We start from the raw sequence: 144,179 nt of genomic DNA on the forward strand, positions 1-144,179 counted from the left end.
ATGCTGAGACAGTTCAGGGGATCCTTGGGGGAGACCATTATTAGGCATTGGGTGGTGGTATCTTTTGCTTTGTTCAGACTTCTGTTTCTAGAGAGTTCTTTATTTCTGGAGAATTGGAAAGAATGGTGAGTCAGTTACCTTAGGATTTTAACCAGATTGTAATTGCTGTGATATTGCCAAATGGACCTAGGGACAGTTTTGCGGTTCTCTGAAAACTTACAGTGGAAACAAAATAGCAGCTTTGGGGCCTTGGAAGAGTGCGTTCAGCCCACCCCCTCCTGGTTCATTCCTTCAACCACCTCCCAGCTAGGGCATTCATCCCACTGGGAAAGCAGCCAGTCTCAGGCAGGGCTTTCTGCAGGCCCAGGGATAGCCTTTGTCCCACTGCCTGCCCACTCTGCAGGTTTGAAACAGGTTTTCACGGAAATCTCTTTGGGTAAACCGAAGGCAGCAGGGAAAATGTGAAGTAAGAGCTCTTTACACTTCTGTTCTATCCCTATCTGTCCTCTATCCTACCTCCAAAATATTATTTGTGGTATGTCATGAGACAGTGTTTAGAGCAGATGACCTTGAAATTTATTTATATTAATTCAAAGGCTTCTGGCATAATGCAGAGTAATTTTTACCTTTTTATACATGGATCACCCCCTGCCTGCCCCAAATCCTGGGGACAAGGCACTTAATGTTTTCCTTCCCTTCTTTATGGTCTCACAATATTTAATTACGTCCGAATTAACTTTCTTCTCAGTCTCTGGAAGGGACAGGATGTACTTAATTCTGTATGGACAAGATGGCTTTTAGTTAGTCCTAATCCAGAGTAGTATAAGTGCCAAAATAGATCTTTTAAGTGTGCTTTGAATGTATGTGGTGGTCTTATTAGGATGTATAGTAACACGGAATTGATGCTGTTTCTTGTTTTTTTTTTTTTGGCTGCTCCATGAGGCATGCAGGATCTTAGCTCCCCTCCTGCAGTGGAAGTATGGGTCTTACCAACTGGACCACCAGAGAAGTGCTGATGCTTCTTTTGCTTTGTTTGTTATTCTTAGTCCTTGGAATATTTCATAGATAATAAGGTCTAAAATTAAAGATCCTGAGTTTAGATGAACATGATATTTCAAAAGTAGTTAAGATTAATTCACTCCACTCCAGCCCATCCTTAGTGTATCTCTGTGCTGTACCTACAATAATATTTTCACGCGTTTTACACTGGGGATTCTTGTCATTTCTGTTCCTCCACCCACTTGCCAATATTCTGGTCTTCTGAACCTCTCACCATAGTAGAAAAGCTGTGCTCCCTTCAGCATGTTTGACCTTTAGACTGTGGTGTTTTACTTGAGATCAGCCCTTGCAGGGACCAGGACATTTAGGCCGAAGAGAAAAACTGGTACTGGGAGAACAGCGGAGAACGTGCTCCATTTGAAGGGCAGCCTGCTGGCTCTTAGCTCTGTAGGAATGTGGCCTCTGTTGCCAATCTGTTTATTTTTTTAAAGAGAAGCTGGGAATTTTTTTAATAAATGTGGAATTGCTAAATTGGTAAAGTTTTATATGTTGAACACTGCTAGTTAAAAAAGACACTGAATAGACCAAGTAACACATATTTGCAGATTAAATCCACCCTCTGGCATCCAGTTGTGACTCTGGTCTGAAGATCTTGAGTGTTCATTGCCTGACTGCTTGTTTCCATCTCTCTTTCGGCTTTACTCCAAGCGGCATATGCGTGATCATATGTGGTTACTAATGACTGTCTTTTGGCACTTTTCCTTATTTCTTCTTTTAGATATGACCCTGTAACCACTTAATGACTTTGTGCATGAATTAAGCAAAGTCCATTGTTGTCTTTTATTTTTGCTTTTACTTTGATCATCTGACTCAGCCATTTATTTGAATGTGTAGTACCTTAATTAGAAAGACTTTTGACTACCTACCCCAAATTTTCTAACTCCTGGTCAGAGTCACTGTTGGGTATTGTTCATCATGCCATTGGTGTATGATGAACTGTATACCACGAACAGTGTCAGAAGTGGCCACCTGGCTGTTGTCATTTCTGTTGGCTATGTTGAGTAGGCCTTAGTTAATGTGTAGCCAACCTTGACAGATAAATAAGAGGATTCATTTGGTTGCATTTTGGTCAGTTCTTAATGTAGGAAACCAATTGTTTTTAGTCTCAGCAAGTCAAGATATGGGTCATTTTCAACTAGAACAAGAAGTTATTTTGGTGAAATACTTCTGTGTCTTGGCCAATGATGCATAGTAATTGTTCTTTCTTGATCTGACAGCAGTGAAATTCACTCTAATGAGTGTTCCAATGCAGTGAAAGTTTTGCCCAGTCTTATTTACTACTCCTGCTTCTACCTCACTGATTCCCTTCCTCTGTCCTTGCTCTTCTTGAAATACAGACGGAAGAATAGTATCCTGATTCCTCAACTCACTTGCAAGGCCTACAGTCCCCTGATTTTTGTTGTGAATCTTGGGCTTTACCCTGAGACAAGATGGCTTTAAAAAGCATGCTTGAGTGGGGATAAGGGTATAGAAAATCACATTTTTGAAACCATTCTACTGCCCTTGTATTGATGATTCTCAACCAGAGATTGGCAATCAGAATCAAGTCAAGAAACTCTTTAAAATATGTCTGAGAGTATACTTGAGTAGATCTCCACTCTCTTTACAGAAAGAGTGAAAAATTTGGGTTTGGGTTTGGAGCCATAGCCTCAAGGATGGCTTGAGGATATTATTTATTTATTTATTTATTTATTTATTTATTTATTTATTTATTTATTTCCATCTGAGATTAAAGAAGTAGATGATGGTAAAAATTTCTTTCCTTTTAGGCTGATCTGAAAGAGATTGCAGTCATAACTGCTCTGGACTAGTGTGTTGTTTGTTACATAGTAGGTACTTTCTGAAAGTCTTGTCAGCAGTAAAATACTGTGCATTTACTGCCAAGCAATTTATGTATTAAATCTACTGTGCTGAGAGAATTCTCATAAAGAAACTTGCTCTTTATATGGGATAAAAGTATAGCAGGAAGTGGGTATCAAGAAACTCCTAGCAGTCCTAAATCAGGAAAACTTTTCAGCTTGTGCTTTGTAATTTCAAATTTTCATAATAAGGCAGAAATTCAGTTTAATGTTTAAATAGAAAGCTGTGTACAATCTCCTATTATCCATTAGCATTTTAAACATTGGGAAACAAGTTGCTTCATTTCTGCTCAAATATATGTTCAAGCTTAGATGTTTAAATTAGCAGTGGTAGTTTCCATGGCAGCAGTGACTTTGCCCTTTTATCTTTTTCTTAGACAGCACAATATTTAGCATAAGTTGTCCAGAGAGATTATTATTCCTGGCTTTGGGTTCTTAAAGACTTCTTTGGAAGCCTTTGACATCTCTGGGTTGCCAGTGTGTTCCAGAGAAGCTCCCTGAGGGGTGGAATGTGAGTCTGTTTTGTATATGTTTGTTTTCTTAGCATCTTGAACAGTATGCCTGTCTCGTCCAGTGAATCAGGGATATTGCTTTTCTGCCCTGTGTGGTTTCTTCTGTACTCCTCGCTTCCTGAGACCTTGGCTGGGCTGGAAGAGAGGTGTTAATTCCTGATGAGGTCTTGGTTTTTCACATTGGTGGTGAAGTTTGCTTTTTTAAACTGTGATGTGATGACAATGGACCACTCCTGTATTCCCCTCTCTTCCTTCCCGAGGCTTGTGTTGTTTTTAACAAAGGCTTGTAGCTAGGAATTTTTTTTTTTTAAAAGCTGATTCAACTTGACGCTTGAGCTCATAATGTAAGAATTAGTAGGTGTATCTGGAAAGGGATGTGTGTGTATTGTTAGCAGTGGGGCATGACAGCCTACTGTACATCTACCTTCCTTCCCCTTCATTAACAACCTGAGGTCACTTTGGCTCCTTCAGGTATATAGAGTTGCAGTAGAAGGATTCCTGCTTGGCAGGGTATGTAAAAACACATGAAAAATCCCATAAATAAATGAGAATTTTTTTTTTTACTTGTCACTTTGAATTGCACTTCACGGCATTGATGCTCTGCTTTAATGGGTCTCTGTGCACATTTATTGCTTAAGAGACAAAGGTGAGTGTGGGCTAATAGTGTAGAGGAGGAGTATATGGCTCAACTCAGTGGTTCACAGAAGGCTTCATGGAGGCATTGTGCCTCTTTTTCCTGTGCTGAGGATGTTTCCATTACTAGAAGAAAGGTAGGGAGGCTCTTGTGGGCAAAGAAAAGAGCATGAGTAGCAGTGGGAAGCAGCCTGGGTGTGGGAACAACCGCTCAGAGATTGTTAGAGCCTCAACTGTGTGTTGTGGAGTGGTGGGCATGGTGAGGTGGGCATGCCTGTGGAGAGGGAGGTGGGAACCAGGTCAAAACAGATGATGCTCACTGCAGGCTGAGATGTTACTTTGTAGGCAATGTGGGGTCAGTGAAGGCCTGAAAAAGAGACATGGTCCTGTTTTTAGGTAGATCACTGTAGCAGTGGAGTGGAGGATAGATTGGAGAATGGACAAGCCTTCAGGCAGAGATCAGATAGGAGGCTTCGATGGAGTCTCAGCACTAGTTACAAATCCCAGTTTCTTTAATTAGCTGTATAGACTCTTAAGTTTTGAAATCCTTATTTGTAAATGGAAGCTAATGTGTATAGCTCACAGTACATGAGAGATTAAATGGAATTTTGTCTGTAAAATATGTAGCTTCAGGCCTTGCCCAGGATAAGGAATCAGTAAATACTATTTTCCTTTCTTGCTTTTTCTTACTCTCTTTCATAGGATTCACTAAATTTTATCATAAAAGGCAGTCAGATCATCTTACTGTAGCAAAAGATACCCAGATCCTTTGGAGAGTTCAGGAGGATGTCTTATTTTTATTTTAATTAAACATGATCTTAAAACCAACGTTAGTGCAGACTTAGAAAGTGTTTAAATTCAGGTCACTTTGAAAATCATGATAGGAGAAAGATGGTGGGAGGCCATACAATTGCTTGTGGTTGTGTATGGATCTTGCCCTGATTTATGAATTGCTCTGATGCCACGTGAGACATCTCAGTGTGAAGATTATTGATCTGGATTCTAGAGTACAATCATGGATGAGACTTCTGCATTCCTTTCTGCCTTGTACTGTAAATAATAAATCTGAATATAAGTAGAAGATGTCATCCTTGGAGTTCTTAGGGAAAGAACACTGAGGTAGCAGTTTCTAATCTTAAATAGTAAAATTCCAAAAGGCTGAGCAGCTGATGAGAAACCTGAGTTGGGGAGGATGGAAGGCATGTACTCTTCTCTGTGTGTTGGGTGTGTGTGTGTGTGTACTTTTTAAAATAAGGTAAATTAAAATAGATAAGGCTGTAATTCCAATGTGGAACATTGAGGCTATTTGGCACCCTATATACTTAAATATAGTATTTGGAGGTCAGGGATTGAAAATAGTAGCATTATAAGTAAAAATTCTAATCCTCCTTAGTCACCATTTGTGACCATGTGCTGAATGTAGTTTAACATAGCATGTGCTTCAGGGGCCCTGCCCAAGAGTTGACAGTCATGATTGGGCGGTCTGCATACGGTCCTTTCTGTCCAGTGTTCCCTTTTCATGTTAAGAAGCTCCCAGTACAGCTCTGCACTCTGTTGCCCATTTAGACATGAAAACAAAACAACTACGCCTTAACCTAAAAGACAGATAAGCAAGTTCTCTATGCCAGCACTTTAAGATGCATCTTCCTTTGTCCAGCAATAATGATAATAGCACTTCAGAATTTGTAAAGTGCTTTGGCATAAGCATAATATCTGTCTAAATTATATGCATGTAATTGAAGCTTTTATAGAAAACGGGGCCCCTTTACCTCCTCTCCCTCTTACCAGAGTAGAAATAATTCAAAGACTAGGTTTTTTTTTCTTGTTAAAATATAGCCTGTGATTACACGTGCCCCCTTTCCCCAGTTCAGCCTATGGGGAGATGGAGATTGCTTCTCTTCAACTTTTGAAACTATCTATGTACATACATAAATAGGTCCCATATACATATGTATGCTCACACACTTGCTTCATTGTTCGTTTGTACAATGGGAGAACTTGCCCCAGTGCACTTTTAGAGATCTTTAAGCATTTATTTAAAATGTGCTTTTACCTTAGTGGTGAAGATAACTTGAGAAATGGGAAATCTGACAGAAGTTGAAGTGACAGTTATTGGCAGGCAACCCAAGCACCTTAACTCCTTTTCCTGTTAGAGAGGTACCCAAGATCTGGGATTGGATGTGTGTGTGCTCACAATGCATAGAAACAGGCAAGATCTGAAGCTGAGACAGACCTTACCTGATCTGTAGTGTAGCACATTAACTTTTTCTTTTCTTTTTTAAAATTAACTTTTTTTTGTTGTTGTTAGTTTTTTTGATGAAAAGTATCATTTGAGTTAAGTCCATTCATTTTGTGAAGGTAACACAAATATGCACTATGGCCATGTGAAAAGAACTTTGAGTCTTTTGTTTTCTGTGTCTTAAAATGCACACTTCCCAACACTTTAGAATGTTGATCCCTGGGAAGGGGTGACTCCATCTGCTGAGAATTTTTTTTAAAATTTTTATTAGACTGTAGCTGCTTTACAATATTGTGTTAGTTCCTGCTGTACAGCATAGTGAATCAGTTATACATATATGTATATCCACTCTTTTTTAGATTTCCTTCCCGTTTAGGTCACCACAGATCATTGAGTAGGTGATACTCAAACGTATGCAGTACAGTAGGTTCTCATTAGTTATCCCTTTTGTACTTAGTAGTGTATATATAAACACTGACTCTTATACACATTTGTAGGCAGCAGATTAATGAGAAATTTCCTTGTTTCTCTCCTTTAGGCCCCCCTCCCCCAATAGGAATCTCTAGAAGTTGAAATAATACTTTAATTGAATGCCAATTCTTGCCCCCTCTTGAAACATAGTAAATAACCAGAAGCTTAATTACCATAAGAAGTCACAGATGTATGTAGCTTGTTTTTTCTAGCTGGGGTGTAGCTTTTAAAGAAAGCCATCTTTCCGGGAGGAGGGGAAGAGATGGACCAAAGGAAATAAAGTATCTTTCTTAGCGCCCATCATGTTTTTTAAGATGCTCCAACTTTCTGTGCTAAATAATTCATAGTTGTGTGTTTCTAAATCAAAGGTAGCTACGTCTTGGGAGTCTCAGGACTTTATATCAACATTTGAAAAGAAAAATACATTTCATAGGTGAATACCAGTGAAATGTTCCACATTTCAGAGAGGAAAGGAGCTGGCCCTCTCTGTTGATCAAGATATACACTCCCACAGTCCTACAGTGGTCAGGGGGGAGAGCCCCTTGTTCTGTGCTCCACAAAGCATTAATGAACTACAAGATTTTACATGTATGAGGGTAGCCTCTCTTAATTTCCAGTTTCTTTGAAGTTCAGTAGAAATACTTGTAGCCTCCCAGCATTATTAAGGAAATATGCCTTGTTCTGTTGACATATTATCTTGTTCACTTTATTTTGGTATAAGCTGCTTGTGGTTAAACACTAACTATAGTTTTTGGTTTTCTGTGTGTAAGTTCTGTCAGATGACAGTTAAGAAAGAGTAAAATAACCTGAGTGGCCAGATGAAGTATTGTGGCCCTTTATAACACTTGTGAGTTAAAAAAAAATAATATTTGTGATCATAAACCTTCCTTGTCTTTTATATTCCCTTTAAGACTAGGCATACTTGCTGTTTTGGAGCTCGAATATGACAGTATTTTAGTGTCTGTATCCTACAGAGGAGCTGTGTTTTTAACCTGCCTAATGAAAACACTGAACTACTGGGATTAATTTGAGGATTTCCAATCAGCCTCTCACAATTTGTGCTGGTGGGGGTGGGGGTGGGGTTCCCCTTAGCTGTAATTTTTGTAGAAGAATGTGGTTAATCCAATTTCTATGTTGATTACTATGTTAACTGTCTTAATTTAGCAATTCAAATTTATCTGCCTATACCAAACAAGAGCTCTGCTGCGAAACTGTGGGAGTAGTTGATTTTATTCTTATTATGCTCATATCCTATTTTAGATTCTACAGCCAAATAATGGCATGGAAATTAATAATGCCCACTGAGGTTGGAATGATTTATCACTAGATGGTAGTGTGTTCTAGCCTATAACCAAGATTGAGTTGACCCCTGGCTTAACCTTGACTACTGGCGAGGTGTATAAGTGACCCTGTTGAGGAATATAGGTTTTAAAGTTTAATTACATTCCACAAAAATGTAACTTATTCTGGTTATATTCATCTACTTTGCTTTTCACTTTTGGGGTGAACTTTGAGATTTTTTTATTTTGAATTCTGACAGCTTTAAGGGGCTGTCATAGGTTACAAATCAATTTTTGACATACTATCCTCTTAGCAGTTGCATCGTTTTGTTTTCCTGATTTTTAAAAATTTTGCATTTGCTTTTAAATGAATCACTTGCTGAATTCTTTAAAGAATCCATAAAGTGATAACTCCTGATTTAATATTTATAAACTTAGATTTTCATATGCTGGGTTTCCTTAAGGAGATCTCCCCCCACCCCCAAAATAAGACACAACTTTCCTATAGAAGCTAATTCCTTTCTTAATCATCATGTATTCCTAGTTCCCAGAAAGTAATAAATGAATTGGTTTGTTTGAATGTGAGCAGTTAGAATCTAAACCAGTTTCTTGATAATGGATTTAAATAGTTTACTGATGCAATTAAAGTAAGCACACTATTAACGTTTGTTTCCTCTTGGGTGTGTCCACTTCTCACCCTGATTGGAGTCACTGTCATTCTACAGTTTGGTTACTGCACTTATTTCTTGATTGGTCTTCTTGTTTTCAAAGTTGCTGAGTTCTCCCACACAACCACATCCAATTTTTTTTCATAACAGCCACGTGCTACTCTTTTTGCTCAAAACCTTTCTATGGTTTCCTGTCTTCTTAGGGTAGCCTCTGATGGGGTTTAGGACACACTACCCCAAAGTATGGTACCTTGGTGTATTGAATATCTTAAGCTGAAGGAATTTGAGAAAACAGAAGCAGAAAGGTCATTCTGACCTCCTCCCTCTCCCTTCTTCCCTAAAACAGGTAGTAAAATTCCCATGTGGAAGGTACCATCCCTGTACCAGGGGGAAGGAAGACATTCTTACCACCTCACCACCGGCACAGGAATTTGGGGTCTGGAAGTCTGTACAAGCAAACCTTGTTAAACTAACCTTTATTTTTCTACTTCAGTGCTTATCGCTTACTACCCCCAGCCCAAACCCCTTTGTCTTGTCGATTCTTCACAAATTTATTATTTCTTTATCTAAAAGGTATACAAATGTCCTGCTCAGATCACTTCTTTGGATCTTCATTCTCTTGTGAAGTCTCCCATGTACATGTACAAATTCAATAAAATTTGTATGCTTTTCTCCTGTTGATTTGTCTTTGTCAGTTTAATTTGCAGACCCAGCCAGAACCCTAAGAGTGTTCCCCCTACACCTCCAAGGTCCTATGTGGTCTGGCCTAACACCTCTTAGACTTATCTCCCTCTTGCCGCCTCCTAGCTTCACCCTGGCCGGTCTCTGCCTGGAAAGTTTCTCTTCTATATATCCCCATGGGGATGTATTTATTTACTTTTAAATCTGTAACAGATAACCATGAACTTGGTGCTTAAAACAACACTGATTTATTACCTTTACGGTTCCGAAGGGCAGAGTCCCCTACCGTGGGTCTCCTTGGGCTGTCATCAAGATATTGGCAGGGCTTCATTCCATCTGGAGATGCTAGGGGAGAATCTGTTTCCTTGCCCTTTTCAGCTTCTGGAGGCTGCCCACATTCCTTGCTTGATGGCTCCTGTCCATCTTCAAAGCTGGTGACTGTGGGTTGAGTCTTTTTCAGGTTGTGTCACTGACACTGACTCCAGCCTCCCCATTCCATTCATGTGGACTCTTCTGATTACACTGGGCCCACCTGGATAATCCAGGATAATCTTCCCATCTCAAGGTCATCTGATACACAGCCTTAATTCCATCTGTATCTTAATTCCCTTGTCAAGTAACATAACATATTCACAGATATCAGAGTTTAGGATGTGGGCATCTAAGGTGAGCAGTTATTCTGCCTACCACAGGAGCTGGCTTACCTTTCCTTTAAATCTTGGCTGAAAGCTCACCTTCTCAAAGAGGCATACTGTTTAATACTGTAAAGTATCCATCCTCCATCTCCACATTCTCAACCCTCTTACTCTGTGCTACATTTTCTTTTATTCCAAAGCATACTTATTTCTAGCTAATATCCTGTTTTATACATGTGTATACCTCCTATTGCAGATATACACTCCAGGATATTTCTTCATTGCTGTGTCTCAAGTACCTAGGACAGTCCTTAGTTCATGGTAGCTGTGAACAGATGTTTGTTGGATGAATGAACAGAGTGTGAAGTTAAGCAAATCTTTTTCACTGGATCTTTGCTTTTCTGTTGCCCAGCATGGAAGCCTGATACAGACCTAGGAGGAAGGAAAGGACTTGGGACCGACCCCTAAACTCACTGGCTTTACTCTCTAACTGCAAAGCTTATAATTCTGCCAGCTCTAGAACTACAAAACTTCAGAAAGACTGGTGTCAGAAAGACGGTAGTTTGTAGGAGCCATAAAGGGCTAAGAGACAGAGAAATGTTAGCATTCACTGCCAAAGAACATTCTCGCTGTGACTCCTGCAGCTGTTTGGTGTAGTGTCTCTGGCAACTCTTAGACCCTTGTTAGCCCCAAGGCCAAAAATCTGAGCTTGACAAGGCTGTGAGGAATCCATAGAGCTGGTGAGGCAGCTAAAATAGTATGGGGTAGGGCGGGGTGTTGACAGGGGTTCCAGGATTGAGGAGCTCCCATGAAGTTTGAAGCCACAAACACTTATTACTTTAGGAACCACAAAACAAAGTGAAGGCATTTAAAGGAAACAAACTAATGGCTTATTCTTGTAGCTGACACATCAGCCCCATGATTGTAGTGCTTGGTTGACTCTTACGTTGTTTTAATTCAGTAAAGCCAAAATGTATCCTGATAATGCTGTTTTAGTGGTTTGAATGGGAAAGATAAAACATTCTGTAGGAATGATATCTGCTAGACAGGTGACCCCACCTTCTGCTTACCCAGCTCTCATTTGTGAGCTCTCACCACTCACCTCACTGGATATATCGAGAGCTTTAGCTCCTTGCCTTGAGTTCCTCAGAGGAAGATGCCTTTTGGCCAAGGCTGCTGTCTTTATCTTAGTGGGTTCTACTCTTAAACTTTAAGACAAATTGCTTCCTTTCACCTTGTGACTTGGCCTTTAGAGAGATTTGATGTCATCTGAGGGAAGGCTTTGCTATATACTGATTCTACCCTGGTTATGTGTTACTTGAGGTATTGAGAACCCTCTAGCTGTAAATAAGTATCCAAGGTCACTTTATCCAAGCCAGACCTTTTGAGTGTTGAGATGCTTGCCCTTGCCCCTCGCTATGATTCTTTTTGGAGATGTTACCTTTTATGTTTGCTTATTACGTTTTTTAGTCTCTATCAAATTAAAACCATTTGAGAGCCATAGCTTAATCAGGATGTGTTTTTAAATACCTTTGAGTTAAAATTTAATTTTTTTACATTTATCTGTACTTCTGCTGTTTTTTTTGAAGTTAGACCTAGATTCCAGAAGTCACAGCTCCATAACCCTGCTGGCCAGAGGCTTGGAGCACATTTGAACCATGTTTTTGGATTTGTCTGGGCTTCCGGCTTTTTTGTAGCGGGCAAAGGTCATAATGGGCTCTTGAAATAGCAGTACGCACTGATCACTCAAAGGATAGTTTCCTTTGTTATGCCATGTAACAAGAATTTGGATTTCAATGGGTGAGGGTGGCTGATAGAGTGCGCCAAAAAATGAAAATATTCTTTCATAATTATGGTTTGAAATACTTGAAGTGAGATAGAAAAACAAGCTACCAAGTTTGCATGTTACTTAGAGAGGTGATTGCCCTTTCATGCTCCAGTTTTGTTTTTTTTTTTTGCTTTTTTTAAGTGAACTGCTCTTGTCCTTGCATCTTTTTGAATGCTTAGTCTGTACAAACCCCTGAAATGGAAGCAGGGTAGGTGTGACTGGAGGCCTTCTAGGTAGATGGAACTGCATGAGCAAAGCCAGAAGAATGTATGGTTTTCAGTGTACTGTGACTGTATGAAGGATAAGGAGCAGTTCAGATTTTTGAATGCTTGAATAAGAGGGCTGGTAAAAGCAGTTGTAGAGGATCTCAGATGTTTATACTGTTAATATAAGTAGTTTATAGTTTATTTGATAGGCAGCAGAGAGCTATTGAGAGTTTAGGAAAATCTGTCTGGGAATAGTGTAAAGTGTGGACTAGGATGATGAGGGACCTATGAGGGACCTTTTGGGAGGCTGTAATTTGGTGGTCTGGATAAGAGATGAGGGCCTAGATCAGGATGGTATACATCGTGATGGACTGGCTGAATGCAGCTAGACAGGCCTCAGCAGGGTATGTGCGGTGACCCTTTCAGCAGTGCTGCTGTGACTTTAAACCACAGAGATCTGATCCCTGAATCAGGTGGATTCTAGGTCTTGGAAACCTTTTTTCCCCTTGCAGACAGTGTACTTAGTGAGAATTCTCAGACTATATTTAGTATGTTTTTGATTAGCTGTCTTGTCTTGTTTGGTGGCTGTCCGAAAGAGGTTTGAAAATACGAAAGAGGCTGATTAAAGAATTTTTTATTAGGGAGTTTGGAAAATAGAGACTTTTCTTTTTCTCTTCATGTGACCAGGAAACTGTTAGTCCCAGCTCTGAGCAGTCAAGCAATAGCATCAGTTTCCTAAAATCTATTATTGTAAGAAACTTAAGATATTAAAGCACATAGAGGCCATTTAAGTAAAGAAAAAAATTCCATTTAAAAAGTCTTCATAGAAATTTAGAAGTGAACTGTGAGTGAAAACATAAAGGCCACTTCTTACCCTGCCCTCCACTCCCTTCAAAATCCGTGCTCCCACTAAATGAACACCTCATCATTATCCCTCGGAACCCAGGGAAAGTTTAGAATATTCTAGATTGGTCTGTGCTCAAGTGTCTTTTCATAAATTATTTCACGGAGAATATCATGAGAAAAGGAGTCTCAGTTGGCAGAATTGATGTCTAAATTAAGAGGCGAACATATATTGAAACATTATTTTTTTTAAGCTTTAAAATTAATGATTCTATGTTGCTGGAATATGGCCTTTTATTTTCCTTCCAAAGAGTTTTAGAGCCAGTAGAATCTATAAATAGTGCACAGCCTGGTTGTCTGTGGTAGATTGAGTAGAGCAGAATTGCCTGTCCTTAAGTGAAGGGGAAGTAGCTTTACATTTTTAGTAACTGAATTGTTGGCCAGCATAAAGGTAAGGGCCATGTGAGCAACTTATTTATAGCTTCCCATAAAGGTATGTGTCTGCCTCAAGCAGAGAAACTGTCTGGGGTGCTTGAAATGTAAAAGTGCAGTAGAATCATTTTCCATACACAGCCTTCCTAGCTAGTTGGTGCAATAAAGTGATTGTTCGCATCCCTGGGGCTTTCAGAAAGAGGGGTGTCAATAGATTAGCTCATTGGCGTCTGCTTCCTATGGAATGGAAGGGATGAGGCCATTAAATTTGAATCTATGGTTTTATGTAGTGAAGAATGTTTAGATACTAACTCTTAAGGGTATTGAGGACATAAATTTAAGCTTGGTTTAGTTTGTTGGGTGTGGTCCTCCTAACTATTCTACTTATGTAGTCTAACCACAATTAGGTTCTTGTCAAAATACCTCATGGCTATGAAAGCACTTTATTTTTTCACAGGTTCAGTTCAACTATAAGTAGTTTTTTTTCTTTGTTTTTGTTTTTTTTTTTAAATAAAGAACATAGAATCAGACTGAATTCCCTGGTAACAGTGGGAGAAGGGAAGAAGAGTAAAACATTTTCATGGCATCCCATAAAGAGTATGTTAAACCCTTTAGATAGATGCCATAAAATGGAATCCGTTGTTACATGTTATAAATTTCATCATACTCGCATCAAGAGTAAATCATGTATAGCCAATTTTAACTCTAAGGTTGAAATTTTTATAATCATAAATATGCATAAAAGACATTTTCAGCCCTCCTTTGTTACCTATTTATTTTCATAGACCAAGTTTTTCTGAATATTACGTTGACCATTTAAAGTATCTGCATGTATGGCTAAAATGTAAACTGGCTTTTGTGCCAATATTGTGGCTCTGTTTAGTATTCGGGCAAGTTGTAATAAGAGGTAAATGGCCCATTAACTATATTGGAGGTCTCATAGCAGCACTCATTTCAAATCATGCTGGGTTTACAATTTACATATTAAAAAATGTTCACTTGATTTCATTCAGGGACAAAGCTGACATCCTATATAAACATTACTCCAAACAATCCTATTTATTGGTCCAATTATTTCAATTGAAAGATGCTGGTTTACTGCTTCTTAGTATATGTGAACAATTCTCAGTAAAACAGAGATCCTTTGACTGTAGTGGCAGAATAACCTCACAGGGTTTCGATTCACTTTTAATTTTAAGTCCCAGGATTAAGGATCATTTATAGTATAATGTAACAGTGTGGGCAAATATAGCTTCTCTTAATGCCCCTCTGATATTTTGAGGAAAGAGTGCTTTTATGCAGAACATTCACTAATGACTGCCTTTTCTCACCATAAGTGTAATTTCATTCACATTTCCTCCCTTCTCCCACATCCTTAAGAGATAGGACAGCATGCAGTGTTTTGCTTCATTTTATTATTAAAAAAAAATTTTTTTAAGATGTGGTTTAAGGTAGTTCTTTAGGATAGATGCCAAGGTAACTAGTTAATACTGTTTTAAAATCAGGCTCTTAATTAAAAATGCTTAATTTGTGCAAGAAAACTACATGTTAAAATGAATTTGGAAAGATTAGATTGGAATTGCCTCAAATTCAATTAAGCCACACTGCATGGACGTGCTGGGAATATCAATACAATCACTGTAAATTTTGTACAAACTGATTTGTTGCATTATCTTGCTCATCTAACATACGGTACTTTTTGTGTCCATATTGCAGACGGCAACTCCAAACTAACATGGCAGTCAGACTGTGTGATGTGGCTTCTCTGCTTAGAAGTGGTTCGTGGGCAGCAGAGCCTTGGACCGGGGTCTGTGGGATTTTTCTTAAATTCTGTAGGCTACTTTTTTTTAGCATGTTGCAGGAGTGCTGAGGCCATACCAAACACTTGAACTTTTCATTTGGCATACTAATTATGTTACATTCAACCTATTGTGGTATGGCCATTATTAGGATGTAAAGCACATTGCAATTTTAGTGGTACATGTAGCATCAGAACCTGCTTTTGTATGTAACGTTTTATTATCTTAATTAGGATTTAGCGCAGCCTCAAAAGAGTGACAAGCTTTAAAAAAAAAAAAAGTTTTGGTATGGTCTGAATACTAAGTTACCGTAATTCTTTACATTCTGTTTACTATGTATTTTTTTGGTTACTAAATTTTAAAGTTATTTATAATTCCTGATGCTTAAAAAAAATGTTGAAATTGTAAATCTGGCTGAAAATTATTTGCCCAGTAACTGTTGAAAGAGTTTGCATTCTGTGAACAGTTGTGTTGAGCCTATCAATGGAATATGCATTATTTGTAAAATATAGCACATTAGTATCATTTTATTCTGAGCAGATGGTCCTATAGCTGAAAGATGCTGTAATTTTCAGCGCACACAGCCTACTGCAGCTGTTCACTTGAATGTTGGCTTAGGAGCTCATTCTTGCCACCTGAACATGGAAATAAATGTGCAATTAAGTGAGGAGTGTTTGTTGTCCTTGCTAAATCCTGCTAATTTCAGTCAATGAACACTTTATACTTCAAATGCCATCCCAGTGAGCTTTAGTCCGACTCTCATATTTGGGTCTCATATAGTCTCTACATATACCCTAAGTTTTGAATAGTGATTTGTTTTAATTGGCCTTGGCCACTCTCATCTCGTAGCTCATTGTTTTCCTAGCTGGTAGGCAGAGGTTAATCCCACAAGCATTTTGCTGTGGAAAGTGACCCACCGCTAATGTTCTATAAACTGAAACAGTTATGCTTTATTAGGAAATCTGAAACCTCCTTTCTTAGTTTCAGATAAATTTGTTAATTATAATAAAATGCATATCTCAAATTGTTTCAGGTTTGTTTGTTATTTAAATACAGATTTCCAAAGATTTCTTTATTTCCCTTTACCCTCTTAAAGTATTCTCTGAAAGTACGTACTCAAGAGAGGTAGCTTGCAGCTTGCAGAGTAAACAGACCATTTCTTTGATAAGGAAATGAAGTTATGGAACGGTTATAGGTGATTTGATATTTCATAGATAGCCTGGATTTTTGTCTCCTGTTTTTTATCCTCATAGCACTGATTCTTGTCCAGTCTGACCAGTCTCAGTCTGTTCAGTTGACCAGTCTCAATCTGTTCTATGCTGCCTTCTTTTATAAACATCTCTTGGCAGTAGAGATTTCATCCTATTTGCTTATCCACGATTATGCCCTTTTATTTTTCTTAGGCAATATGCTTTTTAAAACTTTTTTTCCTCTTTTCTTGTAACAGTCTTTGCCTCTACTTTGCTTTTTTTTTTAAATTTTACCTCAAATTCTTTGCCTTTTATATGTTAAAACTTCCCTAAAACTAGCATCCCATCAATTCACAATTGTCAATTTTGAAAAGCAGTTCTTTGTGGAGCTGAAAGATGGATGAAATATGAAGGATAATCCTTTCAGTGATGCTTTGATTTTTGGATTCCCCAACAATCTTGGCTGTCTAAAGTAGATAGCTATTGGAAGATGGTTTTAGAGAATTTGGGGCTGTGGTTTGTAACTCTTTTGCTCAAAAGAGCACAGGATTGGTTTTTAGGAAACTAGATCCAAATTTGCTTAATAAGTGATTTTTAGAGTAGCCTGAACAGTTTGAGGCCATTTCCCCCAACTCTGCTATTTATTCTGTATTTCGAGTTTATAGATACCTTATTATCACTTGCATTTTCAACAGGCTTACGTGCTCAAATGAAAATTCCTTGGGCTGGTCTGTTTGCAAAAGCTGATATATCTACATTGTTGTTTTGGTGGACTGGATAGGGTTTTTTTTTACTTTAAACTCAGAGTCAAGGCAAAATACTATTTTGAATTGTTTGGGGATTTTATCTTGATGCTGTAGATCAGCTACCTTGTTGGTGATCTTTAGCTGCCAAGGTTGACGAGAATGGCTTGTTAGATTCTACAAGGTACACTAAGTACTCAGTTTATTCCCCAAGTTATCCTACAAACCCTTTTGACTCCCTAACATATAACATTTGCTATTTTCTTATTTGTTACCAATGATAGAGGTATAAGATATTGTCAATTAAAAACATTTTCAATATGTAACCAAAACAGTACATGTTGACAAGTTTATGTTTTTTTTAAAGTACTCTTGCTCCTTGATTTTAAGTTAATGGATGTCTGTCAGTTTTAGAATATTTGAACTCCTAGGCTAACTGAATATCTCTGCAAAGTTAGGTACACCATTTTTTTGGGGTTTTGGCAGCATGTTAAGCACTTTTATTTTCTGGTATTTTTAGTTAGGGTTTAATTCTGGGCCCTTTGGTACTAAATTTCCTCAAGTCTGTGGACATAGCAGGTGAGTAACGGTATGTGAGTAGACCCAGAATGTGGTTCTAGAGAATGTTAAAGATTTAAATTGTGCTTATGTGCATGTATGGAATATGTATGTTAAAAGTACAATTGTGACCTTAAATTGAATAGCTTAATATGAAGTAAAAATTAGTATAGGTGTCACACTTTTTGAAGCTTTGTTGCAATTTCAGCCTAACGACTTGTATTTAGTGACAAGTGTTTAAATTCTTGGATGGAATCTCTGATAGTTCGTGAAATATGAATTCTGACATTTCTTATTTTTTCTGTTTTTAGCAGGTAATTGCTGCCATGGAAACGCAACTGTCTAATGGGCCAACTTGCAATAACACAGCCAACGGTCCAACCACCATAAACAACAACTGCTCGTCACCAGTTGACTCCGGGAACACAGAGGACAGCAAGACCAACTTAATAGTCAACTATCTTCCTCAGAACATGACACAGGAGGAACTAAAGAGTCTTTTTGGGAGCATCGGTGAGATAGAGTCCTGTAAGCTTGTAAGAGACAAAATAACAGGTATGCCGTTTTATATACGGTTCCTTACATGTAAAGGATTGTGTTTCTAGATGTGAAAAAATAAGTTTACTGCTTGTAGATCGTTCAGTGCTAGATTTTTTCTCTGTTCCTGGCTACATCAGCAGCATGAAACTTAGTTTTAGAGAGTTTTAAATTTTCCTTTTAAAACATAAAATATTTTTTATGGGTAGTATATATTATAACTAGACTTTTATATACTCTGAACTATACAGTAGCACCTTTGAAAGATATTTTAAAGGCGTGCGTGTGTCTGGAGCAGCAAGTGTCATGTTAACCTTTAGTTTTGAGATCTTTGAGCTTACATGATTTAGCATTTCAGCAATGAAATACAAGGAGAATTGTGTTTAGAAGAGGAAAAAGACCTCTTAAAATGTCCTTTTCCTTCAGTCTTTGTAGTCTTCCTTCTATATGACCAAGTAAATGGTAATATTGACATTGTCAATGTGTAAATATTTGTACTGACACAGTTTTGAGTATGGCAAGATCTTAGCTTCTGTTTATTAACAAGGAAAGGAAAAAATGGTATATGAGTGCTCCTCTTATAAAGATAAGAATGAAAAGATGAGTAATTTGGCCTTTAATGATGGTGTACTTTGAATATTAGGTAGTGAAAAATCTTAGTATTTTGTAAGATTTGACTAAATTTGTAGAATAAAGCAAAACCTAATTAAGGAGAGTGTTCTTGACATAGAAGGGTTAATGCTTCCTGCAGGAGTTGTTTTCAGACACTGAAAATGAATGAAGTGTAGACAGACTCTGTAGCTTTTTCATGTTACTGTTAAATTCGAGTGATGGTGTTATATCAAATGGCTTATAACCAAAATACTAAACTAAATATTTGAAATGAGTAAAGGGAACTTAAAGGCAATTTGAGGAGTTGGACCAGGAGTCTGAACTTTTGACTGGTCATATGACCTTGGAAAAGACAACCCTTGGCTTCAGCTTCAGGTAGAACATGGTAGAAAAAGGTAGAAAGCAGAGGAAGGGGGGGTCCCTAGCTAATTTCTGAGGCCAATTTTGACTTTTTCTGACATGGTAAGTTTAGCTCTTCTTTTATCAAGACAGCAGGGTTTATTGTCTCCAGGATGACTTAGAGCTATCACCTGGGCTTGGCTTCATAGTTGTGTTTACTTGAGATACAGATTGAGGTTCACAGAGAGAATTTATTCATTAAAATCAAGTAAATCAAGTAAAAACTAAGTAAAACCTGGTTGTCATCAATCCATACATAGTTATATTTTAACTAATTATGTCACTTAGATGTTCATCATGATTATCAGGAAGGTTTGTGTTTTGCCTTTGAATATTGATAATTGAATGGATGAGATTTTTCCATTTCTTTTTCCAAAATCTGTGAGCAGCATATGTGAAATTTACAAACGTGAAATTTATTAAACAGTTTTTGGAAAGTTGGGAAAGGTAGAGAACAAAGGCTTTTTATTACATGTGTCTGTCCTGATACTGAATTTTATGTTTTTAGCAAAAAGGCATCCTTTTATATGTGGATTTTGCAGTGTCTTTGACATAATGTGATTAAATGGTGTGAAGGTTTTGACATAAATGATGAGATTTCTGGTTTGATTGCTTAGTTATTCTCATTATTTAAAAAAATGCTTGAACTAGGCATAAAAGTCACATTTTTTGTTATGGTAGATAAAAACAGTAAACAAATCATACATCCTTTGAATTAGGCATTTTCCACAGGAAACATCTCACAGATTTTCATCTCTTACCGCTGGTCAGTCTTGAATTATCTTACTCTTCTCTAAGCCTTTTACTAGAGCTATTATGTGGCAAAATTGGATAAGTTTGACTTCTGTATCTTCATACCCTTTGTTTCTCTGGCTTTACGTGGAGGGTGGTAGTGATAGATGCACAGTGTGTGGGTAATCTGAACTAGTACATGGTTAAATACTTAGATACTGGCAAAGTATGTTAGTATTTGCTGTCCATTTCTTTCACTCCCTCACACCCATTGTCTTTCAGGGAGAGCTGGATAATGGAGGTTTCCACTATAGTCAAATTTCTGTTTAAAATCTCTCATAAGCAAGCCAGGTACCCAAGAAAATGAACAGTGAGCACCAAGGTTGAAAGATGTTTTTTTCTAAGCTTAGTTCCATCAGATTTAGTCATAAATATTCCTTAAAATGAGTGTTCCACTGATGGACAAGTTTGAGGAAAATCTGCAGTCCATAGTTTCCTACTTAAGAACTGTATTGCAGATCATTAACATATTAAAAACTGTATTAAAATACTGCAGTAAAGAAACCGGTTTGATTTACAGTTCCCCAGTCTTATTTAATCACAGAATTCATTGCGGGTGGGGGGATATCTCCTTGACACTAGATTCCATTGAATGTGTTGCTGCAAGTCATTTGTTAACTGATTATCAGACAGTCTGTAATTCTTCCATACAGCCTGTTCACATCAGTAAAATACGAGCATGTTTCATAAAATGGACATCCGTGGTAATGAACTATAAACTAAAAAGTTGAGTAGGTGCATGGGAATACTAAGACCTCTTCTGGTAACCCTGTTTTGATTTGGCCCACTAATATCTTATTCTTGCTGTGGGTTAAATCGGTGTTTAGAAGAGTCTGACTTGTTTAGCTTCACACATAAAATTACCTTAGGTTTTTTTTTTTTTTTTTATTACTCTGGGTTTCTTAGTAAATACTGTATTGAACAAAATAGTCTCGTAAATAGATTTCTAAAACTGGGTTTTGAATTGTTGCACTTGGCAACGTGAACATATCTCCTGAAGAAGCTACTATTAACATATCTCTAAAAAGGTTTCTCAGTCCCTCTCTAATTATCCAACTTACTCTACCTCCTGGGGAGCTACCAGGCCAGCTCCTGGTATCTGATTTTGTAGGAGTGGGAGCATTAACGGATTGGTTTGTAAGAAAACTGTTATCACTCTGTGGGAAGAAAATTTAAATCTTTCCTTTTCACTTTTCTTAAGTCTTTTCATTACTTAAATAATGCTAAAATTAGGAAACTATATCACAAGTGCAAAATACCTAGTTAGGACAAGTATTTGCCTCTAAGTCCTAAAAGAGTGTATAATTTCTAGATTGTGTCAGTGTTAGCAAATTAATGTCACTGTTTTGATAGAATGAGGATTAGGGAAATACATTAAGAAATGTCTTGTTTCAAATACAATAATGTTCTCTCTAGTCGAAATTCTATTTTTTATGTTGTTTGTCAGACTCTCGCTTCGGGCTCATGCCAGCTTTATGCTTCACCCTGTTTCCTATCTGTAGGCATTAATTATGAGAAGCTACTGCTGTTTGTACAGCTTAGCTGATGTCGGTCTGTCCCTTTGAGTTCTCAAATGCACTTCAGAGTCCTTAACACCTGCTGATGCTGCATTCTAGAGGAGTGAAATGGATTTTATGATGCAAGGAATGAATAATAGAGTGTTAAGAATCAGAAAAACCCTTGAGATGACCTTAGCCAACTCCCTCACTGTCAGGTGATGAGAGGCCCAGGTTTGTTGTCCAAGACTGCTCATCTGTTAAGTGGCAGAGCTGGGACCCTAATTCTGGTTTTCTCATTCTTTCCTAGCATGTTTCCTCCTTGCCTTCTGTTGGAGGGCCAGAATTCACTCTTTAAAAACTAAGCACAGGACCAGCTGATGAATTTCTAGTGAGACATGTAACTTGTACAGGGTCGTGAAGGGGCATCTTCTGGTGAGTTGTGAGTCTTGCACAAGCACAGGACCAGCTGATGAATTTCTAGTGAGACATGTAACTTGTACAGGGTCGTGAAGGGGCATCTTCTGGTGAGTTGTGAGTTTTGCACAGGAGGAGAGTGGAAGATTTTTGAGGGTCAGGGACTGAGGGATATGTAAAACTAACGAGAGCATGCATGCTTCTCTAGAAACTTTATAATCTATGGTTGTCAATTCAGATAGTCAAGCGCGGTGGTCCCCAAGTCTGGCTTCACATGCTTACCGGAGGGAGTTTTAAAAAATAAAGGTTTTGGAAGCCTTGGGGATCTGTTGTCAAGAAAGCTCCCTAGGTGATTTTCTGGGCAAGTGAGCAGTTAAGGGAATCATAGTCTTTATGGTCAGTAGAGTACCTGCATTAGAATCGTTTGGGATGACTGTAAGAAATGCAAGTTCCTGGGCGCTGCCCAGACCTAACTGTGGAATCAGTCTCTGTAGGTAGGGCATGGAATGTGCAAGTTACCCGGGAGTTACTGATGCCTTTTCCTGAACATTTTGCAGGGAGATAGAACCAAGGATTTCCAGGTTTATCTGAATTCTGGCTGGAGGTGGGTGGGACAGGTGGGTATAATTGCAATGCTTAATTGTATGGCAAAATAAGTTTTGGATGCTGTTTCCTTCCCAGCTTTTAATCTCCTGGGGGTCAGGTCTAGAAACGTTGAGTGTCACCGGCCTGTGTCTTTACTGAATGCCTGACCTGTTCCTAACAGAGTGTGTGTGTGTATGTGTGTATGTATGTGTGCACATGTGTGTCCGTAAGTGTGTAATTAGTTTTCAAAACTCCAGGATAGCTTGTTCTGTAGGTGTTACTTTTCCTTCTAAGAGAGAAGATAAGAGAATTATAGTTGAAGACCTAAGGTAAATGAGTATTGTTCTCTTTAATCTTGATGTGATAGCTTCATTCTTACCCTAGGATTACTTGAGGTGGGTCCTGTGCTGACCCCATAAACTGCCAATTAGAAGCTTTCAGATGAAAGGGAAAAACAAAGACCAAAACAAACATATACAAATTACAGGGGCCCAGAGGAGGGGCTTTGCAGATGTAGATTAGCTCTGGGCAGACTGTCTTGGATGGTAACACAGACCTCTTCCCCCCCTGCCCCTCCTGAGGGCCCATGTGGTAAAATCTCATATAAAATGTGAGTGTTCTTAGCTAGGTTTAACTTAGGTCTCTGTTGCTTCCTGAGAACTTCAAAGTTAGTTTTAATGCTGGTTTATTTTATGAGGATAATGTGATTTTCAAACTTTATTTCCATGGCATGATATTTTCCCCTTCTCTTTTTAAAAACAAATCCACTCTTAGCTGCTCAGGATTGAGATGGATAAATGGTATTTTATTAGTCTAATGCATACCTTCAAATTTAATAGCATTTATTTACTGTAATGAAGTCAGTCAGTCACAGTGAGCCCAAGGCTGTGAAAGACATTAATTTGAAAATGTGGTTGTGTGCATCAGCTGCAGTCTTAAGGTCAGCTGTTAGTTGTTGGTATCCATAGTATCAAGAGATTAAGAATTCTGATTCTTGCAGGTAGGAACTTGAAAAGAGCAGGGTGGGTGGTGGTAGCTTAATAAATACCTTATTTTGCTGACTCTGGGTGCTGTTTAATTAGAAATTTGTCAGAAGGGCTGGGTGTATGCCCCAGTATTCACAAAACAAGATAACTTGGCAGGACAGGGTAAATGCATTGCTGTCTAGTGTATTAACTGTGGAATATAATACATTTGAATATGGCTAGATTTTAGTGGCTAAATTTGTATAAAATGAAATTTATATAAAATGAGATGAAATTTACTTTTTTGTGATATTGAAGAAACTTTTTGCATGTTTATCAATATATCTTTAAACCAAACTATTTTTCCATATACTCCTGTTTCTTCATGACTAATCAATCATTTCAAAAAATTTGATGTTACTACTTGATGTTACTAGCTTTTCGTAAAGTTTCAGGGAAAAACTTTAAATATATTCTTTTAGGTGTATTTTTCTCCACTCAGACCTATAACTTCGGTGTTTTATAGAACAATTTCTAAAGTGTCAGTGTCTTAATTAATTTAGATGAAGGATTTCAGGATGATGAAATTAGGATGTTTAAGATTTAAGAAACTAAATACTTTTTTTTTTTAAAGTCATTGTCAGGCAGGAAAAACTTTTCCTCTCCCCTCTTAGTTTAATTTGCAAGCCCACAATTACTGAACCTAACAAAAGACAGGTTATACAATGTTATATGTCCATTATATCTCAATAACAAAAGACAGGTTATACAATGTTATATGTCCATTATATCTCAATAAAACTGGGGGAAAAGGGATTAACAGGGGAAGAAGCAACATAGTTTTTATTAATATTTCACATGCATTGGAGTTCACAAAAAAGAAGTGAAGCCAAGAAGTGGTTGAACTCTGGGGCTTATACCATTTTAACAAAGCAAAGGAGGTTTGGGTTCTGAGGATGGGTAAATTGTAGGGCCCTGGCCAAGAAAATATATAGGGGAAACTAATGGAAGATGAGAGCTATTTTAGTAAGGTTTATTTGTGCGGATTCTTCTTCGTGCCTGACTCTCCATCTCTAGTGGTAAAAGTTGGTTTTCTCTTCCTGGTAGAGGAGAGGGGAAGAACTTCACAAGGGAAATTTATAACCTGCTTTTAGGCAGAAAAAGGTAGGGCAGAGAAGAGTACTCTTCCTGCATCTGTTCATTCTTAATTGCCTTTAATTCAAAATAATCCTTATGCCTATAAGTGGCATATTTGGGGGAAGAGCAGGGCATGTTCTGACTCTCTGCACCATGAAATAAGTTTAACTCTCAGTTAGCAAACTTTAAGACAGAAAAGTTTCTTCTTTTGATAGCCTATGGTAATGAAATCTTAAATGACCAGTTTCTGGGAAGAAAAACATGTCTTGTGAAGATATGGAAATGTTTTAAAGAGAACCATTCCTGGTTAATTTGTAAGTCACCTGGATTTTTGTTTCTCTAATTTCTTGATGGTGATCTTTGTATTACTTTGCTTTATTCCATTAGAAGGAAATGAAGAAGTGTATTGCAACTCTCAAGAGCAGGTTACACAGTATTCCAGCAGCTTTTGAAGAATACTTACTGTGAAAATGAGGTTGAACCCGTTGGCTAAATGAAGTTTAGGAGTTTTGATTCTGTGCTTTCTTGGCCCTTGTCACTGGGACTTTCTAGGATGACCATACCTGTTTTGTCAGTAGATTAGGAACATAGTGTTTTAGTGCCCTTTACTTTATTCTTTTATTAGTTGTATACAAAACACAAACTTTAATGTATTCAAATTCATAGAAAACAAAACACAGTTGAAGTTCTTTTGTAAGGATTCATCCTTTGACATTTAGCAAGATATGAATGCCTGTGTGCTCTTTGTTATTCCAGACCTTTCCACGGTGTTTCTTCTGATTTACATCAGAAAAAGTATACATACATACATATATCTATACATCAGGTGGTATAGAATAGAAACGATTTTCAGTTTATTACTTAGAGGCTGTCATCATAATGATGGAAAAATGTAGATGAGAAAAAAGATGGTGAATTAAATGGAAAAACATAACAAATTCTGATCCAGGAATCCTTCCTCTTTTTTAATCTATAGAATTTTAAAATCCTGTTTCTCAGGTATGCAATTGGTTTATCAGTCTGCTTTTCAATTGGTGGTTTTTATTCAGTTTTGGTACCTTATCTATTACGCTACCTTAGCACCAGTCTTTGCTTTTTTAACTTTCTAAATTATGAGTAGAGCAAAGTGCTTTTATTTTGTACTTACTGGAATATTTCCTTTAAATATTTCTTGAACAAAATAGTTGATCATTGAAACTAAAGCAGTGCTTGAGAATTTGCCACCTTCTTTTGAGCTTGTTCTAAGTTACTTGATTTTCACTCAAGTCCACTGCTGCTACTGAGTTTTGAGAGATGGGGAAATCATCGGAGTGTCCTTTCCAACTAAAAACGCTAATTTAAGTAACTATTTTCTGACATTTTACTTGTGAATGTCTTTTGATCTGTCAGGCCTATGCAGTGGCTCTTTTAGCATATTTTACTTTTTAAAAAAAATTAATTAATTTACTTATTTTTGGCCGTACCACATGGCTTGCAGAATCTTAGTTCCCTGACCAGAGATTGAACCAGGGCTGCGCCAGTGGAAGCATCGCGCCCTAGCCACTGGACAGCCAGGGAATTCCCTAGCATGTTTTACTTCTTAATGTATCTGGTTTTGCTTCCTAAAGTATCAGAATGTCACTTTTTGACGCCATTGGGTATCCCTTTTATTGATGATGGTATCTGTCACACATTTTTTGAAGGACTTCGAGATATAAAGCAGCATTGGCAATTCTTGCAAGTATTGTGAAGAAATGGAGCCTCATTTAAAACTTTTTTGTGATCTAACTACTCAGTAATCTCTTACATCATACATCACTTTAGGTAATTGAGGGGTGATGGCAGAGGGCACGGTTTTGGACCTGCTGTCCTCCCTCATGGAGGACCCCTGTCCATCCCAGAGGGTCTTAGACACAGCCTCCCTTGCCTGGCCCCAAGCCCTATGGCTCAGCCTGAACCAGCCCCAACTCCAGAAAGATGATTAACAATATTATACCAGCCTCTATGAACTGGAGCACTGGAGTGTAGAGTTATTGCTCTGTGTGGTATTGTGTAAATGTTATTCAGAATGAATTAGCTTGAACCAGGAGGTCTTTCCTGTCTTTCAGATTAGCCTGTCCTCCACTTCTAGAGTGCTGTGCCTGTGCTGAAGAAGTCCAAAGAGCAAAAAGTTGCACAGGGTTCCTGAAGCCTAGAGCCTCTGGGTGGGGCTGAGTGGGAGGAGGGAAAACAGCCATCTTTACCTCTTGGGGCCAGGAGGCTGCCTGGCCATTTAAAAAGAAGAAAAAAGACAGAAAAAAGCAGTATTCAGTTTAAACTGTGTTGATAAGCGTTTCTTTCCATCTTTCCATGTGACTTGCACTTTGAATGCAGTGGTAATAGGATTTACTAAACCTCTATGTACACTAGGGTTGTTATTAGCTTAGCTTGGGATCAAGTTCTTGGGATTAACATAGAAACAAAATGCCTGCTATCTTCAACTCCCCTGCTAGGGAGGGTGGACTAATGAGCAGTAGTTGTAGAGGTTTTAGCCTGGAAAGAACATGTTACACTTAAGTTCAAATCCCAGCCTAGCCACTTACTTGTAGTGTAGCCTTCCTTATATAAACTATTTGACTCTGGACTTGAGTTTCTTCCATAAAGGGCCTAGCACATAGGGGGCACTCTCTCTCTCTCCCTCCAGTCCCGTTTTACCAGTTAGTATTTATTTGGTTAGAAGATAGTTGCAGACATTTTTTTCTTTGGGTAAACTGATTTTTGAAAAATCAAAAAGTCTCCAAATATGTTGTATTAGAATTCTTAGATTTCCTTATGATGTGGGAAGTTTGCAAAGTTTATTCCCTATTCTTTGCTTTCTAGGTGATTGGACCAACAAAATTGATTTTTCTAGGGTTGGGACAAAGTGGGACTAGGAAGTACAAGGCAGGACTTGGAAGCCCAGAAAAATGATTAATGATATTACACCAGCCACTGAACGAGAGCACTGGAGTGTAGAGTTATTGCTCTGTGTGGTATTGTGTGAATGTTATTCAGAATGAATTAGCTTGATTTAAAATATGAAGGTACTCTCAGCCAAGCTTCCCCAGTGGACTCTTATCAGTCTGGAAGGTCAGCAAGTTGTTAAATTGAGCCATGAGGTATCAGATAGATGAAAAGTAACTGAGGCTTGTTTTCACTATTGCTGACAACTTCTTCCTTAAGATTAATACCGCTATAATATAAATTGTAAATACCAGTACTAAATATTCTAATTTCATAAAGTAAAATTTTCAGTAGAGGAATAGAGATGTGTATTTGGATGTTAAGAAGCCCAGTATTCCTGTAATGTTAGCAGATCAGAGGACTTAGAAAAAAAATTGCTGTGCCTTTGTTTTCTTTCTGTTGAAATATTCATTGAAAACATTTAAAGCATTGCTTTATTCAGTCATCACAGACTTTACAGATTCCAGTTTGTGTAAGGGGGGTGGCGATTTCCACGAGGGCATGGTTAACTTAGCAGATGCAATTTTACATCTTGTTTTCCTTTTTTTGGTTAAATCCTTATGCATATTGTGAATTAGAGTTTATTTTTAGCTCTTAATGAGTTCTTTTCTCATCATTGTACTTTTTGTTGGAACTCTGTTTTCTACATGATGCTTTGATTTTGAAGGGGGAGTGTATGTGGCTCACAAGTCTTGCATCCATCCCCAATCCCCACTCCAACTCAAAAAGAATTTGGATTTTTTCATTTGAGGTAATAGAACTGGTTATCTGTTACCCTGTTGAGTCAATGTGGTGATGCCCTTGACACTTCACAACCTGTTTGACCTTTGGGATTTATCCTGAGAAAGTCAGATTCTCCTTTTAATGTGAGGTTTAAAGGAGGCACACCTGCATGTAAACAGGTAAGCGAGAATGATTTCATTGTATTCAAAGTCGCTGGAGCCTGTGGGAGCAACTTTATTTTTTCACATTTTGATGCTTTAAATCCATCCTTAAGGAGTCCCTGCGTCATTAACACAGTGGCCTCCAAGATTCTGAATCCTTCTTTCTAACCCTGATACTTCTTTCTGAGAGCTTTTTTCATACCACTGAAATGAATTATAGTTTGCTTTTGGTCCACTTTAAAATGTATCTAAATAAGCTGGTTATGGTTTGTCAAATCAATTGACATTTCTCCTCCTATAAAATAAAGGCACTTTCCTAAAGGATCTGAAGTCTTATCTAGCCCTAGAATTCTGTGACCTTTCTCTTTTGTGAACATAACTGCTAAGTTAGCTCCTCTTTAGCATAGTGCCAAGGGATTCTGATATGTATGGTGCAGACAACATATTACCTTTTCAAGCAGAATGATTTGGGATCTAACATTTAACCTCAAGATATTTAACCAGGGTTGTTTTTAGACTCTTATATTCTTAGTATTTCTGGGCCTCTATTTCAGGGGAAAATTCCCTTCATTCATGTTGTAATCAGGTTAAAATAAAGAATTGTCAATATTGATTTGTTACTGTGTTTTTTATCAATACATTTCTTTTTGTAAGTGCTGGAAATTGGAAGCCTTCGCAGAAAGACATGATAACATTGTTCACTGCATTATATCTCCTAATTCCATATTTGGGAACATTAAAAACAGACCTAATGAGCTATTAAAAATCAGAATGTGGAATCTTCTGAGCTTAGGTTCCTTGATCTTATTTGAGATTTTAGTTCTCTGAGTGTTTATGGAAAACAGCATATGTGGACATAGCCATGAGTGTAAGGAGGGCATCTAATATTCTTTTCTGGTTGCTAGAGCAGGACAGCAGACTTTTTAATAGTCCCTCCCCCTTTATCTGGGAGGGGGTGGTGAGATAGTGCAAATGAACTTAATTTACTGTATACAGTTCTTAGGTAATTTTGGGTAGATGAAAGTAAACATCAAAGAGGGAGGAGTGAGGCTTAGCTGCTTCTCAAGACCAAATTCTGCCATGCGTACAGATATCTAGCAAGCCAGCCCTAAGTACTTTGCAAGCTTGATGAAGTCCCAGTTCTCTGTTCTTTTTTAGGTGCTTCGAACACAGCATTTATGAAGTGTTCACTTGAGGCTGACAGCATTCCAGAGGTGGGAATCTGTGCCCTCTGTTTGTATCATGCAAAAAAGAAATCCTTCGGAACAAAGGCTAAACTCAAGACCATTTCATATTTAGAGGTTCTATCCATAAGGGTACAAGTTAAAGCCACCTTGGATTCTTGTGTCCTGTTTATACAAGGGTGGGTAGTGTCTCTAAACTAGTTTAGCACATCTGCATATCTTGAATACCTTTAATTTTACCAATGAGACCCCATTTCTAATGCTCATTACATTAATTAACAAATAAGTAGCTTAAGGAACAAAAACCCATTTTGACATTCATTATACTAAGTAGCAGAGAAACGGTTGGTTGTTGATTTAGATATGGATAGTAGATAATCTTGTAACTAGTCACTTTTGGAGGTTGGTTCTTACTTGTGTTATGCTAGTTAATTATTCCTGGACTGTGTGTGTGTTCAGAATAGTGTGTTAGATGACCACTGCAGAATTAAAGCTTAAACTACTAGCACATAAATAACATCACACTGATTCATGATAACTAAAAGAAATTAATTGTGGTAAAATATACATAACACAGAGTTTACCATTGTAACCATTTTAAGTGTATAGCTCCATGGCATTAAGTATATTCACAGTGTTGTGCAGCTATCACCACTATTTCTAGAACCAGTTCATCGTTCCAAACAGAAAATTGGTATCCATTAAACAGTAACTCCCCACCCTGTCTTCCCCGAGCCCTTGGCAACCACCATCGTACTTTTTATCTCTATGAATTTGCCTATCCTGGGTACTTCATATTAGTAAAAATTGAAATTGTACAATATATGTTATACCAAAGTATTTGAAAAGTAAAGTATATTAATTGTTTCAGGAGATACTGAATTTCTTTCTTTGCACCATGGGCTTTTCTGTGTATTTTATTTCCTTTCATTCCAATGTGCTGTTAGGAATCAACCCCTCCCTTTGAAATAATTTGTCTTCAAACTTAGTTTTGGTCACTTTCCCCAAGAATATCCAAGGATATCCAAGTAAAATAGTGAGTTTGTGCAGTAGTTAATCAGATTGCTCACTACTTGCAGGAACTCTCACCCCTTGGCCAGTGGTCCAGCCTGGTTCAGGCTTGTTTTCTTCTTTTGGAAGTTGCCTCCAATCTCCATGGCATAATGGCAGGCCACCTGGAAGAAGAGGCAGTGGCACACATGGTAGATTCAGGAAAGAGAACCAAAGCAGCTTTGCTCCCCAGCAGTCTTCTCTGCCTTCACAGTTTTCTACTTCCTCTTCTCCCAGAGAGTCACAGCGTCCAGGGATGACCGCCTGTGTGGGATCCTGGGACACAGGGCAGTGGCCATAGACTTTTTTCTCTTTATCTGGCTTCATCATCTCTTCTGCTGAGACCCTGAAGGAAATCTTGGCAGAAAGCTGTTGTTCAATAGAAGGAGCCAAAGAGGGAAAAGTAGAAATCCTCTTCTATAGTTTTCCCTTTTCCTTCCATTTTTCTTCTTTCCCCAGCACTCCTTCTACCCACCCCATCCGTCCTACCTCCCCTTAAAAAACAAAACAACAACAAAAAACACCAAAAAAACCAATTAACCAACAACAAAAACAAAACAAAACAAAAAACCCACCCAGAGACATTCCTTTTTAGACCACAGGAACAATTACTATAGTAAAGGAAGCCTTAAGCATCTTCCTGTAGCAACTTTGGGAGACAGATGCTGATGTAGGTTGAATTTAGAGGCAGGTGGTCTGTGGCCTATTTCTGCCTTTACATTATTTCAGGTTCTGTGCCACTGAGTAGAGCAGTCTTCCTTTAAAATTTTACGTCTCATATCTTGGCCTCCTGCCTTCTCTGTTGGCATCTGCCAAGTGCCTGCTGGCTTCAGGAACATCATTCCACACTTAGTGACTGTATTTATTTTCAAATGCTGGCTATTGACAACTTAAGAACAATTCGAGGAGTTGAGACTTAGTAGAAAGCCTCCCCCAGTGGAAGCTTTAATAAAATAATTTTAAAAAGTTAATATGTTTTATGGTTTAAGGTCTTAATTCAAGCTTCATACAGACTTCTCTTCACTTCTTTGTGGGGAGCTTCCAAAGACCTCTTATTGGAATAGGAAAGATATACCTCTGGAGCTGTAAGATCTTAACCATATTAGTGGTGAAAGCGACTCAGGTTAGCAGCCTTTGTCTAAGAATCTTGGCGTGCTGGAGAATATCAGCCATTGTTGGGTACATGATTTAGGGTGGTGACTATCTGTTAAAGAGATCTTGAGTCATGACATACTCTCATAATGTAACTTCTTACATTATTGGCACCTTATTTTTAAGGTGAAGTGGAGGTGGAGGAAACTGGTCATAGTTTGCAAAGGGGGATGTGGAGTGTTCTAAACTGGTGACTTTATTTTGTTTTTGAGCTAGGATTTAGAAGCAATGCTTCCTATATGCAGGGAATGGTCTGGTCCACTAATGATTTGTTGATTATTCCATTTGATGGTTAATCTTTGAAGCAGTATTTTATTTGAACAGAAATGAGAGAGGTATTTCTTTTCAGTTTGCATGGAGAAATTTGTAAGACCCTTCATGTATCCAAGAGAAGATTGTCTCTCTGATTTCATTAAGGCCATTCCATATTGAGGTATTCACTTTCCTAATATATAGGTGGTGGGAGTATAGTTCCAGAAGCCAAAGAGACAGGTTCTCTCTGTCCTTGCCTTAGTATAGACAAGGGGCCAGTATGGAACCCAAGTAAAATCAATTAGGTATTTTCTCCCAAGACCTCGAGAAAGTGATGGAAGGATGTGTTGGAATGGTGACCCATCTTATCAAACCCTGTGTGTCTTAGTTCTGAGATGATGGTTGTTCTTTTCACTTCCTAGCCCACTGGAGCCTGGTTCCCAGCCCCTCTTGATTTTGAAAATTTCTGTGCTTCTTCCAATAAATTCCCTTTTGCCAGTTAGCTAGAATCAGTTTATGTTACTTATAGAACTCTAGTGAAACGATTTTTGCTTAATTCACATTTCTGTCTCTGTGTGTCAGAATTTACTTTTCAACACACCCAAAAGTAAGCTTACTGATTTTTTTTTTTTTTTTTTTTTTTTTTGGTTGGTATCACTTTGACCCAGGGAAAGTAACTTTTGAAATTGCTTAGAAGTCCCTGTTTTGAACTTACCATCTTTCCACACAGGGTTGTCAAAGAAGGTGCAGATTCCAGGCCTCACTTTTTAGATAGCATCTTGTTTAGACTAGAAAATTTTGCATTAGGGAATTATTCTAATTGGAATGGGAGATTGAGCTGTTCTCTGGCTCAGGTCATAAGACATTTGCAGTTAGTTGGATAGCTTTCACACCTATATCATTCTGACCTGAACTTTTAGTTCTTGAACATCCCATGTGTGTTCAACTAGACTCTCTAAAGCATCTGTGATGTGAAAGAAGTTAAGTGGCAATCTAGAGTCATCAGGTACTCAGACATATTTATACTTCTCTGTAGAGATAAAGGTGTTGTAATTTTTATTTTCATTTTGGTTTGTTTGGGACAGCTTTTACCTCTGATGGAGTCTGAGGGTTGTTGTTTAAGGACTCTTTCACTTCTAACAAAACAGTTACCCCTTTTTGTACAGTACTCTTCATTGCCAGTAACCCTCCAGGGTTCACATCCTGACCATTTTCCCAGTGTTTGTCGGGTCACAGTTTTCCCTGCTTTGAACCAGTTAAATTTGTCATAGCTGTAATAAATGAACTGTCCAAGCAGACTGCTTACTTGCCCTGAGACTTTTAGCTTTGAGGAAAACAGAAGCTGTTGGTAAAGACGTTTGTCGCCATTTTGCGAGGTATGTATGTATGTGTATTTCATAAAGTCACTTGGCTCTATCTTTCAAATAGTTGACTCATATTTGATTCACATTGTTATTGTTGGAGGAAACCAAAGTTCTGATGTAATTATGGAAAAATCTTAGGTGCAATGAAGGTAATTGATATTCCCTCCTAAGTAACAACTTGTGACTTCTCCCCCATTTCAGTAGTAATAGCATTCTCTGTGATCACTCAGCTTGTCTTTGGGGGTGTTTCATCTCTAGCTGTTAATCTCTAGAGGTCAGTTATGTTTGGTGGCTCCTATTGTTTATAGCAGCTGATGAGAGGTAGAAAGCCAGGCTTGCTTGTAGAAAAACAGGCTTGCTTGTGAATGACCTTCATTTATTCCCTTTGCTTACTTAGTCATCATTTAATTAAGACCCCTTGGTGTCTAGCCATGTGGGGACATTCTGTGTTCCATGGAGTTAGTGGTCTACATTATCAGTATCAGTTTTTTTTGAACAGTCTTCAGTTCTCTTGGAAAAGATCAAATTCTAGTTTTATCTTTATTTTTAGTATTTTTATTTCTAACTAATCATTGATGTAGAATCATAGCTATAATTGTTCGAAATAATATCCAATCAATTTTATGTTCTCACCTTGCACCCTGTTAAGATATTTATGTGAGCTTAAAGGATTAGAATGGGATATCTGTTCAAGTAGCTTTAAGTAAAAGCACAGCATGGGGGTGGGAGGAAGGATGGCCTGGCCAGGATATTACTAGGTTTTAGGAAATGATACGGAAAATCTTTGAATAACACCTTAATTAGGCTGTGGATTCTGCCTTCAGAAAACAAAAATCCTATGGGGATTGTAAAAATCTCACAAAGCTCCTGGTCACTTGATTTGAATTTCCCTAGAAATTTTGTTTCACTTTTTTAAATCCTAGGTGAAAAGCGATAGAAAATTAAAATGAAGGAACACCTTAGCTTTGTAAGGAATGATGAAATCAAGGGCTTAGGCAGCAGCCAAGATTGGGAAGTAATTATATCGTTTAAAATTTTTTTCTGTCTGTCTGTCTGTCTGTCTGTCTGTCTATCTGTCTGTCTGTCTGTCTATCTATCTATCTATCTATCTATCTATCTATCTATCTATCTATCTATCTATCTATCTATCTATCTGTCTATCGCTGCATTGGGTCTTCGTTGCTGTGCGCAGGCTTTCTCTAGTTCTGGCAAGTGGGGGCTACTCTTCGTTGCCGTGTGCGAGCTTCTCATTATGGTGGTTTCTCTTGCTGCGGAACATGGGCTCCAGGCACGTGGGCTTCAGTAGTTGCAGCGTATGGGCTCAGTAGTAGTGGTTCTCAGGCTTAGTTGTTCTGTGGCATGTGGGATCTTCCTGGACCAGGGATTGAACCTGTGTCCCCTGCATTGGCAGGTAGATTCTTAACCACTTCGCCACCAGGAAAGTCCCAGGCAGTAATTATATCTTATGGTAAGATTTAAAATTTGACCAAGAATAGTTATTTGATGAAATTTAGTACCTGATTTAGTTATCACTATGATTAACCTTTAGTTTTTTGTTTCTGGATATTCAACCAGAAGTCTTGAATTGCTAGGAAAGAGAAGAAATTATGGGTTAATTTCCGTGTTTTAAGAATGGAAGGACTGTAATTAAGATGGCCAAGTAGCATAGAATAGTTAATTGAATTTTAAAATTATATGTTTAATGTAATCTTTCATATTCTGGAGGCTTATGAAAAATAATTTGCCCGTCTTCCTTGCTTCAAATGATTGTTGTTTAGAACCAATCAATCTTTATCTGAATCTTAACCAAATCTCAGAGGTATCTGAGGTTTTTATACATACACAAGTCACAACTGTAAGGTGATAAAGCTTTTTAAACCATAATACAAGTTTTACTTGCGTTAGTCTTAGATGTAACTTTTTAAGGAGCAGATGATCAAGAATCCAAATAAAGTATAGAAGGCTTTTGTGTTAAGGGGATGCAGTTCATACTATATATGTGTGGTTTCTTGCGAGGAAATATTCTTGCTTGAGGAAAATAAGATTGGTAGTTTAGGTATATATGGAATACCTTAACAATATTAGTGTTTATTAAGAGAACTAGAATAAGCATTATATTTGGGAATAAGGCTTAACTAGTAAGCAATCTGGCAGCATACGTAAGGTTTTCAAGATTTTCCCCAAATAAAGGAGATTAGTTTGTACTATATAACTATTTAGTGCCCTGCTCCTTTATAAATAGCAAGTAAGAAGTTGTCAGCAACAAAACAGGAAAACTCCTCGATGCTAAAGGCTGTTGAATACTGGAATGAGCTAAAGACTAGTGTTCAGTGAAATCTTCATTTGAGTGGTGTACTTGTAATTGAATACCTAGTGTTTTGTATAACATTCTCCAGAGTAGGACGTTCTTTAATGTGACTGATTCTAATTCACAGCTCTGAAATTATTTGGGAAACGTACTTGATAAGAGCAAGGTAGATGGTCGAGTTATAGGGGTGAGCATTAGAGAGTGATTTTAGTCCAGTTTTTGTTGCTAATGAGGTATCATTTAATGGACCTAGGTCTTAGACTTAGCAGGAGACCATAAATTCCTTGACCCCTTTTCTTTAGGGGACACTGGTGGCAAAAAGATGGATTCATATGAATGAGAGCTCTTTTGCTACCTGTCTTTGCCCTAATCTTGAAATATGTTTGTAGAATTGCTGTGAATTATGTAATATGGCCCCAATAACCTAGAAGCTCTGTCTAGAAGTTACTTCCCACCTCAGGTGGTCCTTAATACTAATCCAGTGCTGTAAAAACACAAGAGTGAGCCTCAAATATGAGAAAAAGCAGATAGTTCAGTAACTTTGGTAATAGCAGACAAAAGAAAGCATTCTAAAAGTTCCTGAGATGAATTATATAGTTGAGGTGCTCTTGAATAAAATTTTTTACCTGCACCCTGCTTGTAGATTCGTGGGTACATGAGACAATAAAATAGTGATAAGTTAAAAAGATTATTTTTGTCTTTAGATTTTTCCTGTCTCACAGGGACAATGTATCCAAGAGTAAGCAGCAGTGGCCATGTATGCTAAGTTGTTGACTATATGATTTGAATATCTCAGTTTTAATATACTTTTAGTCAGTAGTAAAAGACAAACCTCTTAGCTTCTCTAGTTCCATGTGATATGGTGCACTTGCTGTGATGCTGATATGGACAGTGCTGCATCACTTTTTTGTGCCGAATGAGTCATTGTCTAGGCCAAATTTTTTAAGCATTTGCTTTTTTGTCCTTGTGTTTTTGTGAATTTTTAATTTAGAGGATTATAGGACCTGATTTTTTTTAGCTTTTAAACTAGGTGATTGTGGAAGCGATGCCTCTGTGATATGAATATGGCAGTTGCAGAAGCTAGCCCATTTTGTATTTTCCTTTAGAAGCCATCTGTTAATTGGTGGAGAAATTGTGCTGGGGTCTCAGAGTGGTTTGCTGTAACATAGATGTCCTTTAGCAAGAAACAAAATGGGTATTTATTTTTGTCAGACACCTCTTTGACTTAATTGTAGCCACGTCTCCCATCTGACTTGCAGCCTTTACAGCTTTTACCATGTCCTGCTCAGCTTCCTCTGTAGATTTTGTTCCACTGGGATTCTTTCCTCTTTACTGCTTCAGAGAGGGCTTTTTTGAGGTCCTTGAAGCTGTATCTGCAGTATTTAAATAGGTTGCCTTTATAGTCAGCATTTATACCCTAACCTGCCCAAACACAATTGGTCTGTTTGGGAATTTCTCCTAAGTATAAAAATTATTGCTTTTGTGTGACTGTTTTAAATTGAGGGGGAGGAAGAAAACCATGCTCCTCACACTGTCTTGGAAATGTAACTGCCTTTCTTTATTAAATATAGACTAAGCAAAATGTCCTTTACAAAGAGAAGGAAAATCATGTTATTTATACCTAACTCTTTGTGTAGATTGGGGATAATGGATGTCCTTTGGAATTTACTTCCTTTGTTGTTGCTAAAAATATCACTATTTTCATTCTGGTCTGTCTTTTTAAAATAAAATTAACTAAAAAGTGGAGAGTTGTTCCCAGATGGAAGCCTTGTTACTTGTAGGGAGAATACTTTATCAGTGATGCAGATAAGAAGGTGAAATGATACATGCTTTTACCTTATTTGAAACTTTTTTTCCTTGATGCTATCCAGTGTCTCCTCCTTGAATGACCTGGCCTTCCTCCCTCCCTCTTTCTTTTTTGACTTGGTATTACCATATTATATGTAAAGGACTTAGCTCTGTGTGTGAATTCAGAAGCTGTGTATAACTTTGTGATTGCCACACAAAATGTCAAAGTAAGGTTTGTGAACACTTTGTGCCCACTTAGGGTAGTTGTTGACACTTTCACTTACAACAGCAGCTTCACGGAAGTCGGAAGTCAGGGAGGGTTCAGGTACACATGTTTTAATAGCTTTATAAAAGAGATCTCAGAAGTCCTAAGCCTTCCCTGTGGCAGTCCTCTTGAGTTTTGCCCCGGGGGTTATCCACACCCTGTTAGATACTTAGTGAATGAATATTTGAGCGGTTGTTGGGTGGGTGTTCTGTATTAATGTCAGGGTATTAACCTAAGGTTCTAAAGGGTCCTCATGTCTTGCAGCTCTTATGAAGGTGACAGATTGTCACACCAAGGAAATACAGATCCTTCTGGGGTTTGAGGGATTACCTTTGATCCCAATCCTGGCCTTAATCTGAAGGTCCTCTGATGGAAAAGAGTACGTGTTCTGAAAGTTCAGTTTTGGGGAAAAAGCTACTTGGATTGAATTAATCATGCTTGTTTTCAGATAAGAGTGTGCTTGGCAGAGGCTCAAAGCACGGTGGCATGAGCAGAAGTTTTTGTGGAATAGGCGAATTAGGAATGGAAGATTTGGCCTGGAATTTGTCCAGATGAGATGTTAGCGATTTAGGATTGGGGTGATTTGTAGGGACTTGTGAAAGATATGATGGGTTTTTATGCTCACATTTTTGTTTTTTTTTTAGAGATCTCTGGGGACTTTATTGAAAGGAATTTGGGGTCATATCCCCTTTCTGAGGTGTCACAGCTTCTTCCCCAGTGGTCTCCTTGATCATAGATCTGCATCTCCTTAGTGGTTGTTCAAACCACCAAAGTTAACTTCCGCAGGCCCCTCTCATGCGTTTCATTGTCACTTCCTGCTTGGTGCATCCTACAGTATGACCACTGCAGGCCTTCACATAGGGCACCCCTGTTCTCAAGACAGAGGGTCTGCTTCCTACCTCTGCACAGATCACTTGTTGTTCAGTGTGCCTCTGGGCTAACCAACTCCTCTGTACTTCCCTACCAATTAGTCTTCTCCATATGCCTGTTTCCATAGTTTATCTGTCAAGAATCTAAATTTCATCTCCTCTGTTTCAACCAGCTAAAGCCTTCTCTTCAGGTTCATCCTGGTTAAGCATGAAACGCCAGTGATTAAACATAGGTGTTCCGTGTTCATTAAGTGCCTGCATCTCTCTTGTTTATTGTCTTGCTTTCAATTTTTGAGCTAAGATCTTAGAGGGCAGAGACCATGTGGTACTGATTCCACCTGGTTTTCTACAGCTAGAAAACCATGCTATGCATTGTGAAAGCATTTTAATGCAATCTGCTGACGAGGGAAGTGTCTTGTGTGGGAGTTGGTTTTGGCAGTAGCAAACATGTTTGGCTTTAGCCATAAGAATTGCTTTCTGAGTTTCTGGAAAAGGAGTATGTAAATCAAGTCCTCTTTTAAATGAATATTTTTATAACGCGGAGATCTCTGATCTATCATTTTGTAGTGATGGATTTGTTTTGAGGGTTGAAGTGGTTTGTGCACCTGTGGAGTGATGAACCTTTCCCTGGTTTTTACTTTTATACATAGTGTCTTGATGGATTGAGAGAGGATGGTGAAGTTCCAGTCAGTCAATTACATGACAAAGTACAAGAAAAACAATACAGGTGTATTGGAGATTATGAATATCCTTGTTGAGAAGTTGTGTACTTTGGATGCACAGGACTCTGCTTCAGAAATTCCCAGGCTTGGCCAAAGGCAGTGAAATATATGCTGAAAAGACCGAGTTTGGATAAGTCAATTCTGGTTTCAAAAACTATCATTTACCAGCTACCTCTGTGCCTTTGAACAAGTTAGTTAATATCTCAGGACCTCCATGTTTTTATCCTTAAAATGGGTACACAGAGCTTTATTGTGAGAATTAAATATAATGGCTGTATGTAATATAATTCTCATAAGTTGCTTGATAGCAGTCAGTAATTAGGTAGTGGTACTGTTTGCCTCCAGGAAGCTAGATAAAAGCATCTATGAGGCAGTGGGAATAGACTTCTCCCCCAGACTTATTGAGCTTTTCCTGCTGGAAGGTTTTGGCTGGTAAACCTTAAGTTTTGGGTGAGTGAGAGATTTTTTTTTAACCAGTGTGTGTTCAAGAAGAAAACTTAACATATGTAACAGTTTTTTTTTTTTTTTTTTTTTTTAAATCATGTGGACCTGGTGGGATTTGCATGGTCTGACTAATGTTTCCCATTTTTCTGGACAAAACACCACGGAGCTCTCCACAGCGTTTTGCAAACCAAACCTCTTTGATACAGCTGAGAAAGGGCACTGGGCTAATTATAGTGTTTAGGGCCTTAAAAATTTTTTTTTTCTTTTAGTATCTGAATAAAAAAATCTCTTACAAAGGGAGAAACACATTAAGAAGCTGTACTGCTTTTTGATGGACTGCTTACCAATTTCCGTATGTGTATAGATTGACACCAGCTGGTAGTGCAGGCAACAGCAGATGCCCTTTTTTACTACTGCAGTTGTTAACTGATTTCCCTCTTTACCACAATAATATTTTGAGGAATATAGTTCCCTGGCCCTTATCTCAAGTGATATTTATTTGAGCAACTCCATTGCTTTTTAAGTAAGCACAAGATTCAGCAGCTTAGTTCCCTGACCAGGGATTGAACTGTCCCCTCAGCCGTGAAAGTGCAGAATCCTAACCACTGGACTGCCAGGGAATTATGCACAAGCCCCTTTTTGTGTGTGTGTGGCAGGGAAAATCTGTATAGAGTTAATTATAATTAATAAATAAATGAGACTATTGCAGCAGACGCAGATCTTTAACTGAGAGTTGATTTTTTTCCCTAGCTCAGGGTATGTTAGTATCCTAACTTTTTTTGGAACTGTAGTGGCTGACTTTCTGGCCAGCTAACAGTTTTTTTGGCTTTTGCTCTCACGAAGGGAATAGCTCCAATGTTTGAAGGTAAGCCTGCTGATTTTTCTTTTAGAGCAACTACCTAAATCAGTGAGTAATGAGAACTGTGGTTTTTGTTTGTTTGTTTTTGACAGTGGTGTTGAGATGCTTTAATTTCTTATTCACTTTTTCTCAAGCTAAAGAACCTGGTCCAAGTTAAAGTCTTCTCCTAAGATGTGTGTACTAGAGGAAATAGTTTATTTTCCCACTTTAAATAAAAATCATTTTTCCTAATCTTCCTGGTCTTGGATGCAAGACATCTTAGTACCCATGTGCACTACTTGAGAATTTAGAGGATTTAATGTGCTGTTCTCAGAAGCCTAAGACTAAGTTGTGTGGGAGTTCTTAATGTTGTCTGAAATGGTGATGTATTAAGAACCCACAGTTTTGCCAACTTAAGCAAGGTCATGCTGCATTGCCAGCAGATTCATAATTACTGGGACTGGAACTATAGGAAAATGGAGCTCTACCAGTTGTGTAATCAGAGGACAGATACGGCCATTAAAATTAACTCAATAGGAAAATGCTCTGGTGCTGAGGCCATTAACTGCTCCCTCTTGAATTAGGCTACTTAGGTAATATTTACCAAATGATGACTATTTACAACTTTGATTTCAGCAGAGAAGTTACAATTTAAACTCTTCTATGTTATCTCCATATATTTGTGAAGTCCTGAGAACCATTTTAAAACATTGGGCACTTTAGTCTCAGGCCAGCTTTGTTAGCATTTGGGTGGAAGATGAGTCTTCTAGTGAGCCATCTGTTATCTGTATTATGTGAGTGTCTAGGTTGAATTCTCCATCCTGGTGATAATCCCTGGTAATGTCCTTTGGGAAGCTGGTAAAAATGCTCCAAGCTTTCAAGGGAGTCTGGCTTGGTTTGTAGTAATAGGATCTCACCAGTTCTCTGCCTCACAATTTGATCTTTCCCATTAGAGGGCGATGAGGAGGACCTGTTTAATTTGACCTGAGTTAGTTAAATGTTTAAATGGAAGGACCTCCTGCATCTGGCATGCTGTATCTGAGGAGACTCAGGCTAAGTCAGGAATTAAAATTTGGAGAGAAACGTGACTAGAGAAGATTGCATCCCTCTGTTCTTGTAAGATTCTCTCAAAGCTTTCCCCTGATGTGTGGTACCCACATGGTTTTGTTACACATCAGATCTGAGATATTAAGAAAGCTCCTTTGTAAAGTCTGGTGCATGTTATTTTGGTGCCAGAGTTGCAGTGCACAGCCTGTCTGAACAGACACACAAAACCAGTGCCCAAGAACAGAAAGTCCATCTGAAGAAACACAACACATTTGCAACTTTGTGTGTTTGGGGGAGGAGGAAAGAATGGTGTTAGAATGAGGGAAAGGAGTGGGTCTGTCTTTAAATACAAAAATTGTCCCCCTTGGAGTGAGAACTTGTTTTCCTAAATCACATTTTTTGCTTTTTTTTTGTTAAGGGGTGGAGTTTTATATAGGGACCAAGTTTAGAGACAGTGAATCTTCTCAAATTGAATTTTTTTTTTTTTAAGAGTGTTACATTATTAGACCTCAGCTTGCAAACATTCTTGCTTGTCAGAGAGGACCATAGTGACCTGTTTCTGCTTACTGGGGGATTTAGAAAAGAGTCATGCTGCTTTTGTCCTTTTTTATTTCATAAAACATTACTACTGCTCTAAATAAAATAATAGATACACATCAATCAGCATAGTCACCTTTTATTGTTGATTCAACTACTAGGTTTTTACAGAATTCACTCTGCATTTTATTTGACTTGTACATGAATAGTCTCGGCAGACTTAATTATATTAGTGAAAAAGCACTTTCAACAAAATTATATGCTGACATCCCATAATTCATACTTACAGATTTGTGAAACAGATTTATGTAAATCTATCAAATTACTCTAGGTGACATTATTTTTTTAAATTGAGATTTTATTTAAATGGTATTTGTAGAAGATTTTCATATGAAAAATTTTACATGAACTGTTTGAAAAAATGTATCTTACATCACTCCCTTATAAAGACAGAATACTCTAACATTTGAGCATCTTGTCTCTTTTTGTTCTGTAACCATCTGGTATGATGTAGGGATATGGGGAGCATGTTTATAAGGGCATCTCTCGTCTAAACCATAAGTTCCTGGAAGGCAGACGGCTGTTTCTTCGTTTGTTCATTCTTTTTTTTATTAGCTTGTTAGTTCATTCATTGTTTCAGTGAGCATGTTAATAATCTCTGCTGGGGCCTTCTGTATCAGGAACTATGCTCAGCTTGCCCTTGCTTAACAGTCTAAGGGAGAGGACATCCAAATTGACTCAATACCCATATGTGTTAAGATAAAAATGTATAATATAAGGGCTGTGGAAGGACTAGGGAGGGGCACTGAACAGTGAGTATTGGAGTGGGACAAATTGCGGCAGGAAAAGATCTCATAGAAGGTCCTAAAGGATTTGTGGGGGCTGGCCAGTTGGAGATGTGTATTCTAGGCACAGGGGACTGAATATGCGTTTCAGAGTATCTGTATGTGTAGGGGTAACAGAAGTAAGCAAGAAGCTAATGATGACCTGGGAAACCAGAGTGTGATTGGGATTTTCTTCTAGAAAGATAACCCAGACAACATTATGGTGGAGAATGACTGGTTTTGGAGTTAACAGGAGTCTAGGGAAGGGATGATGTGTTAGTATATTGTAGCAATAATCTAAGTTAGAATAATACATGAGGACCTGTGCTAATGCCAAGGGGTGAGGGTGGGAGCAGATTTAGCTGGCAGAACAGACAGGATGTGATACCCCTATGGTAGAACTTGCACTGAAATGAATCGGCTTACACAGTTTCCCTGGTAGACTAGGAGCTACTTCCTTGAAGTCTTGGTGAAATGTTACCTTCACTCTCACCACTATATTTAAGTCAGCAGCCTTTACCCTACACCCCCAGCTCTCCTCTCTCTGCTTCTTTTTTTCTCCTTAGTCGTTATTCTCTTGTAATATATACTGTAGAGCTTGTTCTTTTGTCTCCTTCTACCAGAATGTAAATTTTGTGAAGAGGAACTTTTTGTCTCTTTGCTGTATCCCCAGGGATTAGCAAAAAGTAGATTTTCTGCAATCATTGAACAAATGAATGCTAAATATGTAGGATGACTTTTAAATACAGAATTTTATTTTTCACAATTCCATGTTGAGAAGGGTCTCACTTAATATTGGTTGGATAAAATTAAATTAATGTACAGGGTTTCTAATCAAGAATTATGGTGATCTATTGCCTTTACCTTTAAACCTGAGGGGGTAATTTGGTATTTGGAAGATTGGTACTAATTTGAAATAGAAAAGACTAAATAAAGTGACCTTTGAATTAAATGGGTCCAGAAGATAGTGTATTTTTAATTAAAATATGCAATTAAATTTTTAATTAAAGTATGCTATTAAAAGCAATGTAGGTGGCAAGGGAACGGCTGCGGCTTTGAATTATGCACAGTTTGGGATAAATTGGAGTTTACTGTGTTTCCCACTAGCACTTTGTCACTAAACATATTCTCTTCCTGTTTTCCTCTTCCTGCTCTGACCCCCATGCAGCTCTCAATGGGCCTCAGTCCCATTCAGAGGCCCTTGGAGTGTTTTAGCTCTGTGCTTTAGATCACTTGACCACGGTTCTAAGCAGCCTGTTTATAACTGTTCTTAAGCCAAGGAGCAGTTTCGAAGTGATTTTTCTATCTCTTGTGAAGAAGTGATCCTTCTCTGTGGCATATATTTAGATTAAAAAGAAAGGTGCAAAACAAAAGGCATTCACACAGACACGGTATATAGAATACCATGCGCTGAAGCGCCGTATTGACCTGGAGTTTTCAAATACCTGCTTGAAGGTCTTAGGTCTGTGTCTGTTCAAATAGCTTCCTCCGTAGTGGAGTTCTAGAATCCCTGCCATGGCTATTAGGACCAAGGCTTAGATTAATGGTTCCAGTATCCCTAAGAGCATGGGACCACAGGTCCCATGTGACAATAACTGGGGACGAGTGATGTTGACCTTATCCTTGATGTTCAGCTACCAGAGGAATTTTTTGGCTTTTAAAGACAGGATTTATTTGTCTCAAAGGCTGTTTTGTGTGAGCCTTAGCTTTGTCATTTTGTTTAGAATTTTGTTTTGATCTTGTTGGTTTCCATAATTGTTATACTTGGAATTTAAATGTAGAGCTTAAGTTTTTTAAAGAAGTGATTCTTGGTTTTGAGATTGTCAATATGCACATACTAAATTCAGAATGACTTGAAAAATAGATTTGGAGGAGATGGGTAAATGATACTTGGTTTCCAAGCCTTCCTTGGTAGTTTATGACTGTTACTAGCTGATGCATACAAAAGTGGGAAAAAGTGAATCCAGGTTAAATATTTTTTTCTTAATGTTTGACTTTCAACTGCTTTTACTTTATAAAAATCTGCACTCACTCATAATAACCTGAAACAGGCACTATATAAATAAGGTGTCTTTATATTGTCATAGGAATGAATAACAGCATAGAAATTCATATATACTGAAACTAATATTTGCACAAGAAGTACTGGAATTTGAGACAGTAGGCAGCTGTCTCAAAACAAGTTTTTGTGGTAGAGCTTTGTTAGAAAATGCGTGGTTACATTGTATTTCAGGCATACTGACAATGGTCCAGGTTCAAATATAAACTAGTTGTGAATTGAGAGGAGAAGAACATAGCATTTGAGAGTCTTGGATTCAAGTCCTGACCACCACTTTCTGCCTGTTGTTTTGACTTGAGGAAGCTGATTGACCTTGCCCAGCTTCAGATCCTATTTCTTCCTTACAGGAGAAGAATCTGAGTATCTCACAAGATCAATGTGAGGCTAAAATTAAACACTAAAACACCACATAGCTGAAAGATGAGAATTGGGAGTGTCTTGCCTATCTTGGTATCATTTTGTGATGCCTTTGTATATTTTAAGCATCCAGTACATATTTGCTGACTTGATTAACTCACTTTAAAGTGAAAATCTGTTCAGTTACTAACTCCCTTGTAGTTCCAATGCCAACATGTTAATGCATCTACTACTGTGGATTTAGAAATGCAGCTATTTAGCAGCAAATATCTGCTTTCATATTATTTTGCTTAGGGTAGTAATAACATTTTACTTACCTTAAATACTAATTGGTGGATGTTGTTCTTCCTAGTACTACCACTAAGCAAATTAGAAACTTTGTTTGTGGCAGAGAGCTTATTTGGGGATAAATAGTGTTTGAGTGTACTCACTTTCCAATAGTTGGAGTTTGGTTGACTCTTCATTAAAGCTAGGCATGACTGCTTGAGGGGGTCAGCTCAAAGACCCATTCAATGGCTAGACCATCTCATGGTGACATTGATGATAATACCTTTGGTTAAATGAGTAACACCACTATGCTTCTCATTCGTGCATTTAGCAAACTTTTTGAGTGCCTACAGTGTGCTAGGAGTAAGAGCTCAGAGGACAGGGCAAGAGACAGCTAAGTAAGATAGAATTTTCACTTTACCCAGTGACCCAGCTCCAGCAAGGCACTGCTGTACAGGAGTCACCTCTGTAGGCAGTAAACTGTTTCTCTGAAGTGATGGATAACTTGAAGATTTTAGAAGAAAGACATCTACTGATATCTTAAAAATGCATCTGTAAAAGGGCAGTCTTCCTTGCGGAGTCACTTCACATGCCCAGACCATGAGTATCTGGCCCCTCTAAGGGCTCCCAGAAGCCCTATTTGCAGCCTCAGATTCTCTCTCACTATTAAAACTGTGATTCTCACCCTTGGCTCCATGTGTCACCAGGATTTAAAAAACCTGATATAGATGCTTCATAATAGACCAACTTAAAAACAAAACAAAAAACAAAACAAATCCTTTCCCTTTGGGGAAGGGACTCAGGCATCAGTTTTTGTTTTTGTTCTTGTTTTTGTTTTTTAAGCTCTGTAGATGACTCCAGTGTGTACCGAGATTGAGAAAGGACTTTGATTAGAAGCTGCTAAAATAAAGGTTTGAGGGTGATGCTGGTAGATAAGAGAAATGAACTCTACCAATACAATTGATATGTGATTTATTTTGTTATAGAATAGCAGTGTGACAAACCCACACAGTGTTCACTTTGCCTTTCCTTCCCCTGTTAAATTGGTAGCATCTTTCTGGTTTAATTTTAAATGAATATGTGTAAATTCCTTAACATGTAGTAGATACACGTTATTTTTCCTCACTTCATTTTTTCATTGGCGTGGTCTACCTCCATCAACAGTGAATGGTCTCATAACTGCCTCAGCAACCTCATTGGGTAGGAATTATCTTCATTCTAGAAATAAGGAAGTTAATGACTCAGAGAGGTTAAGTAGTTTCTTCATAGTCACACAGCTGGTAAACAGCAGAGCCAGGATTGGAACTTCTGTGTGTGTATCTCCAAAGCCCGCATTCTTCCATCATAAACTGCTTCTTTGAGCAGATTTTTTTAATGTTCAGCCAATGTGAATCCTGCTCAGTGACAACAGAACTGCAACACATTTCATAAGAGGGCACTGTGCATGCAATAGACACTGATAAATGTCAAATTAGGAAAAAGCTGAATGCTTAAAAATGTAGTGGTGTCACATGGAACTTTTTAAAAATAGAGCCTTGAGTAAAACACCATCTCTATGAATAGTGTGAGAAAAAAAGTAATGAACTAAGTTAGTTTTAGCTCTCCCCTAACCCCTCTCTTTTTAAAAACAGGAAAAAATACAATTTGACGAAAGGGTGTAAGTTAGCAATGATTATCCCCTTAAAATGATGCTGGTCCCCAAAATATAATCACAAGTTTTCATAGTTATTAGGTATTGTATTTAGCCTTCTCTCTCTCTTTTTGTATACTTAACAAAAGAATCACATTAGGCTAACCAGAGTGGCCATTCTAAATATCTGTATTCATAACCACTTGGACCTAAGGTGCCTCTTAAAAGAAAAAAAAAAAAAATCCCTCACTTTGCTATGAAATTTATCCAAAAATGGTAATTAATATCATTTGGACTTTTACTGGGAATCTTCCAGGAAACCCTCAATTGGTTTGGTTTGACTTTTAGTAGACTAAACCTTTTTAATGTCCATTTTTGTCACCACCTGTATAGTGTTCCTTACCTTTTCAAACTGAGAAACTTTCCCTTAGTTGAAAAATGGAGACCTTTAGGATTGTCTTTACTTGTCTGTGCATTCCACTGATTCCATTCTCTTGTTACTTCCTATTTCTTGAGAGTCAGGACACACAGTGAACCAGGAGCTAGGGCTAGAGTGCTCAGATGATGGATAAAAGCAACAACAGACTTATTTGGAAGCGACTCTTACTCCAAAATTATTCTGTTCTGTTATTTTTGTTTACTTTTGTTTCTTTTGTTTCTTTTTGTTTCTTTTCCACATGTTCTCATGGGCTTGGATGTCCTCAAATATAAATCTTTGTGTTCATATTTCTCTGTATTCCTTACCTAGGTCTTCAGAAAATTGGATTGAATTTGTCTGATTAAGCGCCCCTCAAAAATTAATGTACTTATGCAGATACACATATATTACATGTACACACACATATACCCACAGATCTCCACCATTTTAGACTCTGAAATAGTTGTACTTGGTGAAGACTGTAAATTTGTCAGGGTAATGTGTACAGAACACTGACAGATTCTTGGTTGATGCTTTTCGCTTTCCAGTTTTATGTGTAAGGAAACCGAAGCTGAGAAAGTCATGCCCGTGAAGCCCACACAGCAGCTCAGTAGAGACTTGCACCCACAGTTTCCAAAACTGAATGTTGCCCTGCTGCTGGGCGCTCTGGCTCAGGCAGGACATGCATGATGGAACACTTTGCGGATATGTGTTTTTTAAATGGCACAGCTTGCTGAGTTCTAACTGATGTTTAAAGTTGCAGCTGTAATAGACAGGAGATGAAAAAAAGCCACGTGTATTTCTAGAAGAACTAATATAGACTTCTTTTTACTATTGAGAAAATGTGCTGGTGTTAATGACAAGACCATACGTCAGAATGAAAGTGGGTGTCTGTCATCAGCAGTGTAAAACTAACGTGTGCCTTTTTCTCCTTCCCTTTTCATTAGGGCAGAGCTTGGGATATGGCTTTGTGAACTATATTGACCCTAAGGATGCAGAGAAAGCTATCAACACCTTGAATGGATTGAGACTTCAAACCAAAACAATAAAAGTATGTTTACATTTTCTTTTTTATATCTACTTGCAGAACAGAGGTTAAAAAAAATTAAGGTCTACTTATTCATTTTGTGCCCATATAGACATTTCTCTGGGAGGCATAGCGGAATTATTTTGTTTGTTGCATGGTGGGGGAAACTTTATTCATGAATACTACATGTAATTACTTGTGTATTTACAAAGGGACAGCAGCAACTTTCTTGATAAGTACTTTGTGAAACTTGCTGAATTAAACTTCCTTCCTCGATAGAGAATTACTTGCCTAAAACTTGAGGAAACCATATACCATTTCTTCTAGCACAAGGGTTGACATTCTTGTTCTGTGAAGGCCAGGTAGTAAATATATTAGGCTTTGCAAGTCATGCAGCGTCTCCATCACTTCTCAATTTTGCCCTCATAGCTTGAAAGTAGATATAGCCTCCACATGAGCAAATAGATGTGACTGTGATCCTATAAAACTATATTTATGGGCACTGAAACTTGAATTTCATATAATCTTCATGTGTCACAAAATAGTCTAATTTTGTTCCAATCATTAAAGAAATGTAAAAATCATTCTTAGCTCTCAGGTCATAGAAAAACAGGTCCTTGAGCTGTAGTTTGACTGTGTTCTAGCAGATTCAGCTTACTCTGAGGAGACTGACTGGAAGAGTATACGTGCCACACAGGTTATTTTTCCTGTAATAGTTTTCAAGATAAATGGTAAATAATTTTATGGATGTCCCCCCGCCTCCGCTCTTTTGAATTTTTGAAATTCTGATGTAAATTCTCTCTGGATAAGAAGGTAATCCAGTTTGCTGTGTAGATTTCTTTTCCTTTAGAAGATAAAAGGGATTTGCCTCTGGCAAATGCTTAGTACACGTGCCATCAATTTTCCCTCTCCTGCCCAGTGCAGACATTGCCAATCAGTCATGGCAGTTTTTCTCACGGAGTCTGGATGTGGCTCCCAAATATTTTTCAAAATAGTGTTCCAGACAACCTCTATCAATTGACTCAAGTTGGAACCTATTTTCCACCCTTGATTTAAGAAGTCAGCTCAGACCATCGCCTGGAGTGGTAAGGGGAAGTTAGTCAAGGCTGACTGTGGCATCCATCTTGCTTAGAGACTTGTCTAGAAGATTTCTGCTCATTTTTTCAGGTATCTGGAAATGCAGCGTCATCTTTGTGCTTAAATGTTGCTTCTCTCAGAGTTGTCACTTAAGGTAATTCATTAGCCCTGGGTAGTTTTGACATATCATTCTTTATATTTATTGGCCCAGAGAAAAAATGCCTCCCACCTCTGTCTCATCTAAAGGAAACTGTACACAGTGGCCTCCGGATATACTTGGATGTAAGATGTCTGAGAATCTACATGTTTCTTGGTCAAGAAAATGTCCTGTGTACTAAATGTCTGATTATTAGATTTCTAGTACATTCTGAGGTCACAAAGACATTTATTTTGACCTTGGTTTTTCAGTTTGGACTTTTTTTTTCTAATTGTCCACACTTCTTTGCATAATCTCTGTTTGTGTCCAAGATTAACCTTTTAATAGTACTATTAAGTATAATGATCAAGTGCTCTTAAAAAGAAGACATCCAGTGTCCAGTTACCTTCACATTGTTTTGTGAACACTGTATCCTGCTCCAGATTTCTGTGAAGCTCCCTACTTAAACTGACTTTAGGATTGCTGCTAATTTTTCATAGTTTTGAGGTCCTGAGTTGTGGTTAAGAAGAAAATGGAATAGATGGTCAGATTGACATACCCTTTTCTCCATTTCAGAAATAACCACCCTTATTTCATTCTAGTGAATCAGTTCTTTTGCAGTAAGGTCCACAAGAAGGTAGAAATGCAAGGGAAACAGGTCTCCATAGAATAAATGTCCATGGCCTGCAGAGAGACCACTGGTGACAGCTGCTTCCTCACTGTCCATCTCCCAGCCTTATCTTCGAGGCCCAACTGCTCAGGCAGAATACATGGAAGAAAGGACAGTAATGCCTTGTGGCTTTTACACTGTGACATCTGCTACTTTGGATTTTCTGAGATGGGGGTGGGGGTGGTGGGTAAGCAGCATGCTACTTCCTTGTCTTTTGATATCTACACTAAAACTCATGCTTTCCCTTAGAATGCTGCAGTAAAGATGCAGATGTAGAGAACGCACTTGAGGACACAGCGGGGGGGGGGGGTGGGGGGGATGCACAAAGGGGAAGCTGGGACAAAGTGAGAGAGTAGCATGGACATATATACACTACCAGATGTAAAACAGCTAGTGGGAAGTTGCTGCATAACACAGGGAGGTCAACTCGAGGATGAGTGATGACTTAGGGAGGGTGGGAGGGAATCGCAGGAGGGAGGGGATATGGGGATATATGTATAAATACAGCTGATTCACTTTGGTGTACCTCAAAAACTGGCATAACAGTGTAAAGCAATTACATTCCAATAAAGAGCTTTTAAAAAAAGAAAGCTGCAGTAGATTAATTCATGTATACATTATATACAAGTGTACAAGTGTTTGTGCACTCCTTGAGTTCAGATTTCTGTTATGTCTTCCAAGCCACCTAGCATTTAGTATGCATTTTATAGAATTCCTAGTTATTGGAATATTAAAACAGTGAATCAAGTGCTGTGAAAGGTGGTTTATTTAGCAGTTTCTCCTGGGGCTTCCTAGTAGCATTAGCCCAGTAGGGTTTTGTGCAATAGATGGATGGTATGTTGAATAAATGACAAATATTCAGTATTTCTGCAATGAGTGAAGCAAAGTCCCTCAGGCACTGTGAAATCCTAAAGCAGTCATTCCCAAACTTGGTTGCATCAAAATCAGAAGGAGAGTGAGTTAGAAGTGCAGGTTCTGGGACCCACTTCAGACCTACTCGATCAGTGTCTAGAGGTGAGATGCAGGAATCTGTTTTTTTAATATGCTTTCTAGGTAATTTGTGACAGTGAGTCTAAGACCTAGCATTTAGAAATTACCAAAATGTATGTTTTTTTGAATAGATGGGTTCTCTAAATACTTGGTATTTTTGCATGCAAAGTTCCATTTTGTTTTCATCTTTTCCCTTGATAATCTTGTGGATAATTCGCTTAACTACAGTATTAACCATGCTTTTTTTTTTGAGCGTGCTAAATGCTAGTTTAGCATTTGGAGTAAAAAGTAGTTCATACAGTCTTCACTTTTTAAAAGGTGTGACTTAGAAATTAGAAAAACTTAATATATTCACTTTATGTTAGAGATTTATTTATTATGAATAGCAGCATTCGTAGGTTAAAGGTTCAAGATGACGATTCTCTTAAGGATCACTTTTTTTCCTGGTTGGGTTAATGTCCCAGCAGCTTACATTGCTGGTGACATCACAGTCATCCTTGAACTGCACAGGAGGCAGTCATGATGGGTAAAGCCTGCCCACATTGTCTGTAATAATCAGCTGGTAAATAAAGTGTGGATATTACAAGATGTTTTTAACTTTTGATATTAGGAGGGTAGTAAAAAGCAATTATATGCATGATTCTTTGCACTCCTAAAGGAAAATGTATTTTGTTTTTTGCCTAGGTTAATGGTATCAGACTTAAATTCATAATTAGCAGAGTAAAATAGACTTTCCCCCCTACGTTAAGTACCGTGAATAAGAGAATATCACATACACAGTAAAGTGGATATCTTGACTCCCAGCATCTCTCCCAGCTTCTCCCCCTTCTACAGTGGGCCTAGGAAATACCTTGCAGTTGCTGTGTAAATCCACTCCCCACTATAGAGAAGGAAAGGGCCTGGAAGCAGGAATTGGGAGTGAAGCTCGGCTACAGTCTTGCCTCTTGGTGGGTGTTCTTTCTAAAATATCTGCAGCACCATTCTGGGGTGTGCATTTTATAATAGCAGGAAAGCTGAGAGTTCATACTTTTGTCAGAAAGTTTGAAAGTGGGTGTTAGGGAAATCACATAGAATTAGCTAGAGGAGAAAGCAGCGTGAGAGAGTAATGTGGAAAAGAGCCTGAGAACAGCTAGGGATCTGAAAAGGTACATGTGGTTTTTATACTGTAGGTGAGGGAGAACCACCAAGGAGTTTTGAGCAAAGTAATGATGGGATTGGATTTGAGTGTTTATTAGGAGGGGAAGATCTGCTTTGCATTTAAACTCCACATCTCTCTGAGCATCTCACGCCACCCTAGTGTTCCTGCAGCTTATGTAGTTGATATTTCCTCTGAAGGTACAAAGTGTAGATACTTGTAGAAGTGTGGGGCTCACAGATTTATAAAGCATCTTCTATAAAGTACCCATCAATTCAGCACTTGAGTATAGATCATCATTTACCATTTACCTTGACCAGATTTGGAAATTTTGAAAGTAATAGTCTGAAGCACAGGCCTCAAATTAACTGGCAACTTTTGAGACATTATCCTAAATTGTTATTTAGCTGGTCAGATCTCTGTGAAGAGACAAAAAAGTTGAAAATGTGGAGGCAAAGATGGAAACTTCGAGTAAATGATTTAAGAAATCATTAAAAATACAGACTGAGTGCATGTTTTTCTAACTTCATTTTTAACCCATGGTCTGGAACTTTCTAGAGCCAAGTGCCAAATTTTAAGTGTACTTCTGCATCTGATTATCAGAAACTCTTCAATGCATTTAAATAAAATTCTTATATCTATATTGAGTCTAGTTTACCTAGTCCTTATATGAAATGAGGAATAACATTTTTTTTGAGTAATGTGTTATTTGTATAATGCACATCATGTATTTTGTGGAATGATTTATTTTCAGCTTTGATTTTTTTTTTTGTTTTGTTTTTTAAACATAAAAAGCCCCGGAGGTTTTTACTTATCTAGGGGGCTTAGCAGGGTCCAGAATTTGGTTGTCCTGACTTCAGGCCTGTTGTGTTACTTCTGCTCCTTACAAACTTTGTCCATAGTGGGAATTAGACACTTAAAAGTCCCCAGAGGGCAATAACTTGGCATTTTCTGAACAGCTTTTCTATAGATACTTTTCCACAGTCTGTTGGAACAGAGGCTGAGACTGCACAGAGAGAAGGGTGAGGAGGGAGGAGGGTTCCTGGGGGCAGTGTCCCAGCTCACTTCCTGTTCTCCATCTCTGCTTGTGAGCCACAGGGGTGGTGGTGGGGGGAGTCTTAGCAGCTGACCTAACCCACCTTCCTTAGGAGAGATTTTATAGATCATTTTATTACCCAAGCATGGCCCAACATTTCCTGCCTGTTTCATAAATGTACATCAGCAAAGGTATTTCTGCAAGGCACTGTTAGCACTTGTCTGCTTAACTTTTCTGCTGCTCTTAAAGGATAGGGTAGGGCTTGTTGTTCATGTATAACTCAGGAGAAGTAGTACTGGGTCAGTTGGTGGCTTCAGTCTGTTCTTCCAAAGCTAGCTGGAGAGGTTAAGGTAAGTGTGCTACCTTCTGAAAAAGTCTCTTAATTTCTTGCTGTATCTGCTTTGTGTAGTATTTTCATAGGACTTTTATCCTTTTACTTGTCTGGATTCATGCCAAAACAACAATTGTGTCTTGTAACCAGATACTCCCTTTGGCCAATGAAATGAAGCTCAGGTTAAGGGACTTGTTCAAAAGTGATATAGCTAATAATAGTACTACTAGGACCAGAAATAGGCTACATTGGCTGATGCACCTTTTTTATGGTTTTCTTTCCATTTCACATTATTGATATTCAGGTGTCCATACCATTATAAACAAATTGAATGTTCTCTTGAGGACCTTGATTTGGGGCTTTGGCATCCTGAGATTTTCTGAACCAGGTCTCTGTTAGGTGCAAGCGTGTGGAGCTGTGCCTGGTGGTAGAAAAACTCTTTCAGGCTGAGCACTTGAGACAGCCAGACCTCCAGTTTGAGAAGAAAACTGATATCTGGAGGTCCTATTTAGCAGATAGGTGAGTTAACATCGATTTAAATATTTCAGTGGTAATTGCACAGTGAAAGAATCGTTATAGTAACTTTCTGAATCAGAGAAACTTTATAGGAGACCACTCATTCTTCCAGATTGTTTTTCTGGTAGGTTCTTTTCAGTCCTAGTGCTAGTTTAAAAATCACAGAAAAGTATGTTTGTCTCTTTAAATTTGTTGGACTCTTTAGAAAAGCATGTGTGGTCCATTTTCTTTTACTCCCACCTCTGCTGGGCGTTCCTGTAATTGCCTTTAGCATCATCTCTCAGCTATAAGTACTGCATCAGAATTCCTGGTGTAGCTTTTGCTTCGGGAAGTTTCTTGGCATACTGTTTATGAGCAAGCGAGAGAGGTGGCTATATTTTGAAAATAATAGAGGAAATCTGTTACTTACCTCCCCTCCTTGAAGAACTCCTTTGAATGCTGCATTAGGACTTGGAGTCACAAGTCCTGAATTGTGTTCTGCTCTTGCTCTGTTGGTCTAGTTTGCTCATTTATAAAATGGTAGAGATGGTACCAGGTTACACAGTTCCTGTGAAACGTTTGGTTTGACATCTAGGGGTAGAAAATACTTGTGTTGGCCTGTTATTTTCAGACAGACTATCAAGAATATTCCATTGTTTTTCAGTCTGCACTTCCTATATTAAAGTGGTATTTTAGAAGTCTAGTTGGGGAGGAGTTAAAAAGCGACTTTTACTCTGAAGAAAGTAGTCACGATGTTTAATTTGTTGGTTTAATTCTGTTCGATATTTTTAAAATGGCTCTAGTTGTGTTATGGAGAAATGGATTTTGAAAAAAATAAATCATGCTAATAGGCTTTCTTTCGGGTCATTAGTGCTAGGTTGCCTCCTCCCAAGGGAATGAGAAGTTTAATCCTTCCTGCATAGTTTCTAGGCTTGCTAATGAGTCTTGAAATGACCCACAGGTGAGCTGCAGGAAGGGCAAGCAGAGTGCCTGCCTGGTCCTGGAAACCGATAGTTCAGAAAATGCTTTAGTTTCCACAAATTTTGCTAAATGACTCTAGAAATTTGACTGTTTCTGCTTGCTTTACCCAAACAACCCTGTTCACATTCCTAGAAAGATTCCGGAGTCATTGAGAGAGGCTCTGACCTCACAGAATCAAGTACAGCAGCCTTTTCCAGAGACTGGCCATACTGGTGAGCTCACCAGCCTAGCTCAGCCATATATAGCAGGTCCAGTTCTTGGAAATACCTTTGGTTGGGTTTTATGGGCTTTGTTTTACTTTGCATTTTTATGTTTGTTGGTGATGTATAGTCACATATACTTTCAAGCTACCTGGGAATTTATCTTATTCAGAAACCAACACTGGTGGATGGCGAAGAGGAGGGCTTGACATCTATAATTTTTATGAGCTCTCCAGGAAACCCAGATATGCTCCAGAGTTTGAGAATTTTACCTACTTAAAACCCCTCGACATAAGAGATTGCTAAAACTTTAATATTCATCAGAATCACTGGAGTGGTTTGGTTGATAAATGTAGATTTCTGGACCCTAGTCAAGATATACTGAATATGATTATATACAGAGTGAGGCCAAGAAAATTGTAGTTTAACAACCACCACAGGTGATTCTTAACAGGTGGTGGTCTGACCTGAGAACCATTGTTTAGAGGACCTTAATAGTTTACACTTGGATAGGTGTCTGGCGCTTGTTTCAGAACAAATCTATTGATACATGTAAGATTTTCATTTGTGGGTCCTATCATAACCTATCAGGAATGCTTGTGATTAATGTGTGTAGTTTTAACAAATATAATGCCGTACTTACCCTAACCCTTTTTCTCTCACACACACATTCAGTCTCTGTCTCTGTCTCTCTCTCTCTCTCTCTCTCACACACACACACACACACACACACACACACACACACACACATATGCACGTTCATTTTCAGAGCATTTGAATGTCATTAAATACTTCTAGCATTACAAGTACATAAACACCATTTAATATTTGATTCTGAGAGTGGGGAATTTGCCACACAGTTCTTCTGGGGCCCATTCATTTAAAATGGTATTTCATAGTATAGAGATTGGGACTTGAATTTTATGATCCAAAGTGGTTGTGAATCCTTAGATTATGGAAGTTGCTTTTACAGTACAATAAAAGTTTGTCTTATTTTTATAAGCTTCTAGCAGCACTCCTGACCCACAATTCCTAGTATCTGGATATTTGCACTTTCTAGTCACGGTCTGAGTAAATGGGAATTACTCTCTTATCATAAAGGAGTCTTCCACATAGTCTGTTAAAAATATTTAAAGAAAAAAGATTTACTATGTGCTACCTTAATTTATAAACCTTTTGATCTATAAACTGTATTTTGTCCCAAAGCCATGGGAAAGCAGTGTGTGCATTCTATTGCCCAAAGGCTTTGTATGTCTCAGTTCTGCTCAGATTTGCAGAAATGGGTTAGTAAGTGCTTGTCACCAACTTGCAGGATTTTCCTTAGTGTTCTTCTTCATTAACCAATGTTCTTGGGGGAATTGTGAAATATGCATTGTCTGCAAACTGCTCTAAAGCACAAAGTCAAATGAACTGTGAAGGTGAGGGCTAAAAACACCCTTCTCACCTTTGTACTTTGTTCTTTGAGTATTAAAGAACATTGATCTGCCAAGTGGCAAAGGGGATACTATTTGGCGGTTTAATTACAGCCAGTGAATGTTATTGATGCTATCAATCACTGAGACCCAGGGAAAGGGCATGGTGCCAGACCATTCTGTGCTCCCGACAGTGTAATTAAATACTGTAGGACTGGATTCTCAAGGTATAGTGAGGTGCTTCCACACATCTGAAGCAGAACACTTTGTTTTGCCACAGAGGTAAAGGTGGTTATCCCTTCCTTGCTGCCTCTCTTTACATTTCTGGAGGAGTTCCATGAGTGGCAATGATACAGTCTCTTCTTTGTGTAAAGTTAAGATTGTTCGTGTTTTCCTTTAAAACCCTCTCTCTTGTAAAATCTTCACAACTGTCATACAAAAAGGTTTAGGAATACAGTAATTACTTTCTTTTAAAGCTGTTTGTGTCAGTATACAGTTCAGGTGTCTAATAGATATTTGGAGAATCAGAGATTGTCTTTGAATGAGACTATTAGTCCTGCAAATCAATTCATTTAAAGAAGCTTTCTCCATGATTATTCTCCAATGTCTAATCATGTTGAGAGAAAGATATCTTGATAGGTTTGAAGTTATAAAACAGGCAGTAATATTTCAGGGGTTATTCCTCTTCAATTATCCACTGAACTCATTTTTCATAGTTGTATAACGTATGTCAGGTCTACAGAATATATGTACGTAAAAACTTCCTTTGGCTCTGGGGAAAGCTTATGATAACATTTCTATCACCCTTTTATCATATGCTTTATACACACACACACACACACACGTATCTGACATACAAATCTCCATCTAGGCCTATTTGAAAGATAGGAAATGCCATAGCTAATCCAAAATGTTTGCAGTTCCTGCCTCTTTTTTTTTTTTTTTTTTAAATTGATGTATAGCTTGTAACAATCAAGGCTTACCAAAGACTGTCTACCCTGGAAAGAGATTTGCTTTCCTAATTTTTTTTTTTCAGAGAGTAAATGTGCATACATGTAGACACACACTAGATCCCTGACAAATGGGTCACATCAGGCCCCCAAAAAATAAATCTTGGCTATCGTAGTATACTTGTAATGCAGGCATGGGTTGCAGACTGTTTATATTTCTAACAGGTTTTTGAAGGGGGATTGTTGAAATAAATGTTTTCCTTTGAAAGAGTAAGATTGTTAGAAATTTTCCTTCAGAAGTTTGAGGAATAATTTTCTAATATACATTAAAGGTTTAGTAAAAGAGTCTCATCCCATTAGGGCCTTATTACATTATATGGAGCCATAACAAGACCAGTGGTCAGTCTCCAAGTTGGCATGGAAGGTCATTTGCTTTAAAAGTTATTATGCTTATCATACATGTGCTTTTCTCCCTCTTCCTCCCCCGCAGAGGCAAACTTATCAATCATAATATTAAAAATAATTAATTGTTTTTTTAAGACTGTACAATCATGGTTATACAATCTTGGATAGGGAATATCTGTGAGTAATTAAATAATTAATTCTGGAGGCATTTTGAGTAGCTGGTATGTACCAGTCAGCTTTGCTAAATGTTGGGAGTATGCTAAAATATGACAAGATGTAGTCTTGTCCTTGATGTCATTGTGTAGCAGGGGAGACAGCACTTGCTTTATGTGACCATTATTTGGATGTATGGTAAGTGAATGCAAGTGCAGTGGAAAAGGATATGTCACTGGCTGTTTAGAGGCCTCTGTAATGATTTCAGAGATGATAGGGTTTTACAAGACAGGATTTATCAGGGAGAGGAAGAAGAAAGGTGTTACACACGAAGGAATGTCTCATCCAAAGGCAAAGAGGCCTTTATGTGACATACTTTTTTGGAAGAAACTTGCATCTGAAAACTTTGTGTGCTTATTATGTCAAGTAATAGCCTTCTACAGAAATAATTGGTAGAAAAATTTGATGCAGCCTAGCCCCATATTTTACATTTATCCTTTTTTAGTGGAGACCTAATTTATAAGAGGAACTATAGAAATGAATTTGGGGCAGATTAATTCATTTGTTCATAGACACATATCTGGCTTGTTTTGAAAAGATCCACTGTGACCTGTGAGACTCATTTAAGATATTTACAAGTGGTACCAAGAAGCAATTTCTCTGGAGTATTTGGTGTACACACAGAGATAGGATCATTATGTTTTCATTACTGTATGCATAAGTAGGTCAGAGAAGACTTGGATATCTGAGCTAACATTGTAGTGAAGCAGTTTTTTTCTTCTAGTTATAGAATGAAAGGAAACTTATTGTAGATGGTATTCAAATTAACTTTTTTTTTAATTGCCTCACTGATATTCTCCTCACCTAGCTTATGATGGAAAAGCTATCTCAGTGTTGTATATGTATGACATACCCATATACATTTCTGTAGCCTGTTACTCCCCTGCTTATAGAAGCTTCATCTTGACATTTAAGGCTCTAGCATTGCTATTCCAGTGTTGGCATTGCCCTACAGAAATTTTTATCCTGTCGCAGCTGGGTTCTTCATCCTTGAAGTTGCAAGTCTGATTCTTACCTCCTGCCTTGCGTCATTCCTGCCTATACTGCCCTATACCACCGTCATTACTTACCAAGTTTTATTTGTCCAGTAAAGCATTTATTTTTTGCTGCACATTACCTTCCTCTCCTATTTGGTGGTCTGCTCTCCGAGGGCAGTCATCTTCATCTTTGGAGCACCTCACAGGATACTTACACTTTTGTCTATAATTTCTGAATGAGGAGGTTTCTGCTTATTGCTCATAAGAAAGATGGAAAAATTCACAATTTAAGTGAAATTGAGAGTGAAACTTGCTTCCTGTTAGGTGTTGTGATTCAATGAAGATATGGTCAAATGAAGGGTGTATCAGGAACTTACCAGCTTTTTTTCTTTTCTATAATGAAGATGTAACTATTTTTTAGGTGAGATTTTCTGTATAATGCCCATGAGTCTGTGTTGTCTATCATCTTTGTCTCTTTCATAGTCTTTCTCTCTCAAACCTTAGATGGAGTATGTGAAAGCCCTAGAGACTACCAAAATTGGCTTGTTGAGAACCTTTTTCTTTTTCCACACACTACCAACCAATAAAAAAGCTAATTTTTATTCTTAAAACAGCTCCAGTTTACTTGTATCACATATAGTGTGTAGTTCCTTCTTTAGATTTAACTCAGCTATTTAATCTGTTGACAGTGCTTTGACACACTAGATGCTCAAATACTACATAAATTATATTTTAAGTTTATTTTTGGAGGTAAAGTTATGGCAGGTATCATGATAGTATGGTTTTTGTTGGAGATTGCATCTGATCAAGTTTCAGAATCTTGAAAGAACCTTTAAGAAGCTTTTACTGCAGAATAGCTTTCTAAGAATTGGATGAGTACAGCTATTTTTCTATAAGCCAATTTAACTTGTATTGTTTCCAGTGAAGCACAGAAAGCCAGATTGTTTGGACAAGCGTCACACCTTCTAGTCATCTTGTCTGGGAGGTACTTCAGAAATAGCCCCTGCAGGAGGCTGTGGAATAGATTCACTCAGCAGGTATTGGAGTGCTTACTTGATGGGTGGGGGCTGTCCATACATACACATGTATAGTCAGCCCTCGGGTTCACATCTGCGGATATTGAAGGCTGACTCTGTTTGTTGTACCACACTATTTTATATGAGGAACTTGAGTGTCTGTGGATTTTGGTGTCCACAGGGGCTCCGTGGATACTGAGGGATGACTGTATATGTAAGAAGAAGTTTCAGCCCTCTAGGAGCTTAAAGCCTAATGCTATCAAAGCTGTGTAAATGAATTGCAGTACTCCCAGTTACTTGGGGGCAGTGAGGAGGCTCTGAGGTAGTCTGCTGCTCAATGTTGAAGAAGCCCAGGCACATCTGAGTATTGAGTCCTAAGTACAGAAATTTCCCTTCTCTAAATCTCTCTAATGTCCTTTTAGTATACTTAGTGGCAGTGTCTAAAATGAAAAATTTACTCACTGCTAGTGTAGCATTCTTAGTGTTTTTTCATACTAAGTCATTAGGTACTGGTTTCATGGTGACTGTTGTAACCATCCCATACTCAGAAACATACATGTAACCCTTCTGTAACTTGATGCTAGGCTCTATTTCATAAGGTCCAAATAGCATTTCTACTACTGTCTCCAAAAAAGTATCCTGTTTCTCATTTTGCATTTCACATTAAGCTCTAAGAGACCTCTGAGAGGGAATGAAGAGCTAGGAGGATTTGATATGTGGCAGTTTGTTTGGAGAAATTAAGTTGGCCTTTCTTATCAGCCCATTTAAAGATGCTGGGTGGGAATTCTCTGGTGGTCCAGTGGTTAGGACTGCACGCTTTCACTGCCGAGGGTCTGGGTTCAATCCCCCTGGTCAGGGAACTAAGATCCCACAAGCCGCACTCTGCTCCAAAAAAAAAAAAAAAAAAAAAAAGATGCTGGATGTTGACCCTCTGTATGACAGTAGGATGGCGTTTCCATCATGCTTCATTTCAGCCAGGCTTCAGACTTTCCAACCTACTCATCTGCTTTTCTCTTACAAAATACTTGTAATATTTTATAATATTGTAATTATAAATTTTATTGTAATGATAGTTTTGATAATAACTGCAATAGATTTGAAAGAAGCCTTACTTAATCTTTGAACTGTTTTTCTGTTAAAGTACATACATCTTCCTTGTGCCAAATCTCTGTGTCATCTTATCTGATCTCAAAGATAATGGTAATATTTGAGTTTTTTCTTCCATAAACTGGGGCCTCTGATAATAATAACCAATTAATACCCGTGTTATGAGGATCAATTGAATTAATAAATGTAACATACCCAGAACAGTACCTGGCCCATGGTAAGCACTTAATAAATACTAGGAACTATCATCATTATATTGTTACATGATTTTATATGTGTGAAATCATTATATTATGATTAAAACATTATTATTGTTCTCCAGCTCTGTGCTTAGTTTTATTATTCCGTTTAATCCTTGTAAGGTCACTGTGAGGTAAGGACTATCATTAATATCAAATTACAAATAAAGAAATAGAGGCTTCAAAGGACCTAAGGAAATTATTCCCAAGTTATACAACTGGTAAGTGACAAATCAAGACAAAACTCTGTGAGACTCCACGCCCTACGGTTTTACTTCTTCATAACTTTGGAGAGTTGTAGTGCAAGCACCAGTTTCAGGCCACTAGTTCAAAATATGCTCTCTTGTGGCCTGAATTTCACCAGTAATAGTGCATTCTCTTTTGCCTTTGTGAGTTTTTTGACCTAGTGCTAAACTAACTCATGCTTGCTGCATTTCCAGCCTATTCATGTTACTTGACATTTCTGAAGATTATATGGCCAAATGAACATGCTCATTTCTCATTTTTAATATTAAAAGTAAGGGAATGCGTTTTCTTAACTACTGTTGAAAACATCCTAATACAGAGAAGGTAGGAATGGATTCTTTGGTAGTTACAGCTGAAATTCCCATCGGTTTTTTTTCCCATGCCACTTTAGTGTAATCACTTTCTAAAATTTTAGTGGGTTAAGTGAAGGTATGGGATTGGAAATGGAATATGGAACATTTTGATTGACAGATTCCTGCTTAGACCTTGGAATGACTAATCTACCACCACTGCAGTAGTGGCTGTGATTTAACCACACCACCCCATTCAGATGCCATATCCACTGCCATTGCTCTACTTGTGTTTTATTTTTTGTTAAATTCTTTGTATGCAAAGATCTTGAGGCATTTGGAAGGTATTTGTTGCCTCTCCAAGTTGCATTTCAAGAATGTCTTTACCATGGACTTCCTGTTTGCTTTTACCAGCATGAGAGTCCTTGCCGAACCATGTACCACAGCCAAAGCAAGAAGTAACGATAAAAGGACAGATACCTGACAACTATGATAGTTTAATAAATAATAAAGATATCTGTCATGATAACTATTTGGACCCTCACTTAATTGATACACATGGATGAAACTGTTTTGGGTAACATTTAATAAACTCTGCTCAGTGTAATTTTTCGGAGGGCGTTTAAGGATGTGTGGAAAGGGAAACTAATTTGTCAAGTCCTCTGTTCATGATTAGTTGTGTAATACAAATTTTACAACCAGCATACTTTTGTTTTTCTGTGGCCCTTAAGTAGTTTTACTAGTGTTTTTAACAGTGCCACATATGATCACTTATTCCTATGACATTATTTATTCTCAGCTTCATCTTTAAGTTGGATGTAAAAGTCACCTGCCTTGAATTTTATTTAATGATGTTGCACTAAAACTTGGAAATGATGTGAAACTGGGAAAGTTTCTCTAGTGTAAAACAGGCAGCTTCTGTTTTCCCTTTGTCTTAAATGGTATGTGATTTTTTTTTTTTTTTAGAAGGAGGTAAAGCATTAGTCTCAGAATTCCCTTCTTTTTTCTTTTTGGGCCACATAGTGTGTGGCATGTGAGATCTTAGTTCCCGGACCAGGGATGGAACCTGTGCCCCCTACAGTGGAAGTGTGGATTCTTAACCAGTGGACTGCCAGAGAAGGCCCAGTCTCAGGATTCTTAGTTTGATTTTTTTTCTCTTCAACTCCCCTCATCCCTATTAGATTTTTTTCAAATATCTCCTAAATAATTCTCAGGCACTACTAGTAGAAAAAATACTCATTTGATGTATTTCAGATTTCCTTATAAGAAAAACTTCAGTAAAGTTAAGGTTCTTTCCTTCTTGCTTATCTTTTTTAAAAAATTAATTAATTTTTATTTTTGGCTGTACTGCTCGTGGGCTTTCTCTAGTTGCGGCGAGGGAAGGCCACTCCTTGCTGCGGTGCGCGAGCCTCCCACTGCATTGGCCTCTCCTGTTGCAGAGCACAGGCTTCAGGCGTGTGGGCCTCAGTAGCTGTGGCTCTCGGGCCCCAGAGCTCTGCCCCAGCATCTGCGGTACACGAGCTTAGCTGCTCCTTAGCATGCAGGATCCTCCTGGACCAGGCATCAAACCTGTGTCCCCTGCATTGGCAGGCGACACTCTCAACCACTGCACCACCAGGGAAGTTCCCTTCTTGCATGTTTTGTTTAGTGTCTCCTTATAAATGTCTGATCATTTATCTAGAAATGTGCATGATTTCAGACTGTGTTGCAGCCAGGGGTGTCATGGAAAAGTCTTGACTTTTCCCTTCACAGAAAGTCAAGAGTCAGGAATTCTTCACCCAACATTTTTGCTCTGTGTCTTTGGACAAGTTGCTTCACTTCTATGAAGTCTCCTTTTTTTTCCTAAATACAAAGAGATTGGACTAAATGATATCTGTATTTTTGCTCTAAAATTAAGATGCCCCCACACCCCACAACATATTACTGGGTTTAAGGTTTTATTGCCTCTTATTGGCTCTTATTGCCTCCTTGAGGTTTGAATCCCCAGTTTACAAAAGGAAACTTCATTTTTTTAAATGTTTCATGGAATCTACAGTCTAGTATATTCACAAAGTACCATCACATAGGATTTTTGGTATATTAGCAGATAATGGCCTCTCCTAACTTCCTAGACAAGATTTCAAAAATAAATCCTCCTCAGTAAGTGTGCGATGATAAATCACCTTCATTAGACTAAATGTGTGGTAGGTACTAGGGTGTGCAAAGAGGATAAAGACAAAGTTTCATATTTCAAACAGTTAAGCCAATCACAAGAGATAGTAACACGTGAGTTTGGTTTTCTCAGTATTTAAGAGAACAAGGCATATAATGCAGGGTGGGCACAGGTAAGGGGTACCCAGCTCAGGCTTGAGTGGAGGTGATGGATGAGAGTTGACTTTAGGGACTAGGTGATGCCCGTGCAGAGTCTGAAGTGACTCTGAAGATTTAGATGAGTGGCAAGAGCAGCTTACACTAACACAAGGAAGTGAGAGCAGGAAGCTTTGGGAAACTACTGAAGGTTGTGTGTGTTTATACAGAAAAGGTAGTCAGTACCCTGAGTATAAAGGATGAAGAAATTTGAAATTAAAGCATTAGGGAATCCCTGAGAGATTTTAAACAGAGGATAACCCAATCAAATATATTTTGTGGTATCTCTGAACTTCTTGTTTGAATCAGAACAATCTTTATATAGACGGAAAGCGTTCAAACAACCCAGTCTCAATAAAATTTGAGGTTCCATGTGTTTTTTTTTTTTTTTTTCCCCCCACTGACGCAGTATTCCACATTCTGTGTCTTACAATACCTCTTAAGGGCAACTGCTCTAATCTATAATACCTTTTCTAAGCCTTCCTGTTAGGTGTGATTATTCCTTTTATCTCCAACACCTTTGCTAGAGCTAATCTCTAATTTCTTATGGGCTTATTTCCGTATGCTTTGTTCTCTCAAATTTACTCATTTGCAGCCCTCTGTGAAACGTGCTTATCCTTATGGAAAGCATAATCTTGGATTCATATGTATATGTCTTGGTGTGTGTTTGAGACCTGTTCCTGATAGGATTTTGCGTTTAGAAGTAGATCTAAGGACACTGTTTCCTTTTTGGTGGGTTTTGAGGTCTGTGGCCTGAATTGTGGTTAGAGGTCACATCTTTCTGTGTGTTTCTGAACTCTCTTGGAGGGTCTGGTATAGCTCCCTGCCTGTAAAGCCTTGATGCTTTCACAAGACCTTTACTACTGCCTGCCTGAGCTGGAGCTAATTTTTATTTAGTGATTGTGTCATTTTTCTCAGTCCTATCAAGACTCCATTTTTTGATATGAGCAGCAATTAACTCTCAGTTTAAATAGGCATAACTATAACCTTGTCCACTCCTTTCAGCTGAAGAGATTGAATGGAGCTTTTTTTGAAAAAATAGTCTGAAGTGGCAAGTATCTAATTTTCAGGTTTAATGTTTGTAGTCCTGGGTCAGTAATTGACAAGTGATAGAAGTTGTTCAATGGTGATCTTGCCAGTGGGAGATTTTTGAGATGTCCTTAGTTTCATAAAGAAGGGATTGCTTTGTTCATTTATAGTCCTTATCACTTTAATCTGTTGGTATTAATGTCCACTGTCACTGATCACTGATGAAGCAGAGAGAATTGAGAGCAGTTGTATTTTTGGACAAAAGCATTTAGATGGACTTCTGATAAAGTGATGTACAGGGATTTTAAACTTTACTGTGTACATGTAATAAAGTACCAGTTCTTGTCCATAAGATATTTTCATTTCTTTCAGTTCTGTGTATTTTGATTAACTTGTGTTTTGATAGCCCATTCTTAGTATACGTGTTACTTGTCCTTGAATGTTTAATGTATAATTAGTTTTAGTTGCTGATGAAGAAATTAGTTTTTAATTGCAAGGAATATACTGTGTCTCAAACTATTCCATTTTCAAGACCTAATTACTTTGATAAATCTATTTTTATCTCTACTTTGTCTGGTCTGATCTCATTTGTGAAGAATAGTTTGAGAAGCCAGTGGCTAGAGCATTTATTTGCCTGGTACTTCTGACTGTCTCCTTTCCTCTCCCTTCAAGTAATCTCAGCATTGCTTGTCTTTGTTTATTATATCACTTGTAGGGTTGTGAGGAATTCCAGAATAAACCTGAGTTTTAAATTGCTATCTTTGGAGTAGATTGGTGTTCAGTGTTGTACTTTTTGTATCATCTTTAAATATTTAAATTGCAGACTCTCTGGCTGCCTCTTAAATTAGATCCTTCACTTAGTAGTTTTGACATTTCATAACCTTGCTCCTCAGGCATTAAATATTCACCTGTTTAAATGGCAGTGAAAATGTAACATCCAAACCTATCTATTAATTCAGTGAATGTAGACTGGAGAACAGCTTGCACTTGGTGAAGGAAGAAGCTGTTTTGACCCCAGTGGAACGTATGCTGGAGGTTCATTGTATTGAAGTATTTATAATACAGAAATTGCTGTAAAGCAAAACTATCTCTTGGGTCTTCTCCAAGCGGTTTTATTTTAGTCTTGAAAACCACAAAGGTAGAGTTAACACTTTGAAGTTTCAGATAGCCCAAGAATGGTTCTCTAGGTAAGTATTAAAGCAAGACACCAGTTTGAGCACCAGATAAATCCACAGAAAAAATCAGAGTCAAGAATTGTTGATAATTGCCAGATAGAAAATTTGGTCTGGAAACTGATTTGAATCTCCAAAATACAAGTCCTTATCCCATTGCAAATCTTCCTACTTTGGTCTGAGTACGTTTGCTGTTTATAATTCTTTGAGGTAGAAGAAGAGGAAGAAATGTTTTCTGTTTCCTGGAAGGGAGAATGTTACTGACAGTGATACTCTTCATAGAGCAGGGGAGAGGGGTTGCTTTAATCCCAAGAAGCAATAAACGTATAGAGGGGAGACATAGCACATTGATCTGGGAGGAGAGCAGTTGTCCTTCTTTCATTTTTATTTCCTGGAAGTGGGCAGGGGGTGGCGGTGGTACGATGCTCATTTAATAGCATTCTAAAAATTAGAAAGTAATAAAACTAATTTCAGAATCCAGATGTGTAGTTTCTCCAGTTAACCCCAATTAGTGGCCACTCATCCTTTCTTGGGAAAAATTGCTTTAAAAAATATTAATGGAAAAATGAAATAAAATAAGTTGGCTTAACTGTAATTTCTAGTGCCATCCTGTTCTGTCTGTCCTCAATTTCACTGTGTGTATTTAAGAAATAAACAAGATTCATTTGATTTTTTCAAACTCTCAGAACAAGTGCACTGATAAGCTAGTTACTATAATGTGATATTGTGGCGAGAAAACTGGGCAGGGAGACAAGGACATGGGTTCAGGACATCAGAATTTTAATCCAGAGTTCAACACTTGTGTATATCTTAGGAATTTTACTTACCTTGTCTATATCTGTTTCCCCAGCTATAAAATACTAATGTGTGCCCTACCTGCCTCACAGGATTGTTGTGAGGCACAAAAAAAGTACTATATTTGAAAATGCTTTGCAAATGGCAAAGTCCCATAAGCCCCTAAGTGTAAGTTAAATGGAAATATTGTTACCACCATGAGCTTCTATACAATCTAGTCAACCCTGTCTTGCCTATGGTGATAGGAACCAGTTCTTTGACAGAGTTACTGAAAAACAATGTTTTGAGGTTATTGGTTCTTGGAGCCCTTTTAATGTAGCTGTGTTCTAAAAATGTACCTGGGGTTTGTTTTCGTCAGGTAAGGTAACACATGCAGACACATAAATGATGGTTATGAAGGAAGAAGTTTATATTTAACAGATCTCTAGAAACAGGAGGCATAATATACCATTTCAGGGCCATGTGGGTAAGTACCAGGGATGGCCAGGAGGCAGAGGAGAGAGGGCGGAGCATGGCCCAGAGCCTTTGTTGAGGTCCTAGTTGAAAGTAAGGACAAGGCAGGGCAGGTACACTGGGTGAGTTTAGCATTGGATAGTTTGAGTAGTTTTGGAGGGTTCTGAGCTATAGGGGTGGTCTCTGATTGTCTGGTACCTGGCCCATGGCTGATTTAGAGCAGGAGGAATATTGGCTTGGTGTGAGGCTTTGATAAAGGAGTTGGGGTGTGGCCTCTGGACTGATTTGTTTGTGTTATCAAAGGTACTTCACGAGTCATTTACTATCTCTAGAATTAGCTGTTCTTGGGAGAGGCAGTCTCTTCAGGATCGAGACCATAAATGCCAGAACATTGAGAATACAGAAAATAAGAAAATATAGTCAGTACAGGTTGGGAATTAAAAAAGCAATGTGAACTGAAGACCAGACACTGAAAGGAAAAAAAAAAGAAGCAGATAACATAACTGACCCAACTATGTTTTCAAAGCTTTTACATAAGCACTAAATATAAATCCGTTTTCCTAAATATATTTTCGGATAACTTTTAAAACACTCCACCCACACTCCTCTGAAATGCACAAAGCAGTGAATGTCACTGCGTGAGTAAATTATTCTGGAACACAGTAAGGGACTCTGGTTACTCTCAACTGTAATTGGTCTAGGTCTTTACCTACATCCTCAGATGCATGTAGAAGTAAATATATTGTAGACACCTGGGTTTTTAGGCTCTGTGCTAATAGCATTTTAGGTGGGTTAGAAATTATTTTATTATTCCTATTAACCATACAAAGAAAGTAAAATTTGTTCAAGCCCTTAATGAATTAAACCTAGTTTTGAGCCCAAGCACATGGGTTAGAGAGATGTCACCTTTAACTGTTGTTACCCTGCCGCACGCCCTGCTTGAGCATGTGTTGAGACTGCCTGTTTCATCAGTCATTGGAAGTTAACCTCCTAACTCTGAGCATGTGTAGATGCTTACGTTGTTGCCCATGGGAAGTGGCTCTAAGGGGAATACTTCAGTCACACAATCTGGAGCAGACTAACAGCGGACTTTGCTGAGGAGCTCCCTGCCACTGAAATAAAGCCTTGGAGTCTTAGATTCATGCGGAGTCTGAGTGGTGGGATTTTTAGCTTGCCCAGAGAATTGAGGATTGTACTTTAGAAAAGAAACTGGGTATGGGTATGGGATTCACATCACTGAATACACATATAGTTCATTTGCTTTGGTTTTATCAGTTTTTAGCAGTCCCAAGACTAGACTCCATTTGAATTATTTTGAGCACTTGGAAATTTCTTTCATTTCTTAACTTTCACTTACATTTAAGTTCTGCAATCTTTATTTTCCTTAAGTGTTTAGGCATAAAGAAAAAGAGAGTAGTGGTGGCGAAAAGATAACTATTCACATACTAGTCCAGATTCACTGTGTCTATAGTATAAGACAACGCTAATGTGACTTCCAAATACAGCTTTTGAAACAGCAGATGTATTTTCACTTGTTAGTGAGCAAACTTGTTGAATAAAGGGTAAGAAGTATTAAATGTTAACACTGTGGGGGTTGGGGTGAAAGATAGCAAGACCTTTATAAAACCTGTCTTTTTTTTTTTTTTTTTTTCTGGAAAGAAAAAAAATAGTGATAACACAGAGAGCTGTGGACAGTTGAAATCATGGAGGAAATATTTGGTGTTTCATATCAAATATCAAAAAGCGTTTAAATTGAAAAGGTATTTTTTTATTTTGTTTTATTTGGTAATAAGCAATGAGCCAGATTAAAGGTGATACTAATGGCTACAATGAACAGGCAGAAGTTATCATCATGATACCCTGCCAAATCAAGCCCAGGGCTAGACTCACTGCCCATTTTTATGAATGGTCTGGCAGATGGGGTATACTGTGAAGTTTCTGTCCTAGTAGTCAGTCCAGAAGAGCTTACTGTTAAACTAGAGGAAATGGGGTCAGAATAGCACATGTGCCATGTGCCAAGTTACTGACGATACAGTGATGAGACAGATATAGCTCCTTTCTTCCTGGAGTTTATGTAAGAGTGTTGATGATAAATACACATGGGCTTATTGTGTCTTCCTTCCTGGTAGAATTTTGGACACCACATCGCAAAGGTGGGAAGCTTTTTGAAAGGGGACATAAAATGGTAAAGTCAATAAGACAGACTTAAGACCTTTTGAAAATCAAGATTAAAGAGATTTGTGGACAAGAAGACAATAGACAGAGGATAATGGGAGGTACAATTCATTCATGCTTCAACTTCTGGGAATGTAAGGACGATAGCTATTTTTGAATAAATCCAAAGGGCATACTTATTATAAATTCTTTAGAAACTTTGTACCACCACCCCCCACCTCCGAGATGGGAGAAGCACAAAAACAGGTCACACAGATGTGTCAGCTGAATTTGGAATCTTTAGGCTTGGTCTTCTGATTGAGTCTAAATCCCTAGTTTAGGGGGATTGGCCCCCTAGAGGGCAGCTTATTGCCGTGAGTAGTACTCTGCTATGTGTACCACTGGTATGTTTTGAACACTTATAACTCTCTTTTCTCCACCCCAGGGAATGGAGTTTCTCATTTGTTGAGAATTTCTCCAGAAATGAGTGAAACAGTTCACTTGCTTGAACTTCGGTGTTTGTTGTATAACTCCTTATTGCTAACTAACTTGAGGCAGTTTTTGGATTTTGGAAAGGAGGTCACTGAGTGTGCATATACGTTTCATTGCTCTTTTCCAGGTTTCCTATGCTCGCCCAAGTTCAGCTTCTATCAGAGATGCAAATTTGTATGTCAGTGGACTTCCAAAAACAATGACCCAGAAGGAGTTGGAACAACTTTTTTCACAATACGGACGCATTATTACTTCTCGTATTCTGGTTGACCAGGTCACTGGTAAGTAGGTAGCCACTCTGGACAATCTTTTACACACTCCAGCTGGCAGATGCTGAAATATTCTGCCTTCCCATACAGAAGTCTTGCCTCACATCAAAGGTGTATGTGGGCCAGAAAATGCAATTTTCTGCTGGGATTGTTCACAGATATGCATGAATAAGAATAGATTGTGGAATGTAGTGAGCAAGCTTGAACCATTTCCTCCTCAAAGGTGCAGGTTCAGAGCCTGTTTCGTGGCTTGTAATAAATTTATAAGTATAATTTTACATATAAGTTATTACAAATAATTATTACAAATTAATAATCTTCATTTCCAAGCTGCTGCATGAAAAAAGCCCCCATCCTCCTTATAAAGTACGAATAAACAGTCTTATTTTTGTGAAAAGCATAGTTTAATGCAGCTAATTCTCCAGGGGCAGATTACACTACATCTACGCTGGTAATTGCTGTTAAGGCTGTTTTTCAGGTCCATGCTATGTTATATAGGTATGTCTAAGAGTTTGAAACTTTGAATGTTAAAAATTTATCATTTATAATTACTTTTAATCAAACCAAAATAAGACTAATATGTTTATTAAAAATTTTGTATATAAGGGAGCTCTTCTGCTAAAGCTAAAGCTTTTAGTTAAAGAAAAACTAGCAATATAGATTTGATTGTGTATCTTAAAGTACTGGCATATTTTTAAGCAGTATTCTTTTTAAAGCATATTGAAGTTAGGGAAACATGGTAAGGAGGGGGAAAAAATCACCTATAGTGCCATATAATTGAGCAGTCACATTAAGATTTTGTGGTTAGGTTTTTTTGGGGGGTGGGGTGGGGGTGTTTTTTTGTTTTTAAATAAAAGATAGGGTTTTCTCTTTTTTGTGTGTTTCTTCTTTCTTTCTCCCCTCTTTCACTCTCCCTATTCTTTCTCCTTTCTCGTCTCTCCCCCCCCCATAATTATTGTAGCAGTGGAGATAGTTGTGCGTTACAGTATTTAATTGCTTTTTTTAAGAAACAATGGATCACAGAATAAAATCAGGCCAAGTTTCTAATTCTTCAAGTGATGGTCAGTTTGGTTGATCTGAATTTGATCAGAAGCAGCCTATGTTATGCCCCTCTGTGCTGTTAATTAGCCTCTTATAGAGTCTGAACACCATACTTCTGAGTTCTGAGTAAAGTGATATCTACCATCATTCACTTGCTTGGGAGAATGGCCTGTAGGTTTTGCTGTATGGAGAAAATTTAGTCCAGTGAGGGTATATAAAAATGTGGTCTTTTCTTCTTAGCTGCATTTCGTAAGTCTCATACATTCTATCACAGTGTATTGTATCACACAGATTGCTTGTGGGGTTAGAGATCCAGACCTAGCAATCCGATATATTTGTTTAGAGCAATGAGAATGGCCTTTTATTTTGTTCATAATATTCATGCTTTTTTAATTCATTCATTCTCAGTGAGGACTGGTGAATCAAAAGTAAATTTCACCTGTGATACAGACAGCCCATCCTTTAACTGCAAGTCCATCCTGAGTATGTAGGCTCATAGGTGGATTTATCTCGCCACTTCCTGGTTTAGTCACTGGTTCTCAAGTGTGGTTCTGCACCCTCCTGGAACCTTGTTAGAAATGCAAGTCTTGGGCCCCACCCAAAATCTAATGAATAAAACTCTCAGTGTGGGCATTTTACCAAGCCCTTTGGGTTATTCTGATGCATGCTTGGGTTTGAGGACCATGCGTTTAGGAGTTAGGTAACTATAGAGGCTGTTTCGTTGCCTGTCTAATGCTTTCCTTATGAAACAATCAAATCCTAGGCGTTATTCATTCTTAACAGATAACTGAAAGGGAAGATTTGCTGTTGTTTCACCATTTCATCTTTATACTTATGACTTTCAGTGTGAAATTATCCACCTTACCTAAAATGAAAAATCCTGCAATTTTGTTATTCAACCATCAGGTGGTAATAATGTGTAGCAGGTATAGCTTAAATAGGAAAGGTGAAGTGATAGAGGTTGTCTGAGAGAAGTGTATATGGACAAAATGCCTTATCTACCTTAGAGTAAAATTCTAAGCCATTCAGCTTACACAGTGTTAATTGTAAAGCAAACAGACCTTTATTCTTTTGAAGTTCCTATAAATCATAATGGTCTAGTGCGTTTTCTTAGCCTGTCTTTCTTAATAACCTCTCACTCTTTTCTTCAGTGACATACTCTGAATTATCTAGGCTTTTCTTGAATCATCTAGGCTTTTCTTGCTACTAGTCCCAAGCTGGTACTGCTACTACTAATTTGCTTGCCAAGAAAGTCTTTCCCTGCAACTGCTAATCTCATGATGGCCAGCTCTGGCCACCCCAGATAGCCTGTTAAGCTACTTAAATGGAATGAGTTGGTTTTCCCGCTATCATTTCTCAAAAGCTGGACAGGTATTTGGCCATCCCTTCACTTTCCCCCATTCTTGTCTCTCAAGGTGGGGAGAGTGTGAGCCAGGGAATGGTATTCCGTAGTCAGAAGTAATGCTGCCAAAGAAAGAAAGCTTTGAGGCTTTACTTCTATCTTATTTATTTTTAAACTCTACCTCCTCTTTTACCTCTTTTTCTCCGTATAATATTATTTCTCTAATAAAGAACAGCCAGTTAAAAACAGTGGTGGAGCTTCAGGGAGCCAAGCCTCTTCGGGCATTTTTCTTCAAGGGTCTGTATCCTATATAATATAATTAAGTAGAATTTTATTATTTAAAAATGTAGCTGAATATATTTTTCTACCACTGTGCATATATTTTTAGCATAGCTTTTTAGCATTTTTAGCAAATGCCTGCTTCTGTTCTCCTTGTTACAAGAAAAAGAGCTCCTGTGCCCTTCATTTCTGAACTGTTTGTCCAATAGCATAATTTGAAAAGTACAAGTCAGGCATACTGTTGACATTATTAAAGAGTGTGAGTGCATGAGAGGGAGAGAAGAAGGTGGGGAAAGGAAACATGGATATGCTTGTGTGCTTTCATCTTCTTGGCTTATTGGTAGCATGTGGTAATGGGCTTTAAAATGCATTAATTTAATTAATTTAATGCATTTCACGTATTTAAAAAATACAAAATTGTAATGCTGTACTGAATTGCTACTAAGTAAAGGTAAAACTTTTCTCCTCGTGTGATTTTGTGGCAGATGTTATATGTGGGTGAAAATATATTCTTGAGAAGGAAAAATTAATTTATCCTTTCTTCTCTCCCTCCTGTCTCCTTCCACTCCCTCTTTCCCAAATCCTTACCCACATCTACCATAGGCATATCAAGGGGTGTAGGGTTTATTCGATTTGACAAGCGGATTGAGGCAGAAGAAGCTATCAAAGGCCTAAATGGCCAGAAACCTCCTGGTGCCACAGAGCCAATCACTGTAAAGTTTGCTAATAATCCAAGCCAAAAAACAAATCAGGCCATCCTTTCCCAGCTGTACCAGTCTCCAAACAGAAGGTATCCAGGACCACTAGCTCAGCAGGCACAGCGTTTTAGGTAAGTCTGGTCTGGTTCTTATGCCCAGGTACTCAACTCAGAACTCTCAGGTTCACTGTCCAGTACTTTTACTGACAGGATCTCTGCTTTGCTATTATTGTTGTTGTTTTCTTTTTCTTAGGGGCACAGAGAAAACCTACTTGGGGAATAGTATCTTTTGCTAATATCCAAGATGGGGACAAAAGGACAATAACTTATAGCAATGGTTCTCAACCGGGAGTAATTTTGCCTCTCTGGGGGCTTTGGCAGGGTCTGGAGACATTTGTGTTGGCATAACGTGGGTGGGGGTGACTAGCATCTTGTGGGTAGAGGCCAGGGATGCTGCTAATCACCCTGTAGTGTACAGGGTAGCCCCCAGCAACAGCAGATTCTCCGGCCCCAAACATCAGTGGGGCAAACCCTGACCTGTAGAATGCTGGGGTCTTAACTGTCTCCAGTGCTTCCAGTTTCCCCTTTTTAGTTTTTTTCTTGGTAAGATCTTATCCTTGTGTTTTAATTTTTAAGTCAATCTCTTTCAGTTGCTTTGTTTTATAATATGTGCACCAGTAAGGATATATAACTTATGTGATGACCTTACGTTTTTATAAATAGGTCTTTCTTCTCTTTTTAAGTTGTTATTCCTTGCAGTTTAGAGGTTGGCAAACCCCTGTAAAGGCCCAGATAGTAAATATTTTAGGCTTTGTGGGTCACGGTCTCTGATGCATGTTTTTTTTTTTTTTTTTTAAACAGCTCTTTAAAAATGTAAAAACCATTCTTAGCTTCTTGGCTGTAGAGAAACAGATGGCAGTCTGGATTTGGCCTGTGGGTGGTAGTTTTCTAACCTCTGTATAGTCCATAGAATGACCATGCATTTTTAGCCCAAAGAAGATATTCTGTCTGATAGACAGGTGTAAATATTCTGATTTTTCAATTTTTATTCTAATACTGCGGCAACAACCAGATCCAGTCATTTTAAAAAATCCTTAATCTGCATGTGAGGAGAATGGTGACTTTTAGATGTTAAACAGAGCACAGAGACATAAGCAGTTTTTATTTTCTGGAACATTTTTAATATCCTTTTTGGCCATATGATATACTGCACCCATAATGCTGTCTAACCTCCATGCTAGTATTTTTTTTTTTTAATCACAGTGCATATCAATTTTATTTCCTTGCTGGGGCATAAGAGTTAATTACCAAAAATATAATCACAAATTTAGCTTAATAAAGAGTTATATGTTTTCTAGCTTAAATTACATGCATTTTTTTCATTCAGGTGTTTAGAGTGCCAAAGAGAGTAAAGATAAAAATCAGTAAAATACCTCCTTAAAAAAAAAACACAAAAACTCAATTATGTCACATGAGGTATGAGAGAGAAATTTTCCATAAACACCGTGTTCAGTTCCTACTTAGGGTGGCTTTTGCCTTGGGAGAAAAGGATGTACTATTAGAAGGCTCCATTTGGAACTGGATGACTTGGTACCCAGTTGACCAAGCCCTGTGTTCACTTCACTCTGCTTTAACTTTGCATGGTTTAAAAAGAAGCATTGGCAGAAAGGAAGGACTGCCACTTTTGACTATGGTTGGTAGTGGTCACTGGGATGCAGGAGGAGATGCATGGAGCTGCTTGGTGCTTGCCCTGTGGAGAAAGAAATGTCACAAAGCCATTTCTTACCTCTGTCTATAGGATTCCTCTGTGGCATCTTTTTTTTTTTTAAGAACTTTTATTGAGATACAGTTAACATAAAATAAATTGCATATCTTTAGTATATAATTTGGTATTCCAGTCTCCCAATTCATTCCCCACCAACCCTCCCCTCTTTCCCCCCTTGGTGTCCATATGTTGGTTCTCTACATCTGTGTCTCTATTTCTGCCTTGTAAACCGGTTGATTTGTACCATTTTCTATATTCCGCATATATGTGTTAATATACAATATTTGTTTTTCTCTTTCTGACTCACTTCACTCTGTAGGACAATCTCTAGGTCCATCCCTGTCTCTAAAAATGTTGCAGTTTCATTTCTTTTTACAGCTGAGTAAAATTCCATTGTATATATGTACAACTTTTTTACTCATTCATCTGTTGATGGACATTTAGGTTACTTCCATGTCCTGGCTATTGTAAATAGTGCTGCAGTGAACATTGGAGTGCATGTGTCTTTTTGAATTATGGTGTTCTCTGGATATATGCCCAGGATTGGGATTGTTGGGTCATATGGTAACTCTATTGTTAGTTTTGCAAGGAATCTCCATACTGTTCTCCATAGTGGCTGTATCAATTTATATTCCCACCAACAGTGCAAGAGTTTTCCCTTTTCTCCACACCCTGTCCAGCATTTACTGTTTGTAGAGTTTCTGATGATGCCCATTCTGACCAGTGTGAGATGATACCTCATTGTAGTTTTGATTTGCATTTCTCTAAGAGTTAGTGACGTTGAGCAGCTTTTCATGTGCCTCTTGGCCATCTGTGTGTCTTTGGAGAAATGCCTATTTAGGTGTTCTGCCCATTTTTGGATTGGGTTGTTTGTTTTTTTGATATTGAGCTGGATGAACTGCTGTTTATATATTTTGGAGATTAATCCTTTGTTGATTCGTTTGCAACTATTTTCTCCCATTCTGAGGGTTGTCTTTTCGTCTTGCTTATAGTTTCCTTTGCTGTGCAGAAGCTTTGAAGTTTCATTAGGTCCCACTTATTTGTTTTTATTTCCATTACTCTAGGGCGTGGATCATAAAAGGTCTTGGTGTGATTTATGTCGAAGAGTGTTCTTCCTATGTTTTCCTCTAGGAGTTTTATAGTGTCTGGCCTTACATTTAGGTCTTTAATCCATTTTGAGTTTATTTTTGTGTATGATGTTAAGGAGTGTTCTAATTTCCTTCTTTTACATGTAGCTGTCCAGCTTTCCCAGCACCACTTGTTGAAGAGGCTGGCTTTTCTCAATTGCATATCTTTACCTCCTTTGTCATAGATTAGTTGACCATAGTTGATCTCTGGGCTTTCTATCCTGTTCCATTGATCTGTATTTCTGTTTTTGTGCCAGTACCATACTGTCTTGATCACTGTAGCCTTGTAGTATAGCCTGAAGTCAGGGAGCCTGATTCCAGCAACTCTGTATATCCTTCTCAGGATTGCTTTGGCCATTTGGGGTCTTTTGTGTTTCCATACAAATTGTAAAATTTCTTTTTCTAGTTCTGTGAAAAATGCCATTAGTAATTTGATTGGGATTGCATTGAATCTGCAGATTGCTTTGGGTAGTACAGTCATTTTCACAATGTTGATTCTTCCAGTCCAAGAACATGGTATATTTCTCCATCTGTTTGTGTCATCGTTGATTTCTTTCATTAGTGTCTTGTAGTTTTCTGAGTACAGGTCTTTTACCTCCTTAGTTAGGTTTATTCCTAGGTATTTTATTCTTTTTGTTGCAATGGTGAATGGAATTGTTTCCTTAATTTCTCTTTCTGACCTTTCATTGTTAGTGTATAGAAATGCAAGAGATTTCTGTGTGTTAATTTTGTATCCTGCAACTTTACCAAATTCATTGATTAGCTCAAGTAGTTTTCTGGTGGCATCTTTAGGATTTTCTATGTATAGTGTCATGTCATCTGTGAACAGTGACAGTTTTACTTCTTTTTTCCAATTTGGATTCCTTTTATTTCATTTTCTTCTTGGATTGCTGTAGTAATGACTTCCAAAACTATGTTGAATAGTAGTGGTGAGAGTGGACATCCTTGTCTTGTTCCTGATCTTAGAGGGAATGTTTTCAGTTTTTCCCCATTGAGAATGTTGTTTGCTGTGGGTTTGTCATATATGGCCTTTATTACGTTGAGGTAGGTTCCCTCTGTGCCTACCTTCTGGAGAGTTTTTATCATAAATGGGTGTTGAATTTTGTCAAAAACTTTTTCTGCACCTATTGAGATGATCATGTGGTTTTTATCCTTCAATTTGTTAATATGGTGTGTCACATTGATTGATTTGCGTGTATTGGAAGAATCCTTGCATTCCGGGGATAAACCCCACTTGATCATGGTGTATGATCCTTTTAATGTGTTGCTGGATTCTGTTGGCTAGAATTTTGTTGAGGATTTTTGCATCTAAATTCATCAGTGATATTGGTCTGTAATTTTCTTTTTTTGTAGTATCTTTGTCTGGTTTTGGTATCGGGGTTATGGTGGCCTCATAGAATCAGTTTGGGAGTGTTCCTTCCTCTGCAATGTTTTGGAAGAGCTTGAGAAGGATGGGTGTTAGCTCTTCTCTAAATGTTTGATAAAATTCACCTGTGAATCCATCTGGTCCTGGACTTTTGTTTGTCAGAGGATTTTTAATCACAGTTTCAATTGCATTACTTGTGATTGGTCTGTTCATATTTTCTATTTCTTCCTGATTCAGCCTTGGAAGGTTATACCTTTCTAAGAATCTGTCCATTTCATCCAGGTTGTCCATTTTATTGGCATATAGTTGCTTGTAGTAGTCTCTTATGGTGCTTTTTATTTCTGTGGTGTCCATTGTAACGTCTCCTGTTTCATTTCTAATTTTATTGATTTGAGTCCTCTCCCTCTTTTTCTGGACGTGTCTTGCTAGAGGTTTATCGATTGTATTTATCTTCTCAAAGAACCAGCTTTTAGTTTTATTGATTTTTGCTATTTTTTTTTGTTTCTATTTCATTTATTTCTGCTCTGATCTTTATGATTTCTCTGTGTCTACTCACTTTGGGTTTTGTTTGCTCTTCTTTCTCTAGTTTCTTGAGGTGTAAGGTTAGGTTGTTTATTTGGGATGTTTCTTGTTTCTTGAGGTAGGATTGTATTGCTATAAACTTCCCTCTTAGAACTGCCTTTGCTGCATCCCATAGGTTTTGGATCACTGTGTTTTCATTATCATTTGTCTCTAGGTATTTTTTGATTTCCTCTTTGATTTCTTCAGTGATCTCTTGGTTATTTTGTAGTGTATTGTTTAGCCTCCATGTGTTTGTATTTTTCACAGTTTTTTTCATGTAATTGATTTCTAATCTCATAGCATTGTGGTTGGAAAAGATGCTTAATACGATTTCAATTTTCTTTAATTTACCAAGACTTGATTTATGACCCAAAATGTGATCTATCCTGGAGAATGTTCCATGTGTGCTTGAGAAGAATGTGTAATCTTCTGTTTTTGGATGTAATGTCCTATAGATACCTATTAAATCCAGCTGACTTATTGTGTCATTTAAAACTTGTGTTTCCTTCTTCCTTTTCTGTGTGGATGATCTGTCCATTGGTGTAACTGGGGTGTTAAATTCCCTCTCTATGATTGTGTTCCTGTCAATTTCCTCTTTCATAGTTGTTAGCATTTGCCTTATGTATTGAGGTGCTCCTATATTGGGTGCATATATATTTATAATTGTTATCTCTTCTTCTTGGATTGATCCCTTGATCTTTATGTAGCGTCCTTTCTTGTCTCTTGTAACATTTTTTGTTTTAAAGTCTATTTTATCTGATATGAGTATTGCTATTCCAACTTTCTTTTGATTTCCATTTGCATGGAGTATCTTGTTCCATCCCCTCACTTTCAGTCTGTATGTGTGCCTAGGTCTGAAGTGGGTCTCTTGTAGACAGCATATATATGGGTCTTGTTTTTGTGTCCATTCAGCCAGTCTTTGTCTTTTGGTTGGTGCATTTAGTCCATTTACATTCAAGGTAATTATCAATATGTATGTTCCTGTTACCATTTTCTTAATTTTTGTTTTTGTTTATGTTTTTATAGGTCCTTTTCTTCTCTTATGTTTCCCTCTTAGAGAAGTTGCTTTAGCATTTGTTGTAGGGCTGGTTTGGTGGTGCTGAATTCTCTTGGCGGTTGCTTGTCTGGAAAGCTTTTGATTTCTCCATCGAATCTGAATGAGATCCTTGCTGGGTAGAGTATTCTTGGTTGTAGGTTCTTCCCTTTCATCACTTGAAATATATCATGCCTCTCGCTTCTGGCTTACAGAGTTTCTGCTAAGAAATCACCTGTTATCCTTATAGGAATTCTCTTGTATGTTATTTGTGGCTTTTCCCTTGTTGCTTTTAATAACTAGTCTCTGTCTTTAATTTTTGTCAGTTTGACTACTATATGTCTTGGCATGTTTCTCTTTGGATTCATCCTGCCTGGGACTCTCTGTGCTTCCTGCACTTGGGTAGCTATTTCCTTTCCCATGTTAGGGAAGTTTTCAACTGTAATCTCTTCCAATATTTTCTCAGGTCCTTTCTCTCTCTCTTCTCCTTCTGGAACCCCTAGAATGTGAATGTTGGTGTGTTTAACATTGTCCCAGAGGTCTCTTAGGCTGTCTTCCGTTCTTTTCATTCTTTTGTCTTTATTCTTTTCCGCATCAGTGATGATCACCATTCTGTCTTCCAGGTCACTTATTTGCCTTTCTGCCTCAATTAATCTGCTATTGGTTCCTTCTAGTGTATTTTTCATTTCAGTTATTGTGTTGCATATCTCTGTTTGTTTGTTCTTTAATTCTTCTAGGTCTTTGGAAAACTTTTGTTGCAACTTTTCAATCTTTGCCTCCAGTCTTTTTTCAAAGTCCTGGCTCATCTTCGCCATCATTATTCTGAATTCTTTTTCAGGAAGGTTGCCTATCTCCTCTTCATTTAGTTGTTTTTCTGGTTTTTTATCTTGTCCCTTCATCTGGTACAAAGTCCTCTGCCTTTTCTCTATTTTTCTGTAGCTGTGGTTTTCAGTTGCAGAGAACGAAATACTGCTGATACTGCTTGATACTGTTGTCTGCCCTCTTGTGGAGGAAGCTATCTAGGAGGCTCATGGGTGCTTCTTGATGGGAGGGACTGATGGTGGGTTGGGCTTGGTGGGCAGAGCTCAGTGACACTTTAATCTTCTTGTCTGCCAGTGGAAGGGGCTGTGTTCCCAGCTTGTTGGTTGTTTGGCCTGAGACTACCCAGCACTGGAGCTTACAGGCTCTTTGGTGGGGCTAATGGGAAACTCTGGGAGGGCTCACTCCAATGAGCACTTCCCAGAACCCCTGCTGCCAGTGTCCCTGTCTCCTAGGTGAGCCGCAGCTGCCCCCCACCTCTGCAGGGAACCGTCTAACACCAGCAGGTAGGTCTGGTTCAGTCTTCTATGGGGTCACCGCTCCTTCCCCCTGGATCCTAGTGAGCACACAATTTTTTGTGTGCCCCCCAAGAGTGGAGTGTCTGTACCCCCCAGTCCTGTGGAGGTCCTGCAATCAAATTGTGCTGGCTTTCAAAGTCTGATTCTCTGGGGATTCCTCCTCCCATTGCTGGACCCCCAGGTTGGGAATCCTGACGTGGGGCTCAGAACCCTCACTTTAGTGGGTGGACTTCTGCAGTATAACTGTTCTCTAGTTTGTGTGTCCCCCACCCAGCATTTATGGGATTTGATTTTAATGCGAGTGCACCCCTCCTACCATTTCATTGCACTTCTCCTTTGTCTCTGGATGTGGGGTGTCATTTTTCATGAGTTCCAGTATCTTTCTGTCAATGATTGTTCAGCAGTTAGTTGTAATTCTGGTGCTCTTTCACGGGGGAGTGAGCGCATGTCCTTCTACTCTGCCATCTTGAATCGTCCCTCCTCTGTGGCATCTTAAATGAGTAATTGTTTTTTTTGGTTTTTGTTTTTTCTGTGAATATAGCACAGACATGCATGAGGGAATTTTAGAGATTTTTCCTAGGCAGCGTATTCAGCTAACTTCAGAGCTTTGGGGGGCCTAGGAAAGAATTTTGAGCTTAGGTAGAGGAAAATTCTTTGAAACTTACTGGTTGATTTTTAACAATGAAATTACACGATGTTTGTTGTTAGTAGAAAGCTGTATTGGTTTAAATTTTTATTTTTGGTGTTTCCCAATTTAAGCTCTGGCTTTTGTCTTATGGTAGTTTTTGAGTAAAACTGTGCTCTTAGAATCAAGATTGAATTCTGAGAATGATTGGGCAAGAGGACTGAAATGATAGTATCTTCAGGAGAATGTCTGATTGTTGAAATGGCAAGATATGTAGGTGACTCAAATATTAGTTTGTTGATAGCTATTTTATCTGCTCTCAACTTCATCTAGCCCCCTCTCTGCATGTTATGTGCTTTTTTAATTTATTTTTTAATTGGATAAAGCTTTACAAGATGTTCTGATGGTCAGATTTAATCTTTTAACAAATCTCTGCCCATTCCATGCTTTTATCTTTTAGTTCCATATGTAACTTAGCAATTCTTCCTTTACTTGTCTATTATAAAAAATTTTTAGAAAAAGGGAATAATAGTTGTCTGTTTTAAAGGAAAGTTGGTTTCAGAAAATGGGAAAAATGTTTATTGTCCTTTCTGATTCTTAACTCTTGTCTTTGTCACACCACTTCCCATTCTTCTCATAATCCATCTTCAGATAATAAATTATGAACTGGTGTTTGAACTCAGCGAAGACGTTTGGGCTAGATTCAGTGTTATAAGAAATTGAGAGCCTCTATTCCTAGAGTTCAAGTTTAGCCTGATGTGTGTTTGGTTGCTTTTCTTTAATATCTATGAACCTGGTCTGGCATTACCTTGATTTTTTTTCCCTTCTGTTGAATTAAGGTTCAGTCTTCTCTCATCTCATAAAGACTCTTGAATGAAGGATTGGCTTGCTTTCTTGGTATTTTGCTTTTGTGTTGTTCAGGACTAGATCATTACCTAGATCTTTTGTCCCTAGTATCTGTGTTCTAATGCTCTTAGCCTTGAGTATGTCACCTTCCCACGGACTTTTAGAAAATTTCACACTGTGTTTTCATGTTGTCATAGTACTTCGGGAGTTGAGAGAGATTGGAGAATACAAGTTATAAATATTAATAGTCAAGGATGTTTTTAGTATTTATGAAATATACCATATCTTTTAAGGTAAAAAAAAATTAAAATCCACATAATAAAAGTTAAGTTTAAAAGTGGGCTTGTGAGGTTTATGGCTCAGCCAACCCATATGAATAATTAGAAGGAGAATTATTTTAACATGAGCACTGCTGATCTAATATGCTTATTTAGTTGACTATGGTTTTCAAAATAAGACTAGCCTTATTATTTGGATGGATAGTGTAATTCAAGCCCCTTAAGTGGGACATGGTATCTGAATTAAACTTTCAGCCAAATTTTTTTCATCTCTCTTTTTGTGGAGCAGCCTTAATTTTATTAAATGTGATCTAGTCTAATGGCCTGTGTGCCTGCTTCTATAAGCCTTTATGCATTTTTAAAGGAGCCTTTTAAATAAGCACTTGAGTTTCATTTAAGGCGTGTGCTGGTTGCACTATCACTATTTTCTTCGGGAAGAAACTAGTGTCAATCCTCTGAATAATTTTTTTTTCTCTTTTTCGAGGAATTAGATAAGAGGATGAGTTGATAACCTTGTGGGTTAACTTCAAAGCAGATCTTGGTTGGTGATCATTAGAGAGGTTTTGAGAACCATTATTGTAGAGAACAGAGTCTTATTTTCTTACCCATTAGTAATCTCTCTCTATATTTTTTTTCTTTTTTTTTAAATTTTTTTTATTTTTTGGGGGTACACCAGGTTCAATCAACTGTTTTTATACACATATCCCCATATTCCCTCCCTTCCTTGACGCCCCCCCTCGAGTCCCCCCCACCCTCCCTGCCCCAGTCCTCTAAGGCATCTTCCATCCTCGAGTTGGACTCCCTTTGTTATACAACAACTTCCCACTGACTATTTTACAGTTGGTAGTATATATATGTCTGTGCTACTCTCTCACTTCTTCTCAGTTTCTCTATATATTTTTATTTCTCACTTTGACTGACATTTCCAGTTGTATGTGAGTGTAGGCCCTCCCATAGTCTGTCAGGTAAATTTCTTGAAAACTAGGCAGGTGTCTTCTTTTTACTCTCTACTTACAAACATCTAGCTTTGAAATGGGAATATTCCATTCAAAATATTGTCCACTGATAATCTGAAAGTAGGTGTGTAGTCATAAACTTTATGCAGAGGGGGCTTGTGCTCTTACATTCATTAATTCATAAACCCTGATCAAACACAGAAAACAAGGATAAGCGTGAAATAAACAGTATATCCATGTTTTACTAATTATCATGCTAACTGGTTCATTTTTCACTTATGTAATATCTTAGTAAATAATATACCTTTAAAGCAAGAGTCATAAAATCATGATCTGAATAATTTGCAGTTTATCTGACTTCATGAGAGTGTGTTAGATTATTCTGTCTAACCTCAGAGTGTAGCTTGTACTAGGAGCAGGAGAAATAGTCAGCTCTCCCTTTCCTTATTTATTGGGCTTTCCTTCCTGGTGTCATCCTCCCTGTGATGATGGTGATGATGATTCATTGTTTGTTTGCAGGGATCTTTTTTCAACTACCTCTTCTTTGAGGGTTGTTGTAATTAAAGCTAGGTTTTCCAATCTAGTCCTTCAAATCCACTTAATGTGTTATTTGTAAAGTGGATTATGTCCATGCTGAAGAACAGGTGACTATGTCACTTTCCTTTTGAGGACTGCTCAGTCTTCCTTCAGGAGAGTATGTGATGCATGGGGACTGAGTGAGGGTGTTGGGTGCAGTGCATTGATTCAATATAAGTAAAGAATACTTTATTCTTAAAGTAAAAAAAATTTTAATAGACAGTTTAATATTTATTTGTACTGCTGTACATCATCATGCACCCCCCCCCCCCCCGGGTCATTCTGGAGGCTACTAACTTGGTCTCCATTAAAAATTGGCTTCTGTCATTAAGTGATCACATATAAAAGATGGTTGTCCCTGAGCAGACCCAGAAAAAATGCATTTCTGGAGAGTAATAGTGGTCCTTGTGTCTAAGCTAACTGCCTAGTTGATGGTTTTCCAACTGCTACAAGACTTGGGGTACATGGTGCCCTAGTGGAACACACACTGCCTTCTCCCAGCTCTTGTGGGTGTGTGGCACTGAGAGCAGGGAAAACTGCTAGGTCCAGCTGTGGGCAGGCAGGGGTTTTCAGTGCTGCCTAGGTCCTGTTTCTTAGGTGCTGTGTTCCTCCCAGCTCTCCTGTTGATGGGAGAGGGGGGAGGGGCAAGGAGAGCAAAGTGGGAGAGGGAGAGGCACATAACTTGGCTTGAATTCCATAGGACTGAAGTTTTTCTGAGGTGAGTGTTGAGTGAAGAGATCAGTGGGCAGGGTCATGGTATCATATAGGATTTCACAGGTAGGGCAGATATGAGGCTCCTTGAGAGGGTCCTCAGAGATCCTAACATAAAAGTCCTAAGCCTCCTGCCTGGAGAATTCTGGGGTGGAGAGTGGCAAATGAGATGTCTCTCCTTTTAACACATGTAATCCACTTCTGGGGCAGTTTTGGTTTCCACCCTGTTTTGAAAATATACTGAAGACTTGCTTAGGAGATTCTATTTCTGGACCTCTGGTTAGTGTCCTAAGCTGGTGGTGATACAGTCTGCACAGTTAATGGGCAGAGATGATGTGACTCTGTTTTGGTGTCTCTGCATCTGGGCCTTTGAGTACTTTGAAAGGAGACCTCAATATGCTGTTCTGTTCTACAGGTGTCATATGCCAAATGCATTCTGTATTGATCATTCCAGCAATTCTATGAAATTATCTGTATCAGATTACTTCGTGGTTGATAATACTCATTTGTTTGCGTGCTTATTTCTGGTATTTGTGGCCTTTTTTTGGAGTATAAGGGTGTGGCATCTTTGACTATACTCATTACCTCTGCACAGAACAAACCCCCCTCCCACCTGTGTACTTTTCCCACCTGTGTGCTCTCTCCCTTGCATGTGCAGACAGGCTCCTTAGCCCTGCCCTTCGGACAGTTCTTACTCTGGATCAAGTAGTTAAGGGTGATGTTAGTAACCTCATTGCTGTTATTCAGTCCAGATAGACTGATTGTCAACCTGTGGGGACCCAAGCTGTCCGTGTGCCGTGCTTAGTGGTACAGTGGGTCATGAACTTGTCCCTGCTCCTTAGAGGGCAGAGGGACAGGGCACACACACGCAGATGAGGCTCCTTTGTCATCATGATTCGTTCCTGTGTTTTGTTTTGTTTTTTTAATACTTTGCATTACAGTCAGCTCGGTTCTTTCTTTTCAATTTTATGAAACACACAAGTGTGCAGAGGTAATTAGGAATAGGAACGTGTGAAGATTCTTTGTCCAGTTCTGAAAGACCGGAAGGAGGTGTCTTGGGGCTTTTATAAAACTTGGAGGAGTTCTCCTGTGTGCTCTAGCCTCACTTGAGGCCACAGGTTAGACAATAAGGTTGAAACATTTTTCAAACTTAACCTTTCATAGGTGTTAAAGAAAAAATTGTTCTCCTGACCCAGCGTCTTACTGGGAGAGTGTTTAACACTGTGGCATTTGAGGTATTAAGTTATGCCTACCTCCTTTAAACACGTCACTGATTGGTACACATTGCAGAAATGTGGAACATTGGAATGGTCTCATTGAAACTGATAAAGCAAGAAGAATCAAGTGCTTAAAACATCAATTTAATTTTTGAAACAGGAAAAGGGTAGAGAGTTTTAAAGAGTACCCACCCACTGCCATCTACTTCTTAAAAATTGTAAGAGAAGCTCAAGTTTGTTTGTTTCTATCTACCTGCTTCTTACACCTTGAGCAGTAGGGCTATACTTCTTGTAGAACAGTCAAAACAAGCATTAGACCAGGGTCTGAACTCCTTGCTCTGTTGCTCAGTGAGTGTTGTCTTACGTTCTGTGGACCTTAGCTGAGCACATTGAAAAATGGGAGGTTTGGCTGAGGTTGTCTACAAGGTTCTTTTTACCTGTAATAACACCACTTTGATATAAGAAGTGAAAGTCCTTTGTATTTGGGAGGTTGAAGGGGAAATGTATGGAATTCTGTGTAAACTGCAGAATTTGAATATTGATGCCACCATTTACGAATCTTTTCTTCTTGAGTGAGTCCCTTAATCTGAGTGCCTTATGATACTCAGGAACCAACAGCTTGGAACATTAAAAGTAATGTAAAGAACATGTAGGTGCATGTGGAGTGCTTAGAACTTGACCGCAAAAGGTGAGAACCCAAATGTTAAGCGTTCCAGCGCCTCCACATTTCCTCTTGAAAGGGTTTCCTCAGATGACCACTAGTGATTTCCCTGCATTGCACTGACCCTTGCAGAGAAAAGCTGTCCATTGGAAGAGCTACTGTTTTATGGCAGTGGGTACCCATTTGCTCAGAAATGTAAGAAGACCCACTATTTTGAGACTTCACATACAATTAACATATAAACATCCCCTTGGAAGTTGGCAGTAACAAGCCCAGCTTTCTTGGACATCAAGGGGAAAAATTAAAAATTGAAGTTTGCTAAATGTGTGTTTTGCAGGTTGGACAATCTGCTCAATATGGCTTATGGAGTAAAGAGGTAATGATAGAGGTTCATGATGCTCATAATCCCTTCCCATAAACGAGTAGTTTCTTTGATTTGGGGAGTGACACCCTTCCTGAGTTTTTGTTGGGTTTTCTTTTGCATGTGCAACCTAATGGAAAGCTATTTTTTGAATCACGGTTGACTCAAGGAATATTTTTATACCACTGGATGCCACCTGCCTGGTCTTTAAAAACCCCATTGTTTGTTTTCTGTTACGTTGTGATGTTGCAGCATGTTTCTGTCTGTGTTGGTCTTTCCTGTCCCCAATCCTGCTTAAGTTCATGAAGCAAGTTCCAAATATATTTCTTTGCTATGGTGGGTAATGTTATTCAATACAGCATATATAGCCATTGCATAACTTATCAATACCGTGATAGTATAGCATGCCACTGCAAGCCACACACCAACTTTGGTTGAAACATCAAATAGTTGTATGTATCTGTTGTGGGGAGGGGAGTTACTGGAACTTTTGGGATGGGAAAGAATCAAGTCCATTGCTGTAACCAACCTCTGTTTCTATTTGTGTGTGTGTGTGTGTGTGTGTTTCCTATTTTGTTTAGTAGGTTTTCTCCAATGACCATTGATGGAATGACCAGTTTGGCTGGAATTAATATCCCTGGGCACCCAGGAACAGGGTGGTGTATTTTTGTGTACAACCTGGCTCCTGACGCAGATGAGAGTATCCTGTGGCAAATGTTTGGGCCTTTTGGAGCTGTCACCAACGTGAAGGTCATCCGTGACTTTAACACCAATAAATGCAAAGGTTTTGGATTTGTGACTATGACAAACTATGATGAGGCTGCCATGGCAATAGCTAGCCTCAATGGATACCGTCTGGGAGACAGAGTACTGCAGGTCTCCTTTAAGACAAACAAAACGCACAAAGCCTAATGAGCTCTTGTCCTCAGTCCATTTATATATGAAAACTATACAACAAAGGCAAGTTAAGAGAAACTTTATACATTAGTAAATGTCTTTGTAAGTCAGTGTTGAGATGGGGATAAAACGACTACTTAGCATCCTAAGAAATATGTGAGATTTTTTATTGCTAGTATTTGAATTAAAACTTCTTAAATATCTTTTATGTTTGAATATGGACAAGAGGTACAGGGTTTTTACCTGTCACATTGCATTCTATTGCCTTCTTTGAAGAAGGTGGACCTTTTAAAGTGTTTCAGCTAAGGGAAGACATTTCTTTTCTTTTTACATAACTGCCTTGAACCTGTGAGTAAATATTGAGGCTTTGTGTTGTAATTCTTCAGTTGGTTGTGTCTTTTTTTTCCCCCCTTTTTTTCTTTTTCTGATTAGCTTTGTGTTTGGTTTACATTTAAGGCATTGCTGTTATGTCTAAGAAAAGTATTTTGAAGTTTACAGTTTTATTTATGAAGTTAAAAACAGTATTTATTTTGTAATTATGATTTGGGTTGGGGAAGGGGGGGGCTACATTATAAACGCTTATTGTAAGAATACTGGAGAACTTTTCGTAAAGCAGTACCTTGCCAAAGAGATAAGAGCCTCTTTGATGTGGGTTTAAAAAAAGCATCTATTTTTATAAAAAAGAAAATTTGGAGAAACTTTTTACTGGTCCTGGAACAAATATTTTGACTTGAATACTTTGAGAAATCTCTTCATATGACACCTAGTGAGCTTTTAAAATTTACCAGGAAATTTGCAGCGGTTGGAAAATTTAGAAAGATTTATGATGTAGAAAATACTTTTGAGATCTTTGTATGAAAGGAGTAGAATCAATGGGGGAAACACTGCTGGTTTCGTTTTTGTAATCACCAGTGGAGCGTATGATCATCCTGGTTATTATGTGATAGGTGGCTCACATTGATTTGTGATTTTGAAACAAATAAAAAAAATTTACAAAAGAATATATAAGAGCAGGCAAGAAATTTAAATTACCAAGAGATGGGGGAAAAAAATCTGTTCTTCCTAAAGAAATCCCTTCAGATAGAGCTCATGGTGTTTAGTGATGTACTTGCAGTATTGTTTGAAGAATTGTTTTGTCTTAAGGAAAAAAGATGTTGCACATGATTTGTACTGCAGCAAATCGGCAAAAGTGATCTGAGTTGGATATATTTGAAGGTATTTTGAAAGTTACGTTCAAGGCTAACACCTGAGCTTTGTGTAATGTAAATAAGACCTTGTGTTTATGAACCTTTCAGCTAATTTGATTTTTTTTTTCCCTTACATGCCAAGTGATGTTCAGGTTTTGAATGTTTTTGTATCAGTTTTTTCCTTTGTAAATGGCATTAACATTGTTACTTGAGGTCTTGCTTAATCACTTTTGTTGTCCTGAGGACTTGAATTTACAGTGCATCAGATTTGTTGCTAATTTTGTCTGTAGATAGTCTAGCTTCAGCTGTTTATGGTGATGCTACATTTTCGTTTATAAATATGTTTGTGGTAAAAAAAAAATGAGTATAACCATAGGTTTTGAACAAATTTCCTTACATTTTTCATACAAAAATCATAAATATCTGTATGCTATTGAAATTTAACTTTGTATGATGCTTAAACCACTATTTGGGGAAATAATAAAATAAGTCTTTACCATGTATGAAAGAAATTTTAAAAAATACAAAATATTTTCTGATTAGCATCTAGCTTATAATAAATTTTCAAAAAAGCTGAAGGCAAAGATGCCTTCATCAGGATGCACTGAGAACTATATAGTTACGTCCTGCTTTTTGTATAAACTGAGATGCTCACATGCTTCCCCTTAGAACAGGCAATGTGCTATGCATAACATAGTTGTACATTATCTTTGCGGTTGCGTTGTTTTATTTTTTATTATTTAAAATTGTAGTTATAAAATTTTTCAGTATAGTACAGTACATATACTGTGAGGCGCGTGCTAAAGTGAATAAGCGAGTTTTCATGCTGACCCACTCAATGCTATTCAGAAATCAATTGGCTTAGCACTTTCTCATATCCTTAGGTGCATTTAGATTGTCAGAGTTAACCTGCGTTAAAAAAAAAAAAAAAAAAAAAACTAAAAACAAAATACATGTATATACTTAAAAAAAAATAAGGTTTCCCTCACGGGAAAACAGCAGCTACGTGCTTCTTTCCTATACTACTGTAGCAAACCAAGGCATTGATGAGAGGGCATGCAAATTGTGCTTCACTTTACAGTGTTTATCAGAGCACTTAATAAAATGTAAGGCTGGTATTTATTTGAAATTGTACAGTATGACTTAATTCACATCTGTTGGAATAGAAAATATATTCTGTTGAGTATTTAAGAGGCTGTACATGTTTTCTTTTGTGTTTGGATTCTTTGTACTTTTTCATGTTCAGTACATCAATAAACAAAGTTGAAGGGAAAGAACAGTGTGGTGAGTAGGTCTTTATGCATTTTTGGGGGCTGCTGTGCTCATTCTAATAAACTTGCTCTCCTGAGGTAAGAGGTTCCCTCAGAGCCTTAGTTGAAAGTAGTGTTACTTAAAGTATTCCAAAAGGCATGTTAATTGAAGTCCAATGCGCAAAAAAATTTTTTTGAATGACACCTTCTGATTAGTTAGCTTTCTAATATTGCTTGATGAGTAATTTTTATAAGGATACGTGCTTTCATCGGCGAGTTGTAAAGTTTGGGTAATTGGATGCTGACATCATTCTATACCTTTGATTTAATAACCATTAACTTGTTTTTTTTAAACAAATGGAAATTGTCCTTATACATGTACTGAAGCTAAAGAAAAACCAAATAGAATACTCTGCTGCCACCAGCAAGATTTAATTCACCCATAGAATCAACTATTGTTGAGTGAAACAGTTTTGTCGCCAATGTCAAGAGACTTGTCTCTGAAACCAGAAACTCAGTTTCGGTTAGGTTAGGGTTGATGTATGTAGTACACGTGTACGAATCATGAACTATGCCAATGCTGTGTTTCACATGTATATTCAACACAGGTAACACATCCTTAACAGATCTGTGGAGGAAGAAAAATATTTCTTGCTCATCTTTTATACAAAGATTCTGCTTCTATAGAACGTAAGAAAATTTGATATGATAATGAAGTACTTTTTTCTTTTTCTTTTTTTTTTTAAACAAAGTATACTAAATGGCTTCTTTTAATTTGATTGTATCTGTCAGCTTTTTTGGTAAAAAGCCATTCTAAAAGTAATTGTCCTGAATTCACAACTTAGTAGTGAAGAGCTTAGCTGAGTGACAAGACAATTTCTTTTCTTCCAACATGCAATTAATCTCAAATCTCCATACTCCTTTTTTTATTATATGAATTTAATACTCTAATTTTGTGATATTGGAACATCCTTCCCTTACCTCTCTCCTCTTGCATGCTTATCAGTATTTTGACTGGTTTGCATGTCAGCAATTCTTCTATATTTGAGCAGATAGGGGGAAAACTCAGTAAAGGTTTGTGACACTACTGGTGTGCTTGAGAAAAAAAAGTTTTTTTCCTTAAAATCCGTTCTCACGTTATGCTTCCAAATCATTCAGGGTATCACAATTCAGTGTTAGAGTATCCAGTATAAATTTTTAATCTTAACATCATTTTGCATTATTATAATCTGATTTGAGGAAATGTGTTAGCAATGTAATTAACCTTTCTGTTTTTAAAAAATAAACAGATTACAAGTGTCCTAGCCTTATTTTATACGGTGATCAAAAATGTATTGGAAACTTGTAGCTTCCCACTCAGAGGGATACCTAGAAATAAGAAAATGAATATACTTCAATAAGAAGTATGTTGGAATTTTAATATACTTCCAGAACAATATGTGTATACTTTGTAGGTAGAAGATACCAAAATAAATAAAGAGGCATTGATTTTGATCCTTTATTCCTCTGTTACAGTATTGGCTCCTCAAACAGTGAAAGAAAACAAAAATATTGCTAGAATCATAACAATTTATTATTGTCCGAAGAGCATTTATAGCCTCAGTTATTTCAGCAAGTGGTTCAATTTTTTTTCTCTACTGTTGTTTGTATTCTTTCTCTGAAAATTTTCAAAAGTGGACTCAATTCCTTTCAAGTTGGAAGGATTAAAACATCTACATCATTAATATAGGCAACCTGTTGATGCGGGGGTTACTGAAATTAACCTTTCTAGCCTTCTGATTCATAGAAATAAACAAGTATTTTTTGGTTGTTCAGCACAGGTTTATTGGTTATCTGTGCCGTGTCCTGGGTCTGTAAAAATGAGCAAGATGTGCCTCTTACCTTCTTGGAAACTGTCACCTAGAAGTGAGAACAGACAAGCCACTCTGCCATGGTTACAGTGTCAGCCCAGAAGCAGGTGTCCAGCTAACTTGCTGTAGTTGTTACAAGCCCTTTACAACTCATAAAAGTGAACGTGCTTTGTCCTTCTTATATATTCTGCTTTTCCTTTCTTGGATTATTAGCTCATTTGTGTAATTTTCTTTCTTTTTTTGACCACGCCTCTTGCAAATGTGGGGGCTTATTTTCCCTGACCAGGGATTGAACCTGTGCCCCCAGCAGTGGAAGCACAGTCTTAACCACTAGACCACCAGAGAAGTGTCTCATTTGTGTAATTTTCAATCTGACATCAGTATTATTTAGTTTAGTGAATCTCGAGATGGTCTCCTGTTCATTGTTGTCCATATCCTTTCTGAAGCAAAATAAAAGTTATTATACACAATAAGGACATTGCCTATGTGAATAGTTGGGTTGATGAAGGAATTGGCTGGATGGTCTTGCTCTCTTTAAACGTATAATATATGGAATGACAATTTGCAAAGCACTCATGGTAAAATATCCTGAATATTAAAAGTATGCTGACTAGCTTTATTCTTTGAATAAAAACGTGTCACAGTCTTAGGGTTTCAAACTCATTATTAATACTACTTTTAGTTTAAAAAACTAAAGATGTAAATTAAAATGTAGTAGTCAATCCTAACCCCCCAAAATACTCATGGATGGTACATTTTCAACTACCTTATAGCAGTCAAGCATGAACCCCTGTTTGGAAGACATATGTCCTCTCTGTCCTCACACAGCCTGTCTTGTTCTCCAGAAGATTTGTTCTCCACATTCACAAGTAACTATACAGTACAAAGAAAGACAAGAATGCTGTGCACAGAGTACATTAAAAAGAAAAGGAGGACGGGAGTGACTCGTGTGTGTGTGTGTGTGTGTGTGTGTGTGTGTGTGTGTGTGTGTGTTGGGGGAGGATACTTAGTGGGGTGGGAATGGGCAGCCTCACAAAAGTGGTAGCAGTTGAGATACATCATTAAGGGAAGGTGGGATTTAAAAGAGATTGGGGGAGGGAATTCAGGAAGAGAACACTGATCAAAGACATGTAGGTAAGCTTCTGGCTACTTGTAGCATTGTCTGGGCTATCAAGTAATATTCAGTACAGACCTATGAGCTCCTTAAACATTTTTGTGTCCATGACTAGTTAAATCTCAGATTAGTCAGAAATTTGAGTCCATAATGAAATATAAAGTATCTAAACATTGAAATTTTGTTCTGGTTACCTTGCCCATTTATACTGTAACACTAAAAATATTTGCTGTGATAGGTTATACGTGATTTTTGGAGTTGCAAAGAACTTGCTAGTAAGGATGTTGACTTCTTTTAAAAGAAGTCATTTGTATTTGGAGCATGCTGTTCAGTGAATGCAAAAAGACCAAACGAAACTAAATCTCCCTAGTAATAGAATAGTGGACCAATCTCTTTCTTACGATGTATACTTTTCAAACTCAGTAATTTAAAGTGACAAAATGATCCTTCTTAAGTATTTATACTATTTCTAGTGCCATGGTTCCTGGTTCACTCTTAAATGTTGGATTTGTATCTCATACTTTCTTTACCTATCACTCAAGGTATCACCAGCATGGAAGGTGAAGGGAAAAGTAGAAAATTCAAATGTTTCTCAGATATTTCCAAGATGAGGTTTTAGGTCGACAGCTTTTTACCTTTCTGTTGCTGTTTTGGAAGCTCAGTTAATAGCCACACCTCGCATTTCAATGAAGCACCGCAAGAAAGGCAGCCCATTTAAATAGCCCTTCAGGGGAAGGGGTTTGTTTCTTTGTCCTGAAGGGCGTTGTGACCTACAGATTGTCTGTAGCCCTGTGCTGTCTCTAATTCTGAGTTTTATTGTGCACTCCTTCCGAGAATCCACCTTGTCCAGTTTCGGAAGCAACCAACTCTACTGTGGACCTCCGTGCAGATGTGAAGAGATTGGCAGCTGTCTTCAGGGTGACCCACCCTGTGGAATGAAGCACAGCTGGTGAGGTAGCTTTGTTCTCCGGATTGGGCTGGATTGTGGCAAAGGTGTGGCAGCTGCGGTGAGAATAGGGGAGGGAGGCTAGAAGGAAGAAATGCAGGTGGTCGGACATCCACAAGGTGCACGGCTTTTATTTCTCAGACCCGGAAGCGCCATGTTGAGCAGCATGTTGAAAGTAAACCTTTATATGTTTACAGCCATGTTCTAGCTCTTTTCCTGTCTCAAAACATAGCTTTAGTGAAGTTGCAAGTAGTGATAATTATAAGAAATAATGCAGATTTTCACACCAAAAAATCCCTGAGTACTTATCAAAAAGAGTAAGTAGTAGCTGTTGCTGTATATATGGGAGCAAAAATTGCAGTTGTTACTGTATTACTTAAGTATCTTTAGCAGAATTTCATCTCTTGAGAATGGTTACTGCTGTGTGTTCTCCATATGAACCCAAGTATATGTTGAGAGGATTCTGCTTTTCAGGAGTTACTGTTTTTGAGAAGCACCTGTTTTACACTCATACATCAAGTGAGGAAAGCCTCTTTGCTTCTTCAAGTGAATTACTCCTCTTGTTTTCTGTTTTAAAATTAAATGGCCTGAGTACCAGATGATAAGGCAGACATTCTGTCTTTCCTAAATTAAGAGTGGTGAGAACATTTTAGAAGTTTATTTGAAACTTATCCTAATACAGATGATTGTTTTTGGTGTGATGGTAGTGTAAGTTGTGCTTCTCAAACTTTTTCATGTTCTTGGCTACAGTCCTGAGGAGATTGAGTATCTCTACACACCCATAATTCTTCTATGATGAGGCAGCACACATTGGCACACAGGTTGGGAAGCTTTCTTGTAAATACATTATTTTTTAAAATTTCCCTTCTGGTAATTCTTTCATTAAATGTACATTGAGCACCTGCTCTATACCAGTTGGGTGCTGTTTCAGGGCTGAAGATTTAATTTGTGTTTATTTTTACTCTGGTTTTGAGCTGGAGGACACCTCAGGCATGTTGTTTATTAGCACCTTAATTCTGCAGATGTGAGTCAGGCACAGAGAAGTTAAGGTTCTCCAAGGTTCTTCTGCTAACATGAGACCTGGCACTTGAACCCAGTTCTCTTAACTCTTAGAGCTCTGCCCTGTGCTATCATTCAAATACTAAAACACACACTGAATTAGCTTTCATAAACTGTGTTCTTTTGTGGGATGAGATTTCTTGATTCCTGCAGGGTATGTAGGGTATCTAGAAGTTGAATATAGGTAAGTGCATGTAGTATTTTATAATGGTGCACTCAATATAATTTACATCCTTGTAGATAATTTTAAGCAGTAAAAATGTGGTCACTGTAGAAAATTTATAAAGTACATAAAGTAACAAGTCAAAAACTATTCAGTCCTTTCCTGAAAAAGATACCTTTTTTCCTCTGACCCTTTTTTGCTTGAAGTTGTGGTTATATATCTCATCTTCTTCGTAAAGATTTTCAGCATTCAAATTTGTTTTTTTCTTGATAAAGCTCTTTTCCTTTTTGATATTGTTCATGAGTGTATGGAGAAGTTTTTTAACAGACAGAAAATAATGCATTTTGATTTGGTTTACGATAAGTTACATGAAAGCTGTTATATAATTTTGATTGTATTGATAGTTGCTGACATGTCAGGGAGGTATAAAAATCAGGAATTCTACATGGTTTCCCATTACAACTCCATTCCTCTAGGTTTTAATAAAGACTGAAGACCAACTGAAGTATAGAAACTGGGCCAATATCTCCAAGTCTCAGTGTGGGAAAGTACCTAAATACCTACTTGCCGCTGTCTAAGGTGGGCAATTTGGCTGCAGACTTCAACTAAGCCTCAGGGGCCTGAATGGGAAGGGAGGAGTGTGGAGCTACTTTTTCTCCCTCTGGACAGGGGACAGGCAGATACCCTAGCATGCTGATAAGTCAACTGCTTCTATCCTTTCTTTCCTTAGAAAAAGGAAATGCTCTCTTCCTGAATAGGGGCTCAGAGGACAGGAGGACAATGAACCCAAGTGTGGGTGAGTAATTTCTCTCCTTCCATGGGTCTCTGATTGCAGTGATCTTCTTTCCAGTGAGGGTCTGGGTAAATACTGGCTCCTTATTGCACGTGCTGGGAGAAATAGCTGATGGTAGTAGAGCACTTGAAAAAGGATGGAGGAGGCTGAAAGACGCTGGTTAGAGTGCACCTGGATGCTGCCATGACATCACAGGCAGACCATAAACGGCTCTCCAGAAAGTACGACAGCCTTTTTTCACCCCCTTCTTAACAATGAGACGTAGATTGGGCTTGTTCTCTATTCAAGCATCCTTATGAGTAAATGTCTATTTTTACGGTAGAGCTGCACTTTAAAAATAGCTCCAATCAGTGCGACTCTTTTCCCCCATATGTTAAAAAGTTATACATGAGTTAAAATATCTCAGATTGCTTAAATTCTTCCAGACACAAGACACTTTCCTTTTTTCTTTTCTCAGGGGGAAGAAGGGGACAGAGGAGGACTAAATACAAAGTAAGGACTTTCTTTCTGGGCCTCCTCAACCCTGTGTTTGTTCTTTGAGACTTTTTTTAATCCGGTACCAAGGCTTTTAAACCAAGATTTGAGATTTCTCACTGTTAAAAAATTCATTAATATTTGGCGGGTTACAATCTTCTTCCTGGAGCGATTGTTTATTTTTGTTGCTGAGAGCAATTAGCTAGAACAGTCACAGTTGCAGCTGTTAGATACTCAGAGCTCCAGCGGAGATCACAAAAGGCTTTCTGCATATTTAGAGTCTGTATTTGGATTGTTTTGAATGGGTGATTCTTCTGGAGTCTACTGTGTTAGCAAATTCGATTGGGTGATCCCCAGCCAAATTGGATATACAATGGAATCCTGAGCCTGCTGTGTTGATCAGAGTCACCTAAACCCCTTGCTTTGTAGAAGCCAGGGTGGCTGTGGCTGCTGTGTGTGGAAGGAACCTGTCCTATTCCCTTTCTCTGTATCTTTACCATGTAGACCTGGGAGTGGCTCGTCCCCAAACACGATGCCCAAAATACTGTGTTTTCTCAGGAATTTGTCCTTGGCTGTTTACTCCTTGTTTGTTGCTCTTAACTTGTCAAGGCTTTTATGGGATAATCTGCCTGTGCGAGTGTGAGAAGGAGATCCACAGGTACAGTCTGGTACTTACTGACTTGTATCTTTAGGAAAGACTGGCTTCTTAGAAAATCTTGGCTCCAGTTGAATGCCTGAAACTTCAGAAACAGCAACTCAAATGAAAGGATTGTTTCACTATTTTTATGGTGTCTGTACTTTTGCCTTTGAATATAGTTTTGATAGAAAAGTATGTGTGTACATATTTAATAGTCATACTGCTTTAGGGTTCACAGTATGCTTTTCTAATTTGGATATCACAATAACCTGTGAGGCGGAGAATTCTGTGTTGTCCCTATTTTACGGAAGAGTAGATAGTCTCACAGTTGGTGGAGTCAACCGCCTACTTAGTTTTCTGTACTGCAGCCATTTACTTTGTGTAAATAAAATACACATATTTTGTATATTTCACTGCTCGTGTGCTAAGCAAAAGCAGGTTGATGGACTTAGCTTTGTTTTAAAGTCTGCTAGAGATTGCTCTAATGTACAAGGCTGGAGTGACAACTCAGTAAAGTGGTGTAGAATCAGGATATGTTACTTTATCTTTATTTCGGGGAAATTATTTGGTAATCTTGGAGAGGTTTGGTGATCATATTATAAGTAGGAATCTGAAATGTACAGTGAAAGTTTGTTTCCTGCTAGCTAGCGTAAGTTAAATTAGAAGTCATTACATTTTGATGAGATTTAGATACTTATATAAAGATATTTTTAGAACAGCCTTTCAAATGGCAGTTGATTGACCAGATGGCAGTTTGCTTGATCAGCCAGCTTGGATCTATTACTAAGTCAGTTGGGTAGTTCTTCTTTAATCATGCCCCCTTCCAATAAAAATTTTCATGTAATTGGAGAGGTATGAACACTGGTAAATTAAAAATTAATTTAGTAATTTTAATAAAAATTTTCTGTAAATATTTTATTTCTCTCATATTTTAAATGGTACCATAGTCTCCTGAAGTATCATGATTTGAAGTGAACACACAAAAATTTCAAGCAAAATGCAAGACTTTCTTCTCTCTTCCCTTCTTGAAGATTAAAATAATTGTGATATGAATTATGGATGGCTTTCTTGTTTCTTCAAACTTTTAAAAATAATTAATGTTTTCAAATCTTTTGGAAACCTATGCAGTATCTACTAGGACACCATAAACATTAGAATTAATATATGTCTGTTAGACAAAGTTTTTTGATACTCAGAGTTGACTGTAAATATATTTGGAAGCAATGTGGCAACATCATCTTGGATAAATTAATTAAGGACTCACCCGTGATGCAGATAAGTGAGATGAGAAGGATGTGGAAACATGAGGATAGATGGGTTGGCCAGAAAATCTGAATGGAGGCGTGAGAGCATCTCTGTGTGATGCTCTCCTTTCCATGACAATAACGAAGGCCTGGGGTGAGGTGCTGATGAATCAGGGAGAACCCCATTAGGAAGACTTCTAGATAGAACTTTGGACAGTGATCCTGAGATTTTGAACACTGGAAGCTCTGTGAGCCTCAGAGTAAAGCATCAGACCTTAGATGAATTGTGACTAAAACAAATACTGAAACACTTACAAACTATTTTGTCTTCCACAGTCGTTCTTAGACTTAGGTATGCCTGGATACTCACCTTTGAGGCTTATGAATATAGATGCTTATTGCTTACCTCACATTCTGATGCAGGGGCTCTGGAGTGAGTCCCAGATAGGCTCCAATATAGAGGGAGGTTTTTAGCCAAGGTAAAGACGTTCTGGTCTAGCATATATTGGAATGAGCTATTGAGAGCATAGGAATTCGATCATATGGTAATTCTATTTTTAGTTTTTTAAGGAACCTCCATACTGTTCTCCATAGTAGCTGTATCAATTTACATTCCCACCAGCAGTGCAGGAGGCTTCCCTTTTCTCCACACCCTCTCCAGCGTTTATTGTTTGTAGATTTTCTCATGATGCCCATTATAACCGGTGTGAGGTTATGGTTTGTATACAAACTACTCATTGTAGTTTTGATTTGTATTTCTCTAATAATTAGTGATGTTGAGCATCTTTTCATGTCTTTGTTGGCCATCTGTAGGTCTTCTTTGGAGAAATGTCCATTTAGGTCTTCTGCCCATTTTTTGATTGGGTTGTTTTTTTTGATGTTGAGCTGCATGAGCTGTTTATGTATTTTGGAGATTAAACCTTTGTCCATTGATTCGTTCGCAAATATTTGCTCCCATTCTGACGGTCTTTTTATCTTATTTTTAGCAATCCTACTACTGGGCATATACCCAGAGAAGACCATAATTCAAAAAGACACGTGCTCTCCAGTGTTCATTGCAGCACTATTTACAATAGGCAGGTCATGAAAAGCAACCTAAATGTCCATTGACAGATGAATGGATAAAGATGTTGTGGTACATATATACAGTGGAATATTACTCAGCCATAAAAAGGAACAAAATTTGGTCATTTGTAGAGACGTGGATGGACCTAGAGACTGTCATACAGAGTGAAGTAAGTCAGAAAGAAAGAAATATCGTATATTAATGCATATATGTGGAATCTAGAAAAACAATACGGGTAAACCAGTTTGCAAGGCAGAAATAGAGGCACAGATGTAGAGAACACACATATGGATACCAAGGGGGGAAAGCAGGGCTGGGGGAGTGTTGGGGTGAATTGGGAGATTGGGGTTGACTTATATATGCTAATATATATAAAATAGGTACCTAATAAAAAATTTATTTTCAGAAAAAAAATATTTGTCAGTCTGGGGTGGGGAAGAGTATAGGGGTTCGAAGTGTTCCTACTCTGCCTGTTTCCTCTTCCTTCTGTGTTGTAGTCTCTTCAATTTCCAGGAAACCTGTGGTTGTCTGTTCCTACCCTGATTTTCACCTAGAAAACTGAGTGACATTTTGGGTCAAGCAAAATGCTAAGCACTCTGTTTGCCGTATCTCAATCTTAACATCATGAGAGAGGTACTCTAATAATCCCTACTTTAGAGGAGTAAAATGAGACTTGCAGAGGCTGAGAACCTTGTCCAAGTCAGCTAATTGGTTGTTGAGCTGGAGCTGCACCTCACTGTCTGACTTCAGAGCTGCAGTCTTAACGACTTTCTGCTGTAGTGGTTGACGGTGCGCAGCTGTGGTGGAAATACTTGATTTTACCCTAACAGGAGCTAGTTTAGTTTTACTGCTACAAATATATCTCCTCTTGGAAAAGAGTTCCAGCAGTTTGTTGTTGTTGTGTGTGTGGTTTATAATACAAAGGTAGGTTAGTTTGTGTTTTAGCTCATTTTCTAGACTGGGAAATTCCTCAAGGTAGGATCTTTCTGTGATTCGACTTGATGTTTCTTTCCCCATATGTCCACCATGGTGCCTTGTACATACATTGCGTGTGCTTAAAGGGTTGCAGAGTACATAAAATGGAAGAATGAAGTTTGAGGAGCTGCTGCCTGCTCAAAATTAGAGTTGGTGTGAGACCCAGTGTATTCTTACCTTTATTTTCTCCATCAGGAAATTAGTGCTGATACTATTCCGTGTTTCTTGAATGTTTCAGATGTGTTTGCTTGTTGTGCGGATGAGTCAGTTGAAAATATACCAAATTGTAAAATGATGACTCCAGGAAAGGTATGGAAAAGGAATTACTGTGCTCCAGGAGAAAGTGCAAGTCTATACACCAGGGACTTTTGCTATTCATTCTGGTTTCTGTTTTTCTGGTTTCTAACAGTCTTCTAAGGGTGAATATTAGGGGTATGAATAGTTAATTTCTTTTGTCTTGGATGGTATTTAAGCTGGTCCTATGTCTGAATACTGTATAAGACAGAAATATAAAGAAAATTTGAAATGTCTTTGGTTCTATTGCTCAGGAGACCCAGGTGATCCAGTATTTGGTGTACATTTTTAAATAAAAGATTTCACCGTTCTTTCATTTTTTAAATGGAGATATTACGGTGTTAATAGCCAGAAGGTAACTGTCCTTTTCGGATTTACTCTCAGTAATAGAATATCCTCTGCTTAGAGTTTACAGCTTGACTAATGCCATTTCTTGACCAAATCCAAGTACTTAGTAAAAGTCATACAAGAATATCAGGATGTTAAGTACAGTGTATTAGTTCAGGCTGCTGTAACAGAATGCCTTAGACTGGAGGCTTAAAAACAACAGACATTTATTTCCCATAATTGTAGAGGCTGGATGTCTGAGATTAGGGAGCCTATATAGTCGGGTGCTGGTGAGAGTCCTCTTCCAGGTTGCAAACTGCTTACTTCCCATTGTGACCTCACAGGGTAGAAAGAGAGCACGTCAGCTCTCTGACCTCTTCATGTAAGGACCCTCATCCCATTCATGAGTCTACCCTCAAAACCCAGTTACCTCCCAGAGGTTCTGCATCCAAATAACATCACTTTGGAGATTAGATTTTTTTCCCCCAGAGTTTGTCTTTTTTTTTTTTTTTTTTTAATTTTATTGAAGTATAGTTGTTTTACAGTGTTGTGTTAATTTCTTCTGTACAGCGAAGTGACTCAGTTGTGTGTGTGTGTATATATATATACACATATACACACACACATATTCTTTTTCATATTCTTTTCCATTATGGTTTGTCACAGGATATTGGATATAGTTCCCTGTGCTATACAGTAGGACCTTGTTGTTTATCCATCCTATATATAATAGTTTGCATCTGCTAATTCCAAGAGATTAGATTGTAATATATGAATTTTGGTGGGGATACATGCAGTCCATAACATATAATGTGGAGTTCTAAGGTATATTTGGTCAGACATCTCTGATTTCACTGTGAGACTCTCACATAAAACTGTTCTTGTCATAATGGCTTTCTGTTGACCCAGTCATAAGGTCACACATTTCACATGGGTTACTGTTACTTTTCATGATACTGCTGAAAGGTACATAATATTATTCCCATTTTACAGATAGGAAAACCTGAAGCTTGGTGAGACCTCTGATGGAAGAAAATGTTTTAGCTTCTTCTATCATTGCTAAGTAAAATGGAAAGGAGAGTTCTCCATTTCCAGGTAGGTTAACAATAAATGATGTTTTTGGTAATGAAAGCATGGTCAGGGGATACATTTTGGGACTGGAACTCAGATGACTCCCTTTGTGTCTTTGTAGTACATGCACCGCCAGGGGATCAGAAATCTCGCAAGCTTTAATGGAACCAAGTTCAGATTAAATCCTTATTTTTCTGTCTTAAGAGACAAGAGAGCATTTGTTCTTTTGGTCGTAAGATACTCAGTTATCTTACTGCTTTCTTATCTCAGTAGCAGTTGTGGCTGTTTCTGTTTTTACTGTTTCCTATTGGTCATGCATGTTATTGTCCCTGTAAAGAGTATATAAGTCTGTGGATTAGTTGTTGTAAATGCCTTCATTCAGCAGGTGAGAAAGTCGGGTAAAGGAAAAGCAATTGACTTGACTAATATACACTCTCTGTGTAATTAAAATTGCAGACCCCAGGCTGTGACTTACAAGCTGGGCATTATCATGTGAAATGGTACCTGGAAACACATTTGTCAGTAGTGTTCACTCTCTGGACTGAAGTGCATACAAATGGAGGGTATGAGCTTTTCTAAAGTAAAATGCACAATATTTCAGGGAGTGGTCCTCTTACCTACCATTATTACCTCCCCCCATTCAACATCATGCAATCCTGGTTCCCAAGTTTGATGGCTAATCAATTACTGCAGTATACAGAATAAGAGTGTTGGGCTCTGTTCGCTAAGACCTTGCTCTTCTAAGTGTGGTCTGTGGATCAGCAGCCTTGATAGCACCTGGGAACCAGTTAGAACTGTAGACTCAGTGTATCTTCTACCCCCAACCTACTCCACTGTAATCTACATTCTAGCAGAATTCCTAGGTTGATCCAAATGCACATTAAAGTTTAAGATGGAGTGCTCTAAATGAGTTTCTCAAACTTGAGCATGCTTAAAATTGACCTGGGAGAGCTCGTTAAAACACAGGTTCCCGAGCCCACAGATTAACGTGGTAGGTCTGGGGTGCATGCACTGGGAGTTGTCCTGTCCTCGGATACGTTGCAGAATTGGTTGGATGGCCCCTGGTGCTAGGATGTTCCAAGTATCATTTGGGTGGTTGAACTAATGACCTTAAGATCCTGTGCAACCAATTCTGGGAACTTTTACCAAGGGCTGAAGATGCAGTCCACACCAGTTCCATATTTATTTATTGAAAAGTTACGCTACGGAAGACTAAGGTTGAGGGAAACCTGTTCTGTGGTCACTAGGAGAAGGCAAAATCTATCTATATATATAAAGATAAATAGAACAAAAAAATAATGTCTGAACAGTTTCCAGTAAACCATTTAATGGGTTGACCAGAAGCATTGCCTTCTTTATCCATCAAAAAGGGAAAATTGCACTTCTCAGCTTTTCTAAGATTCCACTTCCTTCTAAGAGTTCTGATTGCTTCCCCTGCCAAGTATAGCAGACACCGATGAGAATGTAGCTGACATGGCCCTCCTGCTCCCCTTTTATGTTGATTTAGGGCAGTTCTTGTACAGTTGAGGGTTGGCTACCTACTACTTTGCCTTAAGGCATGTTTTTATTTGTTTATCCATTGAGAGCGTAGGTATCTTTGAAGCTCACAATTCTGTTGATCCAAGCAGTCAGGACCCACCCTTGTACAACTGCTAAGTCTGCAGGGAAGTAGATATTGAGGGTTTTTTGGGGTTTTTTTTAATGAAGTTTAATTGATTTACAATGTTGTCTTAGTTTCTGGTGTACAGCAGAATGATTCAGTTATACATATATAGTTATATAGTCTTTTTCAGATTCTTGTCTGTTATTATTACTACAAGATATTGAATATAAACTCTTGGCATTTAAGTGTACTTTTGTTTGTATCATGACATTTTAAAACAGCAGGGGCACTGGAAAATCCGTACACACCCCAAAAGTACATTTTTCTTGAGGTCTTTTTTCCCCCCCCCCCGCAACATTTAAACCATTGTTTATTTTCTGTGGTTGGCATTAAGTATTTGATATGTCTTAAAGAAAAAGTTGCTTCACTACTTGCGGTGGGTGGAATATTCAGCAAACTCTGCTTCTTTAAGTTGGCAGGTGAAGTTTTGGGTATGTGAGGTTTTACTCATTTGCCTTTAATTTTTAACTAACCCCTTTAATTATAGTAAGTAACTTAATCATATATATAAAAAGTAACTATTAAGAGGGGGAGATTCCTATATTACAAATGTCAGGGTTTTAAAAGCTGCTCACCCTGTAAATGTCTTTTGTTTCAACTTTTTTTTTTTTTTTTTTTGCTTTTGGAACAGTATAAGAGTTGAAAAAGTTGGATGCACATTTTCCAGAAAATGTGTCCTAGGAAAAAAAATGAATTTAGTGTTCATTTTGGGCATGGCATGTATATGTACTTACTATATTATGTTGTATATATGAGATATATATCATATATACTGAGATATGGTATCTCAAAGCTGATAAATAAGTCCAGAAGTTTTATTTGGAAAAGATCATGGAATTAGAAGGAGAGAACCAGTGCTTCATGGAGTGGCCGCTGTTAGTCTAGCACTGTGTGAGGCACTTCACAGTTCTATAAGGTGAGTTGTGTGTTCTTATAGCTAAGGAAACAGAGCCTTAAATCAGTTCTCAAGATTTATATGCAGAGCTGAGATTTAAATTCAGTTTTGAACATGGACTCTGGAGCCCATTCTCAACATGTGCCTTACTTTGTTGAAAGGTGGGTAAAAGAGATTTGAGTCTATTCAGTCATTAAAAAAACAAACCAACCCCCCCCCCCCCCAAAAGAAACTAATGCCTACTTCAGGATTTAAAGTTTTAAATATATATTTTAATTTGATCCTCAAAATCTTGTGCAGTAGACAGGGCAGGTGCTGCTGCGCTCATTTGCAGGTAGGAGGGGGCAGGGGTGGGTAAGGACCTGAAGCTCAGAGGCTGGAGGACAGCTAGTACATGGCAGAGCCTCTGATCAGACCCTCCGGTTGACCCCAAACCTCACGTGCTTTCGTTTGCCTGCCCTCCTACCTGTTTGCTAAAAGTGTATTTCAGAGAGGCCGGAAGAGTTGTTAAGCAGAGTATCTCGGGATCGTAACATTTCATAAAAAGGCTTGTAAAACACACCTTTCCTTCAATGCCCTCCTGACCCCAGCATCCTTTATAAATTGATTCTAGCAGGAAGCTGTGTGCTGCCAAGGGCCAGCTGGATGAAATGTGTTAATAGTTGGGGGTCTGATCTAATCATATTTAATACCCATGTCTTCAGAGCTTAATTTTCTTAGGAAAAAGGTTTTTTTTTTTTTTTTTTATAAATTTGTTTATTTTTGTTGGCTGTGTTGGGTCTTTTTTTGCTGTGCGTGGGCTTTCTTTTAGTTGCGATGAGTGGGAGCTACCCTTCGTTGTGGCGCACGGGCTCCTCATTGCTGTGGCTTCTCTTGTTGCAGAGCCCGGGCTCTAGGCATGTGGGCTTCAGTAGTTGCAGCACACGGGCTCATTAGTTGTGGCTCACAGACTCTAAAGTGCAGGCTCAGTAGTTGTGGTGCACGGGCGTAGTTGCTCCGCGGCATGTGGGATCTTCCTGGAGCAGGGATTGAACCCATGTCCCCTGCATTGGCAGGTGGATTCTTAACCACTGTGCCACCTAGGAAGCCCAGGAAAAAGTTTTTAAATGCTCTGCTGCCCTCTAAAAATATTCTGTCAATCCATTGATCACACTTACTGTAAAAGTTTGTTGATCTTTTGGCTTCTGTTGCAGCTTAATGTTCACATCATTCATTTTTACTTGCATAAAAGGAGGTTTTACTTACCATGAGAACATTTTTAGCCTCTTTGCTTCTCAAGAGACATGTGGAGTTTGAAGGTAATGTCTGATGTGAACACTTGGGACTTTGGTTGGGAATGTGGCAGGGTTGGGGTTTTTAATTCCTGCGGGGTTACTTTGCTTTTGTTCTGACCTCTCAGGCCCGTGTGTCTGGCTCTATCTAGTCACGTGTGGGGGTCTGTTCTTTCTGTCTGGTCAGCCCAGGCTTAGGAATTGACTTGTCGACCCTGCCCTGAGAGCCTGCTTCTGAGGCTTGGCAGACTCTCCTGGTCCTGCTGTGAATCCCTCAGGCTTGTGAGGGACAACAGATGGTCGAGCTAAACTCAGAGCCACCCCTCTACATAATGAAGAAAAATGACCAGCCTCCTGGTAAGTGGAAATCAGAACCCATGCTCCTTTTAATTCTGATAAATAGGACATTGAAATAAACACAAGGGCGAGAAGGGGAGGAATACCTTTCATAAGTTACCAGTCTGTCTTTGTTGGTACTCCTTGCACTTATTAGTAGAAAACTCTTCACGTACCTACTGTTGTATCTGTATAGTCACTACACATAGACTACTGGGACTGAGAATTTATCCTTTGTGCCCCTTTGGGTATAAATAATCTCTGTAAATGCCAAAAATATGAGACAGGATGCAGATGAAGGTGTAGAATTGCTATCTGTATACTGTGGAAGCAGCATGGGGCCCGTGCTCACAGCCCCTTCCATGGTTGTCTGCCTCTGCTGTAACTCACGCTGAAGTCATGGTCCTCTGCAGCTCCTGTGGCCCAGGCTTCTGTAACTGGCCTCTGCTAATCAGACCTCTGGCGCCTGACTTGAGGACAGCCAGGTTGTAGGCTAGTTATTGAGTGACTTGGGTTAGTTAAGAGTGGAAACGAGCTAGTCGAAGGCAGAGAAGCAGGCAGGCAGAGTAGCTGAATCCCAGTAATCATGGCGCTCCGTAGGGAAGACTCTTGAACGTGTGCTGCCTGGAGGCCCACTAGTTACTTTGGCTCCACAGAGCATGCCATTGGACTCGTGCACGATTTCTGTCTTCCTCATTACCAGTCTGTCCTTAGGATGACACTTCCTTATTTAAGCTGGCCTGCACGAGGCCTGTCCACGGGCACCGTAGCACAGTGGTTATGAGCGCAGTCAGACAGCTTGGTTTCAGCGCCGCTCTGCCCATTCCTAGCTGATGAGCTCTTGGATGCAAGCATCCGTTTTCTTCCCCTGGACAATGAGATAATGGTACCTGCCTCCAAATGTGAGAAGAAGTAATTTATAACAGATGCTCCTCTTAACATAAGTGCCTGATACGTGGTATGTGCTCAGGAGATGTTAGCTTCTGCCATTGCTGTTGTTGCTGTTTGTTGTCACCATTCACTCAGAGGAGATAATATGAGCATACTTCCCTTTTCTGAGAGTATGTAAAATCCCGAGGTTCTCGTCCAGTTCTTGACCACTGGTGTGAGTGATTGTGCTGGGGACTGGTTACAGGGATAGTGACTTACACGAGGCTTTCCTTTCCTTTCCCTAAGCCCCTTGGAACTCTGTTGGCCTGGTCTTTGTCCACAAAACTGAGACTTTTTTCTACTGCTCTTGTTTGAGAAAGAAATGTCTAGCATACAAAGGGAGCCCCAAATCCCATGAGTCTCAGACTACTGAAGGATTATCATACCAGGATAAAATCATATGGTGTCTTTCTTATGTATATGTGCACTTTAAATGTCTCTGCCAACCAGTTTTTTTTTTTTAAGGGATTTTAATAACATATATTTTCCCAAATAAACGTTTTTCACTGAAATACGCAAACATGCCACAGTCTTTTGACTGGATCTCTCCTCCTTCGATGACCAGGGCTTTCTAGCTGGCGCCTGGACCAGGAGGAAAAGGTAAGCAGAGACCATCTTTTATCTCTGGACTGTTCACCTTTGGCGCAGTGCCCTACTGCTTGTGTACAGGAAAGAGAAGTAAAAAGTAATTATTAAAGAGAACTCCCCCACTGTCAGTGCTGTGACCTCCTTCCCTGGCAGCCGGCTTTTAAAACAAGCATCTTAATATTTCAGCAGATGGTGCTAAGGTTTGTTAAAGCAGCCTACAGTATTCCCAGTTCATTCCCACATTTCTTTGTAATTAGCTCGCAACATGGGTGAAAGTAAGCTCAGATGTAACTCAAACCCGTGGAACTTGGGAAAAGAGAAGCTTCTGGTGAGAGGAGCCGGGATCATCTCGCTTTACTTTCAGGGAGTTGCCCCAGAGGTGAGCTCTGTGAGATTAACAGCAGCCAGAAGTCATTGCAGCCGTGTCCTGTTGTCTGTCCTGGCTACTCACGTCCTTCCAGATAAAACTCAACTATTGATTTTCGTGTGTTCAGTATAAAGTCCTTTGTCATTTTCATCCCCAGCCTGGTTTTCTTGAAAATTGACCCTCGCTCCTGCGTTTATCATTTGTGTTCTTGCATTTGGTACGCGTCGGAGGATCTCATGTAGAAGGTGTTAACAAGTTTGGAAAAACACTGAGTTAGACTTTCTAAACAAATAAATAGTCTGTTAAGAAAATCTTGTAAGGCTAAATTTAAGTGCTATACTGCATTGGGGCAGTGATCGTATTTTGCTAATGTTATAGCTACTTACGCTTTCTTTGTCAGAGGAGCTCTTTCTTTCACATCCCAAATCATGCTGGGCAGGCAACAATTTCTTGATGAATTTATGTGGCGTAGCATCATCTGCAGGGACTGCCGGTTATTTGAGGAGGCATCTTTTTTCCCCTTGATGTCACATCTGGGTGAGGTAGTGTTGGACGGCCGCGTCAGACTCATAGATAACCCCACGGAGGGTTTTGGAACCAAAAGCACTTTAAAGATGGGAGTTGTTTTAGTACTGCTCATGATAGGAATAGCAGAAGTAGGATTTAATACCATCTTTTCCACTGAGAATTTGCCTTTGCCTCCAAGTGTATGGCTTAGGAGAAAGTCAAGAAAGATAGCTTCCCCTTGTGACTTCTTCCCTAGCCCACCTGTGTTTCTGTTTATAACAACCACTGTGTTCTTAGCAGGAACTTTGCTCAGTAAGGTTCTTAGGTATATAATAAGAATTTAAGTACAAGTTTAGAACTTACTGTGACCTGGACGCTGTTAATGATGTATATGCATTTTCATTCAATTCTTCTAGAGATAACTCCACAGGTAACTTGGTTATTATTTTGTTTTATAGAAGAGGACCCCGAGATTATCCAAACAGTAAATGGTAGAACTGGGACTTGAACTCAAGTCCATCAGATTTCAAAAGCCTGTCAACTGAGACTGGATAGAAAGAATTTGAACTTACCATCTGTAATGCTCTTGTTTCTTCTTTGTTAGTTCCTAATTTTGTCTCTTCCTCACTTAGAGACAAAACAGACCCAATGTATGTATACATTCCACTGTGGAGTAGAATTAGGAACAAAATGGAGGAAAGCATCAGTTTTTCTGGGTTAATTAACTTTGCAAATGTATGGTTTGCTACTCTGGGAGAAAAACTTTAGAACAACAAGGTCAGTATCAAAAGTGAGTTAGAGCAGTTAATGAGAGGAGAAGCATTGCTGTGTCTAGGGGAGAGCAGCTGGTAGCAAGTCAGGAAGTAAGTATCCCTCCTCCTACTTTTTGCACATGGCGCAAATATCTGGGTGTTATTTTCCTCCCCTGGGGGATTATTTATTCTTAAATTATTATTTAAGAGGAGTAAACAGGTTCTTTGAATTGGGGTCCCTAAATGAGTGTTAGCTGTTCTTGTCTTTATCCTTAAAATCATCTTCTGTCCTTATAATTTTTTGAGATATCATGTCTCAAGGGCAGAGTTGGAAAGCATTACTGACATTCTGACAGAGAACAAATACCTGAGATTCTAGCCTTGATACCTAGGGTTTCCCTCCTGAATGCTAAAAAAATTCAAATAGCAAAGGTACTCCCAAGGAATCCTTTTTGGCCAGATGGATCAGGGACACATTTCCAAAATTAGTGTTGCACAGAGAATTCTCTCTCATGGACTAATTCTTCTCCCCACTCTAAGGACCATCTGTCTCATGGGCAGAAGAAAAATAGGCATCTGTTCAGATCTGCAGGGTTGCCACCTGGACCCGTTCCTATAGTGCTTCCAAGTAGTGGGTTGGGTTGTCTTTGGGCCAACCCAAGGCCTTAAGTAGTGGTTCTTCAGTGAGGAATTACAGAATGAAGACAAAATAATTTTGATCCAGAACCTAGTTTTATAGAGCAAGGATTGGTGGATGAACCATCACTCTAGAGCAGGGGTCAGCAAACTTTTTCCATAAAGAGCCAGATAATATGGCTTTGCAGGCTGTATAATCTCTGTCACAGCTCTTCAGCCTTTCCAAGATAATTCATAAGAGTGGACATAGCTGTGTCCCAATAAAACTTTATTTACAAAAAGAAATGGCCAACAAGATTTGGCCTGCAGGCCATAGTTTGTTGATTCTCTTTTAGACTGCAGGAATTCAGTTTATTTGGGGGATTTTTCCATTAAAGGATTTGGATTCATGCAGTGTAGTTGTCAAGGCTGATGTGAAATATATACCCCTGGATTTTTAGTTTTTTTAAGGCAGTTTTGTCTCCCACTTCCACAGTGTTCACTGTTTAGTCACAGTTCTGATTATTTGGAAGTAATTTCATCAACACAAGATGACACCAAGAAGATTCTGTGCTGATGTTGGACTCCCAGAAGAACACCAGATGCTTTTGAATGTCAATCTGAACACATCCACTTAGATGCACTGCTTCTAAACTGAGTGTGACCAGCTCAGTCTTGGACATTGTTGGGTATACTGAATAAAGTCAATCGTGTTGAATAGACTGTTCTTTTACTTCTAGATTTTTGCCTCCATGTGGGTTGGAGTTCTTCATCAGGAAACTAATAAGTTCCTTCTAAAGATGCTGTGGGTGGTGCAGCTTATCACAATTACAGTGATGGATTTAGGCCCAGTAACTATGTTCCCTTCCCCATTTTGGCTCTGAAAGGATACATTGAAGGGAAAAAGCTGCAGATGTGAGCTACCAAAATAAACGCACTTGTGACAAAACTGATGCTTCCTGTTTCTTGGTTGAGCTTAAATTCTTTACATCCAGACTGATAGCTAACTATCTAGGCAAGTGAATTAGAAATTGTTTACAAGCTAGAATGTGAAAGCCAGTCAAGTATTCCCACATTATTTTGTATCATTTCCTTTCTCTTCATTCTCCAAGGGCAGGGATAGTAATTGTGCGCATCTGAATGTTCTGCTTTTACTGCCCAATTTAAAGAGACAATGCCTTGTTAGACACATGCAGTGTTTGCTCTTTTACTTGTGATCAGAAATATGTAGTAGGGAGAGGTACTAACCTCTTTGCTACATGATTGAAAGTCAATATTTATATTTAAGCACTGGTTTTAATACTTAATTGTCTTTGATTGCATAAGTCAAACAACTGGGCAGTGACTTACATCTCATTTATATTAAGTATCTTATTCTTGGAGATACATGGAAACCTCAAATGCACATAGGAGGCCTAATGCACTTGAGCTTGTTTTTACAAGGAAAATTCACTGTCAAACAACAGAGAAGAATGAATGAGAAATGAAGAAAGTAAGTAACTGTAGTGAAACAGGGGGATGAAGACTGTTGTATTTTCTTCCATCATGTTATTCCTAGTCCAGTGAACTACAAGCTTCTAGGCAGCATTAATTGATGTTAATGGCATTTATATAGTAGTGCCGTGAAAAAGGCTACATGTGAATATATAGTTTTTTTCCCTTTAGTATTTTCCTCAGAATTGGAGGAAGAATTGTGAAAAATGAGTAATGAGTAAATAATACACAAATATCAGTAGTATTGGCTTATTGTGGAAAATAGTTTACCTTTTCATGAGTGAGATTGCAGGGATTTAATGAGATCTTCCACAGCTTCTTAAGATACTGAATGAGAAAGACAAAAAGGCAGTACAGAATGTGAGGGTGCTGTAGAGGAGGAGAAGAGTAGCTCCTAGCTAAGACTTGAAGAGACAGATCTGTCTTCCTGGTAGAAGTAACGTACAAGCTGAGACACTGAAGGATGAGGGGAGTTAGCTGGGAGCAAGGAGAAAGCAGGGAGATGCATGCCATGTGCAGAGGTAAGAAGATATATGTGAGTTTAGGAACTTTCCAATAGTTCATTTTGACTAGAGTATACGGACAAGGGAGAGAAGAGTGGGTGAGAGGCAAGGCTTGCATATACAAGGAGGGGCCAGAGCTTGATAGGTCTTATTCTCCACGTTAAAAAGATGAGGGTTTTTTCTTTTTAAACCCCCACAGGGCTAGTGGGATACCTTGAAGAGTTTAAAGCAGGGGAGTGAATCAATTAAATGTGATCACTATGGAAAATATGGATGAAGGGTTGGGAGGAGGATAACATTGGAAGCAGGGAGATTGGTTAGACCATTGCTATAAGGCAAGTGAGAGACGATGGTGACCATTTCTAACATCTGTCCAGTCAGGAATTAGTGGCCATAGAATCTTTTGAAAAATTATATTCAAAATTAGAAGGGAAAGGTAGGGGTTTTGGTTGATGATGAGATATGTAACTTGTAACTTGATTTTGCCATATATTCAGTTGCTCTTTGGTTGAGATGGGGAGCAATGGGGGAGAAACAAAGCTGGGAAGGGAGGAGAGGAGTTAATGGTATATCATGAAAGCCCTTACAGCTGCTTGGGAAGAGGCCTAAACTGAACAGGTGTAAAAGAACATTGAGAGGTGGAGCAAGACATGAGGCTTGGGACCAAGTGCCGGGGGGGTTGGGGAGGGGGGAAGAGGGGTCTGTTCACGCTTTATATGAAGCCAGATTTGCAGATGAGTGGTGACAGAATTTGAGCCGTATTTGGAGGAGAACTCGAGAGATGGAAAAGGACTAGGAAACTAAGTGACCTTTGCTTTTGGCCAGTGAGAGGAAGGGAAAGTGTCAGTGGAAAAGGCTTGCAGGAAAATACAGGGGTAGATGATGGAATGTGGCAGTGTTATGGGAGAGTTCACAATTCGGAAGCATATCTCATGTGCACAACTGGCCCAATCTTACTTTCCCAGTCATACCTTATTCTTCCTTTCTTATACTTACATTCTTTGCTAGGTTGTGTAGTTTGCAATTTCATGAACATGTGAGCTTCATTTCTTTGTATTTTCTCCCTGCATTTTTCCTTTACCTTAAATGCCCTTGTCCCACTTATCAAACCCCAATGAGCCTGGAAGAAAGAGTGGGACTTCAGGAAGGAAGGGGAACTTTTTTCCTCTTCGCAAGCTTCACTTCAAAAGCCACCTCCCTCATCCTCCCCCCTTGGCCTGAAATCTGTGTAAGGTTTCATGGTAACTGGTTCTCACATCTGGCTCCACTAAGCTTTAACCTCATCGACAGCATATGTCTTGACTTACTTAGGCCTGTTTCCTTCTACTGTACCTGGTAGTTTCTCGGTAAAGATCTGCGCATGCTTATTGGAGTGAAACAGGCTGGGACTGAATCTGTACTATATCACTGCTCTGTTACCTGGAGCAGTTTATTATTTCATCCTTGGAGCCTCAGCTTCTTCCTGAAACAGATTTGTTTTGAAGGGTAAGTTAGGTCATGCATATCCTGTACTTAGCATGGCGTTTGGTTCATGACAGCTGCCACTATTGAGTGCTCCTGCTAATAGCCATGTGGATATTGGTTTATGAGGGGCACTTCACATAATGATTTCTTGTAACTAAGAGAGGACACCTGTACTAATGGATATCCCAAGGTGTAATAATGAGGGTATGTCCAAATGATGGATTCTAATCGTTTTCCTGTACTTCTAGGAGAACTAGCAGATATCTAGCCCATGTGCCACAACTACTGAAGCCCATGTACCTAGTTAACCAACAGGAGTCTTATGGAAAAGAAATCTGCAACTAGCATAAACACGTTATGTTATACTTGGGATTAAAGCATATCCAAAATATCCGCATCCCATGTGCTCTTCCCCCCCCCCCCCCCATCTACTAAATTACAGAATGAATCCTGTTCTCAGATCTGGAAAAATCTGGTTCCATATCACAGAGGGCCTTGATTCCTTCCTCCCATTTTGGAATGTCAAGAACACTCAGGGAACTTCTTAGAGATGCCCTAGATAAGTATATGTCTAAAAATGTAGTAAGTCTGATGATGAATGGGCTCATCTGAATTTGTTTCACTTAAAGAACATTTAATAGGGACTTCCTAGGTGGCGCAGTGGTCAAGAATCCTCCTGCCAGTGCAGGGGACATGGGTTCGAGCCCTGCTCCGGGAAGATCCCACATGTCGAGGAGCAACTAAGCTCATGCGCCACAACTCTTGAGCCCATGTGCCACAACTAGTGAAGCCCATGTACCTAGAGCCCATGCTTCACAACAAGAGAAGCCACCGCAATGAGGAGCCCATGCACCACAATGAAGAGTAGCCCCTACTCTCTGCAAGAAGAGAAAGCCCATGTGCAGCAACGAAGACCCAAGGCAGCCAATAAACTAACTAAATAAATAAATTTATTAAAAAAAACATTTAACAGCTTATTTCTCACATTTGTACATAGTGCCGAGTCTCAAAGGTTTTTTAAGATTTTATTTTACTTTATGTTTTCTTTCTTAGAAGAGATTGATTGTATGAATTCTGTAGACTTTTTTTCAGGTTTCAACTGTGTTTCATTAGGAAAGGTAGATTTTGCTGTACTTGAGTAAGTGATAAATTGGATATTTTAGGATCCAGGTTACAAAACTCAGTTTTCCTCAGTTTATCCAATAGACAGGGCAGGTTCCTGCATGTAGTGAGTCCACAGTCAGTCTTCCTCATACTCCTCTGGGACTTTTCTGTGTGGCTCACGGTCTGTAGATATTCTCCATGTCCTGAAAGTTTGGCTTCTAACACAGTTATCTTGAAGTGAAACCTGTGTGTGTTTTTAATGCACACAGGCAGTTTCCCATTATAATACAGCTTTCACAGTTGAGTACTACTGATCTCTTGTGTTCTTGAAAATGATTGGTGATTAAAATCACCCCTTTTGCAAGCAGCTACCCACGGCTGCTCTCCACAGAGAATAACAACCTACCATACACAGAAGTATTAAGATACCACTTAGAGTATTAGAATTTTAACCACATCTTGTGGCTGAGGCACAGAGGCCTTTTCAGCCCCAATGCTAGTTACCTCAAAATTGGTAGTGGGCCTAGCTTAACTCGGTGTTCCCCTGGGGCCCGGGCCGCCTCCTGCAGTGCAGTGTGAAACTTAACTGTAATTTGTTGTGACTGATCCCAAATGCAAGTGTTAACAGTGGCTACTTGCCATGAGTAGGAAAGTGAGAGTAAGTGTTGTTTATCCAGACAAGAAGTGATACCAAAATGAGACTGGAGGTGTGATTCTAATTTGCACCTCCATTTCATTTGCCCTGAGGAACTACATTTCTTTGTCATTATTTCTGAATATATATAGTGACAGGAGAAGCCTTAGCAAATGCACTACTAACAGATATAGCAGTCACACTGTGCAGCCCCTCGTTTTGTTCATTCATGCTTTCTTCAAACCGCTGTGTGCTTTGGAAGAAAAGGCCCATACCAGAATTCCCCGAAATCTTAGCCAAGTCGGAAATATGAGTAATAACGTCGGGGAACATTTTGAAGCACATTCATGGTCGTATGTCCATCTTTTCTATATTGTGACACTATACATCAGATTGCACTATGCAGAATATCCTCATAGAAAAGTGAGAAGTAGTGAAGAGTGTGTGTGTGATAGAAAAGATAGTAGAATATTCCTAACACTTTTAAGTGACCAGTTCCAGAGATATCAAAACTTTGTCCCATGGAAGGCTAGCCCTACAAAACGTGGCACTTTATGAAAAGGAATTCAGTGGTAAAATGTAAAGATTTACAGTACATATCTGAATATTAACGCCTCAGAGAAATTTTGCAGAAAAGCATCCCAGTTAACTTTTATTTCACTCTGAACTTCTTGTAGTTATTCCCATACTTATTTGATCAGAGAAAACTTCTTATTCCCTGCTTAATAAATTACACTTTTGAAAATGCCAACCTGTTGTGATTGTCAGATAGATAGACATTTCTTGTCGCATGAATTAGCTTTTGCAGCTCTGCCTTCTTGGGCCGACTGGTAGTATGTTCAGGAGTCTAAGCTAAGTACAGCAATTTTTCAGTAAGAATATTCATGACGTTGCCATTATTATTATTTTTTTACTGCTTCAATTGATTTTAAACAGTTCTATCTTAAAGAAAACCAAAGTGTAAGTTCAGGAAATAAAGTATAGTTGGAATCAAGCTGTGAGACCATTGTATTTCTCACTCACGCAATCAAGGAGAGAGGGACACGTCTTCCTAGAAACCTAATCTTAGCAGCTGTGGGAGGCTTTAGGAGTCAAATGCTGAGGAATGCTTTCACCCTGTAGTCTTACTTATTAGAAAGCCATGTTGGAAGTTTTCAGGCAAATTAAGACATTCCTTCATTTCTAGCACTTACCCAGGTTTTGTGGAAATAAAGCTTTAGGAGATGTGCGATCGATTAATGCCCTCCTTCCCTTTGTGACTTTCAGCAATAGCTCACAAACACGTACTTTGAGTCAAATAAAGAAGTATAAAAAGAACTGCAGTACAAACTGAACTGCGTTGCCTTGTAAAAATGCAGAGCTGAAAAATGTATTTCTAGTGAATCAAAAGCAGCTCTAGCTTTGGCCCGCCAGTACTTAATCACTTTAGAGTGTGACCCACGTAATTGGTTTTCTTATTGTCATATGACAAACATAGCACCCCAACATTATATCAGAGAGCTGAAAAACAAACAGCCTGCATAGTAATGTCTGGAGCTAGGAAAGAATAATGCCTGCAGTTTTGTTCTGGTTGCTGTTTTGAAGTTTGCACCTCTAGGTATTGCTTTGTGAAGAAAATTAAATCCAAAGGGGAAGTGCCCAGATGTAAGTCACCATTAAATCAAGGATCTTTTTCAAGAGATCTTGGGAAAGCATCGCCACTGATATTCCTGTTTGCCTATGTGAACAGAACGTTGGACAGGTATAAAAATAATTGTCTTGTTTTTTTCCAAAACTTGGCCCCTTTGCAGCATGAAATTCACATTGCAAAAGTGGAAGGATTAAGCCTTTTTGAGTAGAGCAAGTACAGGGGTCGTCTTACTTGGACGGAAAATTGTTGTACAGAAAATGAACACATTTCACAGTCCAGTTTCATCCATGTTCTGCATGGAAGAGCTAGATAAGCAGAATGCTATCCCCGGCACACACAGACCCGAAGGTCTTTGAGGGTCTGAATTTCCCTGTGATAGAGGCGGTTCTAGCAAAGGAGGATTTCCCAGGGCCCAGTTCCCACAGTTGCTGGCAGGTTTCAGATAACTGTGTCTGGCCTCACTGGGGGACTCTCGGGTGTAGGGAGACAAACTCACATAACTAGTGTTGACAGGTTATTTTATCTTCAATTAAGTTGTAGCATGCCCTGAGATAAGATTGTTCTACTTAAATTGAAGATGTTCTTTCTGTTGCAGTTTGTGAAGCAGGAGAGAGGCTCAGAGGATGAGTTGGCCCACAACAGTTAGAAGCTCATCAGCTTCATCACTAACCAACCAACTAACCAACTAACCACAGACAAATCAGTGCATACCAGTCCTACTTTCACTTTGCTTTTTGCGCACTGTAGAAGTTTGAGCTCTCCTCATAGGCCAGTGTGAGGAGTAGGAAGCAAGGCACTAACTGGGTGGAACCTGCCAAATGTAGCTGCAGGTCATAGAGAAAAAACAATTTTTTCTGGTAAAAGATGATGTTAAGCCAATGGGTGCTCAAATTCTGCTTTTCAAGGCAAAGACTCTCCTAATCTAGGGCTGTATATACTGCTGAAGGTCCTGGGGACCTCAGTTCCCAGCACATGGCAGGTACTTGGAGGTTTGCTGAATGAATCAACTTATCTACTTGATTTCCTCATTCACTTGGTGGCTTCTGCTGAATCAGATTGGTGGGGGAGAAAATTAAAGGGAACGAGCTGGGACATCATTCTTCTGCCCTTGGACTTGACTTAGATCTTAGGATTCCTCAGCCTTCATAATCCTGCTAGCCAATCTCCTGTCAGTTCTGTTTCTGAGGAGACCCCTGCCTACTACAGAGGGCAGTCTGCTTTCCTCAGTCTGCTGATTGAAATGTTAATCTCATCCAAAAACACCCTCACAGACGTACCCAGAGTAGTATCTGGCCAATTGTCTGGGTACCCTGTGGCCCTGTCAAGTTGACATATAAAATTTAAACATCACACAGGATCAGAGACAAGGAGAGGATTACAAATGAAGTTGGAGAGAAAGGCACAGGCTTACGCAGGTCCTAGTAAGAAGTTTGGAGTTTATTCTGAAAGTACTGGGGGGCTACTGAAGGTGCTTATTATACTTGGCCCCATCTCCTTTCTGAGCCCACCACTCATGTTTCATACTTGGGTGGAGGCTGCTTTGAAGGTATGAGTTGTGCAGGGTGATGGGAAGTGGGGAGACATGTGGACCCACTGGAGGAATATTTGGAAGGATTGCATTTGGGGAAGGAAAGGGGTAAATTGGGTGTGAACAAGGCTCTGCTTTGCATCCTCTGGGGTAGGATGCTGAATATGGCAGTTGTCTCATTCTCAGTCAGGTGTCAGCAAAGTACAGCCCACTTCGTTTTGTCTGGCCTACAAGTTAAGAATGACTTTTACATTTTTATGTGGTTGAAAAAAAGACCAAGAATACAGTTGACCCTTGAACAAGGTGGAGGTGAGGGGTGCTGACCCTCCATGCAGTCAGACATCTTCATGTAACTGTATGCTTTGTGACCTGTTAATAATTACATGAAATTCAAATTTCAGTGCCCAGAAATAGTCCTATGGGAATGTTTGCATACTGTCTATAGATGCCTTTTCCCTAGAACGGCAGAATTGAGTAGCTGCAACAGAGACTGTGGTCTACAAAACCTAAACTATTTATTATCTGGCCTCTTACAGAAAGTTTGCTGATCCCATGCTAGCATCTCTGGAAAAACATGTTGGTGTTCATCTGTCTATCTTATCTAACCCTGAGATACCTCTTGGCAGGGGCATTGTCAGAGGTGTGAATTTTTCTGTCTTTGCTGTCTGTGGACTGAAGAAAGCTAGCATTAAAGAGGCATTTTGTTCTCCAGCATTAGTGCCTTGACCTATTCCAACAGCCAGTTAAGGCAGCTTCCGAAATTGAAGAGATTATAGAGGTGGTGATCAAGGATCAGGAACACAGCCACCTCTGTCTTGGAAGGGACCAGCTGGCCAGGGAAAACAAGCCAGAGGGCACTGGCTGCCCTGAGGGTGGAGGGACCAGCTGCCAGAGGTAAGGGGAGGAAAGGTGCCTGACAGTAGCTCAGACCTAACCCTTTTCATTTTTAAATTTAAATTCTGCAGAGATGATCTTTGGCTTCATTCCACGGTTCTGGCCCTTGAGAGGTGAAGTTGTGTGTCAGGCATCCAGCTTCTGCCTCCATACTGGGCCGGAGGTCATTCTGTTGATCAGCTCTTGCTGGGGCCGAGTTTTATACAAATATAAGCTTCTCAACAGGGATCCTCCAGAGCCCCCTGTCAAGATAAGAGCAAAACCCACCCAGCCTGCTTTTCAGATACAAAAAGCAGTATTCCTGAGCCGCTGGGGGGTAGGTACTGCACCTGTGTGGTAAATATCCTCTTATAGGTCTGAATTTGATACATTTAAAGGTTTCTTCACTTGGAGGAAAATATGGTTGGGACACAGTTTCCTACAACTGACTGTTCAAAATTGACCTTATCGGAGAGTATTTCTGTAAACGTGAGTGTGGCTTTGTGATTTACCATCACAAAAGCATAGAATGGCCCTTTGGGTGGGGAGTCTTGCCCTAATCCTTTTTACTAAGGCTCCGGGGGATTGAGGGAGTTTGCAGCGCTGCAGTCTGGTCAGTGAGGAAGCCCAGTCCGGGGCCACAGGCTGCTCCCTGAGGTCGTCCGTGGACTCCCTCCACACTGCCTTTGTGCTCTCCGCACAGTCATCTGAGAGGCACTTTTCTGGGCTCCATGTCTGCAAGCTCTGCTGGCTCATTTTTAGAGACATGAGAGGGAGAGTCCTGCTGTCAGAGAAATGGCATTATAGCTTTTGATGGCTGAGATGGTCTAAGTAGGACTCAGGCTTAACGCTGAAGCCAGAGACGGGAGACTCCCCCATACAGCTTGGTCTGTGCAGTGGAAGATGCTCAGGCTTGGTGAAATTTACAGCACAGTGGCCACCTAAATACTCTTCAGTAAAGAGTGGTTAGTGTTTCTTTCTCATCTTGGTTTACTCCCTATTTCTGTCTTCTCGACCTGATGTTCCATCTCGCCTTTGCTTATACCTCCTGGAGAAGTCTGAAAAGAATACTGAACAGGAAGCAGTCTTAAAAAAAGAAGAAAAATATTCTGCTGTTCCAGCATTATTTTTTCATACTATGCTAATCATTTTTGAATATGTTGTACAGATGGTAGGTTGTATTTTTGCGGAGAGTTTTTTTCAAGCCAAGTTCATAGACATGATCTTGAATTTGTAATGCTGTCTTCCTAAGTGTCTTTTTTGGCTGTCAAAATAGTGCTGTCTTTAAAAAGTACAATGTAGATACTCTGGGTAAGGCTGATTATATCTACTTGCTTTCTTTATAAAAAAAAAAAAGAGAATTTCCCTTATTATAAAAGTAACTATAGAAAATTGGGAAAAGGACAAAAGTAAACAGAATGACAATAAATTGGTTTAAGTATGGCCCTCAAAAACAACCACCTCCTTTCTTATCCCCCCACCCTTTTTTTTTTTGGTCATACAATGAGCAACTTGATACAGATTCATTCAGTTCCATCTTAACTGTCTGTATGTATCAGATATGCAGGGAACAAAATATCTGGCTTGGAGAATAGGTTAATTGTATGGAGTCTGCATGATAGATGATGGATTTTAGGGACATGGAGGTCTGGATTTGAATTTAAGAATCAGAGTTAAGTTGCATGTTCTTGAAAAGTCACTTGCCTGCATTTTAACTGTAAATTAGGCACATGGTTATTTTGGGAGGTGTTGCATAAAGAGCCTCAGGTATTACTGGCTGGGGGGTCCACCTAGTCCATGTGATGGCAGAGGGCAGTGATGGCTCTCACCTCCTGAGCGCCTGCTGCATGCAGACCTGGCTCAGGAGTGAACTTCCATTATAAGGGGTCACATGGGAGATATTTTAGGCTTTGCAGACTAAGGGCAAAATCAAGGATATAATGCAGGTACTTATATAACCATTTAAAATGTAACTGTTCAAGAATGTAAAAAAGAAAACATTCCTAGGTCACAGTCCCATGCAAACAGGCAGTGGGCCTAAGCTGTCTTCACGTATTGCTATCTTCCTGACCCTGTGAGGTGGTCACACTTCTAATGAATGGTGGAGCCCAGACGCACCCCGAGGCAGCCAGAGCTGGGGGCCACCCCAGTCTGCACCACCCCCTCTCCTGCCTGGAACTCAGTCATTCTCGTCAGTAGGACACCAGGACCACATTTCCCTTATTCTGTCCCCTCAGCTCTGTCCCTTTCTCTGCTGCCCGCACCCCTTTCCTCCCCCTCAACCCGCCATCCTCCTTGAATCCGCCCAGCTCTTGTCGTCCTCAGGGCCTTGTCATCACAGACCTCTCTTTATGGAATGCCCTGCCCCTGGGTGCTTGTCAGGCTCCTTATCCCTCAGGTTTCAGTTCAAATGTTACCTCATTTGGAGAATCCTGGTTAAAAGACTTGTCCTGGTGCTCCAGGCATTCTGTCACATCATCCTTTACCTTCAGATTCTTTCCTTCCTTTCCACCACTTCTTAACATTCGTCACATTCTGTAATTGTGTTGTCTCTGTTTCCAGGTTTTTCTGCTTCTGCCCAGTAGGGCATAAGCCCTTTCTTAAGGGCAAAGTCAGGACAGGGTTCTTTTCGTTGATAATTTCTCAGGGCTAGAACAGTGTCGAACATGATCGGTGCTTCGTAAATATTTGACAGATGTCTTTGTTTGTCTCGATGCCTGTCCTTATTTTTCGTAAGTCAGCTTAATTTTCAGTGTGGGCTTTCCTGATTCTAAGTGCAGGTGGTAGGTCTCTTACAGTACCCTGTTATTCTCTTTTGTGGCAACAGGAGCCACCTATTATTTGGTGAGCCCAGCATCTGAGGAAAAGACCCTTTGCCTCTCCTGTGGAAGGAGGTGTGAACCTCGGGAACCCACAGTGGCCAGGATTCCTGCGTGAGGCAGAACCTCATCCTCAGCAGGAGAAGGGAGGTCCTGTAGGGAGGGACTCGCCTGGGGACGGCATCGCCTGACTCCAGCTGTTACTGGAGGTGTGGGTAGTGCTTCTCAAGCCGTGGTGTGCTTAAGAGACACTTGGGATCTTGTGCAGGTTCTGATTTAAGTAATTTGGGCTGGGACCACAATTCTGAATTTCTGACCTGCTTTTAGGTGCCACTGAGAGCTGCTGGTCCACAGGCCACCACATGTGTAGTAACAAAGATCAGAGTTTCTCAGCCTTAGCAGTATGGACATTTTGGACCAAATTATTCTTTGTTGTGGGGGCTGTCATGTGCACTGTAGAATGTCTAGCACCATCCCTGGCGTCTACCGACTAGATGCCGTTAGCATCCTCCCCGTGTGACACCCAAATATGTCTTCAGACATTGCCAGATGCCCTGGGGATGGGGGTGGACCAAGATCATTTCCCATGAGAACCACTGGCCTAATGCTTCTCTGCTCTTAGTTTGCTTTTCAGTGCTTCTTCAGAGTCTCTGAACCAATGAAGTTCCCTTTTGCTTAAGCTAGTTATTTTTGAACCTGTAATTGAATCCCACCACTTAGATATACTTAAGTATGTACTTATTTGTGTGATTTTATATGTAGTGACTGTGTACTCCATCAAGCTCTGTAAATGTAGATTCTGTGTATCTTTAATACCTAGCGTGCAGTCCAGTCTTTGAGGGGTAGTTGATAAATGCCAACTGAATGAATGAAATTCTAAGGGATGGTGTATTTGTGCTTTTTTCTCCTTTTCAGGCTCTATAGTATTTTTTAAAAAGTGTCTTATTGAAGTATAATATATATACTCCAAAAAGTACACAGACGTGTATAGCTTGATTCATTTCCACATACTGAATATTTGTGTGTTACAGGCCCCAAGGTCAGGAGCAGAACATGCCCAGTATCCCAGAAGCTTCACCTTGTACTCCCTTCTACTCACTCTACAATCTTTAAAATATTTCTTGCTTCTCAATAATGAAAGGGAATCCATGTTCACTGTTGAAAATTTTAAAAGTACAGAGAAGCAAAAGGAGAGAAACATTATACTCTTTTAATACATAAATTTTGACTTTTTGATGTATATCCTTCCAGTCTTTTCAATGCCCATATATGCACATAGATGTATCTTTTGAACTAAAATGGGATCACGAGATTCATCTTGTGCTGTGACTGGCTTTTCTCGCTGAATACCACATTGTGTCCATATGAGGAAATGCGCATGTAATCACTCTTGTAATGGCAGTGTGGAATTCCACTGAATGGGTATACCGCAATTTATTTAACTCAACCCCTCATTACTTGGAAAATTGGGTATTTAAGTGTCTTCCATTTTTTACTTTTGTCAGCAGTCTTTTTAAAATTTTTATTAGGTATAGTTAATTTACAGTGTTTTGTTAGTTTCAGGTATACAGCAAAGTGAATCAGATAAACACTTTCAACACTCATTGGTTTTAAGATTACTTCACCATTACAATTGCAGAGTTGAATAAAATGAACCCTAATTAAATCTCTAATCCATATATATTTGGTTGCTAGAACTATTTTTAAAGAACTAATTAAAAAGTGTACATGCATACCTATATACATAGAAATTGAGTTTAACACATGCTTTTGCTAAAATAGTCAAAATGAACAGGAAGAAAATGGTAGAGAGTAGCTGTTCCTTTCCCAACCCTCCAGTCCTTCTCCTCAAAGCAAGTGCCATTGTCAGTTTCTTGAGGGTACAGGAATGTTGACATTAGTGGTCAGATAGGGCCGTTTAAAATAAAGTTCGTGGAATTGTTCTCTAAAACTTGAAATTTCCCAAAGACAACAAAATGACTTATTAGATGACTAAATCTATACTCTAGATCAGGGGTCGGCAAACTTTTTCTTTGTAAAGGGCCAAATAGTCAATAGTTTGTAGACTTTACAAGCCATGTGATCTGTTACGGCCACTCAGCTCTTTGCATGGTTATTGCAGCGCTAAAACAGCTATAGGCAATACATAAACAAAGACGTGTGACGATAAAACTTTACTTACAGTAATAGCTCGACGTGGGCTGCACACATTAAAAGGTGTTGTAAGTATTAAAATGTGAACATTCACAATAAATATGCAGTTCAGAGGATGGGATGTGGGTTATGAACTTTTAACTCTTCCTCGTAAAAGATCTGCTGGGGACCCATATCCCATGGCTAAGAATAGTCTCCCTTTGGGCCGATCTGGTTATGCCATTTGTGCTCTGCTGATTGTCCTGCCCTGTTCTTGTTCCTCCCCATGAGTCTGCTCTGGAATTACTCGCCTTCATTGCAGGGGATTCTTATTCTCATAATGAAATTAATCAAAACTTCCTTCAGGTACAAAATCTTTTCATTTGGCTTGAGTCCACTTTCTTGCATGAAATACATTCAACCGATCACTGGTAGTCTAGGGACTGCTGTCTCTGTGCGAGGGGGTGGTAGCTCTACCTGTTTTCTGCTCTCATTTCCTCCCCATGCTTTCAGCCTCCCTGCAGTGGTCGGAGGAGTCACATGCTGTTCCGTTGGGTGGTGAGATTTCTGCCTGAGGTTCAACTAAAAACTGTTTCTTTATTGGGTACAGATACCCTGACACCTCTGAATTATTATGAAGAGCCCTGTCTTTATCTGCCGAACCCTGCGGGTTCGCGTCTTCCTTCTTGAAAGGCCCACGTTTAATGTTGTGTGACTACACCTACAGGAGCATTTTTGGTGAAGGATTCAGAGATCAAAGGTGCTTCCCTTCTGGTTTTTTGTTTTTGTTTATTTGTTGTTGGCTGCATGGCACAGCATGCGTGCGTTCCCAGACCGGTGATGGTTGAACCTGTGCCCCCTGCGGTGGAAGCACAGAGCCCTAACCACTGGACAGCCAGGGAATTCCCCAAAAGTGATTTTCTTCATTAAAGTTGTGCAGAGTTTTCCCAGTTCAGGGTTCTGTGCCTCAGCTGAGGGCTCTGCCTGATAGTCCTCACTCTGGGGTCCAAGCTAACTGAAATTTCTGGTTCTGGGTGCTCTGCTCTCTCCAGGTTATGTATGTGTAATGAGTTGCCTGTGAACCTTTTGATGGTCAGTCTTGTTCTTCCTTTTTAGTTAACAGTTGAAAAATCACTACCTGACTTCAAGACTTAACTGTAAAACTACAGTAATCAAGACAGTGTGGTATTAGTGAAAGAACAGCCAAATAGATCATTGGCTCAGAATAGACCGCCTAGAAGTAGATCCACACAAAAATAGTCAACTGATCTTTGACTGTAGGAGCGCAGGCCACGCAATGGAGAAAGGTGGTCTTTTCCACAAATGGAAACATCTGGACATCCACATGTAAAAAAATGAATCTAGACACAGATTCATTTTTGCACCTTTCACAAAAATTCGCTCAAAATGGATCATAGACCTAAATGTAAACTGTAGAAGTCCTAGAAGATAACCTAGTAGAAAATTAGGTGACCTTGGACTTGGTGATGAGTGTTTAGATACAACACCAAAAGCATGAGCTATGAAAGAAAGTAATTGACAAGTTGGACTCTGTTAAAATTAAAAACTTTTGCTCTATAAAAGATACTGTTAGAGAATGAAAAGACAAGCCACAGACATGCAGAAGAATCTTTGCAAAACCATGTGTATCATAATGGTTGTATATCCAAAAGATACCAAAAAAACTCTTGAAACTCAACAGTAAGGAACCCACCCTGTTAAAAAATTGGTAAAATATCTGAACAGAGACTTCAGCAAAGAAGATATACAGAAGGAAAATAAGCGTGGAAAAGATGTTTCACATCAGATGCCATTAGGGAATTACAGGTTAAAACAAGGTATACCGCTATACGCCAGCGAGAACGGCTAAAATCCTAAACACTGACAACACAAAATGCTGGCAAGGATGTGGAGCCTCAGAAACTGTCATTAGCTGCCATTGGGAATGCAAAATGGTACAGCCACTTTGGAAGACAGTTCGGCAGTTTCTCATAGAGCTCAACGTAGTCATAAAATACAGTCCAACAATCACACTCCTGGTTGTTTAACCACATGAGCTGAAAATTTATATTCATGGAAAAACCTGTACATGAATGTTTATAGCAGCTTTATTCATCATTGCCCAGACTTGGAAGCAACCAAGTTGTCCTTTAGCAGGTGAATGGATAAGCAAACTCTGGTACACCCGTACAGTGGAAATTTATTCAGTGATCAGAAGAAAAGAGTTATTAAGCCATGAAAAGACTTAGAAGAACCTTAAATACATGTTAGTAAGTGAAGGAAGCCAATCTGAAAACGCTACCAAGTTTATGATTTAAACTATGTGACATCTGGAAAAGGCAAAACTATGGAGACCGTAAAAAGATCAGTGGTTGCCAGAGGTTCAGGGGGAGAGAGGAAAGGAGGGAAGAATTGGTGGGGCCTGCAGGATTTTTAGGGCAATGAAACTGTTCTGTTTGATACTCTACTGGTCAATACATGATACTGTGCATTTGTCAAACCCAGAGAACTGTACAACACACAGAGTAAACCAAATGTAATCTATGGACCTTAGTCAATGATGTTGTATCCATAGTGGTTCATCAGTTTTAGCAAATGTACCACATTAATGCAAGGTGTTAATAATGGGGGAACTGATATGTGTGGGGTAGGAGGAAAGGTATATGGGAACTCTCTGCACTTTCTGTGTAATTTTTCTGTAAACTTAAAACTGCTTTAAAAAATAAAGTCTATTAATTAAAAAAAATGAGATGCTTGCCTTTTCCCCACAGTTATTTCTATACACTAAGATTCTAAAAGACATTCCTGTGGGAAAGAGTGATGGCTCTCTTTACCTCTCAGAGACCTTTTCACTTTGGGAAGGTTCTCGTGAGTGAGGTTGCTTGACAGCCAGAGCTCTGGGTAGATGAGATGTTTGGGTTGGCCAAAACGTTCGTTCAGGTTTTTCTGTAACATCTTATGGAAAAGCCCAAACAAACTTTTTTGTATTTGTTGTCTCTTCTGATGGAAATTCTCTGTGATAAGTGTGTAAATGGGAACATGTAAAAAGTGATAAAACTGGGCTTCCTAGGTGGCGCAGTGGTTAAGAATCCACCTGCCAATGCAGAGGACATGGGTTCAATCCCAGCTCCAGGAAGATCCCACATGCTGCGGAGCAACTAAGCCCGTGCGCCAAAAAATAAAAAAATTAAAAAATTAAAAAAAAAAAAAAAAGTGATAAAACTTTTAGGAAATAGTCATTTGCCCAACTGAATATATGCATTTTGGGAAATATTATCCTGGGTAAGTTTTAGAAGGTTGATTAAAAATCATACATGCAGAACCTTTGACTTGTGATGGAAGAATTCCAGTAGCTTGTAAACAGTATCTCCCTATTATTGGTTCCTTTTCTTCCTTAACTATCCCATGTCCTAAAGGAAGAAAAAAAAAAGCTATCCTCTAATATGTGGGTGTTTTTCCCCCAAATCACAGTTTTAACTCTGTGCCCATCATAAAAACTTCAGTGACTTTGTGTTACTTTGAGGTTGGAGTCCACTCTCCTTAGCAAAGATATTACCGTCATTAAGTCAGTGGCACTAGTGTTTGAGGGTATTACAAAGAATACCAAGCCTATGGTCATCACTTCCTTGCCTGTATGTGAAGCCTCATCTTTTACTACTTTCCTCTGCTCCATTCTCCACAGGGCCCACAGTCTGGCCCCTTACCACTTTTTCACATGGTTTTTCCTGTGATTGGAAAAGCTCCTGCCATACCTGTGCTTCAGAAATCACTTGGGAATCATGGCCCATATTCCCCTAGCACCAATCTCCAATTTCCACAGAAACTTCCAGAACTCTGCATGTATTTCATTCCTAGGACTTAGGACCATGCATCCTGGATCTTTGTCTGCTTGTGTTGTTTCCTTGATTAGTGAGTATTCTGAATTGAGTCCTTTATTTCTTTATTTTGCAGCCTGTGTAGAGTAGCCAGTGTATTATTATTTTAACTGAGTCAACATAGAAGTTAACAAATCAAGCAAAACGCTGTATTAAGCTAATGCTGGCTGCTTCAAGAAATAATGGCCATAGTTTATTCCTCCAGTTTCCTTTGATTTTGTGGCTCTGCCAGCCTTCTTTAACACATGGCTCCAAAGGCAGGTGCAGAAGGATGAGGAATGTGGAAAGTCATCTCCTTGGGGGTTTATGGGCCAGGCCTTGAAGCGATGCACATCATTGTACCTGAACTCAAACCTGTATTCAACCCTAACTGCCCTAGAGGCTGGGAAATCTATAGTCTAGCTAGACTTCCGTGAAGAAGATGGATATGGTTTGTGAATAGCTAGCAAGTCTCTGCCACGTGTTTATTTAGAATTGATTTACATTCATATCTGAATTCTGGTTACTTTCCATTGAGATACTCAGCCACTTTTATGTAGACTGCGGTGTGGAGTGAGTAGTAGAAAGGGGGAATTAAGTCCCTCTTGAAGGAAAGTGAGTTGTTTAGATAGGTATCCCTGTGTTCTAATAGTTATATATCATTCTTTCCTTATTTAGGATACATTAAGCTATCAATACTTTATCATTTTGCAAAGCCAGATTTTCTAGAAGACCGTGTGAAAAAAATATACCCTGCCTAATCATACTTCTTGTATGTAGCACCACTACTTTCATCACTATGTGGCAGTAACTCTGTCTCGTTCAATTAAATGGCATATAAATTACATTATTTTTTGGAGGATAAAGGAGTTCCTGTAAGTGTGGTATGTGTTTGAAGGAAATGGCTTTCTGGAATTCAACCTAGTAAGAGAATTAGAATTCAATCAGTGTGATAAATCATTGAACTTACTGTTGAAGGGCCTAAATTTAAATTAAACCTTTAAAAGCAATAACCTCTTTTCAATTTTGGTACTACTAGGAGATAATGGAGCTCTTAAGTGGAATGAATTTGATTTACAAGAACAGCAATTTTTTCTTCAATTGGTGATGTTTTCCACAGTATATGTTTTATTCTTTCAAAGTTTAATCAGTAACTAAGGTAAGTGAAATGTCTCTTTCTCACCTGTTTCCTATTTAAAACATTGTCTGGTTTCTAGATTTGTGGAGCATTTTGTTTGGCATCAGGATTATAGGTATATATATATATATATATATATATATATATATATATATATATAAGTGCCAGGTGCATGTTTTAATAATATCCTGGCCAGAGAGATGATTTTAAACAGATACTAAAAATGTCAGGGGATAATGTGTTACATGATAAATGCACATTACCCCAGGTAGTTTTCACATGACTGGGCTCCTGTCTCCTAGATTTAACTCACTTTAACAGTGCGCCACTCAAAGGTGTATGTCGAGAGCTTGCAAGCCAGAGTCCTGGTCATTCCTGAACCAAGGCCAAGGGACAGTCCCCCATAGTGGGACTGCCTTCGGGCACCAACTGGTCAGCCAGAGAGTGAGTCTCCTGTGTCCTGGTGTAAATTGAGATGCGTACTTTAGACTGGAGCACTGCATTCGTTTCCTAGGGCTGGTGTAACAAATGACCACAAACTTCGTGGCTTAAAACAACTGAAGTTTATTTTCATGGTTCGGGAGGCCAGAGGTCTTAAGTCAGTTCCACTGGACTGAAATCAAGGCAGTGGCAGTGCTGTACTCCTCCTTGGAAGCTCTGAGGCAGAAGCATTCCATGCCTCTTCCAGCTTCTGGTGGCTCCTGGCATTCCTTGGTTCATGGCCACGTCACTCTGACGTCTGTCTCTGTGGCCACAGAACTTCTCCTCTCCTGTCTTTGCCATATCTGTCTTCCTCTTACAAGGACATGTGAGACTGCATTTAGGGCCCACCCAGATAATCCAGGATCATCTTCCATCTCAAGATCATTAAATTATTCACATTTGAAAAATCCATTTTTGCCATATAAGCAACAATCACAGGCTCTAGAGGTTAGGATGTGGGTATTTTTGTGGGGATAAAGTGCATCATTCAGCCTACCATAGGCACGTAAGCTGTTCTGAAAGTGACTGCTCTGGAATCAACTTACCAACTATAATGCTGAACGTCTTTTTAAAGAAAAATCTGAATTCCAGGTAGGCAAGAACATGTCTTTACAGTGGTATGCTGTGTATCTCTTGCAGAAGGGCAGGTTTTCCTTTCTAATGAAGGGCAGCTCCTATACCTTGACAGAGAAGACAAAGGCAAATTTAGCATTTTGGCTCATTTTTCATGTTTTAGTTTTAATTTCTGATCTAGGTTTTCTGTATTCTATTGGGTATGAAGATGAAATGATGACATTGTAAATAGTTCTGTTATAAAAGCTCCCCTGAGAAGCAAATGCATTAAACTACCTTTTAAAATGATATCTAACATTTATTTTCTGATTAGAAAAGGATAGGTCATTTTAGGAAATTTATAAAACCCAGAACAGCGTGAAGAAGAAAAAAGCCTCTGTAATTTAACAGCCTAGAAATGACAACTATTGATATTTTGGCTTATTTTATCATATTACATTAGTTCTCTCCCTAGAGTGTCGAGCAGTTATACCATTTGTCCACGCCGGGTTGAAACACCATCATTATTGTCGGGAAGTAGGATTTTCTGAAATGCTGGAAAACTGAAGAAACAATGCTGTTGTTCAGCTTAGACTCTGCTTTTTTCCTACAGTTGAAAAATTGGCCGTACTGACACTGAGTTTGAGTTGGGTGCAGAGGGATCCGGATATTTGCAAGCATATCCTTAAATGGAAGGCCATCAATTGTTAGGGTAAGTTCTTCCTGAATGCATCTTTAAGCCATTTTGCTAGCATGTTTTAGTAGAACCCCAATCCTGAGAGATGCTCTGAGGGGGAGACAGAAGTTGTTCAGAAACAAGTAACTTTGGGAAACTGTGCAGGCACATGTGTGTTTTAATAGTCACAGTGCATATTAACATTTTAAAAAACCAGAGACCTTCTAGAATAAAGGAACTTGTTTAACCTAGAGTTTCCCTCCAGCTGATTGATAGATTTTTTTCTAATGCCTGTTATAAAGAACTCTGTGAAAAATAATTAGTGAAACACAGTATTAATGAATTTAGATAAGGGATATCCAAATGTTTTGGTGTGATATGATTTTGGTTGGTCAAAAAATATGTATATGTGTGTGTGTGTATCTGTCTCTCTATATAAATAGTGTTGTCATCCTTGCCAAAATCAGAGTTTTTAAGTGGCTTATTTGATTCTAGTGTTATAATACCTTTTTTTTTTTTAAAGATATCTTAAATTATAATACATTAAATGGCTTTTCTCTACCCTTTAGGGAGTTAGGAAGTAAAATCTAGGAATAGTATCAAGCAGAGTGAAAGTTCAAGGGAAGAGTGAAAGAAATGTGTATGTTTTAAAAAAATGTGATGTGAAAGCTTCCCAACCTCTCCCACCAAGTGTCATTTTGGCCTGAAGCTGAATTAGTTCTCATCTGATTAAATCAGAACCAAATTCTGCTATTTCCTAACTGCTGTGAAGTGCAGATTTTTAAAATGTGTCAAAAAAGCAAGAATTTAATCCTGGTAGGAAACAACTCTCTTAAAAGAGAATAATTAGCATTTCATTTATATCATCACTTTACAACTTTTCAACATACAAAATTATTCATCATGTTTATGTAACATGTAATTATTAAGTGCCTGGTCAGAACACCAGCATTAATTTTGAAATTCAGGTTACTAAATTTAGATCTTTGAAGGCTTGAGAAATCTTAGGAGGAGATGGAAATCCAACTGACTTTGTTTTAGTGTCCATGTCTGTCAAATGAAAATGGTGATCTCAGAACCATGATTAAATTTTTGATTTTTTACTTATGGGATCGAGAAGGGGCTCAGGTAGTGTAAACAAGTGGCTAATCCGGAAATTGTTTATTTGAATTTAGAAAGCAAGTGCAGATGTATGCCTTTACACATATCCTTTCTATACAAACACACTCTCAAGTATGTGGAGAATGAAACCCTCATTTCCCTTGTTGATTCAAAATTAAAAGGCCTAAAGAAAAGGTAATTGTAATTGGATACCCTTTGCCACCAAATGATGTTATGTTTTCTCACTTATCTTTACCACAGTCCTGTACAGCAGCGGCTCTGAGAGGACCCCAGGACTTCAGCATCACCTGGCATAAAGGTTAATTTTAGTGTCACCTTGGCGAGACTGTGGTACCAGTTGTTAGACCAAACACCAGTTTAGATGTTGCTGTGAAGGTATTTAAATCAGTAAACTTTGAGTAAAGCAGATTACTCTCCATAAACCTGGGTGGTCCTCATCCAATCAGATGAAGACCTTGAGAGAAAAGATTGAGGTCTTTAGAAGAGGGAGGGGTTCTGTTTCAGACTTCCTTGACATTCAAGACTGCAACATCAACTCCCACTGGAATTTCTAGCCTGCTGACCTGTCCTGCAGACTTTATATTTGCTGGGCCCACAGTCTTGCGATCCATTTTCTTAAAATAAATATGTGTGTGGTATGAGTGTGTGTGCGTGTATATATTTGTATACACACACACACACAAATACGCACAGCACACACTCTATTGGTTCTGTTTCTCTGGAGTACCCTAATACACCTGGGTATTGGTTAAAAATGCAGATTCTCAGGTCCCACCCCAGACCTGCTGAATCAGAAACAACAGGGGTGGGACTCCGCAGTCTTCCTCAACAAGCCATCCAACTGGTGTGAATGACCCTCCCCTCCCCCACCAGACTTGAGAGCCACTGCTGGTGAATGGAAGCAGCCTCCTTTAGCAGTTGAAAAAATTCAGATTCACAAAGGTTAAGTAATGTATCCAAAGTCATCCAGTGTAGCCAAGATTTATTCTTGATGCTTTCAAAAGGGTAAAATAATATTCATGTCTTTGAATCTGCTTTTAAAGTGCCCTGTTGGGATGCCTATTTTCTTAAAAAACAGAAAAACAAAAAACATGCAGGGAACCAAGTGTGTGTATATGGTATATAAGAGCAGTGGTTCCAAGTCTTTGTACCATCACATATCACTTTTATTACTTCATGTGATGAAAGATTTTGTTGATTAAAGAAACTGTATCTTAAAGTAATAGTTATTTCGCCATAACAGTTACACAGAGCTCCTGATTGGGATGAGATTGCCAGTACTGCTGCACTGAGGTGATATATCCCAGGCAAAGGCAGAGATGTTTGATGTTTTAATTAGCTTGTAAACCTAATGTAGAATTTCCACTAAGCATCTTCATGTTGGAAATAGCCAAGGACTTTCATTACTATGTTACAGTTTTCCAAAGCATCTGGAGACTCCAAGTTGGATATCTTTGCACCGAAGGACACCTTCAGATGACATTTACTGAATGCTGCCTTGGAGCAACTAGGATGTGTTTGCAGGGTATAAAAGATAAACACCCAGATCTTACTAGTGCATCACTTTGTCACTCATCAAAATTGAGGTACTGGTTTGGGTGTAGCTCTGCTTTAAGCAGTAGTTCAGAGACCCAGGGTCTCTCCTTTTTTTGAGGCTCAACCATTGTCAACACGTGACTTCCAAGGTTGCCGCATAAGGGAGAGAGCATGGAGGTTTCTAATGGGCAGGCTGGGAAGTGGTGTCATCATTTCTATCTTCATTCTGTTGTGTGGAACTCAATCACATGGCTGTGCTTAACTGCAAGGGAGGCTGGGGAACAGGGTCTGACCGTGTGTCTGGGAACAAGCAGAAATTAGTTTGGTGATCAGCTGTCAATCTCTGCCCCCCTGAGCCCTAATTGCTCATGCTGGATTTATGTTCTTTCCTAATAACCAGAGCAAGGAGGATATGAGGAGTAGGAATAGACTCAGTCATTACTGGCTTGTGGGACCAGATAGAACTACAGAAAAAAATAACTCAATTTGCACTGGTTCTTGCCCGCAGGGATCTTCCATCACCACTCGGTTTTCACCTAGTTATATCTTATAGGTCAGTCTATTAGCAATACTTGTACTATCTACTGTCTTTTTTGTCTTCCATTTCATGTGCACTCCCATCCCTTATCCCATACTTAAACTCACTGCCTGTTAGTCACCTGAGGGCACCCTAGTGCTGCTACTGTGCCAAGAACACTGACTTGGGCTCCATAAACCATCATGCCCTGAGAGGCTGGAGTGGTATTGTCTTCAGGGCAGAAATAAGGAGAATTCCTGTTGTCTTAGTTACCTATTGCTGTGAAACAAATGATTCCAGTTTATTTTTTTCCAGAAGTCTTTGGGTTGATTGGGCTCAACTGGGCAGTTATTCTGCTCCATGTGCTGTTGGCTGGGGCTACTCTGGTGGTTGTTTTCAGCTGGGAACTCAGCTGGAGCTGGTAAATCCGAGATGGGCACCCACTTTCCAGGGCTATGTCCACATGGTTCTCGTCCTTCAGGAGTTTCTCCTGGACTTCCTTACAGCTTAGCAGCTAGGCTCGGCGAAGGGGGAAACTGCCAGGTCTCTTATGGTCTTGGAAGTCTCAGAACTTGACTTCCATTGCATTTTATTGGTCAAAGCAAGTCACAAAACCAGCCCAGATTCTAAGAGAAAGGAAATAGGACTTGTGTGTTTGGGGGTAGGAGGAATTGTCAGTGGTTGTATTTGGAGATGATCACCATTTGGAGATTGTCACCCTGTCCACTTTATCACCTGTTCCCTCATGACTGTGCTACATGTATGTTGGTCTGTCAAAGTCACCCATGAAATTATTCCTTCATTCCACCACCAAGATACCTTTTCTCCAGAGGGTTCAGGCTACTAACATCATCACTGTAACCTTGGGCAGAGAGGCCCTGATTCTGGGAATATGTGAGGTGTACACAGGAAATAATGAGTGAGCTGGTTTGATTGGTGATGAGGATTTGTAGTGAGGGGGGTGGTAAGTTTGAAGAATTAAGCGGTGGCCTGAATTCAAGGCGAACGGCTCAGAGAGCCTTGAACTGGTGGTGGTAACTCACAAATCAGTGTTTAAGGAAGATGACTCTCACAGCTATGTATAAAGAGGATTGACCATGACCACCATAGGTAGGCATGAAATGAACAAGGCTTGAACCAGAGGCAGAATAGTGGGGACGAAAAGAAACAGTCATGAAGGACAGAAATAATCAATGTGACTCAGGAGGCGCTGGGGAGGCAGAAAGAAAAGAACGGAAGGCTGGGTGCAATCAACTTGGCCACAAGTGACATTTTAAAAATACTGTTAACAGGGAGGTTTGTACTAAACATGAAACTCTAGAACTAATCACAGGTAGGTAGCTGAGAGGCTCTTATATTTATATTTAAATCTTAGTGTGGTCTTATTTGGGAGTGGTAGTAGAAATTCATACATCAGTCAGCTTAGAATTTATTATGCTGTGGCAACAAACAGCCCCAAAACCTCAGTGGCTTATAACAACCCAAGACTTATTTCTCACTCCTGTTATGACTATTGCAAGTCAGCTCAAATCTGCTTCACAGCTTCTCTATTTTGTGATCAGGCAGAGGCAACGGCCCTATCTAGAACACTCCTATCTCAGGGTGGAGGGAAAATAAAGCACATAATAGGTCTCAGAGTTTCTGCTTGGAGTCACACGTGTCCCTTCCATGTTTTATTTTATCTTTATTGTATTAGCCCAAGCAGATCACATAGTTAAGCCAGGTGTCTATGGGGGCAAGAATTATATTCCTCTTACAAGAAGAGACACCAGGAAAGAGCTGCTTTGGGGCAGTATATATTTTTGAATAAATAATAGTCAGCTATGGTTACATTTTCCCCTATTTTTAATCACACAGATAGTGAAAATCATCATAGGTGATACAGAAAAGCACATGGCAAACATTTCCAGTCACCCCAAGTTTCTCTCACTAGAAATAACTGCTGCTGTTAGAATTTTGATGTAAATATCTTCAGATATTTTTCTCTGGGAAATTTTTATAATGGAGTCAAATGATATATACTGTCCTGTCACTTAGGTACTGACTTCAAGGTACACAATGGCCATGCACCCATGTAAGTAAGTACACATCTACATCCTAACTCATAGTGACTCTAGTATTCCTCTGTACAAATATGCCATAATTTACTTAATTATTGGACATTTAGAGTTTTTCCAATTTCACTATTTAATAAAGTGCTGTCCTAAGTCTCTTATATGTACATATTTGCACATTTATCAGACTGTTTCTCTTGGATAATTTCCTAGCAAGGAAATAATTAAAGAAATTTCTTTTTAAAGTCTTTTGGTACGTCATTGACAAGTTTTATAGCTCAGTTTTTAAGGCCCACTCTTTTCCCTCACCTAAAAGGGAGTAGTGTTACCATAGCAATGGAAAAAAAAATTAGTATTCATGGAAGGGGCTAATTTGTCTTTGTCTTTATTTTAGCTCAGAAAGTTAGATTTTGTGCCAATGTTGGCACATAAAATACCTGTTCAAAGTCTCTTCTGGGTTAGGAGGTCAGTGCCCCCGGAGATGACCTCAGTATCACTGGTTATCCTGTTTCACAAATTGGCTCCCCTGTTGTCTGCTAGAAAGGCTTTGTCAGTCACCGTGGGTCATGTAAGTTGCTTTGTCTAGGGAGACTCAGTGACGGATGAGTGTCCCGTTTGGAAAGTGGTCAGTTGTAAACAAGGCAGTTTATGTACAGATCATTAATTAAAACAAAAACAACTCATTATGGTATATTTATTTAGGGATCTGATTCATTTGTCATGACCAGTTGAAGGTATGATACAGGCTACCCGTCGTCTGGATTTTCTTGAAGACAGGGAAAAATGAGTACATGGTGAAGTGATTAATTTAGTGCCTCCCACTTTAGCCTACCTTCTAGGAGGGTCTGCTATTTTGGAAACAAAGCTTGAAATCTGGATTCTCAAACTGATGGTTGAATTAAAAGATGATCAGAGGTGGTCCAAGTGTAACTTCGGAGGCATCCATGTGAGGCGATGGGGTGGGGCCGAACAAGGTTCTTGGGGTGTGGGAAGGCGGAGATGAGCAGCAGGAAAGCATCCTTTCATTACGCAGCTGCTGAGATCGGGCCAGGGAACCCTGAAGCTAGACTGAAACAACTCTGCAGTGGTGCTAACTGAAATTCCAGGTTGCTTATTCTGTGTGGCAGAAAATAAATTTACATTCACGTTGTAAAATGTAGAGTCTCCTGTGGTAACTGGAGCGGGAGCCATTATACAGCATTCTACTCTTGTTTTTTTTTTTTTTTTTTTTTTTTTTCTTAAAAAGGCAGGTAGCAGTTAAGATATGAGCTTTGGAGAAAGACAGCATAGGGCTTGAGTTCTGGCTGTGTGGCTTTCTAGCTGTGTGACCTAGGCTTGTACCTGTTCCCTTTCCTGGGCCTAAGCATTCTCATTTATGAAAGGAACCAGAGTAGCAGTATCTGCCTTATAGGATATTTGTAAGAGTAAAAAACACATAGTAGGATCCCTGCCTAGCACATAGAAAGAGGTCAGTAAATGGTGGCTGTTTTCCAATGTGATATGTAGTATCATTACAATTATTTTCTTAAAGCAATAGGATACTTGATGGGTTTGAGTCATATAATCAAGGGCGGTACCACAGCCCTCATAATCATGTATATGACTTTAACTATAACCTTACATGGTTCTAGTCTTCTTGGGTTTTGTTCTGTAATAAACGGTAGTGTTTCTACAGTGAACTTTATTGTGCTAAGTGTAGTTGACTTGGTACAATAAAGTTCATTTCTCAGTGTATCTGTTAAATGGGATGTTGCTGGACAGAGAACTTTTCTTCACGTGGTGATTGAGATTCCAAGCTTCTTCCATTCTGTGGCTCCGCCACCGCTTGAGACCTCACATTTAATTGGTGCCAGCAGAGAAAGGAAAAGCATAAAGGGACATTGTGAGAGGGTTTTCCGTGGTTCTGGCCTAGCAGTGGTGCGTATCACTGCTGCTCGCATTCTTGAACTAATTCATGGCTTCACACTTACTGCAAATACTGGGACTGAGAAATAGAACCTCTGGTGGGCAGCCACTTCTGAGCTCTACACCACAGAGAGGGGGCATGAATTTTGGAGGCTAGCTAGCAAACTCTAATGTATGCTCTGGTTCCAAAGCACGGTCAAGTGAAGGTTTAGATGTTTTGTCTGTCTCTAATATTTTAAAAGAAGTGATGAGATTTTGATGACAGAGGAGATAAAAGGAGAAGGGAAGAAGGATTTGTGAACTTGAAGTAGTGACTCTAACTAGGCTGGTGATCATGACATTGTAGGAAGTAGGGTTTGGGGGCAGGTCAGCACCTCTGTGGGAAGAAGACCAATGACGGGTGTTTGAGGCAACTGTGAGGTGTACTATGGAAATCTTCCTTAGGCGCTTGGACAAACAGGCCAAGCGCTGCAGTGCAGCCATCTTTCCTAAATGCAGGCACATTTACTTGTATCCATCTCAGATACTGAGCTGTCAGAAGGTGATGCTCAGGACTTACCTTTTCTCCACGTGCAACCCAAACAGAGGGAAAAATCTAGCGTTTTTTGGATATCTTTTTCAGAATAGGCATTTTCTAGAAGACAATGCCTAGTGTACCTTGGGACTGGATTTACCATCACATGATTTATGATTTGTTCCACTGCTGCCCAGGGAGAGTGAGCCACCCTTGAGGACGAGAGGTCTCTTGAGAAATGCAGATCCAACAGAACTCCGGGAAAGCCATTGCAAGATCTGTGTTCATCATAGATCTGGTGTCTGCAGACTTTTTATGGTATTTTGATTTAGATTGGTCTCAGTGTAGGACTGGGTGACTGGCTTCTTGTACTTAAATAGAGTTTCTTAACCTCACACCACCGGGGAGGAGTTTTCTCACAATCCTCAGATTCTGTAAAGAAGTGTTTATTATCTGCAATAGTCAAAATTAAATTCTTCCCCCATAGCTTCTTATGCAGATACTTCATTTAATAATTCAACCTGGGTGAGCATTTCCTGTGGTTTAATTTTTCCGTAGTCCTGTCTATGTTTAATTGAATATGCCTTTCATGCTAAGCATCTGTGAGTTTCCTGTCCTCAAGAATCTTACACCTTGACGTAAAATGGTATACCCAGGTCATCTTCATCTTGGCAAGATCATGTGATACATCTAGTAATCACTCTCTTAGTCTGCTTGGAATGCTGTAACAAAATATCACAGTCTGGGTGGCTTAAACAACAGAAATTCATTCCTCTCAGTTCTGGAGGCGGGAAGTCCAAGATGGAGGTGCTGACTGATTTGGTTCCTAGTAAGGACCCAACCTCTGGCTTGTAGATGGCCACCTTCTCAGTGTGAGCTCACATGGCCTTTCCTTGGTACATGAGCATGGAGAAAGAGAGTGCTATCTGTCTTCTTCTTGTAAGAGCACTCATCCCATGTTGAGGGCCCACCCTTATGGCTTCATCTAAATCTAGTCATCTCTCAAAGGCCTCATCTCCAACTACCTTCTCAAATGAATCTGAGACACATACAAACATTCAGTCTACAACAGCTGCCTTTATCAATTCCGTAGGTTTTACTCTAGACAGAAGCTCATTTAGTGAAGCTGAGAGTCTTTTCCAGATTTCAGATGGAAGACAGAAAAAGGTACACATGGGTCACCCGGATGGCACTTTTTTATTTGTCACGATAACATTTTAGCCTTTTATTTATTTATTCAGTCCTTAAACATCAATGAAACATTTAGGTACCCGGCATGAGCTAGGTGCTAAGGATGCAGAGATTTTTCAGACATGGTCAATAACTTCAGATAGCTTGCAATTAAAAAAAAAAAGCCAATCTTTACACACATATGCTTTACACAAACAGCACTTTACACAAAGTACTGTGACAGGAGCTACTGTAGGGCACTATGGGGACCCAACAAAAGCAGTGGTTCATTTTGCCTAAAGATATAGAGGAGGGGATCCCATCAGAGGAGCTGGTCAGCAACGGTGGGCTGGTATTTGGAAGTCGGACACAGAGGCCTCGGGCATTCAACTTGGGGGATCGGTGTGGCCAATTTATGTAGCTCTGAAATGACCAGGTGTGTGTGGAAAAGCACATAGTTCAGCATGGGTTTTAGGTGAGGGCTCAGCTAGAGATGAAGCAGGATATGTAAGCAGGGGCCCTATGCAGAAGGATCCCACCACATATAAGGATTTTGGGCCTTATCTTTTGGATGTCGGGGAACCATTGAAGGGTATTAAGCTTGGGAGTGACATTGACGTCTGCGTTTTAGAAGGGTCACTGTGGCAGAGCATAAAGAATAAACTTAGAAAGTCATGTTATGTTTTATTTCATCAATAAATTGGACCTCGAAAGTTGGGATATTTCTTTCCGTGGGTGTCAACTATTATCAGACATCTTTTGAGGATCACTGTGACATAGGTCTAGAAGTACATTTATGAGAAAGTGTGGGAGAGACATGAATTCCTTTGCTCAGCAGCTCTGCCTTGAACTTTGACGTAAGGAAGATTGAGCTCATTCCATCCCAGGGCACTTAACACCACCTAGTAAAGGTCATTGCCCTCAGGTTCTGGTTCTACTACTTTCACTTCATACCATCAAGTAACGTACCTTAGATGAGAAAATACAGTGTTGGCCCAAGAAAGGTTGCGCGCATTTTTTTCTAAAAGAGAAGTTTGAGCAAAATGTTTAATCTTTCTGAGTCAGTTTCCTCATCTGTAAAATTCGAGTTCATGCTACCTGGCCTGCAGAATGTAATCAGTTCTGCTATAATTATTTCGAAACCATTTATTTATTTTGAAACCATTAATTAGTTCTAATATGCTCAATAAGGGGAAAATTTGATCATAACGTAGATTTTATATTTGCTTATGCAAGGTTTTGTCTGCAAGAAACATGAGGTGAACACAAAACTGACCCAGGCTGCGTAGGAAAACACAGATCACAAAACCACACCTCAGAAATCTACCAGCTGCCTCAGTCCTCTGCAAGGATTGTAAGCTGCAGCTACCCACATCTGGTGTTACAATTGTCCCTCTGGTTTCAGATAACCCTCCCTCTGTCACTTCACAGTAACTCCGGAGGGGCAGCCCGCCTGACACCCATTTCCACAAGCAAACTCTGGGCCTTTTTCAGGGTAAATTACCATAAGATTCCATACATATTTATTGTAGTATTTCTGTATTTTTAAAATCATTTAGTATGTATAAAATTATGTCACTCTTTTTATTAGGTTTCTGTGTGTCACTGACAAAATTTTGAGAGTGTTGTATCCCTAGCCCCAATTTTCCCATGAGTCCTGTGGTTTTTATTGTGTGATTTTGGGTAGCGCAGTGATTTTTAAGAATGCCTATGTTGAGGTTGTGTAGCGCAGTGATTTTTAAGGATGCTTCTGTCAAGTTACAGCGGAACTGACTATTCCATAAAGATCAAATGTTAGGATGCATATGATAAAATTCTTGGTACGATATTTAAATGTTTCATCCTTCCATTCATGATCAAACGGGAAGTATTCCATTGTCAAACGGGAAGTGTCTTTTCAGTTGGTGTTGATCATCAGGTCACTCTTCATCATCTGGTGAGGGGATGGGATCATTGGTGGTGGGCTCCTGGGGGCTGCACCCTGGTGGGATGTGTGCTACTTAGTACTGAAGCTTTGTCTCAATCTCCAGACTCACACTCTGTACTCGAATTGGTGTTTGGACTAGGAGTCAGCCCTTGAAGCTGGCTCCCACTTAGATCCTGCCCACAAGGGCACTGGAGGGAGACAGGTAGGCTGGAAGAATGGAGGAGGGGTTGCTTCTTCCCATGTGCTTGCTGTTTTGCTTTTCATCCTGGCAGTGGTCCTCTGTTTCAGTCTCCAATTTGTTTGTTGTTTTGACATACCCAGCACTCGCTGGGCAGCACCCACTCCTCGGAAGTCCACACCCAGCTCACAGAGCCCCTTCTCTAAGCTTCTAGAGCTCTTTCCTTTCTTCCCAAAAGGTGGTGGTTGCTTCCTTTGGTTTTTATTTCTGTGTTAACTCACTGTTCCCTGTTCACGTTTGGATTCTGCAACACCTGTTTAATTTCTTATATCCAAGTCTCTCTGGTAAGATACTTGGTGTGGTTTCTGTTTTCCTCCCAGGATCCACGATGGAAGATGCGGTAATTACAGTGTCAGCAGAAGTGGTACAAGAGCAGAAGGTAGGATGGCGGGTTGATAACCAGGGTTTGAGAGGCTCGACTGAGAAGCAGTAGCCCACAGATCCTCTGACTAGGATGCTGGATTAGTGCCATTGGGGTGAAGGACTTGGGCCTTGCAGCCTCAGCTCTGCCATTTAACTAGTTATTTCTTCAACAGTTTATTTAATCCCTTTAAATATGAATTTCTTTATCTGAAAAAAGTGGGATTATGATATCAGTGTGTTATGGTCAGGACTAAATGAGGTAATACGACATGTTTAGGGCAACGGCTGGCACGTGAATAAGCTCTGCATTAAGGATTTTCCATTTCCATGCAGCTGCTGCTTGCGTAGTCACCCTGGGGGGTGCCTTTTGACGTCTGTGGCTGTAGTTACTCATGTCCTTTTGTTTTGAATGGCATCAAAGGAGGCATTTCATAGCCCAAGTTTTCAGTATTGAAGTTA

At 39.0% G+C, this 144,179-nt stretch overlaps 1 protein-coding gene across 6 annotated transcripts; it reads left to right on the forward strand.

The window, feature by feature from the left end:
• Window positions 1–15,081: 15,081 nt before the first annotated feature.
• Window positions 15,082–89,130, forward strand: ELAVL2 (ELAV like RNA binding protein 2). Of its 6 annotated transcripts, none has more exons than XM_057722726.1 (7): window positions 15,082–15,153; window positions 17,948–18,191; window positions 48,744–48,847; window positions 71,298–71,451; window positions 74,705–74,930; window positions 88,195–88,233; window positions 88,800–89,130. In XM_057722726.1, the coding sequence occupies exons 1-7, from the start codon at window positions 15,082–15,084 to the stop codon at window positions 89,128–89,130; spliced, it is 1,170 nt and encodes a 389-aa protein (XP_057578709.1). The 6 variants fall into 6 exon arrangements, with proteins under 6 accessions (XP_057578709.1, XP_057578710.1, XP_057578711.1 ...); XM_057722727.1 differs by having other exon boundaries at window positions 88,803–89,130; XM_057722728.1 differs by having other exon boundaries at window positions 17,951–18,191.
• The last annotated feature ends 55,049 nt before the right edge of the window (window positions 89,131–144,179 follow it).

Source organism: Hippopotamus amphibius, chromosome 2, assembly GCF_030028045.1.
Source record: "Hippopotamus amphibius kiboko isolate mHipAmp2 chromosome 2, mHipAmp2.hap2, whole genome shotgun sequence".
Classification (NCBI taxonomy): domain Eukaryota; kingdom Metazoa; phylum Chordata; class Mammalia; order Artiodactyla; family Hippopotamidae; genus Hippopotamus; species Hippopotamus amphibius.

Bases quoted from the DNA above. Each gene is read 5' to 3' on its own strand.
- ELAVL2 (XM_057722726.1), top strand. From the start codon at position 15,082: ATGGCAGTCAGACTGTGTGATGTGGCTTCTCTGCTTAGAAGTGGTTCG. The intron at 15,154-17,947 runs GTCTGTGGGATT...TTCTGTTTTTAG, and splicing joins CAGCAGAGCCTTGGACCGGG to CAGGTAATTGCTGCCATGGA. The intron at 74,931-88,194 runs GTAAGTCTGGTC...TGTGTTTTGCAG, and splicing joins CAGCAGGCACAGCGTTTTAG to GTTGGACAATCTGCTCAATA.